Source organism: Grampus griseus (genome assembly GCF_964374135.1).
Source record: "Grampus griseus genome assembly, chromosome: 1".
Lineage (NCBI taxonomy): Eukaryota > Metazoa > Chordata > Mammalia > Artiodactyla > Delphinidae > Grampus > Grampus griseus.
In genome coordinates, this window is record NC_139017.1 from 21,207,762 (window position 1) to 21,324,710 (window position 116,949).

A 116,949-nucleotide genomic window follows, 5' to 3' on the forward strand; every position below is an offset into this window, starting at 1 on the left:
GATTGGGCCCAAAGCGCACAGCAGGAACCAGAAAGCCAGAGGGCGTGAGGCCAGAGGCAGAGCAAACTCAGAGAACTGCACCCACCTCCTGACCTTCCTGATTTTCTGACAGCCAGCACCACAACTAGACAAAGGCACTCACCCTCCCCTCTTAGCCCCATTTCCACATTAGAAAGCCCGAAAAAGCATCAATTATCTGCTTCCATTTTAGAAAGTCTTTAAATAATTAACGATTACGGGATGGCTTTGAACTCCTAAGATAGGAGCTGCTGTGGAAATATCATTATTGTTTTGAAAAATAATATGTCTCCAATCACTAGCTCTGTTATCTTATCCTTGGGGATAGCTGTTTGCAAGCTGATTAATTAAAACTCCATTTTTCAGACTTTTTAATTTAGATGTTAATAAATTCAATACTTTTATCCATTTGTTGTCCCAAATAAGATCCTCTGGGAATAACTTCTCATTTACGATAGTGACCTGGGCAAGAAGGCTCATAAAACTGTATTAGGAATGCCTTCGACACGAAACGATGAAAATTGCATTATGAATATACAGTCCTCTTGCAGGCCTCCAAATTACTAGACCCATGACACAGCCCAAACTCCACCATTAAGTTGAATTAATATTCCTGTAAGAACTGTAATGCTTACACAGTCTGATTTTCTGTTTAATTTCTCAACCCAAGCCTATTGACTTTTCCATTTAATTGACTTTGCCTCAATCTTTACCCAAAGGAAAAAAAAGAGATACAGAAGCAGAGGGAAAATGACTTCAATTGCGTCTCTCTGCCCTTCCGCTCTGAGGCTGCCCCACTCCACGCTCCGGGCTGAGAGGCAGCCCACCTGGAAGGAGAGACACAGCCCTCATCCATCAGGGGAACTGGGGACCTGCACAGGTGGCAGGGAAGAGCCCATGTGACATTGGGCACCCTTTCTCAAGATGAAGGTGCCTGGAGATGGTACCCAGGACAAGGAGTGGTCAGAGATTTGGGGGAAGAGAGGGCTTCTGCCCATCCAGGAGGGCCAGCTCCCAGCCCTGATGGAAACGACAACAGCCTCTCTGGGTCTTGGGGCTGCACAGCAACACAGAACTGCTCTAGATATTTACCGCAGGGTGTAATCTTTCTCAAAAAGCCCCGTTGAAGAGAACCCCACCCGTCCTCTGGGCATCACGGTCCAGCCCCCAAACTCTGCAGGGAGCCACAGCATGGTCCTTGCACTCCCGTCTCTCCCACCCTCCCCTCTTCTCTCCCCTGCTCCTCCTTTCTGTCACCTGGCCTCTGCTTCCCTTTCCTCCCTCACCTGCTCTCACTCACCCTGCGGGCTCTCCTCAAAGTTTTGTTTCACACTCGCAGTAGACCGTAATCGCCGAAACAATAGTAAAGATTCACCCATCACTCCTCAGTTACTTCAGGGTGACCAGAGGCAGTGGAACTACCCCCAAACCACATCTGGAACGTGCGAGGATGGTTTCATAAGCCATAGTCCCAGTCACGCCTCTGTTAGCTGCTATTCAAATGAACCTCGTTCCGTGAGCACGGTCCCTGGCGTGAGGTGGGTGCTCTGTGGGAATGAATAGGGTTGCAGTGACACATGCCAGTCCCCCCATGGAGTGCCACAGCGGCGGGCAGGTCTGGAGACGGCTCTGCCTGGCTAAGCCTTTCCTCACGTCTAGCTTTACTGGGGAGGCAAAAATGGCATCAACAGACCCGGGATGGGTGGATGGACACATTTCCCTTCAAAAGGGAGCAGGCTAATCGGACCATATGCTGAGAAGAGAGGTGAGAAAAGAAATCCCCCCGGATGCAAACACAGAACAAGCAGTCGGTGTGCGTGGAACAGACAGCTCTGAATCCCAGTCACAGGGTAGCTTCCCTCCCGCTGCGTGTGCAAGGCCCGCTTCCTTGCATCTGGTGAACCGGTAACACCTATGTCCCACGGCCATCCCCTTACAGCCCCCATCATCTCACACCAGGGTCCCAGCCTCTGTGCTCACCTGCCTCCCATCTCCCTTCTGTTACCGACCCAGGTCCTTGGACTCTTCAATCACTAGAAATCGGTAAGAGTCCAGTTGAGAAATCCAGGTAAGGCGGTACTGGGAGCAAAAGCAAGTAACAGGTGCCCTTGCCCGCTCCCTGAGGAGGGTGCCAGCTGGCTCCTTAAGCGGAGTTACGACAGATGCAGGTCCCTGGGTTGGGCGGGGGGCAGAGCTTAGGTGGTCTGCCCACCCCCTTGGTGGTGCTGTGTGCAGGGATCATACACGGTCCCCTGCTTTTGCTCCCGGCACTCAGGAAGTGACAGTTGGTTTGTGGCCTTTTTGTATCTATTGCTTACAGTTGCCCCAGCTGCGCATACCTGCAGTTATTTTTAGTTTCCTTGTATTTTGTTGCTGGAGGAGACGTTTGTCCAGGTGCAAGCGCTCTGGTAAAGGGTCCCAGGTCTCAGGGCCCAGGGCCTGTCTCCCTTCCACTCCCACAACGTTCTCAACTGTATCCACAGAATCTGACCCAGGGTAGGAAGAGTTCATCTATGTTTTTCCCCTCGTCACCAAAGCAGAGGAGCCTGGCTGCACCACGTTGAGAGGAGGTATAGCAAGGGGTTAAGCCTCAAACTGGCCCTGCCACCTTCCAGCCATGTGACCATGGGTGAGGTACTCACCTCCTCTATACCTCAGTGTTCTCCTCTATAAAATGGGGCTAAAAACCATGGATTGCTTTTGTACAGATTAAATGACTTGATATGTATAAATTGCTCAGAACATTGCCTGCACACAGCAAGCTCCATGTAGGTGTTTGCAATTATCGTTAATAAGATGTTTAACCCCTTGAGGGTAGGGACTGTACTCTGCATCCCCAGATCTCCATCCAGTTTGTGGAACATAACAGCAAAATCATCTGGCCGAAAGGCATGGGAGAGAAACGAAGTTAGACTCAAGTCCCAGCCGTATGATCTTGGATGAGTTATACGTTACAATGACATTCATTTTCGTGAAAAGCTTGAAAGTCTGCTATGAGGTTTGGAACGATGTTCGTAAAACCCTTATTAGCATAGCGCCTGGTGCTTCAGGACACTGGATGAATTGGTGGCCGTACTCTTTGTCATTATTGCTGAATAAATGAGCACAGAGTGAGCTGCAGTCCCTCCAAGGATGGAATTACATCAGTAAATCTTCAGGAAACCTGCATCCCCATGGGCGGGGCCAGCTATATAAATTGTGGGGTCCAGTGCAAAATGAAAAGGTAGGGCCCCTTGTCCAAAAATGATTCAGTATTTCAATTGGCGACCAATTATGGACCTTCCTTAGGGCACAGGAGTCATGCCCGTGGGACCTGACCAGGACTAGTTTCAGCCGAAGGGACCAAGGCCCTCTTATTTTGTAATCAAGAGTCTGGGCCCAGAGAATTCGGGGGCCTCGTGTCGCTCCTCTTTTGGATCGCTCAGCAGGGCGAGGCCGAGAGCTCAGAGCTCCCAAGGCCAGGCCAACTGTCCTCAATGACTGTCAGTTCCCGGCAGGGGCCCGAGCACTCCCTCCTGCAGCGCAAGAAATGAATGACTCAAGGCCATCCCTTATCTTTGATTAAGTGTGGACAAAAAAAAACGTACATGGTACCTGCAGCCGATTGAATTACTGGCCCTAATCTCTCACCGCCCCTGCCCGCACTCCCTGCCACCACCCCCGCCCCCACCAGCGTATTGACCTCCGCAGTAAGCTGGGTGCACCTCACTGCCCCTTGACTTGCGGCACGTCCATGTTACTTGCTTTGGTCGATGGGAACAGCTGGGCTTGCCCTCTGGCACACCTGCCTGTCACTATGGGAAGAACACGGCCTGCGTGGCCCCTGTCTCAAGGAAGAGGAGAGACACATAAAGCAGACCTGGACCCACCTCACAGTCTGCAGTCACGCCCAGCTAAACGCACCCGAGATCAGCTGAACGCATCCAACCTGTAGACCCATAAGCGAGAAATAAATACTCCTTGTTTGGGGCCAGTAAGCTTCGGGTATTTTGTTAAGCAGAGTCACTGTGGCAATAGCTGGTTGATATAGTACCTCGCAACCCAAAGAAACTGTCACTCATCCCCCAGACACTTACTGAATGGCTATAATGTACCAGGCACAACTTCTGGGGGTTTGAAAATGAAACACACACACACACACACACACACACACACACACACATATCCTCCACCCACAGTCAAGTAACCATTTAGAGGAGAGAGCGAATCTGTGTAACCATTACATGGAGTGAGCAACTCTATTTTTATCTCCCAGTTTTATGCAAACATATTCCTGGAAGCCCACTTTCCCATGGCAGGCCCCATGGCTCTCCTGGTCACTCCTGCATAATACAAGAGTTCTCCAGTCCTCACAATCACAAGTCTTGGTTTAATAATTAAAATTCCAGCCCAGAGGAATAGTCAAGACTCCGCTCTTGATCCAAGCTGGAGACACCTCCCTCCACTCCCAGATCTCACGCCTTGGAGGCAGCGAGGCTGGCTGGGTGGATGTGGTCACGGTCCTCTCTAGCCCCCCTACCATGGGCTTCTACTCCTCCCGTCCAGCTTTAGGCCCACTGGAACTGGACTGAGGTGGGGGAAAGAGAAACAAGGAGTGGAGAGCAGAAAGTTCTCCCTTGACGGGCACTGCTGGGTGATCTAGCACCAACTTCCTCTTAAGTGAGGGAAGAGTCTTGTCTCATGTGCATTTATGAGGGCACATCTGGAGACACCCTCAAAACTGGGGCTCTCTTGCCATCAGTTCCCTTGACCTGTGTCAAAGTACCTCTATTCATGGTGGTTCCTTACTCTTTCCTCAGTCTCTAAGCTATCAGTGATCCCTCCAGCTCCTTTCAGCTGTGTCTGTCTGGCACTCCAGGCGACCCTCTAGGAAAGGTCCTAAGATGGCCCACACTAGCCCTCTCTCACACATGGTCCAAAGTGGTCCATGGGCATCACCCTGCACCCTCTGACCTGACAGATGTCAGAACAGGCCAATCCCAGTGTGGCAGAAACTTCTGCCTTGCGCCTCCCCTCACAAAGCTGCTGGTGAGCCTGTCTCTCGCCTTCTAGATTTTTCAGGGGGACTCAGACCATGGACCGCTCTGTCCCCCAAACCAAAGGAGATCCATATTGACCTTTCTGGGTGATGTATTTAAAACTCTTCCATCTTGACTTGAGGTGAAGGAGGATATAGTTTCCACGCCCTCTATTGGTCATGGTTTTCAGATAAGAAAATAGAAACCACTTGTTATTTTAGTGAAAAAAGGGTGAAAGAGTGAAACTTCCCTTGTCGGCAATACTCTGTGTGTGTTATCACACATGCCAGGAGAGTAATGCATCCTGACTCCATGGGGAGAAGAAAATGAAGAGTCCACACTTGGAAATTTCCTGGGCTCTGCTGCATGCATCTCTTCCCTTGAATGATTTTAATCTATACCTTTTTCCTGTAATAAACCACATTTGTGAATAAAAGAATGTAAGTGAGTTTCTGTGAGTACTTCTAGTCAATTATCAAAATTGAGGGTGGTTTTGGAACCTCCTGAACTTATAATTGGTGTCAGAAGTGGGAGCAGTCTGATAGACTGTCCTCTCTAACTTCCCAGTTGGCTAACTTTTGCAGAAATCAGGTGCGGGTCAAATTCTTGGAAGGGCCAGAGGAGAGAGATTCAGGAGTGCCTCTCTAGCCCACCACAGAATTTCAGATTTATCACCATGGCAGTGATCCCAAAGATCAGGAAGTTGTTGTGCTACCTGGAGTCTGAAAATTATGGAAACCACTGCTGTTGTTCACATCTTCTCAATAGCCCTGAGGCAGGAGACTGGCTGGCAAACAGAGAATCCACTGGGAAAACTCATGTTGGCCAGAGCACATGCACCTGCCGCCATGCTGGAGGAGAAAGAACGGCTCTGCCTGCTACTCTGGCTTCCAAATCTAGCTACAGGGCATCTCATTGGTAGAATTAAACCACTCTGCAAACAAGCAAGTTTGGGAACCGGCCTCTAGACTCCTAAAGAGAAGAGAGCTAGAGCCGGGGGAACGACTCCCCGCCTTGGGCTCAGCAGGAGTTCTCACTTGGAATCCACTTCCTAATTTTCCATCACCAATCTTTGATGCCCTCACTAAGAATGAGGGGTTTGAGACTCATGTGACTGAATTTTGGAGAGCTCCACGGCAAATCCTGCAAACAGTCTCACCACTCTTTTTTTTTTTTTGCGGTACGCGGGCCTCTCACTGTTGTGGCCTCTCCCGTTGCAGAGCACAGGCTCCGGACGCACAGGCTCAGCGGCCACGGATCATGGGCCCAGCCGCTCTGCGGCATGTGGGATCTTCCCGGACCGGGGCACGAACCCGTGTCCCCTGCATCGGCAGGCAGACTCTCAACCACTGCGCCACCAGGGAAGCCCTCACCACTCCTTTGAATGATGCATGTATGGTCCACGAGCTTCAGCCACAAGCACCCTTTTAACATCTCATTACACATGTATCAATTAGGATACAATAAACACTTGGAGTAATGAAGGTATGAACATCATTCCATGTTTTACCCCAGTCTTCTGTTTGGGAATAAGAGATGTGATCATACAGCCTGATATTCAGGTGAGACCCTTCTCTTTAGGACCCTTATTTCCAATATCTGCAATTAAAGGAGATAAATTAAAGAATTAATATTCATTTGGTAAAGGATAACTTGTTTATAAAATGCTTCACCTGAATAATAGGGATTTCCAGATATTTACCACTTGTCAAAACAGAGGAAAGAAACTCTACAGTATTAAGAGCTATTGTGAGTTAAATACCAATTATTAATTAGGTGAAGTATCTCAGAAGCAGTTATGAAATCACTGGAGAATCACAATTTGTGTAACACATTGTTTTTATGAATGCATCTTCTTTATAAAAAAAGACCCAACTATGCATTATGGGTATGGCATGGGCTGGTAAGTGCTTTCCAGAGGCCTCATGGGTGCATTTCCCATCTCCCTTGGATGCTAATCTCCTAAAGGGAAAGATTCTGTTGTCTGTGTTTATCGGTTAGAATGCTTTCGGCTGCAAGAAACAGAATATCCCAGTCAAAATAACTGAAACAATAAGGACATTGATTATTTCACACATCAGGAAGTCTGGGAGTATTTCCAGGTCTAGGGTTGGTTAATTCAGTGTAATGAAGTCATCAAGGACTTATTGACTTCCGCGTCTCCACTCTGCCATCCTCAGTGTTTGCTCGGTCCCCTCAAGGTGGCAAGATGGCTGCCAGCCACCCATCCTAATGCAATCACATCAGAAAGAAGGAGGACAACCTCTCTTTCCATTTCTCTTTTTGTCAGAGAGACAATCTTTCCCTAGAAGACTTTTCTTGCTGGCTCCGTAATCAAGGCTGTGTCTCATGTGTGGTATGCTTGACCAGAAAGGAAGGAGGAGGTTGGGAAATGTTATTGGTTCAGCAACCAATAGCCAACTCTGCTCTTTCCTGAAGCCATAGCTCAATGCTCTGCACATAGTAGGTGCTCAGTAGACACAAGCTAAGAAATAAAATACCCAAGAGCCAGCTGGGACCGGTGCTCACTCACTCAATCTCAATGTCCAGGCTCAGTAGCCTCCCTCACAGGCACCAAGAACCCCATTTTCCTTCCTCCTGTCCTGGAAGCGGCTGGTAAGGAAACAAGTAAAAGAACCCATTCTGTGTTTGGCCACTATCGTGCTCTCCCATCTCCTGCAAGAGACTATGCGTCCAGGCAGTGGGAGCCCAGAGACCCCGCAGGAGAAGAGCTGCTGACAGGAGCACGATTGTCCCCGTGAAGATGAGAGAGCCAGTCCCGGGCTTGACCTCAGGGAGGCCTGCCTTCAGATCAGGAAATAGAAGGGCCTTGTTCACATTCCCAGGGAAATTGAGGACAGCACTCTTGAGTGAAAATAAATGCGTCACGCAGGGCCCCTTAGAGGAGCTAAAACCGAATGGCTTTCAAGAGAAGAGAACCGTAGTTCAGAGGCAAAAGGTGTCAGACTGCAGAGGTCCCCATCCCTAGCGGGGACCTGTGGGCTGGACGCTCTCTCTTTCCTCAAGATGCAGATGGGGACTAACTGAAATGTCGCAGCCTCTTCCACTTGCCATGGTGACAAAATTGCATTGATCTCAGTAGCTCTGTGGCCTCTTACCGGCGTTCTCTCTGTGTCCACTCAGCTTCCTCCAGGAAACCAGAGGAAAGTGTGACTTCACCAAAGATCGTGGCAAGTGAGGAGCTTGGACATGGATTTAGCCCCAGCTGACCCTGTGGCGAGAGCTGGAGCAGCGCAGAGGGCGCAGACCATCGAGGCAGAAGCTGACCCTGTGGCGAGAACTGGAGCAGCGCAGAGGGCGCAGACCATCAAGGCAGAAGGAGGGAAAGGCATGCATCTTATACCTAAGGGAACAGAAGCCCCGGAGAGAGACACACAGGTACTTTGGCTCACTGGAGAGGCTAATGAGCCCACTCTCCGCTCCTAATTAGTTGTACAGTCTTGGACAAGCCGCATAACTACTTTGAATATTGGTTTCTTCATCTGTAAAATGAAGTTAATTATGTTGACTGCAAAGAGCTGCCATGAGGACCAAATGAGATGAGCCGGGTCGGGGGCAGATCTTCCCGGACCGGGACATCTCCGTGACCGTCGCCCTTCCTACCCCTCTCCCTACTCCGCCTTGGGGCTCTTGGGGGCAGCCGGAGGCTATACATCATCACAGCACAGATGTTCTTCTCTCCCCAACACAGCTCTGAGCCTGCCAGTTGAGGGGGGATGAGGCAGGCAGGGGACCCCACCCATGAGTCCCCCCACTCGGAGCATTAGCCAAAGTCTGGACGGTTCCTTGGAGGAATCACAGATGCAGCCCTGCTCACCCCAATGGCTGGGAGCCATCTCTTCTTTACCCCCACAAAGAGGCACAGCTGCTGCTGTGAGGTCCCGGCTCCTTCCTCCTGCCCCTTCTTTCCAAACCACCCTCCCCGGGCCTGCCCTCATGGGGGCTGCTGTCCCGACCCCCAGCTTCAACCACCTGGCGGGAGCAGCTTTGGCCTTCAGAGACTAAGGACACCAGCCCCGCCTCCCTCCCACCTTGCCCTGGGAGTACCTGGACAGGACCCGCCCATGTCCCAGTTATGCTGCAGAGTCAGTGCTGATCTAAGTGAGAACAAGAGCCCACGTGGACCAATCCGGAAGAGTGTCCTCAGGGAAGTCACTGTCTATAGAGATGAGCTCTTCTGCTCCAAAGCTCCTGGGCTCCTGGATGAGTGTCCTTGGCTATCCCGAGCACCATGCCCTGGCCAAACACCAGCTACCCTGCTTTCACCGTCCTCTGATCCCCACAAGTCTCCCATTTGAATTGGAACTATCTCCTTCAGAGGAAACTTCCAGCACAAACAGAGATACCCAGAGCCCCCGGGCAACCCTGGGGTGGCAGCCAGGGTCCCTGCTTGTGACTTCTTATAGGACTCAAGCAAGAAGCATTAAGCCTCCGGATCCTCTGAAGCTTGATGTGTAGACATGATCTCCATCACAAGGGAGTTGTAAGGAATAACTGAACAGCAGTTGTATTCTTAAAGCCCTTTGCAAGGTGTCACGTAAATAACTCGCCCTGTAAGTGACTGTCATATATATAAAATGCTAGAGACGGTGGGGAAAAGATTATCACCAGAGGCAGAGACACACACATTCGTGTCAGGAAAGCAGGTCTCTGGGAGTAAGGCACCTGCAGTGCCCTGAGAATTAAATGTCAGCAGGGACCCTGTCCCTCGTCTTCATTTCCCGGTTGCCACAGCAGTCAGCAGGAGACGCGTGTATGTGTTTTAAAAATCACCAGCAGTAAAATCCACTTAAAATATTAAACCAGCCCTGATCTGGGAAACTTAGAGTGGCATTGATTCTACCTATGATTGCTTTTAATTCTCTGCAAAGAGCGAGATGATCAAACATAACCATTATTTGGACATCCTATCTGTGGTCGCTAATTCTTTATTCTCTGAGCGCCATGGAGCCTGTGAAGGGGTTTTCTTTCCCCCAGTAGCATGGTGTTTAGCATTAGTTAGATGTCACGTACAAGTACAGCTCAAGGCCAAACTTCCCCAGCCCCACATATTCCCTCCATGGTTAATTGGACAGTGTTGAGTCAGCTTCATTCTTAGTGTGAAAATATTCTCAGAAATAGAACACAATTGCGTAAAAGTCAGCACACAATCCTTTAGTGGGACAACTTTCGTGTCCTAGCTCTGAGCTTGAAACAAACAAAAAGAGTCCCATCCTGGGGCTTCCCTGGTGGTGCAGTGGTTGAGAGTCCGCCTGCCGCTGCAGGGGACACGGGTTTGTGCCCCGGTCCGGGAAGATCCCACATGCCGCGGAGTGGCTGGGCCCGTGAGCCATGGCCGCTGAGCCTGCGCGTCCGGAGCCTGCGCGTCCAGAGCCTGTGCTCCGCAACGGGAGAGGCCACAACAGTGAGAGGCCCGTGTACCGCAAAATAAATAAATAAATAAATGTATTTTTAAAGGATAAAAACATTTCCAAATTTTCTTAATGGGATTTTTGCTTTTAATAATGAGAAGTGGTAACATTGATGGAGTGTCTGATCGGGGCCCACTCCTGAACCCAGAGCTGAACATACATTAACCCGTCTAACCCTAAGAGCAACCCAGGCCAGTCGGAGCCACTATGGCCCCATTTTACAGATGAAGAAACTGAGGCTCGGTGAGGTTAAGTAGTGAGGACTAAAATACTGCCTGCCATATCAAGTAAACAAAGGATGTTGCAGCCATCAAGCCATTACATTACAGTTGCCCAGACGGGAGCCCTGAGGGAACTCAGGATGAGAAAACACAGGATCCGGGCCCCAGAGAGCTGAGGTGCATATCAAAGGAATGAATTCAGTGAGCCCAGACTGTTGCATCTTCCCATACATAGAAAAGCACTAAACTCCTTAACTTGTGATATCTGGTTTTCTTTAATTAACAATAATCTTTTCACATTCCGACTACCTGCCCTTTGTTGCAAAAACTCCTATATACCCCGGATCCCCACCTCATCTCCTCACAGCAGTCTCTCAGAGTTATCTGAGATGCTGGCTCCTGGGCTTAAGTCCTAAAAATGTCCATCGAATAAAACATACTCTCAACTTCTAGGTTACACATTTTTTTTTTTTCAGACGACAGTAACTCATCCAGGGTCACACGGCTAGGAAATGGGGATTCCGAGTTAATCTGACTCAGAGCCTGAGTTTTGAGTCAAACATATCCTGACTTTTTTCTGCAATCTTGTCTAAACCTTCTCTATTTCTACTGCTTCTAATACTTCATTTTTGTCAGGCTTTAAGAAAACTAAACTTCTGCCCAGAGAAAGAATGTCCTATCCATTTAGATGCTCACTTATTTCTTGGTGCAGAGGGCAAATTCCAGAAGACAGTTTCTCTACCAAGGTGAGTCAGAGCCCGGCGTGCTGATGCTGCTGGACCGTTTGAGATTGAAGGCCTGGTAGCACCCAGTCCTCCAGGTATGCTCCCCTGAGATGCCTACTCCAACAGTTTTGTTTGGCCATTGGGGCTGTTGAGAAGAGCTCGCTGCACCTCGATTAGGCTGGTCCCCTAGACTTTGCCCACTGGCCTACAGCACTTGCACTGTCCCTCCGGGGTCAATCAGTCCCCCCTCCCCCGCCCCCAGAATACCCCTCTCTCATCCCTCCTGGACACACAGAACCCTCCCAGATTATCTGTGCCCCATAGTTACCAAATGGGCTCCCAACTGGCTCCCCTACTCTGACTCCTTGAAAGTACCCTACCCACCCCATAAACACCTGCCGCCATTGTAACTACCTCAGCTCAAGAACCCACACCACCCACCTGGACCCTCCTCGTCAGCAGCAACCCCTAAACTCACTGGCACCTCACTTCATTCCCTGGCTCGGCCTTTTGTATCTGACTCTGTGGTGACCTAGTTCTGGACCATCCATTCAGCTCAGACCTCGGCCCCCTCAGACTCTGCTTCCAGTGTTGGCTCCTTGCCTCTCCCTGCCCACACCCCACCCCCCGCCCAGGGTCCATGTCCCCCCACCCCTACCCTGCCCCAGTGAGAAGCAGACGACAGAATCCCATTAGGAGGAGAGGGAGGGAAAGACGTAAAGTGCTAGACACTTTGTAATGGTCACTTAATGCTCATGCTTTTGCCCGCTACTTGTAATTTATCCTCCACTTTGCTCCAGAAATGGGGTAAGAAGCCTTATGAGACTACATAAAAGGCCAACTAGCATGGATTAACAGCAGACGCAAAAGAAGAAAGAGTAGTAACAGGGCACATAAACCAAGATTAAAGAGCCAAGTGTGTCCATAAAGTCTGCGCTCGGCGTGGGTCATAGCTTCGCCTCCAATATCCCCTGCAGCCAATAAGAGGACATGAGCAGTAGCTGAGGCAGGTATTGCCGTTTCCCATTGACAGGTGAGGAAACTGACCAACAGGTTAAGTGACTCGGTCACATGGCCGGCTGGTCGAAAGGTGGCGATGAGATTTAAATCCAGGCCTGCCCGAACAGAAGACGCTTCCTGAGTCTATAAGACCCCCGGACTTCCTCCTGAACAAGAAGCATCCACCAGCCTCTCTCAGCCACAGTGGTATCACCTGGATGATTAGAGAAAAGGCCACCTGGCTGCAGTGGGCTTGTCCCCAGGGGCCACGGCACTGAGGGAAGTGGCCTCCTACCACTGCTCTGTAGGAGAAGCAGAAGCAATCAAGCTGCAGTCCTGACGGACGGCCTCCACTTCTGGGTGACAGTCCTGCTTCCCTGCTTCCCCCCCAAGCAGCATACAACTAATAGGCTCGTCATCTGGGCAGATAACATTAGCCTCGTCATTACCATTTCACTAAATAAGTCATTTTAAAGTAATTACATTGAACCCTAGAAAGAATTAGCTCTAGGGCTTCCCTGGTGGCTCAGTGGTTGAGAGCCCGCCTGCCGATGCAGGGGACACGGGTTCGTGCCCCGGTCCGGGAAGATCCCACATGCCGCGGAGCGGCTGGGCCCGTGAGCCATGGCCGCTGAGCCTGCGCGTCCGGAGCCTGTGCTCCGCAACGGGAGAGGCCACAACAGTGAGAGGCCCACACACCGCAAAAAAAAAAAAAGAATTAGCTCTAGTTGACTCTTCCATTCCTGCTGATTATGGCATTGGCAGAATTCATTAGTCCTGTAGATAAACCAGAGTGTTTGTGGGTGCACTGGGTAGAGACAAGCTCACGTGGGCTGGTGCCAGGAGCCTGGGTGCATTAGGAAAGCTCAAGTCTGTGGCTGGCAACATGGCTTTGGGTCTGCCTGTGACCGCTCCGGGGCCGCAGCCATTAGCCCTGAGAGCTGCATCAGGCTGGGAAACGCCTCCTCACTGGCTGCTTTGCCCTTTGCCTCTCCTTTTGGTTCCAGGAGAAAATCTGTGAATTGACTTAACCACTTTCCTCTCAATTTGAGAGTCTCAAAGAGCAGCTGGAGACAGTGCCCTGAGGGAAGGGGAGCCTGGACCCTGTGCTGAGGAGCAAGCTAGGGAGGACCAGTCCAGGAGCACTGGGTGCTGTGCAGTGGATGCATGTGGACAGTCACGGGCTGGAGTTCCTCCTTGGCCACTGCAATGGATGGATGTTCATGTCCCCCCAACATTTATGTGAAACCTCATCCTCAATGTGATGGTGTTCAGAGGTGGGGCCTCTGGAGATAATTAGGTCATGAGGGTGCAGCCCTCATGAATGGGATTAGTGCCCTTATAGAAGGGACCCCCAGAGAGCTCCCTCACCCTCTTTCCATCACGTGAAGACACAACAAGAAGATGGCAGTCTGCAATCTGGAAGAGGGACCTCCCCAGCACCACCCATGCTGACACTCTGGTCTCAGACTCCCAGCCTCCAAAACTGTAAGATGTAAATGTTTGTTGTTTCACCCAGTCTATGGTACTTTGTTACAGCAGCTCAAATGGACCAAGGCTGCCACCTACCCTTAGCCTCTCTAAGCCTCAATTTCCTCAGCAGTCAGTGGGAATAACAGTACCCTCTGGCAGGAGTGTTGGGAAGGCTGTCATTTGTAGTGTTAATAGCTAGATTTTAATGCAGTATTTACCACATGCTGGATACTGTTCTGAACACATAGACAAATTCATTTAACCATGATCACAACCTTATGAGGTAGGTACCATAATTATTCCCACTGTTAGATGAGAAAATTAGGATCAGAAAGGTAAATAATAACCAGGTGGCCCAAGGCCACACAGCCAGCGAGTGGCAGAGCTGGGCTCTGGAGCTAGATGGTCACCTCCACGCCCCTTGCTCTTAGCCACTATGCCTCGTCAATTAAATGAGATAAAGCATAAAACATTTCATAGAAATTCTGGCATACAGAAAAACTCAACTACTGTTAGCTGTTATTGCTGTTAATTTTGCACATTAGTGGGATGGAGAGGAAAGGCCAAACGGGAAATTCCACTGGAAGGGACCCTATGACCCTGGGTTCCCAGCTTCCCACTGTAGCCCACCTCCCAGCAGACAGGAGCCCATTTCAGAAGCTGTTCCCTCCGTAGACACTGTAGTAATTTTTCCGAACACAGAATGTTGGGTTTGGGGAGCTGGGAAGGAACTGAGTGACCCTCCAGCCCAGCTCCCCCACATTACAGATGAGGAAACTGAGGCCTGGAAAAGTCACAGAGTGGAGGCGGCAGGGGCCTGGCTCCCCGACAGTTCCTCTACCGGCAGACTTGATGTCCTATGCTCTTATTTGCATGTTTTTTCCATAAATTTGCATATTGGGCTCCAGAGATTCAGCATGTGAAACAAAATAAAAGAATTTATGGATACTGAATTCAAACGTAATAATCAACTCAACATACTTGAAATGCAGAACAGAGAGCGTCACCTAGTGCCCAGGACAGCCCAGGAGCTGCTCCAAGGAGCCATGAGACATCTCCACGACAGCCCACCACAACCGGGACACAGATTCAGGACACGAGTCTCTCCATACAGCCTTCATGAGGCCCCAAGAGGCGAAGCAACTTCCCTAAGATCAATGGACAGCTTATGACAGAGCTAAGACAAGGACTCCAAGCCCCATAATGACGGCCACCTTCCGGGTGAAGCTGCCAGGAGGCCTTTCTGAAGTGCAATCTCTTCCTTCTCTGGCTGATGGCGGGGAGCCTCTAATCCCCTGTTGGCTCAGAGCTGTCCCCCTAAGGAACTGTCCCCTTGGAAAAATCCAGAGGCCACGAGCAGATGAGCCCAAGGACAAGTAAGTGCTGGGCTGTATGGACACACCCTGGGTCGTCCCCGGGGGCACATCCCTGGAGCAGGAGGGCCCCAATGCTGGTCTGCTTGGCCTGAGGGAGTGGTCGGGAGGTAGGCCAAGGGAGGGAGAGAAATAAAAGCACCCACCGGAGCCCACGTGGGAAAAAAGAGAAGCCAAGGAAGCAGTCACCACCCTGCTGGAAAAGAACAAGCAGGACTGACCCAGGAATGCCCAGCTCTCTCCTCTAGAGCCCAGGGGTGAGAGATTAGCATGAGGCTGGGTGGAGGACAGCTCCAGATGCTGGGCGGGTCTCAGGAAGGGGGTCCTGAGAGATCCAGTTAAAGAGAGACTCATCTGAGGACCCTGGCGCGCCAGGAACTCAGCGAGAGTAAAAGGCCAGAGACAGCCGGGAAGACACCCCTTCAGTCTGCAGTGGTTTTCCTTGCAGACACTTGGCTAAATACAGGGAATTTGCTGATTAATTCATGCAAGGCCCTGCCCATCACAGACTGCAGGGAAGCACCTTCTTCTCCAGAGACGGTGAGAGACATCGTGGAAAACCATCTTCTGGACTGAACTGAAATTGTGCCTGCGGTGGGCAGATGGGCCTTCAGGGGCTCAAGTTCAGGTTTCTGCAGACCCTTCCTCTCTGGTCCATGGCTCTGGACTTCTCTCTCTGCCTGGCTGGGAGGCTAGAACTGAATGGGCTCTAATTTGAGTTTGGGCATGTTGGAAAAAAGTAAAGAAACTGTCCTCTTCTTCACCTTCATGCGGGGTGGAAGGAAGTGGGCAGGGTGGGTGGGGCATTTGTAGGCTGGGGAGAGACAAAAGGAAAGCACAGGTGGAAGGAAGAGCCCCAGCAAAGGTAGCATGCTTGGTGACTGTAGTTAATATCAAGCCATCCTGCATGATTAAAACACAGCGATGGGGCTTCCCTGGTGGCGCAGTGGTTGAGAATCTGCCTGCTGGTGCAGGGGACATGGGTTCGAGCCCTGGTCTGGGAAGATCCCACATGCCACGGAGCAACTAGGCCCATGAGCCACAACTGCTGAGCCTGCGTGTCTGGAGCCTGTGCTCCGCAACAAGAGAGGCCGCGACGGTGAGAGGCCCGCACACCGCGATGCAGAGTGGCCCCTGCTTGCCACAACTAGAGAAAGCCCTTGCATAGAAACGAAGACCCAACACAGCCAAAAACAAAAATAAAAATAAATTAAAAGAAGGCTCAACATTTAAAAAAAAAAAAAGAGTGATGAAACTGGGGTGAAGTCTGGCTGGCAACAGGACACCACTGAGAGCTTTGAGAAGGAGACAGAGTGGTGCACTGATGCTTTAGGAAGCAATTCCCGATGCAGGGGACAGAGAGATAAGAGTTTGCAAGGAGAAGAATTAATTAGGAGGCCTCTGCACCGGGACAGGCCCGGCGAGACAAGGGAACAGGCTGAATTCAGGCAGTGGGAAGGAAAGGGGGAAACAAGGAGGGAGTGAAAAGAGAACTGACAGGAATCAGTGACGGATCAGCTATGAGGATGAGTGAGAGGAAGGCGTCAGAGATGACTGGGCTTGGAGCCAGAATGGCGAGGCAATGACATTAGGTGACATCAAGGATTTGGGAGGAGCGGGTGCGAATTAGGTATAAAGGGAGAAGAATGAGTTCATTTGGCAACGTGGAGAACCTCAGGTGTCTTCAGGAAAACCTTGTGGAGATCCCCAGAAGGCAGTTGGAAACTCAAGACCAAATCAGAGGTAGTTGGGCTGGAGAAAGGATGGAGATCTGGAGGTTGACCTCATTAAAGGAGCCAGAGAAGGAGACTGAGAAGGAAAACAGGAGAAATTGAGAAGGAAACCCTGAAGAATTCTGAGCAGGTAAAGGTGAGGACAGACACATCCTCAGTAGCTAGCAATGGGGAGGAGTGGGGGGGACCTATGGGTAGGTAGCAGGAGTCAAAAAGGCAAAAACAAAAGAACTCTAGAAGATTTTTTGTGAGAACGTAAAGCCCCAGAGTGTATAAGGCCACTTCCACTCCCAGGGCCTGTCTGGGAAAATAATAATTTCATAAAGAGTAGTGAACAGGAAACACGCAAATATCCTGGATTATTCAAAATGGTTTATACATCTCAGATTAAGACTGCATTCTTCAGATTAATTCAGTGAATTCAAATGCAATCTTTTCATAACTTTATAATCATCGACGGCGTAAATATTTTTTAAAACCCGCAGTTACCGTCAGCTCCATCCTTCAGAGGCTCCAGCCAAAAATATTGTAATCATTCTCGACTCTTCCCTCCCAGTCATACCCCATACCTAACCCGACAGCAGATCCTATAAGCTCTCCTCACCACCTCCACGGCTGCAAGGCTGGTCCAAGCCACAAAATGCCTGATATTTTGCAGGTACTCAAAAGTCTAGGCGGAATGAATGAATCTCCAGCTTACGGGGCCACCCACCCCACCTTCTGAATCTCTGTCCACTGGCTCTATATTCAGCTCTGCCAACAGGGGCGCCCCCAGCAGGTGAACCCGCTCCGCAATCACTCCTACAATCGTAAAACCTGCCCCCTTGTGGTACAGCCTCCCCTTCCAGAGACACCAGCTTCTCAGAGGTCTGAGTTTCAGCTTGATGGGGTCTCTCTAAACTTCTGTGTTTTAATAATTCCAACCTCTTCCCTTGGTTCACTCAGCCCCATGCAGTTGCTTCCCACAGCTGCTACCTCCACGGTACCTTCAAGTACTCTTTTTATCCATTCAATTACTAGTTATAACTTTTTACCTAGATAACAATTTGCTGCGTTTCATTCTTTCTGTTCAAATAACTGTTATGGTTTCTGTCCCCCGGGGGACTGTGGCAGATACAACTCACTCCTCAGGAGAACCACCCGTAGCCTACAGCCTTCATACCTGGCCTTCGACCTGTAAATCAGGTGCTGAGAGTTGGGAAGAGCTCCAGCCCTCATGATCTAGGTAAGAGCGGAGGAAAGTCCTTGTTCACACTCTCTTCTGTTCCACAGATTTGCCTGAACTCCAAGATGCAGCTACTGCCCTCATGGCTCCCTGTGCCTGTCTCCACCACATGCTGAAGCCACTTGTTTCTACCCATGTCTCTCTCCTCAGACACACACCCACAGGAGGGATCCTACCTTATTCATGTAGCCCACTGGCCAGCATACCTCCCTGCACACAGTAGGAGCTCAATAAGTCTGATGAGCCTAATAAACATTTGATAATCCGATATTCCAACATGATGTGGAAGCCACTTACTTGTTTTCATGTGCTATCCAATCTACTATAAATACACACACACAAAAAAAATTCTATGTGGCAGTAAAAACAAAATAGAAAAGAGAGAAAGAAAAAAAATCAGTCTGCTTTAATCACCACAATACAAAATGGGACTTACAGACAGGAAAACATGGCCAGTCTCCAGTGAGTCTCTCTCCTCATAATGTTCGGCTATAATTATGTTTGCATCATGTCTGCGTGTTATTATTTACATTTCCGTGTTGGCTGGTGTTTGTACAGTTGGCAGGGTTCCCGAGGAAGCTTTCCTTCTGAGGCCAGAGACGGCTGCGTGTCTCCTGGAAGGGTTGCTGAGGTCCCCAAACATCTGAGCTCCTCCAGACAACACCAGCCTCTGAGACCAGGAGGACCTGCCAGACAGGCTTATCTTCTGTCTCAATCGATCCAAAATCTCCCTCTCTCTCTCCCTCTCTCTCTCCTTCCTCCTCCCCCCGCCCCTCCGTCCCTCTCATTTCTGGGAGAGCAGCTATTAAATTCACTTGTGTGGGCTTCCCTGGTGGCGCAGTGGTAGAGAGTCTGCCTGCCGATGCAGGGGATGCGGGTTCGTGCCCCGGTGCGGGAGGATCCCACATGCCGCGGAGCGGCTGGCCCGTGAGCCATGGCCGCTGAGCCTGCGCGTCCGGAGCCTGTGCTCCGCAACGGGAGAGGCCCGCGTACCGCAAAAAAAAAAAAAAAAAAAAAAAAGAATCACTTGTGAAATACGTAAGGCCCCCTTTATAGCTGCTAGTGTTTCGCCTGTGTAACTAGGAAGTGCATTGTTGTGTAATTCAGAAATTAATTAGTAGTAAAGGTTTCAAGAATGCAGGGGGAAGGGCGAGGCCAGCTGCACTTTCTCCGCCGATCATCTGGATTGCTTTCAGCTCCACGGGAATGTTGCTGGCCTCTCCCAGGGGCTTTCTGAGAGTTGGCCTTTTCTTCTTCACCCTGGGTGGTGAGGACACAGCTGCAGAAGCTACAACTGGCTGCACATCAAGGTGCTTTGACCCAGTGCTGGGCAACAGCCCCAGAAGGTGGCTCTCAGCTGCCCAAAGGGCTCTGGGGGTGCTTCCAGCCCAGGGAGTGGAGGAAGTGGACGTTACCCAGCAACCTGAACCTCAGGAGGCCAAGGATACTGCCCTCTCTGGGGAATAGCCTGAAATTCTTTCCCTCTGATATAGAAAGGCAAAGCACCCCAGGCAGGATCATGGCACCGCAGACAGGAAGAAGCAAGGAAGGAAGGTGGCTGCTTCCTGGTCCAGCAGGTCCTGGGGGGATGCAGCACGGCCTCAAAGTCACAGCCCAGGCTTTTCCAAACAGGCTCTGTCTTTTCCTATGCTCTTCCCTCCTCTCATGCTGTTCCCTCCATCTGGAACACCTTTCCCTCTCATTTACTGGTGCCCGCACAATACCTAGAATATAGCTGATGCATAATTAATATTTACCAAATGACTGAATGAAGTCCCAGCTGCCCAATTCCTACCCATCTTGCAGGAAACCTGCTCCCTTTCCTGAGACAGCATTAACCTCTCTCTCTTCTCGTGGCCTGTCTTTTCTGTACCTCACTTCCAGCACTGATGTTACACTGTTTCAAATCGTGTTACTTGTGTAGAAGTCTGTCTCCCCCATTCGCCTGGAAGGTTCTGGGAGGCAGAGACCCCAGTTATTCATCCTTGCACCACCCACCATCCCACCATCCCACCTCACCCCCCCTACAGCTCCCAGGGTGAGCACTGAGCCTGGCTTGTAGTTGGTGCTTAAGACGTTTACTGATCAAATTACTGAGTAGAATTGAAGAGCGTGGCTCCACGCCCTGAGAACCCACCCCACTGCCGTCAGGAGGCTCAGGGGATTCCACTCCAGGTCTCCAGGAGTAGCCTAGGGGCCAGACAGAAGCCCCTCATGCCCACTGGGTAAGCCCAGTGTGCAAATCCACACATGAGTGTCTGTGAGGTTCTGGAACGGGCTCCCTGCCAATCCCTCCCAGAGCATAAGTAGAATAACTGTGACTACAGGAACATTTGGGCTTGAATTTCATCACCAGATAATGTCTCTCATCTCCTAATCTTCTCTTCCTTGCTGAATTCAATCCAATGCAACAAGCCGAAATTGAAGGCTTACACTATGCACAGAACCACAATACCTTCTAAATCCCAGAGAATTCCCATGTGCTTTCCTCTGTTTTTACTAACTGAGCCGTTCCCCTCAGTGAATACTCAGAGGCAGATCGCTGGTCTGCAGGCCTCCCCGGGGGCCTGGCGTCCTCTGGGTTAGGATGAGTACTGCCCCGCCCCACTGGCTGAAAGGAGCCATGAACCTCAGGGTCAGAGAACAAGGTGACCTGAACAAAAACCAGGTGTGGCCCAGAAGGGGAGGCTCCAGCTCAGATGGTTCTGGAGCCAACAGGCCACCAGCAGGAGATGCCACCGGCAAGGACAGGCGGGCTTGGATGGAAACCACAGTGGAGGGAAAACCAGATGCCCTTTTCCCAGATTCCAGTCCCTACAGACCATCCTGCCTGGTCGTGGTGAGAAGGAGGAAGCCGGAGGGGACGGGCGCTCTGCGTGAGATTTAATTAGACTGAGAAGCAGATAGAGCAGATTCATATCACCAATATTCTTTCTTAAAGCCGCAATTATGCATCAATCATTCAATACCCCCCAAAAATGGAAGATTGCTGTAGATTAAAACCAGAAAAATGAGTACCCTGGTTGAATCCTCAGTCAAATAAACCAACTGTAAAAGTATATTTTTAAGTCCATCAAGGAGATTTGAATATAGACTGGTTATTAGATGTGAGTAAAGAATTATTGCTAATTTTGTTAAGTTGGATAATAGTTTTGTGGCTGTGTAATAAAATGCCCTTTGCTGGAGATGCACAATATAGGGTAAAATGTCATGATATCTGCAATTTACTTTCACAAAAACTTCTTCAGTAAAATTCATCAGCAAAAATGATAAAACAGATACAGTAAAATATTTAAAATCATTCACTGTAATGGATAATACATGGGACTTCAGTATACAGTCCTTTTATTTATATGTTGTTGATATTTATTGATATATATACTGATTTTATATACTATTATTATATACCTTGATATTTATATATTGATTATGTATAAATATGTAAATATGTACATGAACATATAAATTTATAACAATAAATACATACAATCATTTTAACAGAAATAAATTTATAAAGTATAAGAATGTAAATATAGCAAATATTACAAAAGAAAAAGCAAGTTTCAGCAGATGGCAGTAGATTGCTGGGTCTCCACACGCCTGCACTCCTGGCTCTGCTCCACAGCAGGGAGCTGGGAGAGGCACCATCAGCCTTCACAAGACCTTCATAACTCAGTGGCTGGGACCATATCCCCTGCCTCATCTCCATCCCCCATAAAGCCCTATGTTAATCAACGGGTGAAGCAAACACAGGCCTCCCAAAACTGTAAGGAGTCAACGTGTGTATTTACAGCTTGCAAACTCCAAATCGTCACCCTTTCCCCCACGAGCTGCCACTAGTAAGTGACCACTGCTATCCTTCCCAAAGACTGCAGCTCAGGTATGACAGGTACGCATCAGATAGGATTGAAGGCAGATGGGATTCAGGGTGCTTCTCTCTATCCTTGTCTGTACCACATAGATGGGCTCCACAGTCACCCTATCTATAACATGGAGCCGCGGAGCAGAGCAAAGGTGGCAGGTAGGTGTCCCCGCACTAGGTCCTTCCTGACACCGTTCTGAAGTGCAGAGAGAGGTTGGGGGTGGGGGGGGTGTCTTGGTTGTCCACTGTCCAATTACGTGAACTCTCGAGGTCAACCCAGCCCATCAATCAAAGGGAAGGGTTCAAAAAAAAAAAGGAAGGGTTCATGTATGAAGGGAGATGTCGACCGGGGGGATGGGATCCCCCATGGAAGGAGAGCACAGAAGCGTGGGCTGGGGAGATGGGGTTTGGCCGTGTCCTGGAGCCACGGCGGAAGCAATGACAGGATCAGGGCTTGTGGGAAACTGGAACATCTAAAGGTGAAAAGATGCTGGGCATCTGGGGCTTCCCTGGTGGCACAGTGGTTGAGAGTCCGCCTGCCGATGCAGGGGACACGGGTTCGTGCCCCAGTTCGGGAAGATCCCGCGGAGCGGCTGGGCCCGTGAGCCATGGCCGCTGAGCCTGCGCGTCCGGAGCCTGTGCTCCGCAACAGGAGAGGCCACAGCAGTGAGAGGCCTGCGTACCGCAAAAAAAAAAAAAGATGCTGGGCATCTGAGAGGCTGCGCAGCGTGAGGCTTGGAGTGAGAGGCAAGAAGTCAGCCTAGGTGGCAGAGCGAGAACAGCTGATGCAGGAATTTGCTGTGTGCCCCGCTGCCCCAGCCCGGAGGAGCAGCTGGCTTTAGGGAGGCGGTGAGGAACGGAGGGGAGCCCCGAGCAGGGCGGGGGCCTCCACCAGCTGCGCCCCGGGCAGGACGCACAGGATGCCGTCGGGACCTTGGCGGGAAGAGCCCCCTGCTGCGTGTGGCAGGGCCACCGGCTTCTCCCAGCCCTGATCAACGAGGCTTCTGCGACTGTGCATAATTACCGAAAGCCCTGCTGGGGCCGGCGACGTGAGCAGAAAGCTAATACTGCGTGACTCGAAGCTCTCACGGGAAAGGGGACTGGCTAGAGGTGGCCTTGCTGGTGTGGAATTACCCGGCATAGTCCATACACCCTGACCGCCTCCCGCCAGTGTCAGGTTCCATGCCCCCGGAGGCCTCAGTTGCGTCTGGGGGTGGCATGGTAGCATGTGTGTCCTCACGTTTACTAATGAGGAAACAAGCTCGGCCTTTAAGAGAAGTGACGGGGCTCTGCAGGCGAGGGAGGATGGAGAGGAAGAGAAGGAGGCTCACCCTGACCCCCATAGCTGCCTCAAGCCTCCTGCCGAGCTGCTTCCCTCTCCTTCCAGAAAGCGAGGAAACCGAGAGCCTCCAAGGGTTCTCTGCACAAATCAAAGACCCGCCGACGTGGGAGGCAATGGCTGCCTCGGCTCCTGGCATGGGGTGGGAAGGAGCCTGGGGACCCTGCAGGGGACACATCTTCTTCTTCTCGCCATCCCCCCCTCCAGCCCTTCACCCGCCCACGGAGGCTGGCTGTAACGCATCCAAACATCAGCAGTTCCCCTCTGGGGCTGCAGGAAATTGCTGTGAGGGACCAGTGCAAACCCATCCTCTCTACTGGGAAAACAAAGTGGGGCCCAAGTGCTGCAGAACTTCCTCATGTGCAAAGGAAAGGACACGGGTTTCATTCACCGAGCGCCTACTCTGTGCCAGGCACTGTTCTAGGCTCTGGAGGAATTAGGAACACTCTGCATTCACAGACTGTCCACAGGAACAGAGAAGACGTGAAACACGTGAACGCAATAACGTGGGGGAGGCCTCGGCCGGGGAAGCACAGGAGCCTCCCTGGGGAATCCACGCTGAGGAGCCACCATCCAGCAGGGGCTGATCTTTCCTGAGATGCAGCCACACAGAGGGGCGACGAAGAGGCCACACCAAAAAGCAGCACCTCTGCTGCCTTAATTCAGGGGGCAGAGAGGAGCAGACAGCAAACTCTCGGGTGTTTAAGAGGAAAGCTATGCAGTGTGAAGATCCTTAGCTGGCCTCACAGGCTGTACTGGTAAGAAGTCCCCAGCACAACACTTCCCTGGGACTGGGACCCCCAAAGCAAATCTATTTTGTAACTAAACTGTTTTTTGGGTTTTTCTGTTTGGTTTGGGTTTTTTGCTTACCAGACTATTCCCTGAAGTAGCTTGTAGGCCTGAAAAATAAACCTACCTGCTGCCCGCCGATTACAACACAGTCCTTTCAACTTAGGCAGCCATGCTATATTCGAAAGGTAAAGGAGAACTGCTTTGTAGTACTTTATTTTTAAACAACGGGGTGGGTCAGGGACTTGTAGCTACCACCACCTGGGCCGACAGGGGCAGGCTGGGTGGTATCCCCAGGCAGCCTGAGGGCAGCTGGACATACACCTGCTGGGTCCTGCAGATGACCCAGGTGATGAATGCTCCCTCATACTTCTGACTACACGTGGAAGGACCTCTTTTCTTCTGGGACTCACAGACTGCCAAACAAATACAGCTCCTTCTCCACCCTCCAGTGAGTGAGCTTTCCCTGCAGGGGCGCCGTCCCAGAGCCTCTCCCTGAGGGGTGGGATCCCAGAGCTCCCACAGCCCCCTTCAGTTAAGGGCCTACCCCTTCTCCCCGCTGGGCCTTGGGAGAGTTGAAGACAGCATTAAAGTGGACTGGTGTTCACTCAGAATGGTCATCAACAAAAAGTCTACAAATAATAAATGCTAGAGAGGGTGTGGAGAAAAGGGAATCTTCTTACACTGGGAATGTAAATTGGTGCAGCCACTATGGAAAGAGCCTTTAAAAACTAAAAACAGAGCTACCATATGATCCAGCAACCCCACTCCTGGATATATATCCAGGAAAAAAAAGAAAACCCTAATTCAAAAAGATACATGCACCCCAATGTTCATAGCAGCACTATTTACAATAGCCAAGACATGGAAACAAACTAAGTGTCCATCAACAGATGAATGGATAAAGAAGATGTGGTTTATATGTATATATATATATACACACACACACACACACACAATGGAATACTACTCAGCCATAAAAAGAACGAAATAATGCCATTTGTAGCCACATGGATGCAATCAGAGATTATCATACTGAGTGAAGTAAGTCAGAAAGACAAATACCATATGGTATCACTTACATTTGGAATCTAAAATATGACCCAAATGAACCTATTTACAAAACAGATACAGACTCCCAGACATAGAGAACAGACTTGAGGTTGCCAAGGGGAGGAGGGGGAGGGATGGATTGGGAGATTGAAGTTAGCAGATGCAAACTATTATATATAGAATGGATAAACAACAAGGTCCTACTGTTTAGCACAGGGAACTATATTCAATATCTTGTAATAACCTATAATGGAAAATAATCTGAAAAAAATATATATATATATATACCTAAATCACTTTGCTCTACACATGAAACTAACACAATATTGTAAATCAACTATACTTCAAAAAAAAAAAAAACAAGCTGACGGGTGTTATACCATACTTATAAATCATGTTCTTATAAGGAACGTTCATCCAGCTCTACTTCTGGAGGTCAAAAGTTAATCTTTAATCAGACTAATGCAGAGGCCAAGGCATAAATGTGTGTTTTCTCTCCAGTAGGTCACAGCTATGGGCTGAATGGCTGTATCCCCTTCGAATTCATACGTTGAAACCACACCCCCCAATGTGGTGGTATCAGGAGGTGGGACCTGGAGGGCTAATTAGGGTTGGATAAGGTCATGAGGGTGGGGCCCTCATGAATGGGATTAGTGTTCTTCCAAGAATCATGAGAGATCTTACTTCCCCTCTGCTCTCCACCCTGTGAGGACACAATGAGAAGTCTATAGTCTGAGAGAGATCTCCAGAACCCAACTATGCTGCTCCTATCTCGGACTTCTAGCCTCCACAACTGTGAGAAAATGTGTCTGTTTTTTTATAAGCCACCTGGTCTCTGGTATTTGCTCAGACAGCCCAAACTGACTAAGACACTCATCTTCCCGTACACTTCATTTCCAACATCCGCGTATGAGAGTCAGCTCTGCCCCAGCTACCCATTAGGACACTAGGCTATGGTACCTATTTTCTTACCAACAACAAAGATCGTCGTGTTCCGCCATGAGCAAAACTCACCTGAACTGCATTTCCCCTCAAGCTATTTGTCAGGTAAGAATTCCCCTCAGCAAGAATTTTCCTATCCTTTCCTTTAGCCCATGCCGACCTGCAGTATAGCAATTTCTCCCGTCTGCAAGTGAGGAAGAAAGGCCTCTCCCCCAGCAGCCCTTCCCTGCACCCTCCTCAGAAGGGCAGGGGCAGCTCCTTTCCTGAAGGCAGTCCCCAGAGGCAGTTTAATCTATAGCAGGCCTTTCCTCCAAGAAATTCACCCACATTTCACATCTTTCAGCAGCTTTGGGCTGCGTCATTGCTCAAGAACGTCTTTTCTAAAGCAGGAACACCCCAGGGCACCCCCCAGATTACATATCGCTAGAGGAAGGCAGAAACCATTTTGACCCACAACTTTAATTAATTTCTGTCTCTCCATTGTGCTCTGGGATCAGCTTAAATGCTGCTGAAAGAGATCTCGGGCTCCCCGGACTGCTCCAGTGGGACAGGCCAGGATCTCAGGGAACAAGAAACGGCAAGGAAGAGATGAATCACCAGTGAATGCCCCCTTGAGGATAAATGTTCACAAAACTGTAAAGAAAGGGAGAAAAGAGGCAGGCAGGCTGGCAGGGAGCATCACCAATGTCCACAGCCCTGGGTCAGACCAACATACAGCACAGCCACTGCAAAATAAGGAGATCGGGGTGAGCTCAGGGGTCCTCAGGAGCTGGTGTGACTGCGCCAGAGGCGCTCTCCTGCCTCACGTGGTATGACTTGTTCTAGCTGTGTCCTCCAGTAAGTGCCTTGCTCAACAGGAGGAAGCAAGGAAGCCCTTAACTAGGTCACTACCCCCTGAGCCAGAGCCCCATGGAAAAGTGACTTAGGAAAAGCTTAGCCCCAAAGGGACTTCCAAAAGTTTCAGGTCCAACACTATTGAGCGGGTGTTTGTAGACATCCACAGACATGCTTCCAGGAGGGCCTTCCCTAGATCACTGAAAGGGGTCAATGACATTCCCATTCTAGAGAAGAAAAGAAGTGGTTGTACCCAGACAACTAGGCAGGGCCAGGAATAACCTGGTGCTCTAGTTCCTCTGCCTGAGAAACAGATCTAGGGCAATGCCTCCTGGCCTGGCCCCTCAGCACATACCCACACCTGCATCCCCACAGGCCAATAAAGGCCCTGCTGCATAGGCTGCAGCCCTCCACAGGGGAAGGGCACGACGTTGTCAGCGTAAGACATTATGGGCTTTGTACACGGTAATTTACACCCATCTATTTTGCATCTGCACTCTACCTTGTTGCAATTTAATTCTTTGTTTCTGATATCCTTCTATACGTCAATCAAAGATGCCTGGTCCTAAAAGTTAGGCACTTTAAATTATACCTACCACCCACCATTCCATCCAAATTAATAAGAGCTGGCATCCTTGAAATGATCTGATATGTAACTGTAGCTTTCTCTTTAAAACAACAACAATAATAATAATAATACATAATAATATTTGGAAGATTGATGACAATCACACTCCTCCCGGCAATGCCTGCCATAGAACATGTGCTGTATCCACATGGAAATAAGACGAGTCAGTGTGAATTAACAGCGCTCGGCAGCAATACCATCCAAGAATGTTCAAGTATCATCACCAAGCAGTTTATCAAAACCACTTACCTCTGCCAGAGAGAGCCGGACAATGCCATTCTGGTCCTTGTTCAGAAGGCTGAACAGTTCTAGAATGACAGAGAACGATGACATCAGATGGGGATGTTCCTGGACTTTGGAACAGCCAAAGAGAGCTGCCTCTGTCCACCCCACCTGGTACCTTCCCCCGGCCCCTGCACCCTTCCCAGCTCCCACTCAGCTTCAGGGACCCTGAAAAGCTAGATCTGGATCCAGTGCCCAGGGTGAGGGTTTTAGACAGCAGATGTCCCCTTGCCCAATTAGACAAACCTCCAGATGTGAGCAGAGAAGGTCCTTTTGCCATCTCCACCCTCAGAAGCTCTAGAAACTTGCAATTCTTTCAACAGGGGTTGGCGATGGGGTCGTGGAACAGAGGTGGTTTCCCCATTTGTGGGTAATCCAGTCACTGACCTTTCCCCATTAGAATTTACCACTTCCCAGCCCTCACTGGAAGGAAAACTCCCTCCCTTAATATGATACCTTAGCATGAGCCCAAGGGGGCACTAGACCATCTAAAGGCTTCCAGAAGGAGACCCCTATTCCCTCCCTGGGAAGTGACACATGCTCTCATTATGATCCCCATGGAGGCACAGATGTTAAAAGCCATTTAAGGTGGGCTTCCCTGGTGGCGCAGTGGTTGAGAGTCTGCCTGTCGATACAGGGGACATGGGTTCGTGCCCCGGTCTGGAAAGATCCCACATGCTGCGGAGCGGCTGGGCCCGTGAGCCATGGCCGCTGAGCCCGGGCGTCCAGAGCCTGTGCTCCGCAACGGGAGAGGCCACAACAGTGAGAGGCCCGCGTACTGCCCAAAAAAAAAAAAAAAAAAAAAAAGCCATTTAAGGACCGTTGCTGGGACTCATTCATTTGGCCCAGTGACTGCATGTAGTAGGTGCACAACAATCTTTCCCGTTGCAGAGCACAGGCGCCGGACGCGCAGGCTCAGCGGCCATGGCTCACGAGCCCAGCCGCTTCACAGCATGTGGGATCTTCCCGGACCGGGGCACGAACCCGTGTCCCCTGCATCGGCAGGCGGACTCTCAACCACTGCACCACCAGGGAAGCCCACAACAATCTTTTTAAATCTCCCAGAGAAGGCAGCACTTTGGGCGTGGCCAGCTTGGGCTTCCTCGGCCGCTTTAGTTTCTGCTTCCCCTCCCCCAAGGATGCCACAGTTTCTGAAGCCTGTCTGGTTCTGCTTGCTGGCCCTGCCCCCTGCCCCTCTCCGCACCTCAGGAGAAATGAGATAGGGTTAAAGGAGAGAGTGACTCACTGAAGAGTGTCTCCAGGCAGATCATACAAGCAAGGAAGCTGTCAAAGTCGATGCCAAGTTTGCTGCATGCATACCGCATGGAAATGGTCTGCTGTACCTGGTTGCTAAGGGTGAAACCTACGGGCAGAAGGGGACCAAGGTTATAGGTGGAGTGGGGGGCTCGGCCCTGTCTACAGCAGAAATCAGGGCTGACTCAGGCCTGACGCTGCCCCCTTCAGAAGATACCAGAAGGGTCTAGTCATCCAATCAGTCTCCTTTTAGATAATCCTCAACAGGATAAGCCTCCTCCCTGATCCAAGAATAAGGCCTGTAGCTCCAATACTAACTCAGCTGTGCATCACATTGGCTACAGCAAGAAAAAACAGGGAAGGTGAGGGGATGGTCTCTCCTGACCATCCCCTTCACAGCCCTGTCCCCTGTGATTGCTATCACCTTCCCAGTAACAGGCAAAGTCCTTAGAAAAAGTCTAAAGAATCCAGCAACATTCCCTCCTCCCCAGATAAGGAAGGTGCTCAACAAATATTTGTTGTCACATTGACATCCAACATAAGGTAACTGCCACTGATGGTCATTAGCAACCATCATATTAAGAGTTTAAAATGAGCACATCTTGGGACTTCCCTGGTGGTCCAGTGGTTAAGAATCCACCTTCCAATGCAGAGGACGCAGGTTCGATCCCTGGTTGGGGAACTAAGATCCCACATGCCATGGGGCAACTAAGCCCATGTGCTGCAACTGCTAAGCTCTCACACCACAACTACAGAGCCCGCGTGCTGCAACTACAGAGCCCACACACCACAGCAAAAGATCCCACATGCCGCAACCAAGACCCGACACGGTCAAAAATAAATAAAGGAGGAGCTTCAAGATGGCGGAAGAGTAAGACTCGGAGATCACCTTCCTCCCCACAAATACATCAGAAATACATCTACATGTGGCACAACTCCTACAGAACGCTGGCAGAAGACCTCAGACTTCCCAAAAGGCAAGGAACTCCCCACGTACCTGAGTAGGGCAAACGAAAACAGAAAAAACAGAGACAAAAGGATAGGGACGGGACCTGCGCTAGTGGGAGGGAGCTGTGAAGGAGGAAACATTTCCACACACTACAAGCCCCTTCGCGGGCGGAGACTGCGGGTGGCAGAGGGGGAAGCTTCGGAGCTGCAGAGGAGAGCACAGCAACAGGGGTGCGGAGGGCAAAGCGGCGAGATTCCCGCACAGAGGATCAGGGCCGACCGGCACTCACCAGGCCGAGAGGCTTGTCTGGTCCCCCGCCCGCGTGGGCGGCGCTGGGAGCTGAGGCTCGGGCTTCGGTCGAGCTCACGGAGAGGACTGGGGTTGGCGGCATGAACACAGCCTGCAGGGGGTTAGTGCGCCACGGCTAGCCGGGAGGGAGTCCGGGAAAAGTCTGGAGCTGCCGAAGAGACAAGAAACTTTTTCTTCCTGCTTTGTTTCCTGGTGCGCGAGGAGAGGGGATTAAAGCGCTGCTTAAAGGAGCTCCAGAGACGTGCGTGAGCCGCGGCTAAAAGCGCGGACCCCAGAGACGGGCATGAGACGCTAAGGCCGCTGCTGCTGCCACCAAGAAGCCTGTGTACAAGCACAGATCACTGTCCACACCTCCCTTCCGGGGAGACTGTGCAGCCCGCCACTGCCAGGGTCCCGGGATCCAGGGACAACTTTCCCGGGAGAACGCACGGCGCGCCTCAGGCTGGTGCAACGTCACGCCGGCCTCTGCCGCGCAGGCTCGCCCCGCACTCCGTGCCCCTCCCTCCCCCACGGCCTGAGTGAGCCACAGCTGCCGAATCAGCTGCTCCTTTAACCTCGTCCTGTCTGAGCAAAGAACACATGCCCTCCGGCGACCTACACGCAGAGGCGGGGCCAAATCCAAAGCTGAGCCCCTGGGAGCTGTGCGAACAAAGAAGAGAAGGAGAAATCTCTCCCAGCAGCCTCAGGAGCAGCGGATTAAATCTCCACAATCAACTTGATGTACCCTGCATCTGTGGAATACCTGAATAGACAATGAATCATCCCAAATTGAGGAGGTGGACTTTGGGAGCAACGATTTTTTTTTCCCCCTTTTTTTTCTTTTTGTGAGTGTGTATGCATATGCTTCTGTGTGTGATCTTGTCTGTATAGTTTTGCTTTCACCATTTGTCCCAGGGTTCTGTCTGTCCAGGTTTTTTTTTTTTTTTTTGAAATCTTCATTTTTATTCCTAATTGTATTACATAGCTGAATATGTGAAAATATGTTATTATTAACATTTTCTTAGACATTTGGGTTGTTTCTCTTTTGGAGGTGTTAAAAAACAAATTTCAGTAAAAATTCTTTATAATCTGGTGTTGATTTGATTGATGAATTTTTTTAAAGATTAATTCATAAAATTGGAATAGCTCAGTCACAAATTGGTACTAGGTTTTCTTTTCTTTTTTTTTTTTTTTTTGTCCCATACAGGATAAATCCAAGGAGAAATACGCCAAGACACATGTTAATCAAACTGTCAAAAATTAAATACAAAGAAAGCATATTAAAAGCAGCAAGGGAAAAACAACAAATAACACACAAGGGAATCCCCATAAGGTTAACAGCTGATCTTTCAGCAGAAACTCCACAAGCCAGAAGGGAGTGGCAGGACATATTGAAAGTGATGAAGGAGAAAAACCTGCAACCAAGATTACTCTACCCAGCAAGGATCTCATTCAGATTTGATGGAGAAATTAAAACCTTTACAGACAAGCAAAAGCTGAGAGAGTTCAGCACCACCAAACCAGCTCTACAACAACTGCTAAAGGAACTTCTCTAGGCAAGAAACACAAGAGAAGGAAAAGACCTACAATAAAGAACCCAAAACAGTTAAGAAAATGGGAATGGGAACATACATATCGATAATTACCTTAAATGTAAATGGACTGAATGCTCCCACCAAAAGACACAGATTGGCTGAATGGATACAAAAACAAGACCCATATATATGCTGTCTACAAGAGACCCACTTCAGACCTAGAAACACATACACACTGAAAGTAAGGGGATGGAAAAAGATATTCCATGCAAATGGAAACCAAAAGAAAGCTGGAGTAGCAATTCTCATATCAGACAAAATAGACTTTAAAACAAAGCCTATTAGAAGAGACAAAGAAGGACACGACATAATGATCAAGGGATCGATCCAAGAAGAAGATAAAACAATTGTAAATATTTATGCACCCAACATAGGAGCACCTCAATACATAAGGCAAATACTAACAGCCATAAAAGGGGAAATCGACAGTAACACATTCATAGTAGGGGACTTTAACACCCCACGTTCACCAATGGACAGATCATCCAAAATGAAAATAAATAAGGAAACACAGCTTTAACTGATACATTAAACAAGATGGACTTAATTGATATTTATAGGCCATTCCATCCAAAAACAACAGAATACACATTTTTCTCAAGTGCTCATGGAACATTCTCCAGGATAGATCATATCTTGGGTCACAAATCAAGCCTTGCTAAATTTAAGAAAATTGAAATCGTATCAAGTATATTTTATGACCACAACGCTATGAGACTAGATATCAATTACAGCAAATGATCTGTAAAAAATACAAACACATGGAGGCTAAACAATACACTACTTAATAATGAAGTGATCACTGAAGAAATCAAAGAGGAAATCAAAAAATACCTAGAAACAAATGACAATGGAGACACGACGACCCAAAATCTATGGGATGCAGCAAAAGCAGTTCTAAGAGGGAAGTTTATAGCAATACAATCCTACCTTACGAAACAGGAAACATCTCAAATAAACAACCTAACCTTGAACCTAAAGCAATTAGAGAAAGAAGAGCAAAAAAACCCCAACGTTAGCAGAAAGAAAGAAATCATAAAGATCAGATAAGAAATAAATGAAAAAGAAATGAAGGAAGTGATAGCAAAGATCAATAAAACTAAAAGCTGGTTCTTTGAGAAGATAAACAAAATTGATAAACTATTAGCCAGACTCATCAAGAAAAAAAGGGAGAAGACTCAAATCAATAGAATTAGAAATGAAAAAGGAGAAGTAACAACTGACACTGCAGAAATACAAAAGATCATGAGAGATTACTACAAGCAACTCTATGCCAATAAAATGGACAACCTGGAAGAAATGGACAAATTCTTGGAAATGCACAACCTGCCAAGACTGAATCAGGAAGAAATAGAAAATATGAAGACCAATCACAAGCACTGAAATTGAAACTGTGATTTAAAATTTTCCAACAGACAAAAGCCCAGGACCAGATGGCTTCACGGGCGAATTCTATCAAACATTTAGAGAAGAGCTATCACCTATCCTTCTCAAACTCTTCCAAAATATAGCAGAGGGAGGAACACTCCCAAACTCATTCTACAAGGCCACCATCACCTTGATACCAAAACCAGACAAGGATGTCACAAAGAAAGAAAACTACAGGCCAATATCACTGATGAACATAGATGCAAAAATCCTCAACAAAATACTACCAAACAGAATCCAACAGCATATTAAAAGGATCATACACCACGATCAAGTGGGGTTTATTCCAGGAATGCAAGGATTCTTCAATATACGCAAATCAGTCAATGTGATACACCATATTAACAAATTGAAGGAGAAAAACCATATGATCATCTCAATAGATGCAGAGAAAGCTTTTGACAAAATTCAACACCCATTTATGATAAAAACCCTCCAGAAAGTAGGCATAGAGGGAACTTTCCTCAACATAATAAAGGCCATATATGATAAACCCACAGCCAACATCGTCCTCAATGGTGAAAAACTGAAAGCATTTCCACTAAGATCAGGAACAAGACAAGGTTGCCCACTCACACCACTCTTATTCAACATAGTTTTGGAAGTTTTAGCCACAGCAATCAGAGAAGAAAAGGAAATAAAAGAATCCAAATCGGAAAAGAAGAAGTAAAGCTGTCACTGTTTGCAGTTGACATGATACTATACATAGAGAATCCTAAAGATGCTACCAGAAAAGTAGTAGAGCTAATCAATGAATTTGGTAAAGTAGCAGGATACAAAATTAATGCACAGAAATCTGGCATTCCTATACTCTAATGATGAAAAATCTGAAAGTGAAATCAAGAAAACACTCCCAGTTACCATTGCAACAAAAAGAATAAAATATCTAGGAATAAACCTACCTAAGGAGACAAAAAACCTGTATGCAGAAAATTATAAGACACTGATAAAAGAAATTAAAGATGATACAAATAGATGGAGAGATATACCATGTTCTTGGATTGGAAGAATCAACATTGTGAAAATGACTGTACTACCCAAAGCAATCTACAGATTCAATGTAATCCCTATCAAACTACCACTGGCATTTTTCACAGAACTAGAACAAAAAATTTCACAATTTGTATGGAAACACAAAAGACCCCGAATAGCCAAAGCAATCTTGAGAACGAAAAACGGAGCTGGAGGAATCAGGCTCCTTGACTTCAGACTATACTACAAAGCTACAGTAATCAAGACAGTATGGTACTGGCACAGAAACAGGATGATAGATCAATGGAACAGGATAGAAAGCCCAGAGATAAACCCACGCACATACGGTCACCTTATCTTTGATAAAGGAGGCAGGAATGTACAGTGGAGAAAGGACAGCCTCTACAATAGGTGGTGCTGGGAAAATTGGACAGGTACATGTAAAAGTATGAGATTAGAATACTCCCTAACACCATACACAAAAACACACCATCCTCAAAATGGATTAAAGACCTAAGTGTAAGGCCAGAAACTATCAAACTCTTAGAGGAAAACAGGCAGAGCACTCTATGACATAAATCACAGCAAGATCCTTTTTGACCCACTTCCTAGAGAAAGGGAAATAAAAACAAAAATAAACAAATGGGACCTAATGAAAATTCAAAGCTTTTGCACAGCAAGGGAAACCATAAACAAGACCAAAAGACAACCCTCAGAATGGGAGAAAATATTTGCAAATGAGGCAACTGACAGGGATTAATCTGCAAAATTTACAAGCAGCTCATGCAGCTCAATAACGAAAAAACAGCCAACCCAATCCAAACATGGGCAGAAGACCTAAATAGACATTTCTCCAAAGAAGATATACAGACTGCCAACAAACACATGAAAGAATGCTCAACATCATTAATCATTAGAGAAATGCAAATCAAAACTACAATGAGATATCATCTCACACCAGTCAGAATGACCATCGTCAAAAAATCTAGAAACAATAAATGCTGGAGAGGGTGTGGAGAAAAGGGAACACTCTTGCACTGCTGGTGGGAATGTGAATTGGTACAGCCACTATGGAGAACAGTATGAAGGTTCCTTAATAAACTACAAATAGAACTACCACATGACCCAGCAATCGCACTACTGGGCATATACCCTGAGAAAACCATAATTCAAAAAGAGTCATGTACCAAAATGTTCAATGCAGCTCTATTTACAATAGGTGGGAGACGGAAAGAACCTAAGTGTCCATCATCGGATGAATGGATAAAGAAGATGTGGCACATGTATACAATGGAATATTACTCAGCCATAAAAAGAAGTGAAATTGAGTTATTTGTAGTGAGGTGGATTGACATAGAGTCTGTCATACAGAGTGAAGTATGGCAGAAAGAGAAAAACAAATACTGTATGCTAACATATATATATGGAATGTAAAAAAAAAAAAGGCATGAAGAACCTAGGAGCAAGATGGTAATAAAGATGCAGACCTACTAGAGAATGGACTTGAGGACATGGAGATGGGGAAGGGTAAGTTGGGACAAAGTGAGAGAGTGGTAGTGTATATATGGACATATATATACTACCAAATGTAAAATAGATAGCTAGTGGGAAGAAGCTGCATAGCACAGGGAGATCAGCTCAGTGCTTTGTGACCACCTAGAGGGGTGGGATAGGGAGACTGGGAGAGAGACGCAAGAGGGAGGAGATATGGTGATATATGTATAACTGATTCACTTTGTTATAAAGCAGAAGCTAACCCACCATTGTAAAGCAATTATACTTCAATTAAAATGTTAAAAATAAATAAATAAATAAAAGTTTTTAAAAATTAATATAAAATAAAGTGAGCACATCTGGCTCTCAAGACCTTGTCTACAGGATGTGTCCTCACCTGCCTTCTTCAGGGCTGTCCTCATCTCGTGGGCATCCATGGTCCCCGAGTGGTTATAATCAGTTTCCCGATAGATCTCATAAAGTAGAAGAAAATTTCCAGGTAGAAAACAGCTTTTTGTGGCCCCTGCAGAACCATCTCCCTCCACCTCGCTTCCTCAGAAGGCCAGGGACACCCTCAGAGAAGGCTTCACTGATTCCTCCCAAGAAGTTTCCAGAACAAAATTAAGAGCTTGGGCTGAGGGCCGGTGCTAGTCCTTTTGCCCTGTGAACAGGGGAACTTCCTGTGACAGCACTGGCACATTGACAGCACTTCCGTTGACAGAACTGGCAATCTCTCATTGACTCCTTAGTCCTTCCTGCACAGTATATCCAGGTTTGGTGTTGCCTTTGACCATGATGAAGGATCTGGTCAGACCAGGGCAGCAAATAGATCAGGAATGGGTGTCATGGAAGGTGAGGGTCTAGAAACAGAACAGAAGATGGTGACAAGAGCCCAGAGTATGCACAACAGGGAGAGGGGTTACCAGCTACTTCTGAATCTTCAACCAGAGCATCTTGAATTCCACCAGCCCCAAGGTGCCCGTCCCATTGCTCTAAGCAGGTTAAATGCCAACATGATCAAGCCCAGATTCCACATGCTCTATGGATTTCGTTCTCTTGTGACCTTGCACAGTGAGTGTCTGAAGACCTCAGTGAACATCCGTGTCTGTAGTAAGCAGGGCCCTGGGGTCACGGTGGGAAATGTTGGTGGGAGACAAATTCAAATAAAGATTAAAGAGTCAAACACTCACCAAGGCCCTCCTTTGAGGTCAGGTACAGAGCTAGGAGCAAAGGGCAAGTCAGGAGTCTAACACCCTCCGTTCATTAGCATCCAGCACCCTCGTCATCCTGGGTCGTTGAGGGGTTGAGCTCTATGGTCTGTTGTAAATTCCCTTCCAGATTTAAATGTCTGGTTGATATTGATGTCATTGATAGTTGATGTCAAAATGTTATCAGAGGGACTTCCCTCGTGGTCCAGTGGCTAAGACTCTGTGCTCCTAATGCAGGGAGCCTGGGTTCGATCCCTTGTCAGGGAACTAGATCCCACATGCCACAACTAAGAGTTCACATGCCGCAACTAAAGATCCCGCATGCCACAACTAAAGATCCTGCATGCCGCAATGAAGATCTCACACATGGCAACGAAGTTCCTGCATGCCACAACTAAGACCCGGCGCAGCCAAATAAATAAATATTTTTTTAAAAAATGTTATCAGAAGAGTCCTCAGGAGCACGGTATTGGGATTCTCTGCCACACGGTCTACAGATGTTTGTCTGGTGTCCTGCAGGAGCTCTGAGCTTCTCAACACTGATTCCTGGGACCCTGGGACATGGTCCCAGGAGCACATCTGGCTCATAGGCCACTGCTCAACCCAAACAGGCCAGGGGTTGTGTGCAATTCTCTGTGTCCAGCAATATTGATTAAGCACTGGGCTCGACCTGGGGGGCTGGTTTTGAACTGTCCCTACCCTCATGAAGTTCCGTCTCTTTGAAACTCTACCCTTTTCTCAGCCATCCCAACTAATCACTAGACACCAGTGTGTTACAGCTCAGATGTTAAAATTCTGAAACAGAACATCATTCCCACCTCCTTCAACTAGCTAAACAAAAAGTCACGTTTACATCCAAGGGTATAAACCTCACCCTTTAAGAAAGTCTATGTCCTTATTTCCACGATCCACGCTGAGTGTTGGCTGTACCACAGCCTTCAAGTCCTAATACTTCGACCAACATACCTGAGAAGAGTAGTCTACAAGGAGAGCTAACGCTCTGGTCTAGCTAGTCCCATGTATACTTGTATCTCATTTCATCCTCACAAGTCTACATATTGTTATTCCATTTTCTGGGAGAAGAAACTGAGGTTCAGAGCATTTAATAACTGTGGTGGAGCCAGAACTTGGACTCCTGTCTGTTCCAAAGCCCTCGTCCCAGAGCACCAATGTATCCTCAATCCCAGATGTAATTGCCTACAGACTCCCGGGCCCCATCCCAGACTTAACGAATCAGCATCTCCAGGAGTGAGACTCAGGCAACTGGATTGTTAAAACCTCATGGTTTTTAAGTGTTGATACATGCTATAGTGGACCACATGTTATATGATTCCATTTACATGAAAATATCCGGAACAGGCAAATCTATAAAGACAAAGTTGTTGTAGGGCAGAGGATTTCAGGTTGTTGAGAGGAAAAGGTGAGTGACTGCTAATATGGGTGCAGGGTCTCTTTTGGGGGTGATAAAAATGCTCTAAAATGGATGGTTGATGTTTATACAACTCTGTGAATATACTAAAAACCATTGAACTGTACCCTATAAATGGGTACATTGGGTGGCATGTGAATTATATCTCAATAAATCTGTTATATTTACACAAGGCTCCATGGGCAGCTCTGCTGCATATCCGGGTTCAGAACCACTGCCCCAAAGCACCCAAACCGTGGAACAGACCCTCTTGAAGAATGACTGAGTCACGGTCCTCCTGGAGCCATGAAAATGCAAACACCCCTGCGAACAATGAGTGAGTGACTACAAGGTCACCCTCAAATCTAAGTTAAAGTCGATAGGCAAGTTTGAGAAGAATGATTCAGAAATCAAGGAACTATTTGTAGAAAAATGAATCAATGCTTAACAGTTCTTTGTGGCTCACGAATTAAATTGTGGACCATGGAGACATCATAGAAGGACACAGGGCTGGAGAGTCCCAGCATCTGAAGCTCTGGGACCACAAGGATAGCACCCGCTCTCCGTGGCTGACAGCCCCAGCAGAGGGCAGCACACGCGTGCTGGCTAACCAGGACTCCTCTGCATGACTACCGTGTAAGTACGGTTCATTCCCACCGCCCCAAAGGTCATCAGATCTTACCACGGATGAAGCCCTCAGAACTGAGGGGCACCCTCCTAGGCTCCAGTTTTCCAAGAAATCACCTTCACCAGCAGCACCATGGAGAACGGTAACCTGGACCCACCTGAGGCCAAGTTTCAAGTACGTGATGTTCCACAGTTCCCCACTCTGCGCTTCATTTAAGCCGTTCCTTCCACCTAGGATGCCCTAACCTTCCCCATTCCTCCCCGAGTCTCTTACTCATTCTTCAATACACAGCGAGGGTTAAACTGGGTCAGAGTGACAAACAGGTTTTATCCTGTGTGATATTTCTCAACTACTGGTGGTGGCCGTGTCAATACTGAGAGACAAAGACAGACGGGGATAGAAACAGCCGGGGAGAAGGAGGAGGGAGGGGCCTCGTGGGAGGAGCCTCGTGGGAGGAGCCTCGTGGGAGGAATACTGTGATGAACAGGAGGAGGGTCACAAATGCCACATAGTTGCTGTCTTTGAATTAAAGGATTTTAAACAAGTCACTTCAACAGGGCACATCTCAGTTTCTTCACCTGTAAAATGGATCATCTCGCGCTTACTGAGGAGCAAAAATGAGATGACATTTTCCTTTACAGCTCAAGCAAGTACCTGCCGTATGCTCAGAAAATGCTGGTTCCCTTCTCCCTCTTTCCCTTGCCTCCGTCTCACTGGGAGAGGTGGAGGAGTCCTGAAAATCAGGATCAGAGTAAAAATAATGTGACATTTAAAGGATGCATCCATCAGGCTGATCATCTCCCTGCAAGTGTTGATGTTGAATCCATCGAATTTGATGTCTGTTCCTAAATATTTAAATAGAAAAGAGGGGAGGGAATCAGGATCGTTTGAAGGCAGGGGAAATAATCTCCCTGGTAGGAAGCCACCGAGGACGCCAGCCAGAGTACGGAGCCAGATGTGAGCGCCACAGAAAGGAAAGAGCATGGCGGCGGGCTCCTGGGCGGGGCCCCCTGGGGGTGGCACAGGTGGGCACTGGCATCGGGGTCCAGTGTCTGAACCTCAGCTTTGCTACTCACAAGCCACCGGGACTTCAGCAAACTAATATCTCTGAGCTTTGGTTTCTTTCTCCATCAATAAGAACAGTACTTGCCCCCAAAGCTAATTGGGGCTAAAATGAGATAATGGAAGTGAACTTCTTAGCACAGTGCTTGGTATATAGCAAGTTCTTAATAAACCAGCTACCTTTTTATTGGCTAGGTATCGTTCGAAGCACTGTACTTCTACTCCTCCAAATAACCCCATGTGGTAGATACTTTCATCCCTATTTTATAGATAAGGAAACTGAGGCCCAGAGAGGTTAAATAATTTGCTCAAGATCACACGACCCAGGCAGAGCTGGGATTTAAACGCAGGCCACCCGTCTCCATAGCCCAAGCTTTCAACCATGACACACAGCCTCTCACACGGCAGCTGTTATCCTTACTGCTAAATTGCAGGTATCTCCTGGGAGCTACAGCCATCCCTGGCTCCATACTCACCTTGCCCACACCTGAGAGCCAAGGCAGGAAGGAACCAAAGCCCTGCAAATCCTCTCTTCTTCCCTGGGCTCTTTCTCTGCAAGGCAGGAGGGGAAGCTGGAGCAGGGCGGGGTGTCTCTGAGCCTGCGCCTGGGCTCTGAGCCCTGGGGAGCTGCTCGGCCCCAGGTGGGCTCACACCCGGCCTTGCCCCTGCATCCTGCATGCTCACCCCCTGTCCTGTTGCCACGGGTGAACATGCCCATCACTCAACCAGGCGGAAGCCTGACCCTGGCCCAGCCCTGGGCCCAACAAGAAGCCAGTTCCGTGCCAGCTTACATGGGGCTGCGGTTCAGAGGGAAGGAGCAAGGCTTTCCTCAACCTGGGTGCAGCTGGATCCTCTGACAGCCCCCGGGGCTTGCTAAAGTCTAAAGACGGAGAACTGTCACGACCTAGGACAGTCAGAATCCTCCCCTCCACACGCTTTCCCCAGGGATGCGCTACAGAACAAGATCTTCGATCTGCGCAGTTTCCCACTGTGTCAAAGTTATAAATTTGGCGGGAAAATTTCACTTACTCTCAACCCAACTTCTTTCCTCCCAAGACTCAGGACTCCTTCCTGCAGGGCCGGTTGGCCCCAGCACCAGCCCCGCCTTCATCCGGCCCAGCACCCCTCCCGCTCCAGCCTCTCCCACCTGCTGGACGCTCCATCAGCCCAGAGGGAATCAGGGCCCCGGGCCAGAGGCCAAAGGCCCCTTGTCCCCATCTGCAGTGCCCCTGGCCCAGTGCCTGCACCCATTCTTACCCCACCCCCACCCCAGCATCTGTCTTAGGCTCCCAGACTTCCTGAAAAGCCCCAAGGAAGAACTTACGTTTGGAAAACACCTCATTCAGAGCCGTCTTGAGTTCATTGACACTGATCTCAGAATCCTAGAGAGAGGAACCCAAATGCAAATCACGTCAGGCCCTGACAAGCGTTTCAAGACATTAAATTCATGTAGAGTCAGACACCAGGTCCACTGACTCTATGATTTTAAAAGGCTGCGACATCTTTTAAAAACTCCAATTCACAGTTTTTCTGGGGCCCCTGTAGCCGGGTGGGAAGTGTATATTAATGGCATGAGCGGGGTACACCTTCTGCAGAAGGCTGCTCACGGTGCCTGCTGCCCTTCTCCGGGCTTGCCTAACCCAAGACCAAGACATGGCAAGAAGCAATAATAGGAGGCAGTGCTGACGGGCCACACCCCTGATGTGGGACATCCTCAAACCCTCACAACAGCTCTGCACCCATGTTAGAGTTAAGGAAACTGTGATTGCTAAACACCATATACATTCACCATGTAATTGTCATTTCCATGTGATGTAACTGCTGGGGGTTCACAGCCACCAGTGGCAGAAACCTAAGACTGTCTCACCCCAAAGTGCCGCTTTCCCCACTGCACCTATGGGAGTTGCTATTTCACGCATAGCCCATCTCAAACTGGAAGTAGAGATTTAGGGGAGTAGGATTTCCCACGTGCATTTGGGATAAACACTGAGCCAGTAGGACGGTTCATCCCTTAACTCTGAGCTGGAGGGCAGACCTCGGGCAGGATGATGAATGAGGCTCAGAGAAGGGATGCTGGACTGAGATCTGGGTTCCAGTCGTGACTCCGTCCCTTACTCTCCATGCGACCTTAGCCAAGTCACTTCCTCTGGTGAGGTGTGGTCTTATCACTTGTCCCCATGGGGCCCCACTTCTCCCTGCCTCCACCAGCCAGGCCCAGGCTATTCTACTAGAAACCAGGGAGGTGGGAGCTGCACAGGGCAGCCTTGCCTGTGAGCACAGCTGGCCTCATTCAAGCACGGCACGGTCAGTCCCAATAACAAGACCTGGGGACCCTCTGAAAAGCCTTCAGGCCAAGAATGGGATGTTGAGATCTTGGCCTATCCCTCACCGGGCCTTGTGCCCCAGCAAGCTCCTTAACTCTCTGTGCCTGACCCTTCACCCGCAGAGCAGGGACAGTGACCGATACTGTCCCACCAGGAGAGAAAAGATAAGGTATGTGAAGAACTATACAAATAGGAACTTTTACTTTGTTATCAGTCTTGATGTTCTAAATAAAATATGGTCCCTTGGCAGCTAAGGCAACAAGGTTTTGTTAGCAAAAACACTGGTCTGAGCGCCCAACTAAAACACAGATTGACTCATTTTTGCAAAGCTTTTTTTAATGGCTATATAAAGGAATTTTGTTCCCAGGTTTTATCTTCTGCAAGGATTCTGATGTATTTTCTTCTACGCTATCCTTAAATCTAGAAAGTGGCTCTGAGCTTCCCTGCAGGGTGAAGAGCATTGTTTTTACCTTCTGTTATGGACTGAATGTTTGTGTACCCAAAAATTCATATGTTGAAATCCAATCCCCAATGTCATAGTATTAGGAGGAGAGACTTTTGGGAGGTGATTAGGTCATGAGGGTGAAGCCCTTTTGAGTGGGATTAATGCCCTTATAAAAGGAACCCCAGACAGATCCCTCACCCTCTTTCCACCTTGTGAGGACACAGTGAGACTTCAACAGTCTGCAAGCTAGAGGAAGGCCCTCCCCAGAATCCAACCATGCCTGATCTCACTTCCAGCCTCCAGAACTGTGAGAAATAAATTTCTGTTTATTCTGTTTCATACGCTTCCCAGTCTGTGGTACACTATTATGGCAGCCCAAGATGACGGATGCCTTCCAAGGCCCTTTGGCAAATCTTATTATCCTTCAAAGAGCAGTGCATTCACTGTATCTATGGGGCCAGTTGTGACACTTGCAGTCCTGAGTCTGCTCTGACTTATGGCCTCACAGGACTGGAATCACAATAAGCTAAGTCAGCAGGACAGGGAGGGAAGAAGCAGGGGGCACACCAGCATCTTCCCCTGGCTCCATGTGCCCCTGAGCGGTGCCGGCACCTGGGCCAACTTGAATTCCGCAGCCCAAGCTCCGCTGGTGTCCCTGAGGGCAGGCAGGGCGGCGGGCTGGTGAACACTAATCCCAGGCCAGGTTAACTGAGCCGCCTGCCACCTGGGCTGAGCGATTCCTCTCATCTCTGAAGGATATTGATATAGGGAAGTTTTGCCTCCCCGCTTTTTATAAAGTCAGGGCTCTGATCCAACAGGGCCAGTTTACACACAGAAAGGCTTTTGGTAGGATCTAGAGATTCGGATTTTCTGTGTTCTCAAAAAGCAGTCAACACAGCAAGAAAAATGGCCTTGGTCCCAAGATTCCTCTCCCCAGCAGTGCAGGAAAGGCCTCTCAGGTTTAAGACAGGAAAGTGGCAACAGACAGAGTTGGGGGACCGGAGACCTGCGGCCTCATCGTTTATACTCACGGAGATGCGAGGGGAAAGACTCAGGTGAGCTGAGCTTTCCAGAACACTCTCCTGCCTGTCTGGGAGCCTGTCTATGCCCTGTACTCACCTTCCCTGCAAGCTTCTCAAACAGGCTCCAGAGCTGGCCGTCTTCTTGTCCACCTCATTGGGGTGTGGCTAAAAGGCAGGGCAATTGGAAAGTTAAGATGGGACTCGTTGAGGAGAATGAAAGACAAAGATTTAAAATTCATTCGCTCGTCATTCACTACATCTGTCGCATATCTGTCGTGTGTCGGACACTGGGTGTATGGGGGTACATGACAGTAAACAGGAGAGGTCCAAGGTCCTGGCCCCAGAAGCTCTCCATCCAGCAAGGTCCAGGGGTCTAGGGGCTTCCTCTATCAGCGATGTGAGGAAGTGATCCCCACCAACCGTGAATTTCTGATTTCAACCCTGAATCGCTTTCAGAGATCGGTGGCAACACTGACAGCAGAGAATCTCGGTCTGGGTCTGTGGGCTCCTAAAAGAGATTCACTGATGACCTTCAAGGGGTCTGTGAACTTCAGGTATTGCATGAAAATTGGGAGTAACGTTAACATGTGTTTTCTTAGCTTTCACCAGCTTCTGAAATAGCAACATGATTAAAAAGGAGTTAAAATCACAGCCTAGTGGAAACAGCAGAACTGGAAGCCAGAAGACAGGAGTTCAAACACCGCACTGACCAATTACGAAACTCCATCTCAGGGCTCTGACATCCATTTCCTCAAGTCCAGTATTAAATTAACTAGGCTTGTTACATGGGGTCATTTGAGAATCAAATGAGAACGAATGTGTGTCAAAGTCCTTCGAAAATTGCTAATCATTATATGAATGACTGTCCAGAGACTTTCTGATATGACCACGGGCTCTTTGCAAAATGGAATGAAACTCCTCAACTGTCATCACCAGACAGAAAAGTCACAAGTTTCCCAGATGTCTTGAAGAGTTTCAGAAAACCAAGTCAATTTCTTCCAAAACCATCACTCAGGAAAGTACAAAAGGCCTGATCTGGCCCAATGATACTGTACTATTAAGAGTAGCAGCGGTAGTGATAGTACTTACCTTTGTTGAGCACTTACTACCTGTCAGGTACTATACATAGATTGGTTCATTTAATACTCATGAGTACTCTATGAGATTGGTCTCATTGCTATCCACATTTCACAGATGGAGAAACTGAGGTTTAAAAGTGTTAAGTAACAGGCCAAGATTACACAGCTGGTACATGGTGGAGGCAGGATTCAAAGTCAAGTTTGTGCGCTGTTTCACCAGCCACCAGTCTGATCCCCAGAGCAGCTGCTCTCAGCATCTTACTGCAACTCAACCTCGCCAGGGCTCTGCTTCCTCATCGATAACACAGGGGTTTTAATGCCTATTATACTGTTTACATTTATGAGGAGTAAATCCAAAAATACATCTAAAGTTTTTAGAAGAAATGATAAATACTTCTCATCACACATGTATGATTTTAAAGTGGTCTTGTAGAATAAAAGCTTTATATCATCCATGTAATAAAATATACGATAACCTGAATCTAGTGTGAAGTCTACGGATTCTGAACATAGAGTAACATTCTATTATTCTGGGGGAAAATAAGTATGAACTGGAAAGAAAGGAAGGAAGGAAGGGAAGGAGGGAGGGAGGGGGGAAGAAAGAGAGAGAGAGAGGGACTTCCCTGGCGGTCCAGTGATTAAGGCTTCACCTTCCAATGCAGGGGGTGGAGGTTTGATCCCTGGTCAGGGAGCCAAGATCCCACATGCCTCGAGGCCAAAAAACCGAAACATAAAACAGAAGCAGTATTGTAACAAATTCAATAAAGACTTTAAAAATGGTCCACATCAAAAAAAAATCTCTAAAAAAAGGAAGAAATAGACTAGAGCTATACATTTCAATAAGGATAAATCTCAGGGCTGCGGATTGGGCTGGCTGCTCAGACCCACCTTCTCCAGCTCTACAGCACCAGCCTTAACATTCCTGCCTTCCAGTTCTACTGTTCTCCCTCAGGGACTGGGAAGGTCCTGGCTATAGAAGTCAACTGCAGTAATAGGGAGGATTCTATTAAAGCAACTGTATGGCCTTCTTACCTAGGAATCATGCAGACATTCAAATACTGTACTTATAAAAATGACACAAGTTATACATGAAAACGTGCAATATCAAAGCATATTAAAAGTTCAAGTCCCCCTTGGAAGGGGGGGCGGCGGGATGAACTGGGAGATTGCTATTGACATTTGTACACTACTATGTATAAAATAGATAACGAATGAGAACGTACTGCATAGCACAGAGAACTTTACTCAGTGCTCTGTGGTGACCTAAATGGAAGGAAATACAAAAAAGAGGGGTTATATGTATATGTATTGTTGATTCTCTTTGCTGTACAGCAGAAACTAACACAACATTGTAAAGCAGCTATACTCCAATAAAAATTTATTTTACAAAAGTGAAAGAAAAAATGGACACGGGCACAAACGGGTGCATAGCAGGTACTTCACCACTAGGGGATGTCATCGCACACGGGAGTTTCTGGATACCAGGGAGAAAGATGCTTTTAAATGATGGCATACATGGTCTGGCAAGCGGTACTTCAGTTCGTTCACTCCTTCAAAAAAATATTTACTGGACACCGGCACATGTTGGGAACTGTTCTGTATCTGTGTCTGAGATGTAGTGGTGAACAAGACATGGTCCTTGCTTTCAAGGACCTTAATGTAGTGGAATTATCTGTTGCTCTGAGAAAATATACATGAAAACGCTTTGGAAATGGTAAGGCAACCTGGCAAAAACAGGTATTAATTTACTGTTGTCATATTACATGTTGACAGCATCTTTGCAACCCTTCTCTAGTGTGTTTGTTCAATTGCTTTCTTTTTTCCCTCCCCCATTCCAAGCAGGCCCTTTAAATGTCCAGCTGTCCAAGTCTTGGAGATTTCTGGAGGGAGGAAAACAGAAGTTCTTGCAGGCAAGGGCAATGGCTCTTCCTGTCTCCTGTAAAGTCTTAAGTCCCCTGAATATATTATCCCTGTGACGTGTGTGTGTGTGTGTGTGTGTGTGTGTGTGTGTGTGTGTGTGTCAGGGGGAGGGGTACCTTAAAGAGAAAAGGCCAAGTTTCCCTGAGACCAAGAAGATGTTGGCAGTTCCCAGGGCCCTGAAATATGGGAACCCTTGTATGGCTCCATACATGATGCTCTGGAGACCTCAAGGGACGGTTGTCCCCTAGGCCTGGCGACTCCTAGTTTACCAAAGATTCTAAGCCGCAGACCTAGTACAGAAGCCCAAGAGCTGCCAGACATGAAGGAACCTATGAGCTGAGACAGTGGGCATCTCAAGGAAGAACAGTGAGGACCCGTGACTGGTACAGACTTCCTGGTGTTTCAGAAAACCCCAAGACCATGGGAGGTGGAGACGGTGCACCCCGACAATGACTGAGATTGAATTCCTGAAATGGGGATTTAGTAAGTTTCTGGGGCTTTTTTGTTGTTGTTGTTGTTGTTGTTGTTGCTGTACGCGGGCCTCTCACTGTTGTGGCCTCTCCGGTTGCAGAGCACAGGCTCAGCAGCCATGGCTCACGGGCCCAGCTGTTCTGCGGCATGTGGGATCTTCCCGGACCGGGGCACGAACCCGTGTCCCCTGCATCGGCAGGCGGACTCTCAACCACTGTGCCACCAGGGAAGCCCAGTAAGTTTTTTTTATTAAAGTGTAGTTGATTTACAATATTGTGTTAGTTTCTGGTGTACAGAAAAGTGATTCAAATATATATATTCAGAGTATGAGAAAGAATATATGTATATATTTTCTTTCTCATATCCTTTCCATTATGGTTTATTACAAGATATTGAGTATAGTTATACTAGGTCTTTGCTGTTTACCTATTTTATATATTGTAGTGTGTATCTGTTAATCCCAAACTCCTAATTTATCCTTCCCCCTCTTTTCTCCTTTGGTAACCATATATTTGTTTTCTATGTCTGTGAGTCTGTTTCTATTTTGTAAATAAGTTCATTTGTATCATTTTTTTAGATTCTACATATAAGTGATGTCATATTATATTTGTCTTTGTCTGACTTACTTCACTTAGTGTGATATTCTCTAGGTCCATCCATGTTTCTGCAAATGGCATTATTTCATTCTTTTTTATGGTTGAGTAATATTTCATCATCATATATACCACATCTTCTTTATCTATTCATCTGTTGATGGAGACTTGAGTTGCTTCCATGTCTGGGCTATTGTAAAGAGTGCTGCTATGAACATTGTGGTTGCACGTGTCTTTTCGAATTAAGGTTTTCTCTGGATATGTGGCCGGGAGTGGGATTGCTGGGTCATGTGATAGCTCTATTTCTAGTTTTTTTAAGGAACCTCTATACTGTTCTCCATAGTAGCTGTACCAATTTACATTCCCACCAACAGTGTAGGAGGGTTCTCTTTTCTCCACGCCCTCTCCAGCATTTATTATTTGTAGAATTTTTGATGATGGTAGAGTCAGTTTTAAGTTGATTTAGCAGGGAAAAAAAAGGGGGAGTGGGGGAAGGATAGTTCTTCCCACCTGAATTGTGGACTCAGATCCACACCCTCCACACTGGCACACTGGCCTTTCTAACACAATTGGGACCAGTAGGAGGAGCAGCTACTGTGAGAGACAAGGCCTGGGGGGCAGTGAAGGGGCTGAGCTGGCATCTACCTGCAGTGCGGAAGGGGAAAGGGGCAGGAGGGAGAGCTCTGACCAGCTGGGACCACCCAGAGGCAGAAGCACAGAAAGGGCCTCTGGTGCCAGGAACTGCAGCTGACTCAAGGCAGGGGCCGCTACTGACCATTAGCTTAACTACTGGACACCAAGTCCAGTTCAGAGACTAATGGGAATGAGAAGGAACAGACAATGGGGCACACGTTTTCTATCTAATAGACTCACGGCACAACTGCCCCGCCCCCAGGGCAAGATGGGTCCATCTTTGGCACCTCCTCATGCATCTGCAGAAATAAGAGCTTAAAGACTTGATATATGCCAAATAATACCACTACCCCTCACAAAACAGCCACACTCAACGTGCTGCCTCTGTGCACCGCATCTGAGAAACAGGGCAGGGAGGGAGGGGTAGAGGGAGTGAGGCAGGTGAACCCACAAACTCTGTGCATTTCTTCCTCCAAAGTCTGCTCTGAAATGACCTCCCCCACGGAGCCTCCCGAAGGAGGTGCTCACTCCAGCACCCTCAGACTACATTCACACAGGCTTAGATCCATTGCTGGCATGAGCTGCCCTTCATCTTTTTCCTTATGCTTCTGTCATTTGTCTAAAAGACTGGATGGAGGTCTGTCTAAGAGCAGGGACTAGATCTCTTTCTCCCATCGCCTTCTCCATCCCACCCAGAAGTGCTCAAGCTCACAGCAAGTGCTCTGAGGATCCACCTGCCTGAATGTGGGGGACACTCAGACTCCCCCTACGGGGTAGGAATGTGTTACAAAGTCTGGGTTCCGGGTGCTGCGTCTATCTCATCTTCATCAGGAAGAGCCAGGACCTAGAAAATGTTGTGGCCCTGATGAATAAAGTTATCGTCCTCAGTATATAAAGAGCAGTTATGAATCAATAAGAAATCCCAAATGACTGCTATGCATCAGTGTTAGAGCTTGGCATACTAAAATGCGGCATACCCCATGTGGGCTTCCAGCTACTACATCCCCAATTTCCCTAAAACACAAAGAGAGAAAAAAACAAATATGAGTAAGTCAAACATACAGCTAATGGCTAGGTTCTTTTAGGAAGTTTTTAGCTCTGCTGAGGGATTGGATTCCTACGCAAGACCTTCAGTTCCTACTAGCACCAAACTGCATAAACTGAACCAGGACCCCTCCCTTCACCTCCCCAACCACCCCCCCCACCCTGAGTTTTTCACCAGAGACAAGAACTGCCAAGTTCAGTGGGCACCCCATGGAATCTAGAATGTTCCCCCTGGTGGATCACTCTTCTGGGGAATTCTCTCCCCACCTTGCCCCAGTTACTATTCTCATCTTGCCCTAGGAACCCAGCTATGTGAATCCCTGTTGAAATGGTGTCTGAGGAATGAGCCACCAAGCCCACAGCCCACGTGTCCATGCACACACGCACATGGTTTACGTGGTGCAGTGTGGTGTGTGTGTGTGTGTGTGTGGTATGTGGAATGTGTGTGGTGTCTATGTGTGTGCTATATATGTGTTATGTATGTGTGGTGTGTGTGATGTGTGTGTATGGTATGTGTAAGGTATATCAGGTGTGTGTGGTCTGTTTGTGGTGTGTGTGTGGTAATATGTGGTCTGTGTGTATGTACGGCGTGTGTGTGTGGTGTGTATGTGTAGTATGTGTGGTGTGTGGTGTGTGAATGTCTGTGGTGTGTGTGTTGTGTGTGTCTGTGGTGTGTGTGGTGTGTATATGTATGTGGTGTGTGTGATGTGTGTGGTGTGTATGTCTGTGCTATGTGTATGTCTGGTGTGTGTGTTGTGTGTGCAGTGTGTATGTCTGTGTTGTGTGTATGTGTTGTATGTTGTGTAGTATGTGTTGTGTGTCGTGTGTGTGTATGTATGTGTTGTGGATGTGTATGGTATACGTCTGTGGTGTGTGTGTGTGTGGTGTGTGTAAGGGAAGAGGTGGTGCTCTCATCTACATCCTCCTCTATGAGGTGCCCATCCCCACTGCAAGGAAAACGCTCTAACCAGGCTGTTACTGGTGCCCTTTCTCTCTAGCCTTGACCTTTTTTAAGGAAAGCGCCACCATGTCCCACAGACCAACGTGTAGGGGCAGTAGCAGGACACCTAGTGAAGGACGCTTGAGATCTATGGTGTTCTACAAATTTCTTCTGGGAGCCGGGGGTAGGTCCCCCACAGCGACAGGGCCTGCACCTGCGCGGAGCCAGGTCCCTCTGTCACCCCCGCCACCCCGGAGGGAAAGGACACGCCCAGGGCCTTGGCCTTCTTCTCCGAGAACACCCTCAGGCAGAAGTCGCCGTCCTTGAAGGGTCCGAAGGCGGACTGCACCACCACGTACTCCCCGGGGGGCAGCTGCACACGAGCTGAGACCTGGCGCAGGTTGACGTAGGTGCTGGAGCGGGTGGAAGGCTGGCGGCCCAGGAAGAAGACCCGGCCCAGGTGCTCATCCCTGTGGCTCTCCAGCTGTGCAAAGCAACAGTCAGGGTCAATGTCTTGTGAAATCCTGGAAGACGAAGGCCCCAGAGTTGGGTTTTATCGCACTAATTTAGGGACAGTTGATTTTTAACCCTGGGCTGAGTATCAGGAAGCCTTGGATTCTGTCGTGAGCTCACCGTGTGTCCATCATCAAATGTGTTCAGAGCACCTCTGGGTGCCCGGCCCAGGTTGAGGCACTGACCTTGGCCAGACCCCTTTCCCTCTTCCTGCGTAAATGAAGGATTGGACAGCAGGTGTGCTCCGTGTGTGTGCTCAGCTTCTCTCTGGATATCTGTCCTCATGAATCATCCCTCATTGAATCCAACAGACTCTCACTCTGCAGCTGTACCTGGGGGTGTGGCGCTGAGCTCCCCAATACAGGCCTGTGGCTTAAATACTGGTTCCCAAGCAACAGCAGCCAGGAGGGCCTGCTCACCTTGGCCTGGCTCGGAAAATTGCTCTACGAGGTACCAGGGTGATCAGATTTGGGGGAGAGGGGCGGGGCAGGGAGGCAGACAGAGGGGCTGGCCACCCCGAGGGAGGCCTGGCCCTCCTGGGAGGGGGAAGATGCTTCCCAAGACCCATCTGTCTGTTGGAGGGAGAGGGAGGTTGTGGTCATAGGCCACGGGCTAATTAGTGGCTACAGAGTGCTTTGAAAATGCTGTTGCCGGTGTTATTGCTGCTGTGATGAAGCCTCCCCATGGCACTGTATCTTCAGGACCAGGCTTCATCAAGATGCCTGTGACAGCGCAGGTGCTGGTGAGCTGCAAGGGCTGCGACTTCTGTGTGACCCAGAGCTGGACTGCCCACCCCAGGGTAGACAGTGCCTATTCGTGGTCACGCGACCCTCTTTGGATCACAGCGGGACCCCCCAGCCTGCCCCTGCTGACCTGGGCACAGAGCAGCCACAGCCTTGGGATCCCCCCCCCACCCACCAGAAGTTTTCTACTCTGGGCAGAATGCTGGGGCGTGGCCAGCAAGGCCTTCGCCGAGTGCAAGTGTTAAGGGGCTAAATGTCATTCTTGCCCTCCCTGATGACTGCGAGGGGAGGAAACAGGAAACCAGCAGGGGAGAAGGAGAAGTGTGGGGTGGGAGGTGGGAAGGGAACGGGGCAAACTGAGTTCTAGCAGGAACCCAGGGGCGGGACAGATTGCAGACGCCTCACCTGGGAGGCCAGAGTGAGAGGTGGAGAGTACGGAGGCAGGAGCTGGGGCCCCTCTGTCCTACTGGGGACTCCACACAGGCATGTGCCACAAGGGCCCTGGCCCTCGCGCCTCCCCGTGGCCTGGCCCAGCCACGAGTGTGTGGGCCCAGGGTCAGCGTGAGCACCCCTGGGGGGCTTGTTGAAAGTGCAGGTCCTCGGGCCCCAAGCCAGACCTGCGGAATCAGAGACTCTGGGGCTGGGGCCCAGCAGCCTGTGCTTTCACAAGCCCCCCAGGCCTTGGAACCGCTGACCAAAGAGCCACTGGCACCTGCAGAGCACAGGCTCCACAGCGACGCACGGAGAGCACCGGGAGATGCTCCTGGAGGCCGCACTGTGTGTGCAGAGGACCTCGCTCTCATAGACGGGCCGCTTCTGATGGGAGCCACCACCCGTCAGACTTAGTGCACGTTTGAATTTAATGACTTTTGAGTAGTGAAGAGGGGCATGCCCTAAATCATCCATTCGCTCTTGTCTGTTGCCTCCATAACCAATAATATGCATCTGGGAGCCATCAGGCAGGGTAGACCAGCGATCGGCAGCCTTGGAAGAAGGCATAGGCTGGAACCTGTGAACGTGGGCCTCATTGGCACATGCTACCAGGTGGCCAAGGCTGAGAACCCCGGGGGAGCAGGGATTAGCACAGCAGGGCAAACGTACCCCTACATCATTCGAGTAATAGACTCCGGCTGGGGTAGCCCCAGACAGAACAAGTGGTTCCTAACCTTGGCCGCACGTTGGAATCACCCCAGAGATTCTGCCATAATTGGTCTGGGCATGGAGACATCTAAGAGCTCCCAGGTGTCCCTAGCGTGCAGCCGAGGAGAGGCTCGCTGGGCTGGGCCGAGCTGGGGCCTGACTGTGTACCAGCTGCATGGATGAGGCAGTCTCACAGCACCCCACCAGCCCCTGCCCATGAGGCCACCGGGATAGCTGGGCGAGGCCTGGGACCGTATCAGGCAACCCCAGATGTAAGTACGACCCTGATGACATGCCTCTCTAACCCAGCTGTAAATCACTGAGGAGATGCAGGAAAAGCTGGGAGCCAAAAAGATCAAGGTGGTGCTTCCTTCTCTGGGCCTTTATTTCTGTCGGCTAGATAAACAGGAGCCTAAGTGAGCTACAGTCATCTTGTTTGTATCAGACCACCAGGCACACAAGGGGCACAGGTCACCACTGTCCCCTTCCTGGCGGGTGGGACCCAAGTGTCTTTACCAGCTCTCTCAGGGGTAGCAGCTCACCGGATCCTGTGGGAGTCGGTTTGTGGGAGAACCGGCTTCCATCAGAGGAAGCACATGCCACTGGGTGCCCATCACGAAGGCAGCCCAGCTGTTCCTTACCAAGGAGGACATCTCCATCAGTGTTCACATACCTCTTTGGGGACCTACAGGGCAGGAGACAAGAACATGTCACCTGAGGGTGCCGTGGGCCTCCCTTTGTGCCTTTGTGTCCCTCCCCACATCTGGCCCACAGACTGTGCAGTCCTGGGCCACTGGGAGGAATTCTGTGCTAAAGTGAGAGACATTAGCATTTCTGAAACTGGAAAGTCATTGGTGAATTTTCAAGGTCATCTGTGTACTACTGAACCCTAGAAATCCGAAAGGAGAAAAAAGTTCTCCTTTATTTTCATATTGTTTCATCTACCAGGACCCCAAATGTTTGAGGAGGACTAATCTTGGGGGTTAAAGGAGAACTAACATCTTACAGACCTAGAGACCTGGCCTCCAGATGAAGGGCTTGGCCAGAAAGGGGTCTCACTCAACTCGAGCCATAATTTAATCACCACTGGCTACAGGGATTGGTCCAGGAATAGGCACGTGACCCAAGCTGAGTCCATCACAGACTCCTCTAGGATTTTCAAATTGGAACTAAGGGAAGGGGCCCCCTTGTTTTATGTGGATGATATTAGAGAGACTGTGCAGAAAGCCAGACCAGGAAGATGGCATTGACACCAGAGGGGAGATGTGAAGAGAAAGGGTCCTGAGAGCAGGCACGTCCCCAGTCCTAAGCATCCCTGTCCTTCCCTGGGTTTGGTGACAGGAGCTGGTAAATTCCTTTTTCACTAGTCTAGGTAGAGTTAAGTCCAATTATTTGCAAATGGAAATGGTGATGCCCACAGGAGATCTCAGATGCAGAGTGGGAGTCCTCCCATGCCAGAGAAGGCTCTGAAGAGGGTTCAATCCCCCCTTGTCCTTTTCCCACCTTTGCCCCTCCCAAGCAGGCTCTTTTGACCAGAAGAGTAGCAAGGGCATTGTTTGTGGCTTAGGTCTGTCGGCAGCTGCCAACTCTGAGGGAAAAAAATTAGGGAAAATTTGGGTCAGCTGGCATCCTCACTCTGAAGCCCCTGTTTATGATTGGCAGCAGAGGTAGAAAAGTCTGCAGTCACTCCTCTAAGTTTGCATCTAAAGCTAAAATCCCGCATGCAGAGGTCCCGGCTGTCTGGGAGAGCAGAGGTCCTCGGGGGATCTGCCTCCCAACAGCCTTCACCCCCAGGGCAGGGACTCTCAACCACCTCGGCTGTCTTTGCATTCACCCCGCCCACCGCCGCAGGCGATATGCTCTGATTCCACTGCCAAGAGGCCCCAGGCAGGAACTGAGCCAGCCAGCCAGGCCTCAGGTGGCACAAGTCCCCAGCCGCAGCATCCAGACAGGAGCGCAGGCCAGCCTTGCCCACTGATGGATGGAAAGGGACAGTCACCTTTGAAATGCAAGATATCCTGGATGCAAATGACAGGCCCGTGTGGCAGGAGCCTGTTGTCACAGCAGGGCTTTTTAGCCTTTGGGGGTTTCCGGCTGTTCCTCAGTCACTGTCAGTTTTCCCACCTCAAACCAGACTCCAGTTTGCAGATGGTTAAAGCCAGAAGAAGCAGTTCCAGGGGTCAGAGAATGGTACCCGCTGCAATCCCTACATGGCCTCTCTCCAACGCCTGGTACTTTCTGCAAGCCCAGGCACAGACACTCCCTACAGGGCTGTACACCTTCCTCACCCTGACGTTAAAGTGGCTGTGTTCACAGATGTCATGCTCTAATTTATACGCCTCTGGCTGTAAGAGGAAGGTCCACGAATCACATACGTGGGGTTATTTTATAAGCAGCTGTAAACTAATGTCTGAAAAATTGACATGCCGTATATATTATTTACGAGAGCAAATGCCATGCCCACAGAGCTATTTCCGTGTGTTAGCTCACGTACCTTTGAAAGAACACTTTGTTGATCTGGTTATAGAAGGTAGAGCTGGTGGATGAAGAGCTGGTGGCCACAGTCCCCATTCAGCCCACCCTTTGGCCACGCCCGCCTCCTGCCTGCTCTCCCAAACTGTCACTTCCTCTCCAGCTGTCAAGAAGCACATGATGTCCCCTATGGCTGGAATGTTCTCCCTCGTCCACCTTTGAAATCCAGCTCTTTTTTTTTTTTTTTTTCCCCAATACACTGGCCTCTCACTGTTGTGGCCTCTCCCGTTGCGGAGCACAGGCTCCGGACGCACAGGCTCAGCGGCCATGGCTCACGGGCCCAGCCGCTCCGCGGCATGTGGGATCTTTCCGGACCGGGGCACGAACCCGCGTCCCCTGCATCGGCAGGCGGACTCTCAACCACTGCGCCACCAGGGAAGCCCTCCAGCTCATTTTTTGACACCCTGATCAAATTCTTCTCCTCCACGAAGCTATCGCTCTCTCAGGAGACCTCAGCTCACCGTGCTGGTCCCCGTCATAGCAGATCTGCCCTGCCCTGTAGCTAGTGGAGTGTGTGTGTGGTTTCCCCCTCTAGATTGTGAGCACCCTGAGGTCGATAACCTTCTGCTCTTCCTCTGGATCTCAGCTTTCAGCACGGCACCCGGCACGCGGCAGATACGCACTAAAGAAGTGTTGAATTGATATGCATAGGGTAAGTGCTTTCTTGGTTTTTTATCCCTATAAGCAAAACATCTGTTTTGGTCCTACTTACATTCTAGGTGGGGATGGAAGGGATACGCTGGAGTAGAATTGGAGCTTATTTATTTGAAATACTTTTCTCCAGCCATCAAGCAGCAGTTATTTTCCAACTCCCATTCCTCCAACACAAAATACTCATACATACACACACACACACACACACACACACACACACACACAAAACTCTAAAGCTCTAAGTTCCAAAATAAGTGAAAGAAAGGGGCTGGAGGTCACGTGAGCTTGACAATTGCACTTTTCCTTACTGGTTTCTTATTACAGTACTTCTTTCCCATGCATTTATGTATACTGAGATGTTGGGCTTCCAGCCAGCTCTTGGTGTTTCTGATTAGAATTATATTTTTCCCAAGAAATTCACTTTTAACAAAATTCTATAAAAACAACCACCACGAATCCCTCCGGAATTCGTTATAAAAAGTCTTTGCCTACGTAAAATAAGTGGATTCCAATTCGATCCTGGCTAGACTTGTCAAGACCCAGAGGTCTTGCTTTAACCTACCTGTTAGGCTGTGAAATCTATAGAGGGGTGGTTACAGGGCAAACTGGGGTATTGAGACACGCACTGCAGCCTGAGCCCAGAGCCAGCTGTGACCTTCCATCCAGAGACACTAGAACTGAAAATGACCTGGGGCTCCTTTCACCCCAGCCCACGCCTTGTGTGTCCCAACAAGTGTTTCAAGGTTGCCCAGGGAGAAAGAGGATTTGTCTTTGGCTCCCTTCCCCCACTCTGTGATGTCCTCATACTCCTTGTGTCACCTTCTTGGCTCCTGTCCCCTGAGAAGCCTATACCTGGAGAGAGTCTAATAAGTGTAGTTACACTGAACCCTCAATGACAGGCAAAGCTTAATGAATTACACGTCTCAGTGTTAACAGTAGAGATTTAAGCCAGAGGAATGAATCTCTAATTGTGGAATTCAGGCCTCAGTAAGGCCACTGGGGGAGGCATTTTGGGGAGCAAGGAAAATGCTTGATTAGGGACATCCAAACAATAAGAAAGATTCGCTTCAATTGCTGGGCAAAATATTCTGACCAAAGACATCAGGCGTGCCGTGACGGCTGACCCCAGCTCCAGCGTACCTTGTAGACAGCGTCGGCTATGCTGAGCATGCCCTGTCCCATCCTCTTCTGTCGCCTGTGATTCTTCTGCAGCGGCCCCAGCAGCACCGTGCAGCCGGGTTCACCAATGCTCTCCTCCTGGTGGTCGCCCACCTCGTCCAAACAGATTTTGAACTGGGGATTGGTCCAGTAAGTGGCTAGAAGTCACCAGGAGATGGTGGTTCCCCCCAGGGCGGGTGAGGCGATCGGGGAAAAATAGAATGAAAGGGAGGAATTTTGATCATCTCAAGGAAAGCATAACTCTGGCCAAACTGTGCCGGGTAAGCAGGGCTTGGCAAGTTTGCTTTACAAGGTGGTCAGTATTTCCTCCTATCTCCCTACCCCACCCACATACCAGCACACACACCCCACAGCACGTGGAAACTTTACACTTGTCCATTTGATCAACCAGGGCCCAGATATACTTGACGGGATATTCAAGGTCCCGTGGTCCCAGGGCTACACTGGTCCCCCTGGGAAGGAAACTCCAAGTCTTCTGGGGAAATGATTAACATCTCCTTGTTCTCAGCCTGTGAAGAACTGACCTGTGAAGATGAACCCATCTCCTGGAGGAAGGAGGTCTCTGGGGGGGAAAGCAGGTCCCTGAAACAGATGAGGATAATTCTAGCAAAATCTAGCTACCAAGGAGGCCTCTCCTGACAGACTATAAGAAGATGACCAACCACTCTTGCCCCCTGGGAAGCCTGTCTGACGGGCCCCCGCTTCAGATCACAGCCCAAAACAGCCATGACTGCTGATCCTCTGTCCATTGATCCAGGGACCCCACTAGATGGCTCAGCGTGGCAGCCAGAGATGAGGGACGCTCCCTCAAGAGTACGTCATTTAATAATGCCCAAGGAATGATAATTGGCAATTAAGAAACACGCCTGCCGTACCACCTATGGATATTTTAAAACATTGCTTCATTTCAAATATGACCTTAAAAAAAAAAAATCTCTCCAAATAGTGACTGTACAAGCCAAGGCACAGAGAGGGCAAATGGGTCATCCAGGGACACACAGCAATTCTATGACTGACTCAAGTGGCAGAGTATGATTGAGGAAGATAGGCTTGGCAGCCATCTCCATGCCAGGGCCTCAGTAATTTCAATAACGATGTGCCCTGGGGGAAGAAAGGGGTGGGGGATGGAGAGAGTGCTTAGATCTTCTAGGTAAGGGTCCAACCTGATACAATAACAGGGCATTCACAGGTGACCAAGAGCCACTGGTTATTATATTTTCTTAACAATAAAATTACTTATTGAATTCCACCTTCCCAGAACTTCCACTTCCAGATTTTTTTCTTTTATCTAAGGCACAAGTGTGTAGATTTTTTTTTTTTTTTTTTTTTGCGGTACGCGGGCCTCTCACTGTTGTGGCCTCTCCCATTGCAGAGCACAGGCTCCGGACGCGCAGGCTCAGCGGCCATGGCTCACGGGCCCAGCCGCTCCGCGGCATGTGGGATCTTCCCGGACCAGGGCACAAAGCCATGTCCCCTGCATCGGCAGGCAGACTCTCAACCACTGCGCCACCAGGGATGCCCCTACAAGTGTGTAGATTTTAAAACAAATATCTGTCGATTCCAGAGGAGCCAGAGACGATTCTGTAATCTTCTAAACTTACATCATTACCAAAGGGCAGGAACAGTCCATCTGTCCCGACAGCTAGCTGGCGGCACAGATGGGGTAGCGCTTTCGTGCAGATAGATACCTTAGGCACTCCTACAATTCCGAGCTCCCAAAATGATCCATGCAAATTTCCTACACATTTTCTAAGAGCTTGCTAATGGTGAGCATATTTTAATTTCTCCCAAATGCAACATCACTGCAATCCCTAAATTTTTTGTTTACTCCTTAACAGAGCTGGAAAAAGAAAATGGGTGATAAAGATAACACATCCCATTTGTATAACACTACACCATTTACAAAGCGCTTCCGAAGGTGGGTATTATCCCTCCACTTTGACGATTGGGAAATTGAAACTCAGACCAGGGAGACGACCCTCCCAGGGTCCCAGAGCTGTTGCACCGGGCATTTGAGCGACAGTGGCAGGAAAGGACCACCCTCCTTCCATCTCTGCCGTCAGAAATGGGAGCTCGGGTTGGATGGGGATAATGAACAAGAGACCCGGTCAGGACCCAGGACTGCACCCACATGGGATTTTATTCTAACGCTGCTTCCACGCCTTGAGCACAGGCCTGCAATGAGCTCTGTCGTGAGAACAAGGCCCAATGCTTACAAGTCGAAGTCGGTTAACAATGTCAACGTCAGACCAGGAGGGACATGGGGCCTGGGGAGACGGGCAGTGGAGAGGGTGGGTTTTGCTTTCTTTCATTTCTCCTTAGAGATGTGGGGTTGTTTTTCGGAGTTTCTTCCTCTGGTGCTGCCTCAGCTGATTCAACCTAGGAGGAGCCTCTATGTGTAGATACTAGTGGTCTCCCGCGAACAGGGAAGCCTTCCCACCTTTAATAAGATGAGGGCCCGGGTTAGTGCAGAGGCAGCGGTTTGCGCCAGGCTATCCCCACCAGGGAGGGAGTTCCGATGACGACCAGGGGAGTGGACAGTGGCCCTTCGCACACCCTGTGTGTGACCACCCCTGACCCAGGCTGTCTGACTCGGAAGCAAACAAAGCGGAATGGCCGCTCGGACGGATGCCGTCTGCTGATACAGTGATGCCGAACCCGCGTCCCTCTAGCGCACCATTAGCCTCTGTCCCAGGGCACAGTGGGCCAGTTGCCAGCCAGCCGGGCCACATGGGGACGGAGGAAGCCTCAAAGAAAAACAAGAGGCCTTGGTGCGGGGTGACAAAAGCATGGTTAGTACGAAGAAGAACGGCCTTGGGGGGCAGGGGGCAGGTGGGTGAAGCAGAGATAGTCTGAACACACAGACGCTGAAGAATGACGTTACCTGAGATCAGGCCCCGGGTGAATGGCTGCAGAGCCGCCATCCACCACTGCTGCCCTGGCCTCCAAGCCCCAGAAAGAAGCTGGGCCACTAAGGGGTGCCAGGAGCCAGAGAAAAGAGTGCAAAGGCACTGTCCCAAGATTAACATATAAGGATGCCCAGCCCTGGGAGGACAAGCCAGAAGAAGGTGAGCACGGCAGCTCCCGCCTCACCTGCGGAGTGCTGGCAGCCGCCGGCAGTGGAGCCCCGTATCCAGTACCCATTGAATAGAATCAGGTTCCACTTGTGCACCTCCTCGCTGCTCAGGGAGTCCAGGGACAGGTTGCAGATCTCTAGCCGAGAGAACTGCCTCAAGAAATCCGAAAAAGACATCCTGGGGGCAGAGGGACAGTTGGGCTCTCAGTCGAGAGAGCTGGGCTGGAAAAGTGATGGAACGCGTGCCCCCTGGGCACAGGACAGACCAAAGGCCGTGGGCTAGCTCGAGTCTTTTCTGCAGCCCACTGTACAAATATGCAGGGGTCATTGACAACATTCCTCACTACTGTTAGCATCTCCATTTTTCTTAGAGAACCCCACTCATATCTAACCAACCCCGCAAAGAGACGAAACCATCAACTGGAGAGACCCTGGCAGGTAAATTGAACCAAACCACCATCTCCAAGTTCCCTCCTGTTTACATCTAACTGGTGTTCAAGTCGGAGCCTAGAGATGGCCCCTAAACCACGTCATATTCTTAGCGGTGTCCCTATTATCTTCCTTAGCCCATGAGTGAAGGAAGTTATCTTTTTTTTTTTTTTTTTGCGGTACACGGGCCTCTCACAGTCGCGGCCTCTCCCGTTGCGGAGCACAGGCTCCGGACATGCAGGCTCAGCGGCCATGGCTCACGGACCCAGCCACTCCGTGGCATGTGGGATCTTCCCGGACCCGGGCACAAACCCATGTCCCCTGCATCGGCAGGCGGACTCTCAACCACTGTGCCACCAGGGAAGCCCAAGTTATCTTATTTTGATGCTATGCTAAATCTTGGACTTAAAGAGATAGGAACAGTGCTCCTATTTCACTGGAAAGATATGGAAATGGAGGAAGACAAGCTGATAGCTAATCCGTGTTGACGCCCAGATATCTTGGTTTCAATGCTTCAGACGTACTGGTACGGAGGTAGAACTACTCTGGGGTAAAAGCGAGAGGAGAAACAAGCCCTCCTGGCTGGGAACCATGTGGAATTCCTGGAACACCTAGAGAGAGCTGCCCACCTGTGAACCAGGAATGGACCCACAACTAAGGGGACAGCACTCCCGCAGGTGACTCTCACCAGAACTCTCCATCCTCAGCTTTCTTGTCCAGCTTCTCTTTCTGCCTGGGATCTATGTAATTCCACTCCAGTGCACTGGGAAAGAAAGAATAGCATTTAAAGTGTTTTTTTTTTTTTTTAAGTTTTTTTTTAAAGGAAGCAGAGGTGATCATTCCTGAAGGGTTTGCTGCAGTGCAAGCTATTTACTGCAGCTCAACTTCCCCCTGAGAAATGGGGAATACCGAAATGATAGCCAGGGGTGGGAGGGGGGTGTAGCCTGGGGAAGGGACGGGGCTCCACGGGCCCTAACAGGGTGACCCCAGGCATGCAGCGGGAACACTGCGCCATGGCTTTGCTCTAAGTTCACTCTCCAGGCAAGTTTTACATTCATGTCTGATTCAGCCCCCCCAGGCCCTGATCACAGGCCTGGGCAAGTCCAAGGCAGGAGCTGCGAGAATGGCCGCCACAGGCCACTCCACTGCTTCTCAATTGGTGAGATGTCCTTCTGGCTTATCTATCAGTCTGAAGTGAAGATACTGTGAGAGGGTCTGAGCATCTCTGGGCACATGAACATGGTCCCCTTCCTGAGCCTGCAAAATGACCATCAGGCCCAGTTTTGTGACAATTTCCATGAAGTAATGTCACCCTGTGAGGCCTCCTGCTGGCGGCCTTTCCATAGCAGTACCCACATAATTTGCTGAAATGCCATTTCCAGCTCCCTGACCTTTAAGGAGTTAGGTTTTCCTGAAATATGTATGCAACGCTAAATAACTGAGCAGTATCCAGATCCATGTTTAAAAAATCCCCTCCCTGATTGCTCTCAGCAAAACGTGAAGACCTCCCCGTCGCTGCATAAAAGCTGGGGCATACCCAAGCCCAGCCTCTTCCTCCAGGGGGGCTCTCAGGACCCCTAGGCATCAGCGATGGGAGCACCCAGGGCCTGTTTAGTTCATGGAAATAGTCATTGGATCAGACCAAACCTCAGGGGCTTCCCTGGTGGTGCAGTGGTTGAGAATCCACCTGCCAATGCAGGGGACACGTGTTCGATCCCTGGTCCAGGAAGATCCCACATGCTGCAGAGCAACTAAGCCCGTGCGCCACAACTACTGAGCCTGTGCTCTAGAGTCTGCAAGCCACAACTACTGAGCACACGTGCCACAACTACTGAAGCCCGTGCACCTAGAGCCCGTGCTCCACAATGAGAGAAGCCACCGCAATGAGAAGCCCGCACATGCAATGAAGAGTAGCCCCCGCTCGCCACAACTAGAGAAAGCCCGCGCGCAGCACCGAAGACCCAACACAGCTGAAAATAAATAAATGCATTTTTTTAAAAAAGAGCCAAACCTCAGAATGTGCTTGTTATAAACAAAGATTAGGGGACTAGCTGGAGAATATGAGATCTGACCTAAATCTCCCAGTTAGTTTTTTGAAACTTAAAAAAAAAAAGTTCCAATTTAAAGACATTGGGCTGAGACTAGGGATGTTACCTCAGAGATGCAGCACCCTCCTCCCCCAGCAGCCATGTATAAATACCCGTGGCTGCGTCTCCACATGTAGCCTGCGGGGCTTGCGTGTCACCACCTCACACCCTTGGACCTGTCCCAGCCTGTTAGGGATCGAGCATCTTTGGGGAAAGGAGATAAAGTCATATAAGCCCCGTAAGCAGCTTGGGAAGCAGCTGCTGCTTAAAATGGCCGAAACTGGGGTTTCAGTTTCATTCAGCCATGACATCCTTTTGGGGCAGTTGGCAGAACTAAGGTTTTGGGTTTTGCTCCATCATAGGCAGGAGAATGAAAAATCTTTAATATAAGAGGTGATCCGTGGCCCTGGGGATGTGTTTCTTCATGACACAAACCTCAAGGGAAGTACCAGCTACGAGCACTAATGATGTGTGATTAGCTCATAAATGTAATAAAGTTCCCTTCCAAAGCCCTGGTGGCATCATGCAGTGTGGACAGCACGTATGAGGTACCTACGAGGCTTAAGGATGTGCTGGGGGGGCGAGTTGTTATTATGACCATTCCCACTTCTGGTGGCTCTTCATCAGTGACACTGGCCAATTCTCCATCCTTCCCCAGCGCCAACCTGCCTCCCCCGTGCCAGCGGTGCTAACTAGGATGGAAACTGGGCCATGCTCTCTCCATCCTCCGGTACCATGGTGGCATCGATTCCAGGGCACAGCTGTACCAGGACACCACAGGAGGCCTCTGTGTCCAGGCACCACCTCTGACTGGCTGCCACTCTCCACTGTGAGAGGTCTGGGCCCCTCCGTTCATTAATGGCTTTGTTGGGAGAGATCATTACGCCCGCCCGTAATGAGCTCTGAGGGAGCGGGCGTCACTCCCACTCATCCTCACTGCCTCTGGCGGCCAGTGGCTCCTGGGATCCAGTTCCTATTTCTAGGCACGTTTCTTCTTGATGCTGAGGGGTTTGGCCTTTGTCCGAGTGACCAGGCTTTGTGGAGTGGAAAGAATCCGATGGAGAGTGACGGGTCTCACCTTTGGATGACCGCGGTGGTAGGTAGAAAACAAGCCAACCCTCCGGCGCTCAGCAAAATTCCACTGAGCTGCCAAGCTTGCAAATGCCAAAGCAGAGCAAGGAATCGAAGACTACAGCTGAGTGGTTTTTGTTTGGCTTTTCCCCACCTGGAACCACCTAACACTCCTTTCCGAACAGGCTGTGTGCTTTGTGGACGGAAAGCACTGCCGAGCGAACTCCACTGTGGGTCTCACGATCACTGCGTGTTTTGCGTGATGCCTGCCCACAGAGGGAGGTGAGCACGGCCGGAGGGAGGAAAGAACCTACTCATCGCTCCAGGCCCCCATCCATTCCACTTCGCCCCACGGGTTCCGCAGTCTCATCAGCTTCTCTGGATGGCCCCGGAAATCCACCTGCAAGGGCCACGGACAAAGGCAACTGAATCGCCGCGCATACCCCTGCTGCCCTGCGTTCATGTCCTCGCCTGAGCGGACCTGCATTCAATTCCTCAAATGCCCCTAAACAACCACTTATATTTGCTTTTAACACATGTTTTCAAGCCTTAGCTGACTACTCTATTTTCCACAATCTGGTTGAATAAATAGTAAGTCCAGCATAAAAACAAGTGTCTATCTGCTGTAACTTGGATTAAAATTTGATAGTTGACTGACTCAGTTCTTAATATATGAGACCTATTGCCAATCGATGCCCTCCAACAGATACTAAGAACAGAGCCATTAGCATTTTCTGAGCGGGTAGTATGAGCTAGGCATGGAGCTGGGCAGCTCGGATGCATTAGCACCTCATTTAAACCTCACCACAATCCTATAAACTGGGTGCTGTTTTATCTTCATTTTCATCTCTCAAAACTCTGAGACCCAGAGAGAGTAAATATATGTATATGTATAACTGATTCACTTTGGTGTACACCTGAAACTAACACAACATCGTAAATCAACTGTACTCCAATAAAAGTTTTAAGAAACAAACAAGCAAACAAAAAAACCTCTGAGACCCAGCCAGAGGGGTTGAGTTATGCAAGATTACCTAGTTAGTAAGTAGTAGATGGAGGACAGGCACCCAGGCAGTCTCTCTCAAAGCCCATAGTGGGAAATCCATACATCCACCTTCTCCTATTGTCTATGGAACACTCACCAGGAGCCCCCACGTGTGCCTTTGCATACAGGTGCAAACATGATGGACCGTTCTGTCTTCAGTGTCTGACCTTCCTTTGTATCCTCCGTCATGCTCTCACCCAGTGTTTACATATACATGCTCAATTCATATTTGGGAATTGACTTCATTAAAGAGCGTATTTGTGAAACACAAACACACGAAATGAACGTTCATGCCTTTTTAATAAATAACAAAAACTGAGACAACCACTACGTTTCCTTTTTTGCCTTGGCCATCAGGAAACCCAAAACAAAGTTAATTTCTCAACTGGAGTGCTGTCTTTAGCCTAGAGTGTCTGGTGTATTTTATCTTTGTTGTATGGTTTTATTGTGTCTATGTTTTTCATTGTAAACCACTGCACATCCTTTTTGGAGGTAGGCAGACTATGGTAAATAGAAATAATGAAAAGTTCAGCCCATGCTTTCTCCTTGGGTTGGAACGTAAGGAATACTTGCTTTCCTTCCCACCATCGCACCCCACCTTGAAAGTTGGGGCAGGTTTTACTGCCTTTTTCTCTTTGGAGATCCTATGGGTTTCCACTGCTTTACCTGTACAAACATACTTTTTTTTTTTTTTTGCCATATGACATACAGTAAGATATACTTTTTAAATGCTTTTCTTTTTTTTCATTTTATTTATTTATTTTTGGCTGCACTGGGTCTTGGAAGCAGTGCGCGGGCTTTCTCTAGTTGCGGAGAGCAGGGGCTACTCTTCGTTGCGGTGTGCGGGCTTCTCATTGCGGTGGCTTCTCTTTTTGCAGAGCACGGGCTCTAGAGCTCAGGCTCAGTAGTCGTGGCACATGGGCTCAGTAGTTGTGGCTCATGGGCTCTAGAGCACAGGCTCAGTAGTTGTAGCGCATGGGCTTAGTTGCTCCGCGGCATGTGGGATCTTCCCGGACTAGGACTCGAACCCGTGTCCCCTGCATTGGCAGGTGGATTCTTAACCACTGCACCACTGGGGAAGCCCAAACACCCTTGTTAGAATGAGTGTAGATCTAACTGATAATTTCTACAACTTTCCTCCAAAACTTCGTCCCTCTTCCTGGCCACATCTCAGAGGATAGCCTGCATTTAGTTAGAACCCATAGAGCTGAAGCTCAAAGAGGTTACGTTATCCATCTCTGAGTGGGTAAGAGGTAGGAGGGCCCTTGTAATAAGCAAGAGCTGAGTGTGGGTCGGTGCCAGGGGCTCTGTGCCACCAGAGATGCTGCACCTCAGCAGGGCAGGGAAGGGCTGGGTGGTGATTCCCTCTCTTTCTCTCAAGGATGCCAGGGATTTATGGTAGTATCATCACGCATTGCCCTTCCGTCTCCCCATGCCCAAGTTTACCTCTTCCACTCCAGTGACAGAGGACGCATGACTCTTAACCAGCTTCAGACTGGTGATGACTTCTGCTGCAGCTGCACTGGAGACCTGAGTTGAGAGTAAAGTCCACTCAGAGTGGCTGCCCCTGACCTTGTTGGGGCCAGTCCTACAATGCTTTCCAAGGACCTGCTACACAGCCACAGGGCCCCAGTGCAAGGCTGGTGGGGGTGGGGGCAGGGACAGCAATTAACCTCAGGTAAATAGAGCTCTCTCCATCCAAACCCTCTTTGATCAGGCCTGCCTGCCAGTCCTGGAGTATGACTTACCAGCCTTATAAATGACACAGGAAGTGGGAAGCCATTTATTCTCCAGGAAGGACCCCACGCTGCCTGCAGAAGACTAATTATCCATGACAGTTGTCTGGACTGGCCCTGGTTCACCAGTGGCGGTGGGTGTCCCCAGGGTCCCTCCTCAACAGCCCCTCCCTCTCCCCAGACCCCATGTCACTTCTCCACCAAAAATACACATATCCTGCTGGGGTTTTTATAGAGAGGAGAAAGGGGGACTGCTCTTGCTTTGTCATTCACGTGTGTGAGGTCACCAGGTAAGGGTCGAGAGAAGGAGAAAGAGCAGGTGGAGGGGCAGGTGGCAGCAGACCACGTGGCTGGTGGCCTCCAGGCTCTGGTCTACACACTACCTTGGAACCGCATACAGCCAGCCCCCAGACAGGGCACCACGCCTGGTTCAGAACCTCTTCCCTTTTCTTCAGTGTTCTCAAAGCCCATCATGTATTGTCAATCACCATATTTGTTTTCCAAAATCCCAAGATTACTTAGCAAGAGGGGGTAGCAAAGGTAGGGCCCAGGATCCAGAGATCAAGGTTGCATTCTTAGGGCAATTCCTGCAGTACTAACGGGGCTTAACACTTAGAGCTCCTATGGTTTCTGAGTTTATGAGACCAACTCCAGTTCCTACCCATTACTTAGGTCTTCCCACCGGCTCCCACGTGCTAGGGACAAATATGTCACAGGACTTGCCCTGTAAGTCCTAGACTCTACTCTGGCCCAAAGCCTTCCCAGTCTCTAGCCCCTGTCCGGTTCCTTCCCTATCACACGTGGGGAGGGGCAGCAAAGAGAAACCGTCCCGGCTCACATCAATGGAGCAGGCCAGCAGAGACCCTGCTCGAAGGGCCTTCCGGATGATCTGAAACAGACTGGCTGGTGGCTTCTTCAGCTCATAAAACTCAGAGATGCCACCTGTGAAATCCTCAAAGTCTTCCAGCGAGAGCCTCATAAGAACTGTTGAGCCTGTTGGAAAAAAAAAAAGAACACATGCATCATTCAGAGCCATTAGCAACCCCAGCGAGGGGACCACATGGGATGGGGTAGGTAGGACGTGGTGTGGTCTGGAAGGGACAGGAGGGCCTTTGCCAATTTTGTCTGTGGGCCAGGGAGGGGCTTAGGCACACTTTCACGTGGCCAGCTCAGCACTTTTCCAGGAGCAAATCTCAGATCACCTCTCACCAAGCCATGTGCTCTTTTAAAAACCAAAATACAATCCTTCCAGAGCTGACCTTGGCTTCTTGGGTTTCTGGGGGTTGGGGGCATGGGTAGGGATGATGGGGACCCTCCCTCAAAGCTGAGAGGCATCCCTTGGGGTTTGCTTTGGGAATAGGGCTGGGAAGGAACAGGGGTTGCACAAAAGGGTACCAGTCAATGAAACTAATTCAAAGAACCCCAGAGAAGACTTTGAACATTGAATGCCAGTGAGAAGAAGCATGACTCCCAAGCAAAGGGTAGAGACTTTGATGAGTTTGGGATCTAAGTACATTTGCTTTATTCTTCTTCTTTGTCATTCTTTTAAAAATTCACATTGGGGCTTCCCTGGTGGTGCAGTGGTTGAGAGTCCGCCTGCCAATGCAGGGGACACGGGTTCGTGCCCTGGTCCGGGAAGATCCCACATGCTGCGGAGCGGCTGGGCCCGTGAGACATGGCCGCTGAGCCTGCGCGTCCGGAGCCTGTGCTCCACAACGGGAGAGGCCACAGCAGTGAGAGGCCCGCGTACCGCAAAAACAAAAACAAGGTGCCTTCCTCAAGGTCACATGGCCTGGGGGAGACAGGAGGGGATGGATGTGTGGATGCTTGGATGGACATGTTAAAGCAAAGTTTCTCAAACTCAAGCACACATCAGAATCCCCTGGAGGGATTATTAAAACCTAGGCTACTGGGCCCCAAACCCAGATTTCTGATTCTCGGCATGGGTCCCAAGACTATGGAAAGTACTGTCAAGGGCTGTGAGCAAGCCAGGATACCTGAAAATGAAAGATTCCCCCGTAGTTCTCCTGGAAGTTCTGGTCCCTGGGGTCCACGCGGTAAAGCAGCTCTTCATTCAAGGTAAGGGAGGCAACGGCCGCCAGAAGCCAGCAGTCACCTGCACCATGTCATGGGCGACACGCACTAGTCAGGCCAGGCATGCAGGGTCCCTGCTTTCTCTGAGCCTCACTGGCCCATTCAATCCAGAGTCACATGACTCCCTTCTGGGTCAGATAGTCTGGGACTCTTTGCCTCCAGTGTCTGAAGGTCCTGCTGCCTCCTTGGAAGTTCTGAGCTTCTCCCTTCCCCCCACCTGCCACAGGCTGACCATTCCACATGTCCTAAGCTCTCAATCAGTGGAGTAGAAAGTGCAAAGAAAGAAAGAAAGAAGCAAAAATCATCCTCTTTGATATGGGGAGGGGCAAGGGTGGGCTGTGACAAAGTGAGAGAGTGGCATGGACATATATACACTACCAAACGTAAAATAGATAGCTAGTGGGAAGCAGCCGCATAGCACAGGGAGATCAGCTGGGTGCTTTGTGACCACCTAGAGGGGTGGGATAGGGAGGGTGGGAGGGAGGGAGACGCAAGAGGGAAGAGATATGGGAACATATGTATAACTGATTCACTTTGTTATAAAGCAGAAACTAACACACCATTGTAAAGCAATTATACCCCAATAAAGATGTTAAAAAAAAATCATCCTCTTTGATTCCTTAATAACAACTTTAAGAAAACATTTGGTTGGAGGAAACACTGAAGCTATTTGGCCAGCTCAGGATGCGTGTGTGTGTGTGTGTGTGTGTGTGTGTGTGTGTTCCTTGCTCCGCTTGACCTTGGATAACGGAGAGTTGTCTCTTCATGTCTGTTGGAGGACTGCCCTTTTATGTTTCAGAGCTCACCATGACAGCTGATAAGACTTCTGAGATATTGATTAGCATGAAAAGATCATACTTTTAGTCAGAAGAAATAAAAATCAAGAGAGGTTAAAAATGTTAGGGCTCAGTGTTGGTCACTTTGGAGATCCAAGTAAGTGCAGAAGAAAAGAGAAAACTGCTTTCTGTACAAGTCGGGGCCCCCCAGACCCGTGCCCCTGAGCAGTACCTCCACGGAAGGCACCATTATCCCCTGCGGTGTCGACTTCAAAAGATTAAGCACAGCCGCAGACACCCTTTACTGACCTCAGCATCCTGTGGTGGATCTATCATCCTGGAATTGATGTAAATTCGTCTCACATCTCATTTATAGGCTTCTTCTACAGCAGTCTCTGAGATCTCAGTGTGCTTACGTATGCCGCTCATCGTGGGAAGGAACATTTCATCTTACTGGCCCGACGGCTGCCTCTTCCCAGTTTCACTCCAGAGCCCTACCTCCAGGAGTTTAGGGCTTGGAGACAAGTTCCTCCCATTCCTATCCGCATCAAATGGCTCCAAAATCTAGCCTGTGTGCCTCAGCCTTCCCTTTGTTCACCAAAAAAAGATCTGAAGCTCTTCACCATATCCTCAGATAAAAGCCCCTTCAACCATTCAGAGACCCTCTGAGGACCCCGTCTAACTCTCTGTGTTCTTTCCACGCTGTGGCCCAAGCTGTACACATAGTCGAGGATGAACACACCACGGTTCTCTCAGACGTGGGCTGCCTGAGCAAGTGGTCAGGAAACTGTGACACAGGAACCCATCTCTGAGGACCCATCATCTGCTCAGTACGGCTCCGTCACCAGGTTACCCTAGAAAACCCTTTGCTCTATCTGCCCTCATCTGTCTCAACAGAGAGGCTCATGATGTGGTCCCAAATGAATTCCTTTCCCTCTTCCTTTCCCCGACCAGCCTCATATAGTCTCTCTCTCTCTCCGTCTCTCACACACAGTTACTTTTTGAAGAGCTTTTCTGACCCAGAAGCCAGCCCTGCTCCTGACAAACGCCCTCCCCCCGATGGCAGTGGGCCCCCAGGTGGGACCAGAGCCGGAGGAGATAAGAATTGGTACAGCAGGCACGGGACTGTGGCTTCTCACTAAAGAAGACCCAAGGGGGGCAGTACCTCATTCAAAGGCAACTTCCAAAGAGTGGATAAAATAACAGGTTTTCTCCTCTCACTCCAGCCTTCTTCCTGTCAACACCTGTGACCACCTCTTTCCTCTGCTCAGAAATCTTCAACTTCCTCCATTGCTTAAGAACAAGATAAAAACTAACAGGGCCTCAAGACCCTTCCCAATATGCCTCCACCCTACTTCCCCAGCCTGCTTCCCACTGTCCTCCCACCATGAGTCTGATCTCCAGTCGAACTCGCATCTGCACACACCACGCCCTGGTCTTTTCCGGCACACGCTTTCACTCATCCGTCCCCTCGGCTTGTAGAGTCCTTGCTGCATGCAGCACCACCCTCTTTCCCCGCCTCCACGAAGCCTTCCCTGATGCTTCTCATTCTCCAGCCGCAGGTCACCTCTTTTTCTTTGTGTTTCCTAAAGACCTTGTTTATACTTCTCTGTGCCCAAGCTGCTTCCCAATCCAATCCCTGACCCACTTCGGTGTCCCGTGTGCTCCCTCCTCAGAGCCCCCAGCACCTTCTTGGGTGACTTGAACAAGACTGTCTCTGCAATCTCTTCCTGCAGGACAGGGATGTGGATTCCCCATCCTGGCATCCCCAGCGGGTGGCTGACACAGAGTAGGGGCTCAATGACCGTCTGATGAATAAAAATAAAGATGTGCAGAGAAAGACAAATATCATATGATCTATATCACTTATATGTGGAATCTAAAATAGCACACAAATGAACTTATTTACCAAACAGAAACAGACTCACAGACACAGAAAGCAAACTTATGGTCACCAAAGGGGAAAGGAGGGAGGGATAAATTAGGAGTTTGGGGTTAGCAGATACAAACTACTCTGTATCAAACGGATAAACAATAAGGTCCTACCATATAGCACAGGTAGGACAAGATATTCGATATCTTGTAATAAACCATAATAGAAAAGAATATGAGAAAAGATATATATATATATAAAACTGAATCACTTTGCTGTACACAAATATTGTAAATCAACTATACTTTAATGAAAAAGACTTTAAAAATTATTTATTTATTTTTTCATCATCTTTTTAAAAAATTATTCATTTATTTATTTATTTTTGGCTGCCTTGGGTCTTCATTGCTGCGCACAGGCTTCCTCTAGTCGTGTCAAGTGGGGGCTACTCTTCATTGCGGTGCGCGGGCTTCTCATTGCGGTGGCTTCTCTTGTTGCGGAGCATGGGCTCTAGGTGCACAGGCTTCAGTAGTCGTGGCTTGTGGGCTCTAGAGCGCAGGCTCAGTAGTTGTGGATCGCAGGCTTAGTTGCTCCGCAGCATGTGGGATCTTCCCGGACCAGGGCTTCAACCTGTGTTCCCTGCATTGGCAGGTGGATTCTTAACCACTGAGCCACCAGGGAAGTCCCTTAAAATTTTTTTTTAAGTAAATATGTGACCAAATGAATCAATGACTCATATTTTGTTCTTGTGCAAATCCCCAATAGCACCTACATGTTTGCACCTGAATCTCCCTGGTGTCTGGAGAGGTGGAGCCCAATGAGGACATGCGTTGAATCTGACAGGGGCCACCTAAGCCAGCATCAGGGGCCCCTGCCTCTAGAGCTCGGGGGTAGAGGGAGATAAGGGAAGGCCATGGCGGAGGCGCAGGTCTCTGGGGAGGGGCAGATGACTGGGCTGCAGCCCTCCCTGTGCCAGGTGGCCTCTCACAGAGGTCAGAGCAGCACCTGCCCTCATGATGAGGTGCAATCCTGGCTCTTTTCTGATACTGACATTCTTGTTCCCACACAGCTGCTTCCAACAGCCCACCTGGAACATCCCGTAGTCATTACAATTCACAGCACGGACACAAAGTGCCCCTCAGTTGCTGACATCAAAAGGGGCTGCCCAGCTGGAAGAGAGTTTAACTTTCTCTTCATCTGCCTCACTGTGGCCATTTCCCGGGGTCCACCTGGCTCTCAGGGCCAACACAGAGCTGCAAGGAGATGCAGTGCATACACGGGCTTTGGGATGCCTGCCAGGGACTCCGTAAGGTGTGCACGCACTGTCATCACAAAGATGCTTTCTGTAAGGCACAGATCCAGTGAGCGTGTTCCTCTTCTGAGAGCTCTCTTGGGAAGACAGACATTTATGCCGTCGCTCAAAACATTTCAGAAACGTGTTTGGGGATCTGCCTGGATGCTTGTACACATTCATCACGTTCTCCTCCATGGACACACGGCTTGGACCCTGAGCATAAGTTTAATTTCCAAAGGCAACTGAGAGGCTTTTGGACCTAAGGTTGGTGGTGAATAGGGTGGACAGAAAAAGCTGGGAAAGAGTCTTGATGGACAATGCCCGCCTCTCCAGCCACTTTCCAGCAAGGGCGGGTCCTGGTTAAAGTGTTGGCTTACCAGGGAGCTGGAGGGGCAGGGTTTTGCATCACTGACCTTACCGGGGGTCTGCGACCAGCTGAGCTTTCTTCTTCCTACTCCTTCTTCAGGTTATATACGTAATGGGTTTAATATTTATTAAAGTAATAAACTGATTTATTTTTTTACTCCGCTGAAATAATGCTCCCCTCGATCTCCCCACCCACTGCATCAGCAGGCTTCAGGGCTTCTAGTAAACATCAGGCAGACCCCAGCCACTACAATGAAGTCTTTGCTCTGCTCTGTCAAAAACGCATTTTAAGCCAATCAAGAAATAATAATCCTGGGGCTTCCCTGGTGGCGCAGTGGTTGAGAGTCCGTCTGCTGATGCAGGGGACACGGGTTCGTGCCCCGGTCCGGGAAGATCCCACATGCCACGGAGTGGCTGGGCCCGTGAGCCACGGCCGCTGAGCCTGCGCGTCCGGAGCCTGTGCTCCGCAACGGGAGAGGCCACAGCAGTGAGAGGCCCGCGTACCACAAAAAAATAAAAAAATAAAAAGAAAGAAAGAATAATCCTGAGTCAGGTTTTCTTAAAAAAAAAAACAACTCTAAATTCAAAAATTCCATTTACATGTTATCAAAGCTTGGTGATCTAAACACCTAGTGTTATGACAAACCCTAGGTAGCAAGAACTTGGGCTATGACTTAAGAGAATTTTCCAGACATCAGGGGGGAAGTGGAGATGCTTCCGGACTACAAGCAGGAGAGGAGACGGGAAAAAGGAGAAAAGGTCAGACATTGGAACTGCTTGCATCGCCCCTCTTCCGCCTTGAGGTTGAACAATGGCCGGAGCAGGTACAATAGAAAAACCACAGAGAGATTAAAGAGAAGCTGAAGCAGAGAGCATTTACGCCCTGCTTCCCACGGGGCACGTGGGAGCAGAATAAAAATGGTAACACGGAGTGCTCAGGTGGAGAGGAGGTGAGAGAAGGTGGTAAAGGGCGCCCCCAAGTCTCCCTCTGCCGTCAGATAGTGACTGAGCTGAGGGCAGGGAGAAGGCACATCAATCCCACCACAGAGGCCATGGCGACCGCGTGGCTCAGGGCCAGGCCCGAGGCGTGACAGCGCACCGAGTCAGGCCTCGGTCAGCCAGGGAAGGTCCACTGGACCCCGACAGCACCAGCAGAACAGATCACACCACACGCTCGTCCCAGGAGAACAGTGGGACCCAGAGGACAGCAGCGGGCACCCGAGGGCCAGCCACTCTTCTCCCATAGGCTGGGGGACGTTCAGCCTTTCCTTCCATGTGGGCACTGTCCTGGGGAGGCCGGAGAGGGGCCAGCCTTGAAGAAGCAAGAAAGCCCCCAAACAGAGTGGCTGAAGGAGGAATATTTATCCGAAAGAGACAAGAGCCCGAAACAGGCAGAGGCAGAAAATACCTTTTATTGGCTAGTTGACGTTTCCCCCCACCTCATGGTCAGTGCAAACTAGGGCTTCCTCGAGAGCAGTCGAGGAAGGTAAAGGATGCCATGATGATTGCACATCTGAATGTAACGCAGAGATTCTGACCTGCTAATGTGTGCTTGTTCTCCAAAAATCCATCTTTAATGTTCTGCCCCAGCTGAGGCCTCCATGTCCCCTCTTCGCGGTAAGGCGGCTGCAGTGTTTCACACTCAGGCTGCTGTCTTCGCTCTGCACATTAGTGCCAAGCAATCACCAGAGCCTCCCTCCTCCCCTCCCTCCCGTGGGTGAACCTGCCTTTTCCAGTCCTCGGCATTCAGTTCCTGCCTTTTTGGCGACATTAAAACACATACACACACACTTGCGGCCGTGCTGGCTTTGTCGACAATGCCCATCTCTCAGGCTAGATCGAGAGCTGACTGGAGGCCCCGGCACAAAATACTTCCTTGAATGAAGTCACGTAGGTAGCAAAGTGTCAGATGGGATCTGACAATTCATATCCTAATTACCAGCAGGAAAGTCTCATGGCTTAGCCCACTTTGCGGTTGATATCTTGAGCAGGGAGAGATAAAACAGCATACATGAATACTGTATAAGGTTAGAACCAGGGGCTTCCCTGGTGGCACGGTGGTTAAGAATCCACCTGCCAATGCAGGGGACATGGGTTCGAGCCCTGGTCCGGGAAGATCCCACATGCCGCGGAGCAGCTAAGCCCGTGTGCCACAACTACTGAGTCTGAGCTCTAGAGCCCGCGAGCCACAACTACTGAGCCTGCGTGCTACAACTACTGAAGCCTGTGCGCCTAGAGCCCGTGCTCCACAACAAGAGAAGCCACCACAATGAGAAGCCTGCGCACCACAGCGAAGAGTAGCCCCCGCTCGAGAAAGCCCTCGCACAGCAACGAAAACCCAAAGCAGCCAAAAATTAATTAATTTTTTAAAAAAGAAATGTGACATTAAAAATTTTTTAAAGACTAGAACCAGACTGAGAATTTAGAGCTACTGTATTAGTTAATAAAGTTCCCGTAAGTTTGGGATTAGCAGATACACACTACTATTTATAAAATAGTTAGACAACAAGGACCTACTGTATAGCACAGGGAACTCTATTCAATATCTTGTAATAACCCATAACGGAAAAGAATCTGAAATAGAGTATATATATATATATATATAACTGACTCACTTTGCTGGACAGCCGAAAACAACACAACATTGTAAATCAACTATACTTCAATTAAAAAAGGAAAAAAATATTAAAACTGAACAAGAAATTAAACTACAAAGCTCCTATAACATAGTGTATCCAGCTGGAGCAGGTTTCTCTAACTGAGCACTGCTGACACTTTGGTCGGGATAATTCTGTGCTGTGGGCTCTCCTGTGCACGACAGATGTTCAAAAGCATCCCTGGCCTCTACCCACTAGATGCCAGTAGCACCTGCCTCCCAGTGTGACAGCCTAAAATGATGGCAGACACTGCCAAACATCCCCTGGGTTGGGGGATGGAGGATCATTTCCCCCGCATCGAGACCTCATGAGCCAGAACGACCACAGTAAAATCAGGAGTTGAGGAAAGTCTGCACTGGAGGGAGGTTGGACAAAACGGCTTTGCATAAGTCTCCGGTTTTCAACAACTGCGCAGTATGAAAACGTCAGTAATGAGAATGATAATGATGTTTCTTTAGTCTATTACTCCTAGAGTCTTCTGGGAACCACGTTCTGCTTCCCCCTTCCTTCTCTCACTCCTGTCTGCCCTGGTTAAAGAAAATTATAACAGCCAGAGGAGGGCTCTGACTCGGTCATCAAGGTCGGCACCCAAGCCAGAGTAGGGTGTCATCTTACCCAGCTTCCAACATGTGCTCGTCTCAAGACCTCGGGTGTAGCACGATTAGACTCAGGTCCACCCACCTGGATTTGGAAGAGTGACCATTTGACCCCCTGCGCACCCCTCTGAGTTATATCATTCCGCCATTCCTCTTTCCCTGCAAATCATAGAGATGCCAGCCCTCACCTCCGCAAGCAGAGGCAAAGCTAGACATTTCTGAAACTGGACGACATCATTTCCACTGGATCCCCCCAGCCCCCTTCCTGCAGCCAGCCTCCATCCCAGACACCCCTCTGCCCTCTCCCCAGGCTTAGCCCTGGAGCACAGATAGACATCGGGCTCCAGCTCTGCAGTGGCCTTTTGACATCCTCAGGGCCCCTGTTTACTCTGAGATTATTGTTACCTGCTCCCCCAAGCCACATCACTCCCTGGAGCAGTGCCTACCCAGGCTGGCCGGGCTGTGCACAGGGCGAGGGGAGTGAGTGAATCAGCCATGTTCACACCCCCCACAGCCTAGCAGAACACTCCATTCACATTCCTGTCCTCTTCGAATCATTTGTAAATCTCCCCTATCTCGTACCAGCCTCCAACTCTCCTTGGAAAACATATGTTTGAGAGGTTCCCTTCCTTCAGGATTTGGAAGTAGTTCTTATATGTCATCATCACTCACCAGCATTTAGCAATCATTGCTCATGTAGGACACTGGGACAAGAGAGATGTAAAAGGCGTGGTCCCTGCCCTCGGGGAACCACAAGCTTAGAAAAGTCAAAATAACACGGCCTTTGCCCTCAGAAAGCCCGGGTTTAAATCCTCAGGCCCTGACTTGTCTGCTGAGTGACCTGTAGCCAACCCTTAACTCTTACGATCCTGTTTTCTAATCTGTAAAATGGGTTTGTACCTCACAGTTTATTGTATAGGATCATTTAAGCACAAAGGACTTATTTGCAACAAGAGAGATGTTTAAGAATATACATAAATATCAACCTCCAGTTGGAAGAGAGGACATCAGGACATAAAAAATATAAAAGATGCACATGGATGTACATGTAACAGCAGACATATTTTTAGGGGGCCTCTTGCGTATCTTGATGAATGGTCCCCTGTGGGCAAGCCAGCTTCCCTCTACCCTGACCCCACTTGCCAATACAGCTTCAGGGAGGGCAGAGAGAGATGGGCAGGAAGAGGTGGGCTTCAAAAGTCCAGAGCAAGGAGGAGGGGCCCAAATGGGGTGAGGTGAGCCCAGAGGACACCCTCCCCAGGTGGGACTCAGAGAGAAAACCATTGTGGGGAGAAGTTCTGCACCAGAGAAGGCATGGGCAGCCCCCACAGAATTAAGAGTGTGGTGAGCCGTGATGGACAGAGGTGCCTGCCTGACACTCAGGAAACCCCCTGAGTTCCCCTGTGGCCTCAGCAAATAAGGGACAGAGGCCACCAGTGTGATGCCACCAGAAGGCAGGGCAGGAAGCAGACCAACCACCCCTTCAGCAGACATGGCCAGTGCACAGGAGGCCCCATATGGCCATCTTGGGGAGGAGAGGACAGAGGAGAAGAATCTGGAGGACTGAAGAGTCTTCCCTTCCCAAAAGGGACCGAGTTACACCAGAAAAGACTGTTTCAACTACTGGGTTGGACAAAGTTTTAAGTTGAGCTGGACTAAATTTAGTTAGTTCTCCACTTCCCTAGGCAGGGCTCCTGGGGAAGGTGAAAGCGGTTGTAGATCACAGGGACTCCAGAGGCGCTGTCTGAGACGAGCTTTCAGAAAGTCTCCCGCGATAAGCGACACTTCTGCTCAGAAGGGACAACTCCAGTGGCCTTCCTGTATCCAGGGCTAAACAGGAGCCTCAGTGTCTCCTGGGCTAGTAGGTGGTGGCTCTCGGGCTCTGTCTGCAGTGGTCTCTTTCCCTCAATGCGTCTGGGAACCAGTCACACTCACAAGTCACAATGGACCCTGCTCTGCCCGGGTCCATTCAGCACTACCACCTCCCGCTCTGAGTTACGTGTAAAGTGCCCGTTCTCTGCACCTCCTTGGAGCCTGCAGGTGTACTCTGGGCTAATGGACCGTGCGTGCCTGGCCCCTGATAAATCCTGCCAAATCCCAAAGTAGGTGAATCCAACGGTTTCTGGGCCGGGTGCGTTCTTTCAAAATGGAGATGAGAACAAAAAGGCACCCGAAGCTCAGCCCTTCACCCTCCAAGAATTCCCCTGAAATCACATAAGGCCCCCCCTTCGTCAGCATCCCCCCAAAAAGGAGAGTGCCTTCCTACATTTGAACCTCTCAGGCTCTGCACCGGGTGAAGGGGGCATTTAATCCCCACTTTCCAGATCTGTACAGCTGAGGCCCTGAGCAGCTACGGGACGTCTCAAGGTCAGTCAGTGTCCGAGCCAGGTCTAGTGCAGCAGGATGACTAGCTTCCTGCCTTTCCACACCCTGCAGAGCCCTCGGAAGCCGAAGCAAATTGGATTATCCCCCTATATGAAATACTGCGCCCTAGACTCCTGGGCAAGACGATCATGAAGTTTCAGGAGCCTTCTCTCCTCCCCTGAGACCACACACAGCTTCTCCTTAGCCTCTCCTCAAATCCCCGCTTTGCATCTGCCTTCACTACTCCTCCCCCACCCCTCATTAACATTTGGTTCACCTTCTGACCTACCTCATCTAGTAGCAGCTACTTACAGGGCAATGGCATGATACAGTTGCTACTTCTTGGAGTTGTTATAAAGATAAAAAGGAGATAATCTATGAAAGTGCTTAGCTTGGTGCCCGCTGCAGAGAAAAGCCTTCAATAAGGCTCCTATTATTAGCAATTACCACCCAACACAAAACAATCAAAAATACAGGGGAGGGTTTCCCTGGTAGCGCAGTGGTTGAGAGTCCACCTGCCGATGCAGGGGACACGGGTTCGTGCCCCGGTCCGGGAAGATCCCACATGCCGCGGAGCGGCTGGGCCCATGAGCCATGGCTGCTGAGCCTGCGCGTCCGGAGCCTGTGCTCCACGACAGGAGAGGCCACGACAGTGAGAGGCCCGCGTGCCGCAAAAATAAATAAATAAATAAGTAATAATAAAGACATGTAGTCACCTTCAGGATGGGGATTTTATTTTTTCTTTTTTTTCCTTTGGCGGTGCCTCCCAGCTTGTGGGATCGTAGTTCCCCAACTGGGGATCGAACCCAGGCCCCTTGCAGTGAAAGTGCCGAGTCCTAACCACTGGACCACCAGGGGAGTCCCCAGGTTGGGATTTCTTTATTCGAAATACCTGATCCAGCCTGATGGCCAAGAGTGATATTGGCAAAGAAGGAAGAAAAAACACAAGTAGCCTCTGACGTAAGATACCCCTGTCTTCATGATTTAATAGTGATACAAGGCAAAGGGCTTAGGTAACAGATCAGAAGTCCAGTAAACATTCACGGAGCCCTGCTACACCCCAAGCACGGTGGATTATAGAGATGCAGAAGAGAGTCAGTCCCATGGAACACACAGGCAGGGCTCCCAGGGTTATTACAACCCCTTCTGCCCATCGCAGTGCCCACTTCCGGGCGGACGAGGAGCCGTGTCAATTCTCTACTCATCACAACCACCCGGCAGGCTGGGTTTGATTACAAGCCCACTGTACAGCTGTGCAAACTGAGGTGGTGAAGCCACAGGCAGACCATGAAGACCCAGGTCTCCCTGGGGGGCTTTTTGCACCCGGGGTGCTGAATTAGGCACTGCTGGTAGCACAGATCCAGAGAAAGAGAGCAGCCTTCAGGGAGGGACATGTCCCGGAGCACTGCAGGGTGATGGATTCAGGAGCACGGAGAAGATGGCAGGACGAAGGTGACCTGGGGCGGGGAGAGCACAGTCTGGCCAGACCTGGTCCCCGCCACCCCACTGGCATATTGAGGTACACTTTCTCCGTTCTGTCGGCCCACTGCACACTGCCCCCTTCTTTTGGAGAACCCCCCTGTGGTTTGGGGGAGCCTGGCAGTCAGAAGAGCAAAGCCCATGACCCAAGCTGAGCCAATCAAATAGCACCTCACCCCTCTGGCTGAACCCAAGGAATGGGCAAAGATCCCAACCACCAGATCAGAGACTTTTTCTGAGATCTGTAAAATCAAAGGTGGTTTGCGATACTACCAAGTTGAAGTCTGGAACCCTAGTGGTCATCTCTCCTTCTGCGTGAAGCCTGCCTGGCATGGAAGAGGGTGGAATGGAGACAGGACAGGCAGAGAGAGCTCCAGGAACACCTAGATCCCTAGATCCAGGCTTCTCGAGGCCAGCACTGCCCTTCCCTTTCCACGGTCTAGTGGGATGAGCCAATAACTTCTCCTTTTTCTTTAAGCTGGCTGGGTTGAACCTCTGAAGCCAATGACTAAAGGAGTCCTGGCCAGTCCAGAGTCATGACTTACCGCGTCGGGTGAAAGAAGCCAGAAGCATGTACTTCGTGGTGGGACAGAATCTATTTCTGTGGACACAGAGGCCTCAGAGGGACACGCATGGGCCAACATGCAAAAGAGAGACAGACGGTGCTGGGACAGGCAGCAGAGGGACAAGCGAGGTGCCCGCAGTTCCCTGTGTGATGCGCCAACCATGAGCCTTCGCTGGAAGTGGGCACCGCTGACGCGCCCGACAGGGCATCATCCTACACTTAACAACTTATTCCCTCTCACTACGGTGTGGCCCTGAGATCTCCTCACACTGGAGGGATGCTGTGTGTGTGGCCCTTGCTAGATCTGGTGAGCGTGGGCTCTGCCAGGAAGACCAAGCGTGGTAAGGCTGCAGCTGCAGGGAACCCCTCCTCAGTGTGTCCGGGTGAAGAACTCCAGGCCTGAGGATCCAGGGAGGGATTTTGTCTGGGGGCTATTTCATCAACAGAGACGCATTTGATTACTGGTGTGGAGGCAAACCACACCGCCCTCAGGCAGAGACTGAGTCACCCAACAGAAAGTCATATTACACAGTAAGAATTACCTGGAGCAATTGAATCTTTAGCATTGCAGACTTCCCAGTCTTTCTTCCTATAATAATGTCTCCAAAGAAAGTTAGCTCCTGGACTCTACATGAGCACAGACTCTGGTGGGAGGCAAGGGGCTCACATGGCGAGGATGAAGCCTGGCTTGGCGAGAAATACATCGTATATATATAATATAATTACATTGAAATAGTTATCAAAATATGTTTTTAACATTAGAATATGGTAAGGTTCGTACTTCTTTATTAACATTCTATATAAAAGTTTTGGAGTGGCGACTAATAAGCACCATAATTATGAGGTAACGATGAATATGTGGTATTTTGAATTATTTGCAACAATTGTAATGTACTATGAATATAAGCCATGATTTCTATTACTGTGCTTCATTGTCTGCATTCATACCAAAAGGAAATAAGTTAGTGAGAGTTGGTGTAACTAAAGATGTAACGGTACAATTCTTTCATGCTCTGGAGATAATGTTCAATATACAAATCCTCTGGTGGCCCACTGACTCAAATTCACACTAAAGTGTAAATGATTGTCCTGGGCCCTTTCCTCAGAGTAGATAAGACAGTGGTGATAGTGGGACTGAATATGAGGTCACTAAGCACTGGGAATCAAATAGAAGGGAAAGATATTCCATGGTGACTGAAGCAGCCACACTTCAAACCTGCTGACAAAAACCCTCACACACACACTACCACGGAGAAGGACATTCACTGCACCATTTTGTATAATAGCTGAAGAGAGAAAATAACTCGTGTCCATCAGTAGGAGACAGGCTAAATCAACTGGTACTTCGCACAATGGACTGCAATATTCTGAGTGGTTACAAAGGAATGAAGTCCTTCATACGCTGACATGGAAAGAGCTCCAAGACATTTTATTTAGTAAAATAATAACAAATAATGGAAAGGTGCTAAACAATGTTTACAGTATGCTGCCTTCAAGGCAAGAAGGGGATACAAATTAGAATACGTATTTAGACTTGCTTGAATTTGCATAAAGAAACAGTGAAAGGATAGGAAAAAAAAAAGGTTCCAGGACAGCAAGCAGTGGAATAGATGGAGACAGACAGGAAGCTGAATCTTCACGGTGGACCTTTCAGCTGTTTTCATTTTTGAACAGTGTGTATTCAAAATAATAATAAAATCACGGTAACACAAAACTGTGTAAAGGACATCATTTTCATTATATAGATCAACTGTTAAAAAATAATAACAGGACTTCCCTGGTGGCGCACTGGTTAAGAATCCGCCTGCCAATGCAGGGGACACGGGTTCGAGCCCTGGTCCGGGAAGATCCCACATGCCGTGGAGCAACTAAGCCCATGCGCCACAACTACTGAACCTGCGCTCTAGAGCCCGTGAGCCACAACTACTGAGCCCATGTGCTGCAACTACTGAAGCCCGCGCGCCTAGAGCCTGTGCTCCACAACGAGAGGCCACAGCAATGAGAAGCCCGCGCACCGCAATGAAGAGTAGCCCCCGCTCACCGCAACTAGAGAAAGCCCGCGTGCAGCAATGAAGACCCAACGCAGCCAAAAATAAATAAATAAATTTTTAAGATAATAATAAATAAAAAATAATAACAAAGATGTTTTAAACCTGGAATAGACCCCACTGCACTGTGCTGGGCTGTGTCAAGCCTGAAAGGCACTGAACAAACATGAATCCCTGTCACACCCTGATTCAACAGGTGCAGCATGACACCCCCTGGTTCTCTGATCAGGAAGTTTTCTTCTTAATCTCACCACGATCCACCCCATCGTTAACGCCACCGAGCTCAAGTCTCACAGGCCACACAGGTTGTTGTCACTCAGCTCCTGGCAACCACCCTGGTGCTGAGTTGCAGGCCTGGCGTGCAGGCACCCACTTCGATACACGTTGAGGCTCCATCTGGTCCACAGGCCCTCCGGCCCCGTACCCAGCATCCTTCAGGAAATTGGACTCAACACCCGCTTTCCGCTCTGCTCATTAAAAACCACCACTGCAGCAGGGCTAACCCGGAGCAGCCTCCACGGCGTGGCCCCCTCACTTTGACGTGAGTCGGATTCGGAGAATCAGGTTCATTTACTGCTCCTCTAGCTGCAGGCTCCATCAGCAGCGCACGCTCACCATGGTAACGCTCAGGCCTCTTTTGGGAACCCTTCTTTTCTCTGAGCTTAAAACTATTCAAAGGAAGATCTATCCAAGTTGATCAATTAAAAGACACTTATTAAATACCTTTGCCAAAGTCAAAACATCTACAACAAGAAGCTGTTAAAAGCATAGATTAGAAGCTGTGTTTCCCTGAGACACGTGCTCAATTCGGTTAAATATTTAGCTGGAAGGAAAAAGGCACAGCACAGTCATCCAGAGCAATAAAAGGTCAGAACGCTACCCCTGTGTGAGCCCTCACACGAAGGCTTAGGAGACTGTGGCTTTCAGGGAACAGGGCTCGCGTCTGTGTGGTACCCGAATCGTTCTCACTGCTTTGTGCTCACGCACCATGAGCTCTGGCTAAGGGGATATCGGCTATACTCGTCAAAGGAGAGAACATTGGAAGCATTTAAAATAAATGCCGGTGATTCAAAATCATAAAAGTTTCCCACAGGCTCAAGAGAACAGGAGGAACAAGGAGAAAAAGGATGGAGGGGAAATCTCCTGAAGGATAAAGGGTGATCGGGGCCACGTGGACGCTGAGGTTTTGTTTGTTTGGCTAATTTTCAGCAGATAGGATTTGTCTCCTCCTGCCTTCGTTTCCAGGTCTATTTCCTGAAGCTGTCACTGGCTGGCCGTTTGGAAGCCCAGCGAATTCAATTCAGAGCCGTGTTGTCCCTGAAACGTCAGTGTTGTCCCACTCAGTGAAGAAACTGTGATGCCCTGGGATCAGGAGGGCTTATGAGATCAACAGTGCTGATCTGCTATCAAGGAAAACCTCGGTTTCCAACACTTAAGGCTAGAACGTACAAAATAAATTATGTCCTCAACTTAACTGAGCCTGATTTGGAGGGAATATGAAAGGTTGGGAAGTGAAGCTTCTTAATCCCAGGATTCCGGGCTGGAAAGAAGCTTGGCTGGAAAGCTGGGATTCTTCTTTTCTTACTCATGCTAAGAGCATCTATTATGACAGCCCATGATTATATAGACATGGCCATTCCACAGGGCAAATTACATCCACTTAAAGGTCACTACAAAACACAGCACAGCGTGGTTATCTACTGCATGCCTATAATTCTGGCTCGTGACTCTAGCACTAAAAGGGGTTAAATGAGCCTATGGAAAATCTCTTGTTAGGAGGAACCAAATGTAGTTCCAGCATTCCAGACCCAGAATGGAGAGTACGGTCTCAAAACACAAACGCATACGGATAAGTCACAGACATAATGTAGTCGGTCAACTCTAACAGCGTAATCTGACGTTACTCATTACACGTACACACCTGCTCTCTCCCAAATCAAATAGGACTCTCCCCAGTTACTCACCTAGCACACCCTGACAAACGTCTGCACGCGTGGCTACACCAACGATAAACTGAGGGCTGGGAAACAATTCCTGAAACCAATTGGGAAAGCAATTGCAAAACCCAAGTCACCAGATGCCCAGTGATGGTGACAGCAAGAGTGAAAGAACTTGATAGTCCCAAAATTCATGGAAGAGACCTAGGAGAACATCTACTGCACATACCGCCTTTTATTGCTGAGGATGCTGAAGCCCAGAGAAGGCAGGAGAGCTACCCACAGTCACACAGCCAGGGGTGGCAGAGCAGGAGCTGGTGCCCACGGCCAGCTCTGTATCGCTATACATACTGTGTGGGTGTGTGGGTGGGAAAGCGGGTAGGGGGGAGGGTAGGAGAAAGGCAAAGGCTGAGATAATGACATGAGGAACTGTGACCTCACCCATTCAGACAACACCCCTATTTACAGGGAGAGGATGAGGCTAATGTATAACACTCTAACAAAATGCCCTGCACCCTGTACATGCTCATTAAATACTTGACTCAATGATGACCCCGTGTGCTGATGGAAACACTGAGGCGTCAGGAAGTGTCCTATACAGAGAGGAGAACTCAGCTCCATTCCCACATCTGACCTACGCTTTCCCTGCTCACCTACCTCAAAGTGGCAGCCCTACAGCCTTGTATAAAGCTGCTAGCTCCTACCTAAATGGGCCAAGACAGTGCCTTTGGACTGGCTTTTTTTTTTTCTTCCAAATATTAAAAAAAATCATTAACTTGTTTTCTATTTAAAAAACATATGTGCATATGGGTAAAAAAAAATCTAACAGGGCTTCCCTGGTGGCGCAGTGGTTGAGAGTCCACCTGCCGATGCAGGGCACATGGGTTCGTGTCCCGGTCCGGGAAGATCCCACATGCCGCGGAGCAGCTGGGCCCGTGAGCCATGGCTGCTGAGACTGTGCGTCTGGAGCCTGTGCTCCGCAACGTGAGAGGCCACAATGGTGAGAGGCCCGCGTACCGCAAAAAAAAAAAAAAATGGTTAAGATGGTAAATTATATGTTGTGTGTATTTTACCACAATTTAAGAAAAAAAGAAGAAAGAGAGGGAGGAAGGAAGGAAGGAAGGAAGGAAGGAAGGAAGGAAGGAAGGAAGGAAGGAAGGAAGGAAGGGAGGGAGGGAGGGAGGGAGGGAGGGAGGGAGGGAGGGAGGGAGGGAGGATGGAAGGAAGGGAGGGAGGGAGGGGGGACGGGGGAGGGAGGGAGGAAGTGGGAAGGGAGGGGGAGGGGGGGAGGGAAGGGGAGCAAAGAAGAGCAAATGAACTCATTGGTGCACCTCATTTCTGGACACCCAACCTTCCTGCAGGCCCCTGAGAGACTTCAAGGGAAGAAAGAAATGAAGCATTTAGGAACAGGCTGAGTTTTCCCAGATTCCAAGGCACCTTCCCAATAGAGATAGAATCAGGGTCATTACAAACTCAAGAGTCTATTCAATAATCTGTAAGATCTTAGAGGATAAAACTGGGTCCTATAATGTATCCTGTGATACGTGAGCACAGCCTAGTCAAAAGCAGCTGAGTGAGAATCCTTCACTGATGACTGGGGATGGAGAGGGTACATTCTGACAAGCTTTTATTTATTCATCTGAAAACTCCCAATAATGGGAGTACTTCAGTTCCACATTAATCAGGTTCTACTACCTCATGGTCTGGCTTTTATAGCATTTTGTTGACAGGCACAAATCAGCATTCCAGTCTGAATTTATCATATTTACGTGGACAGTGAGACCAGGTAAAGACACAGTTTAGGGGAGAACGTGAAATGTGGTTGAGGAGGTGAGGGCTTTAAGAGTTTCAAATGAAAGAGAAAAACTAGGCAAAGGCTAAAGATACCTGATTTTGGTCACAGAGTGAAATCTTCTCCCCTCCCCCCATATCCATCTCCCCTCCCCCAAGCTCCTGGGGGTCCTTCAGTTCCACTCGAGTGTATTCTCCTCCCCTAAGTCTTTCCATCATTCAGTCCTAACATCCCACATTGCCATGCCCGTGATTGATGCCTCTGTTAGCACTTCCTTCATTCTGCCCAGGATGTCGGTCCTTTATTCATGTGTCTGCCTCCTCACAGTCTCCCTCAGAGCCGAGATCCCAGCTCAGTTTCTCCCCGGCCACCTTTCTAAACAGGGCATAGCCAATGCCTGGCCCAAAACAGAGGCCTAAAAAAACTGTCTGTTGAAATGAAATGTGGCTGCCAACTCTTGACACTAGAATATAAAACCATGGTTCCCAACCTTGATTTTGCCAACGTCCCAGAGCACCCATATAGGTTCCAGAGGGGCATGGAAGGTGGCTATGGGGGGCTGGAGGGGAGAAGGGCAAAGGAGTTATGCTCAGAGGTGGTAACTGTTGTGTAAAATTGATAGGATGAAAACAGAAGGGGTAGAGATAGTTGGAGTTAAAGGGTGATTTTGACCACATCCAAGGAGTTATTCTCTCCTTAACTTCCCTCTTCAACCATTGCCAAGAAAATAAGGACCATGGCTTGATTTTTCCCATCGTGATCTAGAAGACAAACGGCCCCCTGGCCAAGGGTCGCAAAGCGTGTTCTCTTATGAGACTTGTGGGCCAGGCACTGAGCAGAGCACTTCAAAGGATTATCTCAATTCTCACAACCACTCTGTGTGTGGGAGGCTCCTATCCTTGAGGTTAAATCACTGACAAGGGTCACAGAGCAGTAGGTCATGGGCCCCGGTTTTGAGGGGATGGTTCTACATCCCTTGCCCTTGAGATCTGGGGTGGGGGGTAATCAGTGACAGCATCCCAGAGTCCCTGACTCCCATCTGTATTCACAGACCCCCAGCCCCACCTCTCCACTCCCTAGCCTCAATAGAACAATGACAATTCACAACCCTGCACACTTCAGCAACGACGTCACAATGTACCCCAGGACTGATTACTTCTAGCATTGGTTTTTTCCGTCTTGCACTGGCCCAGGGGTCCTATGCAATAGCTACCATGCCTTCTGTGCCTGTTATATGCCAAGCACTGTGCTCTGACCTTTATCTCCAGTCCTTGTACCAACACTGAAAAATAAGATGCCAGTAGCACCATTTTACAGATGAAAAAACGGAGGATCACAGCAATTATCTGTCCAAGACCACACAGGCAGAGGCAGGATTCAAATCTAACTTGTCTGTTTCCAAAGCCAGTGCATGCCTTCCCTCTATACATTATCACCTCTGAAAAGATGTTTTTTAAAGTGGAGGGGTGGGGGTAGGCTGAAATACGGGTTACAGGAACATAGGGCCAAGAACCATAACTTCTCCCTCAGCTACTTTTGACCAGAAGCGAGGGCCCTCCATCCTGACACTCAACAGCAAACCCATCTCCTTACCACGGGCTGCTTCCAAACAATGCCTTGAGTCTGGGGGGAGCATCGTCCAAGATCCTCGTAGTCCAAGGCTGGTGGGGACGCTGGGAACTCTGGATCCTTAACTAGGACCCCTGAGTCCAAGCACTTCTGCCTCAGGGTCTCAAAGTCCTGGCCCAAGTACTTCACGGCTTTCTGGTTGGAGCCAAGACCTTCAGCTGCCGCCTGCTGCTTGGATACTCAGCCACCAGCGCTGCCATGGTCGAGGGCTCCGTGGGGTAGACAGAAGGGCAGAGCTGCTCTGTGCTGTCAGAGATCCGCCCCACGGGGAGGGGAGCTGTAAGGCAGTGTGAAGGGGAGGTGGAACAGGTAAACATCTCACCCGAGGCCCTGCTCCAGAGGGAAGTGAGTCACAGCCAGGAACAGATATGTACCCAAGGTGCAAATGAATCTGCCCCACCCTCCCCTTCTGCTTTCAGCAGACAATTTGGAGGCTGGGAAACTTCCAGGGCCCCTCCCAGGCCATTAGCCTAAGAAATCCATTAGGATCACAGCCATCCATCCCCATCTCATTGCAAGACCCTGCTTACTTCCCATTGGTCCCATCAGCTGAGATGAGAAGGCTTATTGGGCAGCTTGAGGCCAGTATTTTCCAAGGAATTGGTTCTCAGCAGGAGGGTATGGGGTTAGAGGGGTCTCCTTTCCTTCCAGAAAAGTTTAGTTCCATATTCGCTAGGAGGACAAAAATATCAGAGAAGGGTGATTCATGGAGTGGATCAGAGTAACCCCAAGCAGAGGTGTCCCTCTACAAGTGAAGGCTTTGGCCTTTGCCTGGGTATCTAGCCCAACAGCACCAGTAATTAGCTCTGTCACCTTGGGCAAGTTAGTTAACCTCTCATCCCCTTAATTTTCTCACCTGTAAAGTGAAAGGTAATCGTAGGTTCTACCTTATAGGGTTGTTTGGAAGGGTGATGAGATAGTACACGGAATTTGCTTAGAATAGTACATAAGAAACACTCAGGAAGTACCAGTCATGGTTATTCCTAGGAACCAGGACCAGAAAGAGAAGGCCTGGGGAATAAGAGTTGTGGGTTCTAATCTCAGAAGGGAAATGGGCTCTGGGACCTTGCATTAATCGCTTTTCTCAGGGTTCCAATTTCCGAGGCCTGGTTTACCCTAAGGATCTGGAACGTCAGTGATTTTTGAACCTGGGAGGGGGAGTGGCTGAAAAATGGTCCTCCAAAGATACTGAGTCCCAAACTCTGGAACCTGTGAATAGTACATACCATATTTGGAAAACGATCTTGGCAGTGGTGATTAAGGATCTTGAAATGGGGAGATTATTGTAGCCCTAAATGGAATCACAAGGGTCCTCATGAGACAGAGGCAGAGGGAGACTTGACAACAGACAAAAAAGGAGAAGGCAGTGAATGAATAAACACCCACAGGTATAAGATGCCCAGTGGTTGGATAGATACATACCAGGTATAGTGGACCCAGCATCTTCAGGCAGGGAGCTCATGAGATTGTCTTCCCTGCTTCGGTTTCTCCCCGAGCCTCCCGGGAACACTCCCTTTAGACTGACTGAAATGAACAAGCCCTTCTCCATCTAATCACTGAGTAAGCACAGCTGGTAATTTCCCTTCTCCATAAGGGTCTCCTTTGGGGTTAGCAATCTCTTTCCCACCCCACCTGCCTAAATCACCTCCCTTGTCACGTCCAGATGCTGCATGAACAAATTCATCCTCATCTAGGGAGACAGGTCTGAGCTGCTGGGAAGAGAGCCCTCATTTTCCGAGCCAGGAGCCATCTCTGCTCACCAGCCCCACCTGAGCTGACAGCCAATGTCTCCCCGTTACCCAGCCGGGTTCCCGCTGGCCCTGTCAACCTGAACAGACATCTCCCCAGCCTCACACCTCAGACACCCCACAAGAGCCACTGCCAGGTCCACCCAGGAAGCCCAGGATCCACAACAGAGGCCGATGAGGCCGGGCAGAAACACACCTGCCGGCACCGACTAGTAAGAACACTTCTAGGCAAACAGCGTTGGTGAGTGCAGCTCATATACAGCGCTCAGCTTATCCACAGCGGCTCCCCTCGGCCAGAAGGACAAGGCTGCATTGTGTCCTCAGCAAGGAAGACAAATCACCCCAAAGCCCAAGTGTGCTTTTCAGACAAAGTCGGCAAAGCTCTTTGTCATGCAGAACCTTAACTTCAGTCTCTCTCCTGGGCCTTCCCATTTCAGAATTCTAAGGCAAGCATGGGGTGAGTCCAGTGGCAAGAGGATTACAGAGTTCTCATACATCACTGGTGGGAATGGAAAATATACAGGCACTTTGGAAGAGAGTTTGGCAGTTCCTCAGTGACAGAGTAACTTCTAGTAACATTCCACTCCAGGGAATTGAAACAGACTTGAAAACTTAAGTCCACACAAAAACTTCTACTCCGACGCTCATAAGACATTATTCACAGTAGCCAAAAAGTGGAAACAGCCCAATGTCCGTCAACGCGTGAATAGACCAACAAAATGTAGTACAGCCATGCAACTGAATATTATGCAGCCATAAAAAGGAATGAAGTACTGACATAGGCTACAACATGGATGACCCTTGAAAATATTATGCTAAGTGAAAGAAGCCAGTCACAAAAGGCCACAAGTTGTGTGCTTCTAGTTATATGAAATATACGGAATCGGCAAGTCCACAGAAACAGAGTAGATTATTGGTTGCCAGAAACTGAGCAGAGAGGGGAACGGGGACTGACTACAAATAGGTATGAGGTTTCTTATCGGGGGTGATGGAAATGTTCTGGAATTAGATAAGCAGTGATGGTTGCACAACATAGTGAATATAATGAAAAAAATCACAGAATTGTATATTTTTAAATGGTGAGTTTTGATTATGTGAATTATATCTCAATTAAAATTTTTAAATAAAAGAAAATAGTATTACAGAGAAGATGGCCTGCTGTGATCCACGCGTTCATGAGTCGTCTCTAGGTAAAAGATGGGTTCCCCGTCTGCCCAGGACAGGAAGTATCCCATCACTCCAAAGAGTGCCAGAGCTGTAAGACTGATCCGTATCTAACCAGCTCTGAGAAAACAGAAGGCTGGGAAGGCCAGATGTGTGGGCTCATCGCTCTCCAGGTCTGTGGGATCGCACACCACCCCAGTCTCTCATCCCTGGCAGGAAAGGGTGGATCCGCTCAAGCCCAGCTAGGAGGCTAGCTGAGACTGCCCCCCAGTGGCCAACCCAGACCCTGTGGACCCAGTGTGACTAATGTAAAAACTTACGTTTGAATAGAGGTAGCACTTTCAAGTCCATGACCCATTAGAGAGTCACAGCAAGTCTATGGGTAGATTGTACTGTCAGACTAACCCAAAGTTACTCACCTGGCAAACTTGACCCTAAGTCTTCTGATTTTATTTATTTATTTTGTTGTTGTTTTACAGTATTTTTTTAAATTAATTCATTTATTTATTTTTATTTTTGTCTGCCTTGGGTCTTCGTTGCTGTGAATGGGCTTTCTCTAGTTGCGGCAAGCAGGGGCTACTCTTCGTTGCAGTGCGCAGGCTTCTCACTGCAGTGGCTTCTCTTGCGGAGCACAGGCTCTAGGCATGCAGGCTTCAGTAGTTGTGGCTCACGGGCTCTAGAGTGCAGGCTCAGTAGTTGTGGCACACAGGCTTAGTTGCTCCATGGCATGTGGGATCTTCCCAGACCAGGGCTCAAACCCGTGTCCCCTGCATTGGCAGGCAGATTCTTAACCACTGCACCACCAGGGAAGCCCAAGTCTCCTGGTTTTAAATTCCATGTTCTTTCCAGGGCACAGGACCTACACTGCCTACCAGTGGGAAGCCCTGGCCTGGGCAATAGGCCATGAGGCAGGATACCTGAGAGAGAGAAGCCCATTGACCATTTGGCTCTCCAACCCACAAGCCTTCTCTGCACCGACACTTTGCTGGGCAGGGGCAGCCACCAAGTAGAAGGATCAAGAGACAAGTAAACACCACCCCTGCCCACAAGGAACTTCAATGCTATAGGAGAGACAGAACAACACTCAGAGAAAGGAGCGGCCAGTTCTGAGGTGACAGATGATAAGGAAGGCTTCATGGAGGAGGTAGCATTCCAGCTGGATCCTGAAGATTTAAGGGACCTGAAGGATGATTAGGATTTGAAAGAGGGCAGTGAGAAAAGGGCATTGGAGACTAGAGAAGCAGCAAGAGTAAAGGCAGGAAGGACAATTAATATCCTTCAGAGCGGCTGGAGTGAGGGATGAGGTGATGGACTAGATGATACAGTTTGTAGGGGCTTTGAACATGGAATTTTTCTCTATAGTTAAGAGGCAATCACTCTAAACCAGGCAAGAATGGATGACGGCCTAAATAAGGTAGTGGCCGTGGGTCTGGGCAGGTGGCGAGATGAATTGCCAAGGGTCCCTCCTCTGCGTGTACAGGAGTGGCCGGGAAGGCTGGGTGGGACAGGGGACATGGCCAGGATACCGCTGGCCTCACGGAGACCCTCTCCCACCCCACCCCTAGAGCTCTAATGGTTCAGGACTCATGTTTTGAGCAAATAGGGGCAACGTGATTTCCTCCAAAAAGGAAACTACTTCCTAGAAAAAAAAAAAAGCTTGGAAAAAAGGTGAGAACTGTCCTGGCCCAGCCTGTTGTAGAAAACAAGGCCATGGAAGGCTGGAACTGTGCACATCTAAAATTTATCGTGCAAGCCTTCAGAGTGCCATGGGTAATTGCTGGAGCTTAGTAACTGTTTTTGAGGTCGTTCTTTTGGGCACGTCACTATGTCACACACTCCTTTGCCCTCTGTCCCTGCCGCCAGGGGGCCATGGATGTACCTGCATCGTCAGTTTTCTCCTTCTCTATGAGGTCATTTCCTTCCGCATACAACCTTCCTTTAACTTCTCCTCTTTCTAACCTTTCTTGAACCCATATCCCTGATCCATTTCTCCCTTTCTTTTTACAACAGAATTTCATCAAAGTGGTATATACAGTCACTGTGCCTAATTCTACCCTCCCAGGCTCTTTTAATATCCCTCCAGTCAGATTTTCAGGATAAACCACTGCGGCAATGAACCTCATGACCATGATGTTGCTAAAACCAATGGTTATTTCTCTGTCCTCATCTTACTTGACCTATGAGTAGCAATTAGTCACAGATCAATGCTCTTTCCTTCCAGAAACAGAGAGGGGGGAAGAATTTCACGAGGGATGTCCTTGAGTGGGCAAGAAAGGATCAGATCTAGAACCCAAAGGAAGACATTGGCCTTAGCTAGTAGTACAGAGAGTCCACCCCTAGTCACAGGAGAGAAGGCAGAACAGATGTGAACGTAGATATGACAGTGGGACCCTGGAAAGTTCTCTTCTGACTGCTTTAATGTTTACTCATGGAAATAGGAATTAAGGACATTAGCTGAGAGTGAGAATGGGGTGGAGGTGTTGGAGATTTGAAAGAGGGAAGGGATGAAAGAGAATGGGAGAATGAAAGGATGGAGACATAACAGTATGGTTGCCAGGCAACACTAACAGCACAGTGGAGTCAGTGATCATCAACTGAGTGTGAGACAAATCAGCCTGTATATTAGTTACCTATTGCTGCTAACAAATTATCCCAAACTTAGTGGCCTAGAACAACAAATACTTATTATCTTACCATTTCCGTGGGGAAGGAAGTCAAGAATAGCTTAGCTGCATGGTTCTGGCCCCAGAGTCTTTCTTGAAGCTGCAGTTAAGATGTTGACTGGAGCTGCAGTCAACTGAAGGCTTGACTGGGGTGGCAGGATCCACTCCCAAGATGGTGCACTCACATGGCCGTTGGCAGGAGGCCTCAGTTTCTCACTCTGTGGGGCTCTCCATAGGCTGCTTGAGTGTCCTCATGACATGGCAGCTGACTTCCTCCAGAGCGAGCAATCCAAGAGACCAAAGAGGAAATCGCAGCACCTTCTACAACCTAGTTTCTGAAATCGCACACTGTCGCTCCTGATTTATTCTACTCATTAGATGCAAGGCTACTAAGTCCAGCCCACTTTTTTTCTTAATAAATTTTTATTTTATTTTATTTATTTAGTTTTGGCTGCTTCAGGTCTTCGTTGCTGCACGCAGGCTTTTCTCTGGTTGCGGCGAGCGGGGGCTATCCTTCATCGCGGTGTGCGGCCTTCTCATTGTGGTGACTTCTCTTGTTGCGGAGCACGGGATCTAGGCGCACGGGCTGCAGTAGCTGTGCGGCACGTGGGCTGAGTTGCTCCGCAGCATGTGGGATCTTCCTGGACCAGGACTCGAACCCGTGTCCCCTGCATTGGCAGGTGGATTCTTAACCACTGCGCCACCAGGGAAGCCCAGTCCAGCCGACTCGTAAAAGGAGGGAATTAGCCTCCACCTCTTCAAGGGAGGAGTATCAAAGAATTTGTGAGCATATTTTTAAACCACGACAGTTTGATTGTATTCTTTATTCCAGTCATGTTCGGCTGTGCAGGTACAGGTGCGGGTGCAGGCATAGAATAGGTGGAAAGTTGGATTGAACAGGGTTATGGACACCTGAGAACAGGAAATCTAAGAACCAGAGTCTTGATGGTACCAGGCTTTCTGAAATCAGAAGTTGAATTCTGCTGAATGTTGGATACTCATAGCTCCCCCAGCCTCAGTATCAGGACTGTGGCTCCTTCCACCACTGCCCTCCTGTTAGCAAGCCTCTGTTCTGGTCAACCATCTCATTCTGTCTGGCTATCAGCTGGCCTCCTTGGACTGCTCATCCTTTTTGCTCCAGTACAACTCTGAGTTTCCCACGGCCCATCGTGTCCTCTCCAGCTCCAGCTCTCTCTCTTGACTTGTCAAGTAAGTGAAACTCCCACCACTAACTAGCAAATCATTCCTTCTGTGTTTCTCAGTCCAGTTTCCCAAGAGAGAATCTAACTGGCCCAGCTCCCCTTTTGGAGCCAGGCCACTTGAGTCCTATGTCACTGACCAGTTTAAGGGATAAGCTGCTGCACGCATGAAGTCCACGCTCTGTCCATACCGCTTGGAGCCCGTCACCATTCTGTGCACCTGGGCTCTGATGAGCGTCACCTGCTGGCAGCCCCTCCCTGTGTCCCTCTGTTGGAAGGAGGCACTGATCTCAAGCTGTCAGAGCCCACTTTGCCAGCAGTCACGGAAGCCAAAAGTGCCTCTCTAACTGGGGCCGTCTGCCCTCCAGGGTGCTTGGTGACATACTAGAGCACAAACATATCTTTTTTTTGGACTCTCAATTTCACTCAAAGATTTTTTTTTGTAAGGCAAATTAGGGGGGTTTGGGGGGGGTTGTGGGGGGGGGTTGTGGGGGTTTTTTTGCGGTACGCGGGCCTCTCACTGTTGTGGCCTCTCCTGTTGCGGAGCACAGGCTCCGGACGCGCAGGCTCAGCGGCCATGGTTCATGGACCCAGCCTCTCCGCAGCATGTGGGATCTTCCCGGACCGGGGCACGAACCCGTGTTCCCTGCATCAGCAGGTGGACTCTCAACCACTGCGCCACCAGGGAAGCCCGCAAATTAGGTTTTTAATAAGAAACATATTTAAGGGCTTCCCTGGTGGCGCAGTGGTTAAGAATCCATCTGCCAATGCAGGGGATGCAGGTTTGAGCCCTGGTCCAGAAAGATCCTACATGCTGCGGAGCAACTAAGCCCGTGTGCCACAACTACTGAAGCCCGCGCACCTAGAGAATGCGTTCCACAACAAGAGAAGCCACCGCAATGAGAAGCCCACGCACCGCAACGAAGAGTAACCCCCTCTCGCCACAACTAGAGAAAGCCCGCGGGCAGCAACAAAGACCCAACATAGCCAAAAATAAAAATAAATAAATAACTAAATCTATTTTAAAAAAAGAAATATATTTACGAAGATGTCAGACTCTTCCGAAGGATTTTGTATTTGCTCTTCTCCAAGTTTAAATGTCCTCATTTTAGTGGGTCAATTTTTGAATGTGGGGGAGAAAAACCCATACATAAAAATATACAAAATAAAACACACCCAAAAAGGAAAGATAAACACAAAGATCAGAAGGGTTTTTCCTTCCATCTTGAAGAGGAGGGAGATGGGGTGGGAGAGGAACAGAAGAGAGGTATACATTTCAGGTAATGTTTCCATTCTCAGGTGGGTGGTGGGTACATAGGAGTTCATTATACTACGAACAAGAAATGAAAGAAAACCATGCATGGACTAATGATGAGCTTGTGTCCTAAATCAAGGATTATAATTAATCTAATTTTGGACATTAACAGAAAAAACGTTCCCATAGCAGGCAGAAGGGGAGATATTTATGGACTGGGAATTTTGTGCAAGGAGCCTCAAATCTTATAACCCTGGTACCACAGCAGAGCTTGGCATGAAATTGGTTGGAAGGAAGGTACTCACAGCCCATCAATCATTTTTCCCTTGCAGGCCATAGGCTGCACTGGAAATAGCCACGTTTCTCATCTCCCCCCATCCCCATCACTAGGACAAAGAAAACACTGAATTTTCCACTGGGTTTTTCAAAGGGGAGGCAAAGGAAGAAAAAAAAATCTTCATAGGTGTTTATCAGACTTCCAACTTCCAGCAAACTTTAGAGGAGTGCCCCAAGCTGAACCTGTGAAAAACCAGGTGGGAACTTGGGCACATCATAGCAATTTCTCAAGGTTGATTCCAAAACGTCGAGGTAGATCCTTTCCATGGTTACTATTTGAACATATGTCCTATCCAGTCTTTCTCCTAAATGTCCCTTGAGTTACTTCCTTCTTCTCCATGCCCACAGCCACAGCTTAAGTACAATTCTTTTTTTTAAATTAATTAATTAATTTGTTTGTTTGTTTATTTTTGCTGCGCTGGGTCTTCGCTGCAGCTCGCAGGCTCTAGGTTGCAGGACACGGGCTCTAGGGTCTGCGGGCTCAGTGGTTGCGGTCCGTGGGCTTAGTTGCAGTATGTGGGATCTTAGTTCCCCGACCAGGGATCGAACCCGGGGGGGGCTCCCTGCATTGGGAGCACAGAGTCTTAACCACTGGACCACCAGGGAAGCCCCTTAAGTACAATCCTTTATCCCTTCTAGCCTGGATCATGGCGATAGTCTTCCAAATTTCTCAAATCTCTCCAATCTCCAGTCTGATTGTTACTTTAAGTATTTCAATGCCCCTCATCTTGCCTTAAAGATGATGTCCCAACTCCTTGCCTTGGCATCGTGGCTCTCACCACCTGGCTTCTACCCCAGCCCCATTACCACAGCAACCCTATCTGCCCATGCTTCCTCCATACAGAGCTATGGGAAACTCCCCCAAAGCTACCATGCCTTTTAACAACCCCCCATGCTCCCTCTAACTGAAATGACAGTCACTCTGTTCTCTCCCTGCTTTGCCATGACCCGTCTTTCTAGATTACATTCAAGTATCAATTTTCCAGAAAGGCTCCCAAGGTAAAGGCCATCCTGTGCATTACACTGAATTGTAATCATCGGTTTGCTTCTTGGTTCTGAATTTCCTCCACTCCTCCCATTAGAGTTAAAATTCCTTGCATGCAGGGGACTGCATTTTTCATCCCTATGTCTCCACTCACCCTTCCCCCACCCCATTATCTCAAACCCCTTTCCTTTGGCCCAGTACCTAGCACATATCAAATATTCAATACATGTTTGATGAATGAATAACTAGCTAAACATACAAGTTATATTCAGGCTTTGTATCTTGCATCCTTGGATTAGCAAAAGACAGAGTATAATTAAGCCCAGGATGGGTAAAATTATAGGAATTTCAGTACACATGTATCCTGAGGGCTCTTATTTTTTGCGTTATTCTCTGAAAACGTTTGCAAGTATGACTTAAACCAAGACAACATAAGAAGGGGTTAGGGAAGGGCTAGGGGGATCTAGACAAAATAGTAATATAAATGCAGCCAATAAGAGCCCTAGACCAAGAGTCTGTAGTGGATTCCATCCTCCGCCCTGTCCCATCCTCATGGTGACCTGGAGAAGTCACTTTTCTCCCAGGTCTTCCTTTGCTCACCGGACACAGAGGACATGGCGGGGCACAGAGCACAGCTCCACTATGGGCTCAACCAAGCTACACTTGTCCGGAGGTGACCGGCTCCTGGGCCAGCTGAACGCAGCCATCAGCCCTGGAGCTGGGACAGGCTGTGCCAGGGGAAGGTGAGGGGCGCTCCTTTGCGGTTACTGTGCACTCACGCGCGCACACTGCACATCACTGCCCTGCACGTCAGGGCCCTGACTGAGCCCTTTACTTCCAGCATCCTCTGTTTCAGCAGCAACAACCCTGTGCAGTAGCAACTCTCATCCACCATGTTTTACAGATGTGGAAGCTGAGTTTCATCACACAGTTCATAAATAGCAGAACCAGGACTTGGCAACAGGTTTGTCTTACCTAAAAGCTCACGCTCTTCTCCAGGATAGCATATTGACACCGTTTAAAGAGACACATAAATGATCGCTTGGAAACATGCAGAATGAACGCTGGAGTTGACCTTGGTGGAAGCTGCTTTCTTGTCACAGACAGACCCCACCCACAGGGACTGACAGGTTCCCGTTGCTAGTGGGAAGTGAGACTCTTTACGCAGCAGGTAGCAAGGGCCAGGAGGTCCAGAGAGAGCCCAGCTCCTCCCTGCAGCCATGGTGGGGATGTGGTTTCTCAGATCAGCTGAGATTCTATCTAGCTGAAATTAGAGCTGCAAGCAGCAACCGTCAGTGGCAACGAATTTTTAAAGGTTATCAAAGCAAAGGTGTTCTGACTCCAGCAGCTGGTGGTCTCTGCTGCCCCCTAGATCCCTGTCTAATCCCAACCTACCTTGTGGATTCATTTAAAACCAAGTGCCTGGTGTAACAGTGTCTGTGTAGTAACACTCTTTTCCTGTCTCGCTCCTCAGAGGGTGGTAGCAAGCTGGGTTTTCCAAAAACACTTATAAAGACTATTTTAAACATATTTATAAGCAACTATGGCATTCTGAGAATTGAGAAAGGGAAAGAATCATGCATTCATCCTGCCTTTCCAGTATGGACTGTATTTCAGGGTAAATAGTTGATAAGGCAATGCTTTTCTGTATAGAAGAATTGCAGCTAATAATAGAAAAAATAACAGAATTAGAAGAGTCACCCTTTTGCAACCTTTGAAGAAATAATGGGCTTAAGCAGCCACCAATGCATGATAAAACTATTAGATGAAAAGTTAAGTAGAAACTTTATAATGGATGGATCAGGCTGACAATACCTACATGTGTTTATCAATTTGCACATCAGTGAAAATGTGAGATTATTGATTTCTTACATGATATCCTAGGATATACAACACAAGTCCACCCGTGAAGAATTCTATCCTCTCCCTAAAACTGAACTTAAATCTGATAAAACCTCTAGATCTAACTGCCATTTTAGGGAAAATCAAAGATTAGGCACTTTCTCAATGTCCATACTATTGACATTTTGAACCACATAATCCTTTGTTGGGTAGAGCTATTCCGTGCATTATAGGATATTTAGTAACATCCCTGGCCTAAACTTACTAGATATCAGTAGCATCCCTGCAGTCATGACAACCAAAAATGTCCAGACATTGCCAAATATTCCCTAGGTGGCAAAATCACCCCCAGGTAAGCACCACTGAGTTAGAGATACATGTTAAATGACACCATGAGGATACAATCAGCCTGCTCCCAAATGTGAGAACGTCTACAGGACAAATGATCCACTTTCTTCCAAAAATAAATGCCATGGGGGAAAAAAAAGGAGTGAAGGCATGTTATAGATCTAAATGTAGTTAAATTCATCAATCAAATGCAATGTTTGAGCCTTCTTTAGACCCCAATTTGAACAATCTGTAAAAAAACATTTTGGAGACAACTGAGGAAAACTGAACATAAGATTGGTACTATATGATGGTAAGAAATTATCGTTAATTTTGTTGGGTATGATAAGATATTGTAGATGTATTTTTATTGTACATATATATTTATATATATATATATATATATATATATATATAACTCCTTAACAGATAAACACTCACACCAAAGTATTTTCAATTAAAATTATATTTTTCTGTCTTTTGACTTAAAATATTCAACAAAGAAAGAAAGAGCCAGCAGAGATGAGTAAATAAAACAAGAAATTAAGAAAGTTGATCATTGTTGAAGCTGATTGATGAGTACAAGAGAGTTCATTCTGCTTCTCTCTTTACTTTTGTGTAGGTTTTACATGTTCCATAACAAGATGGTAAAAATAGAATAAAATAAAAGCAAAAGGTCTTTTGCTTCTAGTAATAGTAGATCAGGTTATTCAAACGATCCTCCCACTAAGGACAAAAAAAAAAAAATCTGGATGAAGGTGTTTAAATTTAAGAGCATTAATAGCTAATGAGGGGGGACTTCCCTGGTGGCGCAGTGATTAAGAATCCACCTGCCAATGCAGGGGACACGGGTTCGAGCCCTGGTGCAGGAAGATCCCACATGCCGCAGAGCAACTAAGCCCATAAGCCACAACTACTGAAGCCCACGCACCTAGAGCCTGTGCTCCACAACAAGAGAAGCCAACGCAATGAGAAGCCTGAGCACCGCAACAAAGAGTAGCCCCTGCTCCCCGAAACTAGAGAAAGCCCATGTGCAGCAACAAAGACCCAACACAGCCAAAAATAAATAAATTAAAGAAATAAATTTAAAAAATAAAAAGCTGAGGGGGATTCCCTGTTGGCACAGTGGTTAAGAATCTGCCTGCCAATGCAGGGGACACAGGTTTGAGCCCCGGTCTGGGAAGATCCCACATGCCGCAGAGCAACTAGGCCCGTGCACCACAACTACTGAGCCTGAGCTCTAGAGCCTGCAAGCCACAACTACTGAGCTCATATGCCACAACTACTGAAGCCTGAGCACCTAGAGCACATGCTCCGCAACAAGAGAAGCCACCACAATGAGAAGCTCACACACCTCAATGAAGAGTAGCCCCTGCTCACCGCAACTAGAGAAAGCCTGTGCACAGCAATGAAGACCCAACACAGCCCAAAATTTAAATAATTAATTAATTAATTTTAAAAATAGCTAATGAGGGATTTCCCTAACCCTCTTACACTGTTGGTGGGAATGTAAATTGATACAGCCACTATGGAGGTTGCTTAAAAAACTAAAAAAAGAATTACCATATGACCCAGCAATCCCATTATGGGACATATACCCAGAGAAAAACCATAATTCAAAAAGACACATGCACCCCAATATTCATTGCAGCACTATTTACAATAGCCAGGTCATGGAAGCAACCTAAATGCCCATCAACAGATGAACGGATAAAGAAGATGTGGTACATGTATACAATGGAATATTACTCAGCCATAAAAAGGAAAGAAATGAGGTCATTTGTAGAGATGTGGATGGTTCTAGAGACTGTCATACAGAGTGAAGTAAGTCAGAAAGAGAAAAACAAATATCATATATTAAAGCATATACGTAGAACCTAGAAAAATGTTATAGATGAACTGGTTTGCAGGGCAGAGATAGAGACACAGCTGTAGAGACCAAATGTATGGACACCAAGGGGGGAAAGTGGTGGGGGTGGTGGTGGTGGGATGAACTGGGAGATTGGGATTGACATATATACACTGATGTGTATAAAATGGTTAACTAATTAGAGCCTGCTGTATAAAAAAATAAATAAAATAAAATTCAAAAAAAAAGCTAATGAGGGACTTCCCTGGCAGTCCAGTGGTTAAGACTCCACGCTTCCACTGCAGGGCCATGGGTTCAATCCCTGGTCAGGGAACTAAGATCCCTCATGCCGCAGTGCAGCCTAAAAACAAAAACAAAAACAAAAAAAGCTAATGAGGATGAACCAGATAAATTGTAGGAAGGAGCCAGAAAGATAAGTCATTTATACAAACCTGCTTTTGCACTGAGGGTGTTTGTTTGTTTTTGCTGCTCCTGTAGGAACAGCTGAATAATAGCTTTAAAAATTAAGCTGAACTTTCAGCAGCCCTGTGGGAAGAAGGGAACAAGAGTCCGGCACAGAACTCAACCAAGGTGAGAAATCCAATACCCTCCCACACTTTAAATGAGACACTGAAGTTTCTCTTCTTAAAGATAAAAGCAAACCAGAAGTAAACTCTCACCTAGAATTGCAGGCTGAATCTGAGTGACCCTTCCAGGGAACCTCAGTCCTTAAAAGGGGACAAAAATGGTCCTGACTAGACCCAGGAGCCTGGCTGAAACAAATGAAAATCCTCTCTGGAGGAAGGTGATGCTATCCTATGTCTATTAATATTCCTATAAATATTTTTTCAAAAACAATATTTATTGAGAGCCATAAGTAATAACAGAAAACAGAAAGACTCACAAAGCCTTAAGCTTTAAGAATTTTCATTCATTAAACACCTAAGATTACTATGATTAAACTGATAAAATTCAAACTTTAAAACATTTGCATGACCAGGAAACTATAAAAAGCTACATCATGGATTTGAAAAAGTCAAAAGGAACTTCTAGAACTGAAAAATTCAGTAACCCAAATTAAGAACTCACTGGATATATTTGACAGTGGATTGGATACAATAGAAGGGAAAATTAGTGAACTGGAAGTTAGATCAGAAGACTGAAGCACAGAGAGATAAAAATATGTAAAGTAGAAAAAGATAGGGTTAGAGACATGAAGAGTACAATAAGGTATAATAACATAAAATTGAATTCCCAAAGGAGAGGAGAGAAAAAAAGGGGTAGAGAATATTTGAAGATACAATGGCTGAGAATTTTCCAGAACTGAGTAAAATCATCAAACCACAGATTCAAGAAGCTCAATAAAGCCCAGGCAGAATAAATGAAGAGAAATCAATATCAAGACACATAATGGAAAACCCAGAAAACCAGATAAATGATTCCATAAAACCAGCAATGATTCCATTGCTGACTAGTGAGATTGCTTCTATATATGCAGGCCTGCATACATATTTGGGATTCAGTTTACTGTAGAGAAAGCTAAGAGAAGATGGGGTTGGAGAAAGAAAATGGGTGGAGAGACAAACTAGATGAGGATTTCATACTGGGCATCCTAGCTCCTGGCCTCAGCAGCCCTGCCACGAGTCTGCCCCATTCTTTGTCTTCAAGAAGTTGATTTTGCAGGCCATTTCCACGTTGTAGGTCTGCCATCAGATCTCACAGCTTCCCTGCTGTCACCAGCGGCGTCTTCTCAGAGTACCGCCATCACATCCATGTCCTCTGTGAGCCTCACCATGGTAAGGATTCAGTTTGGGGTCCTATCCACGCCTTCCACGTTTCCTTTCTGTACCATCCCAGCCCTGCTAAGAACTTCAGATGCTTTGTTATGACCTTGGATTTAACTCTTAACTCAACCGACCCCCACACCCTCATGCATGTACTTTTGTCTTTGGCTTATTTTGGGTTGGTTTCTGTTACTTGCACCAAAAGAATCTCTCCTAGTAATATTACATTCTCCTAGTAATATTATTTTTAATAGGAGACTTTATTTTTTAGACAAGTTTTAGATTAACAGAAAAATTGAGCAGAGAGTACAAAGAGTTCCCATATACCCTTCACTTCCTACCCCTGTTCCCACAACACACACAGTTTCCTCTATTATTTTTGTTTTGTTTTGTTTTAAATGCTTTTTATTTATTTATTTTTAATAGATCTTTATTGGAGTGTAATTGCCTCACAATGCCGTGTTAGTTTCTGTTGCACAACAAAGCGAATCAGTCATATGCATACACATGTCCCCATATCCTCTCCCTATTGAGCCTCTCTCCCATCCTCCCTATCCCACCCTTCTAGGTCATCACAAAGCACCGAGCCGATCTCCCTGTGCTATGTTGCTGCTTCCCACCAGCCAACTATTTTACATTCCGTAGTGTATATATGTCGATGCTACTCTCACTTTGCCCCAGCTTCGCCCTCCCACCCCATGTCCTCAAATCCATTCCCTATGTCTACCTCTTTATTCCTGCCCTGCAACTAGGTCCATCAGTACCATTTTTTTTTTAGACTCTCTATATATGCGTTACCATAAGGTATTTGTTTTTCTCTTTCTGACTTACTTCACTCTGTATGACAAACTTTGGGTCCATCCACTTCACTACAAATAACTCAGTTTTGTTGCTTTTTATGGTTGAGTAATATTCCATTGTATATATGTGCCACATCTTCTTTATCCATTCATCCGATGATGGACACTTAGGTTGCTTCCATCTCCTGGCTATTGTAAATAGTGTTGCAATGAATATTGTGGTACATGACTCTTTTTGAATTATGGTTTTCTCAGGGTATATGCCCAGTAGTGGGATTGCTGGTTCATATGGTAGTTCTATTTTTAGTTTTTAAAGAAACCTTCATACTGTTTTCCATAGTGGTTGTATCAATTTACATTCCCACCAACAGTGCAGGAGTGTTGCCTTTTCACCACACCCTCTCCAGCATTTATTGTTTCTGGATTTTTTGATAATGGCCATTCTGACTGGCGTGAGGTGATATCTCATTGTAATTTTGATTTGCATTTCTCTAATAATTAACAATGTTGAGCATCTTTTCATGTGCCTCTTGGCCATCTGTATGTCTTCCTTGGTGAAATGTCTATGGAGGTCTTCTGCCCATTCTTTAACTGCATTGTTTGTTTTTTTGATATTGAGTTCCACGAGTTGTTTGTAAATTTTGGAGATTAATCCTTTGTCTGTTGTTTCATTTGCAAATATTTTCTCCCATTCTGAGGGTTGTCTTTTTGTCTTGTTCATGGTTTCCTTTTCTGTGCAAAAGATTTTAAGTTTAATTAAGTCCTATTTTTTTAATTTTTGTTTTTATTTCCGTTACTATAGGAGGTGGGTCAAAAAAGATCTTGCTGTGGTTTATGTCAAAGAGTGTTTTTCCTCAGTTTTCCTCTAAGAGTTTTATAGTGTCTGGTCTTACATTTAATTCTTTAATCCATTTGGAGTTTATTTTTGTGTATGGAGCTATGGAGTGTTCTAATTTCATTCTTTTACATGTAGCTGTCCAGTTTTCCCAGCACCACTTATTGAAGAGGCTGTCTTTTCTCCATTGTATGTTCTTGCCTCCTTTGTCATAAATTAGGTGTCCATATGTGCGTGGGCTTATCTCTGGGCATTCTATCCTGTGCCATTGATCTATATTTCTGTTTTTGTGCCAGTACCATACTGCCTTGATTACTGTAGCTTTGTGGTATAGTTTGAAGTTGGGAAGCCTGGTTCCTCCAACTCCATTTTTCTTTCCCAAGATTGCTTTGGCTATTTGGGGTCTTTTGTGTTTCCATACGAATTGTAAAATTTTTTGTTCTAATTCTGTGAAGAATGCCATTGGTAGCTTGATAAGGATTGCATTGAATTTGTAGATTGCTTTGGGTAGTATAGTCATTTTCACAGCATTGATTCTTCCCATCCAAGAACATGGTATATTTCTCCATCTGTTTATATCATCTTTGATTTCTTTCATCAGTGTTTTATGGTTTTTTGAGTACAAGTCTTTTGCCTCCTTAGGCAGGTTTATTCCTAGGTATTTTATTCTTTTTGTTGCAATGGTAAATGGGAGTGTTTCCTTAATTTCTCTTTCAGATTTTTTGTTGTTGGTATATAGGAAAGCCAGAGATTTCTGTGCATTAATTTTGTATCCTGCAACCTTACCAAATTCATTGATTAGTTCTAGTAGTTTTCTGGTGACATCTTTAGGATTTTCTATGTATAGTATCATGTCATCAGCAAACAGTGACAGTTTTACTTTTTCTTTTCCAATTTGGATTCTTTTTATTTCTTTTTCTTCTCTGATCGCCGTAACTAGGACTTCCAAAACTATGTTGAATAAGAGTGACGACAGTGGACATCCTTGTCTTTTTCCTGATCTTAGTGGAAATGCTTTCAGTTTTTCACCATTGAGTATGATGCTTGCTGTGGATTTGTCATATATGGCCTTTATTATGTTGATGTAGGTTCCCTCTATGTCCACTTTCTGGAGAGTTTTTATTATAAATGGGTGTTGAATTTTGTCAAAAGCTTTGTCTGCATCTATTGAGATGATCACATGGTTTTTATTCCTTAATTTGTTAATGTGGTGTATCACATTGATTGACTTGCGTACATTGAAGAACCTCGCATCCCTGGAATAAACCCCACTTGATCATGGTGTATGATCTTTTTAATGTGCTGTTGGATTCTGTTTGCTACTATTTTGTTGAGGATTTTTGCCTCTATGTTCATCAGTGATATTAGTCTATAATTTTCTTTTTTGGGGATATATTTTTCTGGTTTTGGTATCAAGGTGATGGTAGCTTTGTAGAATGAATTTGGGAGTGTTTCTCCCTCTGCAATTTTTTGGAAGAGTTTGAGGATTGGTGTTAGCTCTTCTCTAAATGCTTGATAGAATTCACCTGTGAAGCCATCTGGTCCTTGACTTTTGTTTGTTGGAAGATTTTTAATTACAGTTTCAATTTCATTACTTGTGATAGGTCTGTTTATATTTCCTAATCCTTCCTGGTTCAGTCTTGGAAAATTGTACCTTTCCACGAATTTGTCCGTTTCTTCGTGGTTATCCCTTTTATTGGCAGATAGTTGTTTGTAGTGGTCTTTTATAGTCCTTTGTATTTCTGCAGTATCTGTTGTGATTTCTCCTTTTTCATTTCTGATTTTATTGATTTGTGTCCTCTCCCTTTTTTTCTTGATGAGTCTGGCTAAGGGTTTATCAATTTTGTTTATCTTCTCAAAGACCCATCTTTTAGTTTTATTGATCTTTGCTATTGTTTTCTTCATTTCTATTTCATTTATTTCTGCTCTGATTTTTATGATTTCTTTCCTTCTACTGACTTTGGATTTTCTTTGTTCTTCTTTCTCTGGTTGTTTCAAGTGTAGGTTAGATTGTTTATTTGATATTTTTCTTGTTTCTTGAGGTGAGATTGAATTGCTATAAACTTCCCTCTTAGAACTGCTTTTGCTGCATCCCACAGGTTTTGGGTCATCGTGTTTTCATGGTCATTTGTTTCTATGCATTTCTTTATTTCTTCTTTGATGTCTTCAGTGATCTCTTGTTTATTTAGTAGCACGCTGTTAAGCCTCCATGTATTTGTGTTTTTTACAGTTTCTTCCCTGTAGTTGATTTCTATTCTCATAGCATTGTGGTCAGAAAAGATGCTTGATACAATTTAAATTTTCTGAGTCTTGATTTGTGACCCAAGATGTGATCTATCCTGAAGACTGTCCCTTGTGCCCTTGAGAAGAAAGTGTATTCTGCCACTTTGGGGTGGAATGTTCTATAAACATCAGTTAGATCTGTCTGGTCTATTGTTGTCACCTGGCAACCATATTTTTACTGCCTCCATATTTTTGCCCTTCCCAGAATGTCATGAAACTGGAACCATTCAGTACGCAGTTTTTTCAGATTGAGTTCTTTAGCAAAACATGTTTAAATTTCCTCCATGTCTTTTTGTACCTTCATAACTTGTATCTGGATTTTGCATCCACCAAACCTGCCCCACCGGCAGAAATACCTGCTCAGCCATAAAGAACAACATTCTCCTAGCATCAACAAGACAACTCCTTAAAAGATAACATTCCTGGGCGTCCCTGGTGGTGCAGTGGTTGAGAGTCTGCCTGCCGATGCAGGGGACACGGGTTCGTGCCCCGGTCCGGGAAGATCCCACATGCCGCGGAGCGGCTGGGCCCGTGAGCCATGGCCACTGAGCCTGCGCGTCCGGAGCCTGTGCTCCGCAACGGGAGAGGCCACGACAGTGAGAGGCCCGTGTACCACCAAAAAAAAAAAAAAAAAGATAACATTCCTTCTTGATCTTGAAAGGGGCCATGATGACACTTAGATCTGGATTGTGTAAACTGTCAATAATACATCATTTAATACACAGCCTTCTGTCTCAAAAAACTTATATAACTGTGCATTGACTTCTAATGGATGAAACAGTTCTTGGAGCTTTTTGAGTTGCTGTTCCCAGGTTACAGTCTTCTTTTGGCTTCAATAAAATTTTCCATTCCTTTCTTAGACCAACTGATTAATTTATCATTGACACATGATATATCTTTTCCCATCATTTTATTTTCACCCTTTCTTATCTGTAAGCTTATATATCATTCTGTTAATGCAGATCAGTCAATCAGTGATTGATTCGCTGATTCCCCAATGTTAAACCAACCTTCTATTCTTGGAACAGACCCAAGCTGTTGGTTGTGATTATTACCATATGTATATGGCTGGATTTCGTTTGTTAACATTCTCTTCAGAAGACAAAGCAGGATGTGGGTTCAGGTGGGAAGGGTGTGTCCTTGGGTGAGGTGGCCTCCTGCAACTAAAACACACCCTAAAGGAACTGAGAGTTGGAAACTTTCTGCTAATCACACTCCCTGCCGTTGGAGCAGCCCACATCCAGTGATTGACAGAGACAAAGGTCTAAAGACATTTTGGCCCAACCTAGCATTTCTTATGGGCCATGGATGGTCTAGAACATTCCATGGGATTGGCCAAAATTTTGTCTCAGCTGTATCACATTTTGACTTCACCCTCTGACCAAGACTACCTACCAAGCTTTATATATGTGTTATATATATTATATATATATATTACTTTTTTTTTTTTTGGCTCCACTGCATGGCATGCAGAACTCCCCCAACTAGAGATTGAACCCATGCCCCCTACAGTGGAAGTACGAAGTCTTAACCACTGGACCACCAGGGAAACCCAAAAGCTTTATATTTTAACAGCATTTTTTTCCTGGGTTTTGAGAATGTGGTCACATTTTCTTTTTGTGCTGAGCCCTGTAAGTTATGTAGCAGGCCCTGAGGGTGAGATCCTGTGCCACTAATTTGGTTGTCCCACGGGAGTTTGGAAAAGAGGAGTAATACTTTAAGCTATTATCTGTCATTTACCCCTTAATGTAAATGAATTTCAGATCCTTTTATGAAAGATCTTAAAACATGTAAAAAGCGAGCTTAGGGGCACTGCATACCTGGAAAATAGAAAGAATACCATTAAGGTGGGAAAAGGTGATGAAATGGGGGTCAGGGGTTAAAGATAAACTCCAAATTTTGTACCCAGTTAGGCTTTGTTAGACTCTTATTCCTGATGCTAATGTGAATAAAACATACAGCCCAGTTATTAAAAACTAAAAATTATGACATCGTTTATATGAGTCATAAAATAATTCCCTAACCCCCAGGAGTACACTAACACCACATATAAGAGTGAACAATCAGAAACGTCATTCAACCTCTTGTTTAAAACTGGCTTTGAATGGCCCAACTCTGGAGAATTGGAGATGCTTTTTATTACCTGGGGTTGTCTGAAGGGATATCAACTTATCAGAGTTCTAAATAGAGAAAAATATCTGGAGTTAATTAAAATGTGCTGATACTGTCATTTTCCATGTGGGGCAGAAAAAACTAATGTGTAGTTAGGATATCAGCAAAAGGCTAGTAAAAATATGTCACTGGTAAATTGAATGTACAACTCTTGGGAAGTGATCACAACTTTTTTTTTTTTTTTTTTTTTTACATTCTGTTCCATGTACATTTGATATTTCTATTTATATGGCTACTTTGTACAAAAAGTAAGAATCTGTTTTCATGTGAAAGGAACTTGTACAGTTAACAACACTCTGGCTACAGGTGTGGAATAAACTGTTTCAGTCCTTTTATAAACAGATTTCAGACTCAGAAAGGATCTGTCAGACAGAAGAAAAACTAATCCAAGAGACTTTATCCACAGCATTTTGACCATATATCCTGAGCAAAGACAACTGTAAACAAATATTGAATACTGGTTGGTAGTTTTGATTTTCACAGTAGAATGGGTTAGCAATTTAAAACTACTTTCTGTGTATTCTTGGATTAAGTAAATGAAAAAATATATCAAGAATGATGGAAGCCATGTTTTTCATTGTTGGCGAAGGGAATTACAAGTATGGAGAGAGGGAACTTTAAAACAAATTCATGTGGTGTTTGTTTGGAAATTGAAGGTCAATGGGAACTTGTGTGCAAGGTATAACATTTAATAAATTAAAATGTTATTTCATTTATTCACTTTTATAAATATAAAGTGAAGATGAATTTATTTACCCAATGTTTAAAAATAATTTATTTACCTAATTAAAAGAAAACCAGCAGGGTAGCAAAGGTGGTTCAAAGAGAATTTGAAAGATTAAATATTTTAGGCACTTGGGAATGTAAGTTGGTACAGCCACTATGGAAAACAGTATGGAGGTTCCTCAGAAAACTAAAAATAGAATTACCATATGATCCAGCAATCCTACTCCTGGGAATATACGCGGACAGAACTATAGTTCAAAAAGACAGGGACTTCCCTGGTGGTCCAGTGATAATCCTCCTTGCAATGCAGGGGACACAGGTTAAATCCCTGGTCAGGGCGCTAAGATCCCACATGCCACGGGGCAACTAAGCCCACTTGCCACAACCACTGAGCTTGCACGCTCCTCAACTAAAGCCTGCATGCCACAAACTACAGAGCCCACAAGATCTGGAGCCCAGACGCCACAACTAGAGAAGAGAAAACCCGCATGCCACAACTAGAAAGAAGGCTGCGCACCACAACGAAAACCCCCGTATGCCTCAACAAAGATCCCGTGTGCTGCAACTAAGACCTGAGGCAGCCAAAAATAAATTAAATAAATAAATAATAAATCTTTTTTTAAAAATCCTAAAACTTATTTAAAAAAAACCAAAAAGACACATGCACCCCTGTGTTCATAGCAGCACTGTTCACAATAGCCAAAACACGGAAACAACCTAAATGTCCATCGACAGATGAACAGATAAAGAAGATGTGGTACATGTATAGAATGGAATACCAGTCAACCATAAAAAAAGAATGAAATAATGCCATTTGCAGCAACATGGATGCAAATAGAGATTATCATTCTAAGTGCAGTGAGTCAGAAAGAGAAAGACAAATACCATATGATATCACTTATATGTGGAATCTAAAATATGGCACAGAAGAACCCATCTACAAAACGGAAACAGACTCCCAGACACAGAGAACAGACTTGTGACTGCCAAGGAGGAGGGGGAGGAAGAGGCATGGACTGGGAGTTTGGGGGTGGTAGATGCAAACTTCTACACTTAGAATAGATAAACAACAAGGTCCTGTGTATAACACAGGGAACTATATTCAATATCCTGGGATAAACCATAATGGAAAAGAATATTAAAAAAAAGAATGCAGGGCTTCCCTGGTGGTGCAGTGGTTGAGAATCTGCCTGCTAATGCAGGGGACATGGGTTCGAGCCCTGGTCTGGGAAGATCCCACATGCCGCAGAGCAACCAGGCCCATGAGCCACAACTACTGAGCCTGCGCTTCTGGAGCCTGTGCTCCGCAACAAGAGAGGCCGCGATAGTGAGAGGCCCGCGCACTGTGATGAAGAGTGGCCCCCGCTTGCCTCAACTAGAGAAAGCCCTCACACAGAAATGAAGACCCAATACAGCCAAAAATTAATTAATTAATTAATTTAAAAAACAAAAGAAAACAACAAAAAAAAAGAATGCATATACATGTATGAGTCACTTTGCTGTACAGCAGAGACTGGCACAATATTGTAAATCAACTATACTTCAATAAAAATTATTTTTTTAATATTATAGGCACTGAATAAAGAATAGGATTTCTGGGTTAGATACAAAACTGGTTAATGTCATACAGGGCAAGGAAGCTGTAACCTTTGGGATCTGGGGATTTTGTTTCTTTTTTTTTTTTTTTTTTTTTTTGTGTGTGTGTGTGTGGTATGTGGGCCTCTCACTGTTGTGGCCTCTCCCGTTACGGAGCACAGGCTCCAGATGCGCAGGCTCAGCGTCCATGGCTCACGGGCCCAGCCACTCCGCAGCATGTGGGATCCTCCCGGACTGGAGCATGAACCCGCGTCCCCTGCATCGGCAGGCGGACTCTCAACCACTGTGCCACCAGGGAAGCCCTCTTTTTTTTTTAATTAATTAATTTATTTTTGGCTGCATTGGGTCTTCACTGCTGCGCATGGGCTTTCTCTGGTTGCGTCAAGTGGGGACAACTCTTTGTTGTGGTGCGCGGGCTTCTCATTGCAGTGGCTTCTCTTGTTGTGGAGCACAGGCTCTAGAGCTCAGGCTCAGTAGTTGTGGCACATGGGCTCAGTAGTTGTGGCTCATGGGCTCTAGAGTGCAGGCTCAGTAGTTGTGGTGCACGGGCTTAGTTGCTCCACGTCATGTGGGATATTTCTGGACCAGGGATCAAACCCGTGTCCCCTGCATTGGCAGACAGACTCTCAACCACTGTGCTACACCGGAAGTCCCGGGGATTTTGTTTCTGATTTCTTTGGTTTTTGTTGTTTTATTTTTTACCTGAAAGAAATTATTTATATCAGTACCAGACAAAAATCTGCATGTTAACATGTAACCTTATACAGTCTGGGCTCTTTTCAATGGTGAATAACCATTCAAACAAAAGTACATTTCCCTAAAAAATAAAAAAACCTTTGAGTGGGCCTTTAGCTGCAGAATGGACAGTGTCCTTTATAGAGCGGACAAGATATGTCTGCCATGAGGTCCAGGAAACATTGCTACTTCAGTAGCAATAAGCAAGCACCAGGATCTTGGTTTCTAAACACCATTCTCCATTACTCCATGAAGCAATGGTTAATTACAGAGCTAGGGCAGAAAACGTATAAGAGAGATCTAGAATGTAGTTATGTGCCAGAAAGTAAGGGAGTGCTCAAAGAATGGTGGGGGCTTGTTAAAAGGACACAGGAGCCTGCTTGAAGGGACTCCAACTGGCCCAATCTGGGGCAATTTAAGCATAGAAATAAATAATGATAGTAAAGGATTAGAATCCATTGAGTAAAATAAGAAACTGTGTGTCTTTATATAAGTAACTGGAGGAGAAGGGAAAGTGCTTCCTAACAGTGGAATGCCGGCCAATAAAGGCAGAAGTAATAATAAAACGAGAAAAAACACTATTTTGTAATACTCAGAGTAATGGTTGATTCAGGCAAAACATATCAATGAATGCTACAACTAGTGGATGAAAGTTTGATAAGGAACAGGATATTTATACAGTTTCAAAATATTTCCTATCAAATGATTGATTAATTATAGAGGAAAAAATAGTAACTTTACAATGGAGACACTGACAGACACCACCTTCACTAAGTAATCAAAATGAACATTACCAGTAATAGGACAAATCAATATCATGTACCTCCTGATATAATGTCCTAAGAAGGACACAATATCATTTCTGTAATATTATTGCCAAAATGCATAACCTGGATCTGATCATGAAGAAACATCAGACAAACCCAAACTGAAGGACATTCATTGGATAATTAGATAATAGCAATGTATCAAAGTTAAATATTCTGACTTTGTTACTCCTTAAAGTATTTAGGGGCAAATAGACACAATGTCTGCAACTGATTCCCAAGTGGTTCAGAAAAAATACATTCATGTATTTTATATATATATGTATATATGTATACATACATAATGGTATATGCATATACTCTTTTATATGCATATAAAAGAAATGAAGGAGTATGGTGCTTGCAAGGTGATGAGGTTTGGAAATGGCTGCTAAAGACACAGGGAATGTGATTTGCTGAGAGAATAGGGAGGACCTGAACCTTCTGGCCTCCAATTCCACCACTTCAGTGAAGCAGCAGTGACCAAGTCCAGCGTCCACTCACCAGTCATCTTCCTTGTTGATCCCTGATCTGCTGTTGACTTTGTCTCCTTGAAAACATCTCTTCCCTCCGCTTCCACTGGCATGGCTCTCCTGGTTTCTCCTTCTGCCTTTCCATCTCTTCCCAGCTTTTCTTTCTCTGCCTATTTCTTTCACGCATGTGACATTCAGGGTTCTGGTCTCGCCACCCTTCACAATTTCCCACCTCAGGTTCATCTATGCTCACAGCCTCCATGACCGCCTCATGCTGAAGAATCTCCCACCCTCATCTCCCGCTCAGGCCCTGCTCTTCTAAGTTGTATCTACATTTCCACCTGTCCTTTGGGTACCTGCACCCAGCGGCATCTCAAACTCAACATGTCCCAAACAGAGCTCGCTGTCTTCCTGTTCACTCTGCCACACTGTTGCTCCAGTCTTCTCTACCTCAGAAAATATCCTGTTCTCAAGACGGAACCCTGAGCATCATTCTGCACTGAGCACCTTCAGTCAGTCACTGAGTCCTGTCTTTTCTGCCTCCTAATTCTCCCTCAAACCCGTCCACTTCTATCACTACAGTCACCCCCCGCCAATCCGTTGACCCCAGCTCTCCTTGGATCATTGCAACAGCCTCCTAGCTCTCCTCTCCCCCTCTAGGCCACGCGTCACACTGAGGTTAAACGCCGTGGGTGAGCACTTTAACCTGAGTCTGAACTCCCCCAGATAACTCACAAAGCCCTTTGTGTTCTGCCCCTGCTCTCCTCTCTGGCCTCATCTCCTACTGCCTCTCCCCTCTTGCACCCTACATGCCAGCCCCTCAAACTTCCCTCACTTCCTCCAGCCCAATATCCCCCCATCAATTTGGAAACCTCTCCCGTTCCTACCCTTCCTCACTCCACTTGCTTCTCCCACCCACTCACTCACTCTTACATAAATTGCATTCAGCTGTCACGCATCGCTTGTTTACTACCAGACTCACCAAGTCTGGTTGAGGATCTCCTATAATGCACTTCCCACCATAGTATTTGCCACGGTGAACTGTGATTTCCTGTTTATTTGTCTTTATCCTCGTGAGGACAGTACTGTCTTGTCCACGGTTGAAGCCTCAGTGCTCGTCGTTATACCTGGCACATTATACCTGGCCACATACAATGATAGAGAGATGGATAGATGGATCAATAGATAAATGATGGATTGATAATAGGTGATAGATGATAGATAGATAGATGATAGGTAGATAGATAGACAGATGATAGAGAATAGGTAAACGAACAAACAACTCAGTATAAATTCCAGAGGGTTTTGGAATCTGGACTCATGACTTCCTGAGAGCCATAGCAATACACTTTGTCAGTTTTACTCATTAGGGCCGAAAAGTATCAAAGGCCTTTGAGGTAGAGATTTCCTTTTCCACAGCGAGGTTGGGAGTTTTACGGCTTTGAAGGAACAGTACTATGTTTTGCCACGTGGTGGCGCCAGCACAACACCAAAGAGGCCTTCAGAGGCGCCATTTCGCCCCCATCATCAGACTGGGGGTGATACCACCCACCCTTGTTGACAGTGGACAGCATTATTGTGGTGTAAAGACTTTACTAGGGGCTTGTATTCATTGTCTGGGAAATCTTGGCAATATTTACAGCTCTCTGAGACTCAGAGAAATCATCCCAGCTCCACAAAAGGGCGGAGAGGGTTACTTCCTCTCCCACAAAAGTGTGTCAGCCTATTGTGCTAATAAGTGAGAAGGCTGCTCCCCTGTGAACGAGGAGAAACCTTGGGGAATTGCTGTCTTCAGAAAAGCCGAGTACTCTTCCCTCAGAGCCTGCCTCTGAGGGCTGAGCAGGCCCTGGGGACTGAGAGGTGGGGCTCTGCAATCCTGGCCAGAGTCCTGCTTCTGGAAGGAGCCTTCAGTGCTCCTGGCATTTCCTGTGATGGGGCTCAGGGGCCCCCTCCACCCAAATCCCTCCCCCTCCGCCTCCCAGCCTTACTCACCCTCACCTCCTTAACCCTTTGATGACTCCCTCAAGGCCCTTACAAGGCCCTGCAGAGGCGGGCTTCTGGTTTGCAGTACTTTGTAATCAGCCCTGAATGCCCCAGGGTATTTGCACGCCCCAGGGTATTTGCACACCCCAGTGGGTGGAAATGGGGTGGAGAGACTGGGCTGTGTAATGGCCAGTCTGGTCCCAGGCAGACTCCCTGAAGACTCTCAGGGCTCCCCAACCCCATAGGCCAGCATCAGCACCCACATCTGAAGGATAGACCAGTCCACCCAAGGAGAGTGAGGGGAGGAGGGAGTCAGCAGGAAACGCTTGCAAGACCTTGACCAAGAACCTTCTCATGTTTCTCCTAGAGTGGACATCACAGCCGCCCCACCCTGGGGCAGAGATCTTCTGGCTCTCTTGTAGAGAGCAGTGTTACACCCCACCCCACGATAAACACAGACACAAGACACAACCCTCATGGCTGTTAAGCCTGGGCTCCTAAAAACTCTCAATTCAGGGACCCCTTTAGCAGGACACAGGGCCCTAAGCAGCATTTCCCCCACCCTATATAAGTGACACAGCCATGGGAGATACCAGCAAGCTTTGCCTAGAGTAAGCTTTGTGTCTATGTTCCTTCAGTCAACAGACCTTCACCAGGGACCCACCAGGTGCCAGGCACTGTGCCAGGATCACAGGGTGAATAAGAAAGACAGTTCTCCAGTTCAGGGACTTACAGGCTAGCAGGGAATCAGACCCATTAGCATTTGTCGCACCTGGTTATAAGCACTGTAAAAGAAGTGACACAAAAAGTGCTAAGGTAATAGCTCTGATTATTCATTATTGTGTTTTTTGATTTGCATTCAAAGCCACATCACAGAATATACATTAGAGAGCACTTATGTCTTCACGTGACTTGCATTTTTGATCAGTGCCTATGTTGCAGGAAGGGGGACCCCTTCCAGGGCGCGACAGTGGGCTCTTGTCTAACGCTTGGAAATGAATTGTCCGAGG

The 116,949-nt window shown here is 47.9% G+C and overlaps 1 protein-coding gene across 1 annotated transcript; it reads right to left on the bottom strand.

Annotated features, from left to right (window-relative positions):
- Nucleotides 1–2,601: 2,601 nt before the first annotated feature.
- CAPN8 (calpain 8) lies at nucleotides 2,602–88,578 on the bottom strand (the record flags this gene model as incomplete). The annotated part of the gene is given in 24 exon segments (XM_082649375.1): nucleotides 2,602–2,685; nucleotides 27,914–27,972; nucleotides 29,193–29,309; nucleotides 36,324–36,475; nucleotides 36,857–36,918; nucleotides 39,951–40,015; nucleotides 41,557–41,614; nucleotides 44,121–44,167; nucleotides 44,170–44,188; nucleotides 49,697–49,733; nucleotides 50,970–51,187; nucleotides 53,773–53,784; nucleotides 57,426–57,601; nucleotides 60,558–60,718; nucleotides 61,658–61,732; nucleotides 64,442–64,527; nucleotides 66,619–66,702; nucleotides 67,747–67,867; nucleotides 67,869–67,901; nucleotides 68,168–68,184; nucleotides 68,906–69,024; nucleotides 84,985–85,054; nucleotides 88,343–88,560; nucleotides 88,563–88,578. Coding segments are annotated over 24 exon segments (2,106 nt in total).
- Nucleotides 88,579–116,949: the final 28,371 nt, after the last annotated feature.